The sequence below is a fragment of the Halichoerus grypus genome, chromosome 10, assembly GCF_964656455.1.
Source record: "Halichoerus grypus chromosome 10, mHalGry1.hap1.1, whole genome shotgun sequence".
Lineage (NCBI taxonomy): Eukaryota > Metazoa > Chordata > Mammalia > Carnivora > Phocidae > Halichoerus > Halichoerus grypus.
In genome coordinates, this window is record NC_135721.1 from 113,681,578 (window position 1) to 113,808,297 (window position 126,720).

Here is a 126,720-nt window from a genome sequence, read left to right on the forward strand (position 1 = left end):
AGGGTCTGTGTGGAGGAGGGGAACTCAGACGCATCCCTAGGACAACCCCCCCCCCCCCCCCCCCCCCCCCCCCCCGCCCAGTGCAGTCACCGTGGTTAGTAAGCTGACCCAGAATCTGGTGTCCCCAGTCAGGTACCTGTTCTCTATCCCCAGCGTCTCTTGAGCCCCGGCTCTTAGGTGGAGTTCTGCCCTTCCTCCGCCTGTCCTGCCTCTGCCCCGCGGGCCCCAGTGAGTGTCTGGGCCAAAATCAAGGTGTCGGCCAGGCCTGCACTCCCTCCAGGGGGCCCTGGGGGAGAGTGCGTTCCTGGCCTCTCCTAGCTCCTGGTGGCCACCAGCAAGCACTCCTTGACTTGAGGCCACATCACTCCCATCTCTGCTCTGTCTTCACATTGTCCTCTAATCTGTGTGAGAACTCTCCCTCTGCCTTCCTCTGACGGAGGATATATGTGAGTGCCTCTAGGGCCCACCCGGATAATCCAGGATAATCTTATCTCAAGATCCTTAACTCAGTCACATCTGTGAAGACAGGCTCCCCTTTCTTGTTTCCATGTAAAGTAACATTCACAAATGCCGGGGATTAGGGTGTGGGGGTCGCTTTTCAGCTACCACCGTAGGTAATCAACAGAAGGGAATTTCCGCTCATTCCTTCTGGAAATCATACTCTGGCCAGTGTGCAAGACTGAGAAGAATTCTGTATAGCTGGGGAGTGCCTTGGGCCCTGTCAGAATACCTACTATGCACAGGCACCACATATCACCTGGCTAGGGACCACATATTAATATTCCAGTTTGACAGAGGAGAAAACTGAGGCTGTGTGAGATAATAGAAAATGTATATTGATCTCTGCCCTTGGTTCCTGGTAGAGAGCTTCTCAGTCCCTTGTAATCTCTTCAGTGATAAGAGCACTAGGAGCATCTCTTGTTCTAATATTTATCTTTGACCCTGTCCCTGACACAGAGCACCTAAAACCCCTTGTAAATTCCTAAGTGATAAGAGCACTAAAGGCATCTTTTGTTCTAATGAGACGACTCTGGTGGGCTCCTGGATGGAGACTGGTCACCAGAAAGACTAAGCCATGAATAAAGCTTGGAATTTTCAGTGCCCTTCTCCCATCCTCCAGAGAGGGGGAGAGGGGCTGGAATGGAGCTCAAAATTGATGGTGCCTACGTGAGGAAGCCTCCATGAAATCCCAGTATTAGGGGGTTGGGGGACTTCGACATTGGTGAACACAACCATGTACCAGAGGGTGACATAACCCCAACTCCACAGGCACAGAAGCTCCTGTGCTCGGGACCCTCCCAGACCTCATCCTATGTATCTCGTCCTCTGGCTGTTCATCTGTATCCTTTAATAAACTGGTAAAGGTAAGTAAATGTTTCCTGACTTCTGTGAGCCATGCTACCAAATTAATTGAACCAGGGAGGGGGTAATGGGAACCTTCAATTTGTAGCCAAACCAGACGGAAGTTCTAAGGGCATCTGAAATGGGGAAGAGAAGTCTATGGGACTGAGCCCTTCACCTGTGGGATCTCCAAGTAGATAGTGTCAAAACTGAGTTAAATTGTAGGACACCCAGCTGGTATCATGGAGAATTGCTTGGAGTGGGGGAAAAAACCACACCTTTGGTGACCAGAAGTGCCGGAAGTGTTCTATGTATAAATAAAGGAGAAACACACAAGTGTGGAAAACTGGGTTTTTCCCCACTCGGGAGGAAAAGACCACGTTTTTCTATCCAGGACCAAAGAGCAATAGCCAAGGAAGCAAATGCAGGACAGTTGAGAGCAAATTAAAGGGGCGGTTCAAAGTTTGATTTTTGACAAACGTTTTTTGCGTTCCTTCCCAAGGACTGTCAGACTGGGGGAGCTACTCTGTGCACGGGCGCCACCTGGTGTCCACGCAGAGTAATTCCTCCGGAAGCGCCTGCTCTGGGTTGTAGGACGGGCTCCTTCACCATCTGCTTTCTTGTGCAACAGCTTACTGGGAGGGCCATAGAGGATGAGGCTTTCTGGTCCTCGAGCTCTGGGTTTGAATTTCAGCTCTGCCACTGACTGAGTGACCTAGGGCAAGTCACATTGCCTCTGATCCTTAACTCTGAAATGAAAATGACACCTCTCCGAGCTGTGGAGAGGGTCTTGAGAAAGTGCTTTGTAAACTGGGAATAATTGGAGGCAATGGAAAGAAGCATTATCTGCAGTCGAATAGGCCTGGATTCAGTTTTAAAAATATGAATTGTGCACTTGCTATACGCCAGGCAATATTCTGGATTTGGGAATGTAGCAATGAATCAACAGACAAAATGTATGTCTTAATGTACTTAACATTCTAGCATCCAGTTTCTGAGTCATTCATTCACCTACAAATATTTTTCTGATATTACTATGTGCCAGGCACTCTCCTAAGCAGTGGGCATAGAGGGAATCCAATATGGCTAAGAACAGGAAGCAAGGGGAATGGGGTTGAACAGGGACAGGACCAGATTTTATGGGGCCTGAAGCTTTTAAAATCTAGGGTATTCTTTTCTTAAAGAAACAGAATACAAGTCATTAATACAGAACTAGTTTAGAAAGGGAATTTTTAAAAGAATGACAGAAGAAATAACAAATTACGGTTTATAAAGCTGACAACCATCACAAACATCATACATTCTAGAGACATTGAATATTATTTTTAATAATCAGCTCCACGATATAGTTCTATAATAAATTTTCTCTACATTTTTTGCTGTGTATTCTTTGATTATCCAGTCATAAAACAATGATTTTTTTTGTCTTTCTATAAAGATAAGGAAGATAATTCAGTCTTTACAAGATTGATTAACATTTTTGTGGCTAGTTTAAACAATTTTCTTTAAGTTGTAAAGCTTAATGCCATGTAAAATTTTCAGAATATTGTCAAATTTGGGAAAACTTCTAAATTTCTTTTATGTATGAGCTGTGAGTCTTCTTATGTACAGTAGGGACTAATTAATGTTAAGTTGACAGCACCTTAACCAGTTGGTCAGAATCAACCCCCAAAAGATGAAATCTTTATCCGTGTCAGTATTTCATGTCAAATAAGGGAGAAATTTTAATCTTTTCCCAATGAATTTTCTAATTCACTCCTTTAAATTAACTAGACTATTAAACAATCCAAGTCTATTTATTACTTTGATTTGAAATGTACCTATTATTCTTAATAAATCACTGCTTTTGTTATGATCTGCAGGCCATTCTATCAGTAAGCACCAGACATTGCTAGGACAGAAATGCTAAGAAAGACATGACACGATACAATGAGGTCATGAAACACGCGACTTCCCAGACAGATGTACTAGCTGTTTGTAATCCTGCCAAGTGTTTGCCACATGGCCTATAAACCCAGGACTCCAATATTTCTAGTTTGTGCAAGTCCTATTAGAAAGGAAGAAAAAACATGCAGTGCATTTTTAATTGCATATGCTGCACTGCCCAGTATATTTCTGACGGGCAAGAACGTCTGCTTTAACTAGGCTTTGCTGAGAACCACATCCTCTGCTTATAGTTTAATATGTCTGATGATTGCAAGCATTGTTTGTAGCCTGGCTTCTGGCTCTGTATGTTTCAAATCTTATTTCCCACCCACTATGTACTTACTCTTGATGCTGGGCCCTAAATATGACGTATGGCTTTTGCACCTTCATGGCAAAGAGCAGGATGAGTCAGCAGTGGCCAGTGGGAATATTCCTGGGAGAATTCCCACACTCACATGGACAGCAGTGACGTTACTATAGAGGAAAACAACTGTGAACCATATAAATGGATCCCTCTTGCCTTAGTCTTTTGGGGCTGCTATAACAAACTACCACAGACTGGGTGGCTTAATCAACAAACATTTGTTTCTCACACTTCTAGAGGCTGGGAAGTCCAAGATTCAGGGGCTAACACATTCCACGTCTGGTGAGACCCTGCTTCCTGGTTCATAGACACCTCTTCTCGATGTGTCCCCACTTGGTGGAAGGGGCGAGGGAGCGCAGCAGGGTCTCTTTTATAAGGACACTAATCTCATTCATGAGGACTCCACCCTCATGGCCTAATCACCTCCCAAAGCCCCACCTCCTAATATCATCACATTGGGGGTTAAGATTTCAACATACGAATTTGGGGGGGACACAAACATTCAGTCCAAAACATCTCTGAACCAAAATTAGATGTACGCCTAACTCAACTCTGCCTTAGCTGTGTGAAAATTAATAACAGGGAACCTCACTAAAATGGAGTGGGGAGGTTTTGGCAGGAGCTCTCACACCCGACTATTCATAGTCAATTGCAGAGCCAGCAGGAAAAGCCAGACTTGACCTTTCATGAACTTGACCTGGACATGGATACTAATCTACTCTTCCAGCCCTAGGAAGAGATGTTTTTTTTCCCCTTATCTCCCCAGCAACAGCTCAGCCAATAAAAAGCCACCATACTTCAAACTCCCACTTTACTCCAATGGACTTTTAGTTCATAACAGCCTTCCCAACTTACCCCCTTTCTCCTTAAAAAAGCGTGCCCCTCACCTGTTCCCCAGCACGCCTACAGTTCTGCTGCAGCTTATTCATTCTGGATTGCAATTTTCTTTTATTCCCCAATAAACTCATCTTTGGCGGGTAAAATTACTGGCAGTTTTTATTTTTAAGGTTAACAGCTACATCCTTCAGGCACTCCACTGCCACCACCATACTGTGAAGGATAAGAAGCTGGAGTGGAAGGAGACATCAACCTTAAAAGGATTACAGTTAAATATCTTACTTGTGCAATGTTTACAAAAACATACACCCAGATGAACACATTGCTATGTTTCATCCAGGGCCTTGGGGGGACCCATGAAAGCACAAGGGCCATGAACCTGAAGATTCACTATTGTCACGATAAACCCACCCGCATGAAATGAAGTGAGAATAATAAGTAAGGGGGAGACTATGCAGGACCCTGCAGTTGTTAGGAGGGAGTTTGGATTTTATTCTAAGAGCAACAGGAAAACGTAAAGGCTTTAAGGGAGGAAGACAGGGTGTAATGTGATTTGATTTATATTTTTCAAAAACTGATCTGGCTTCGGTGTGGACAGTGGGCTTAAGGGAGGCAAGTGACATGAGGGACACTGCTGAGGAGGCTGGGGGGCCTTCTCCAGGAGGGAGGTGGCTTAGACTAGGGTGGGCTGGGGAGGTGGTGAGAAGTGGTAGTGTGAAGGTGAGTGGTGGGCTTGCTGATGGACTGACATTAAGCAGAGGTGAGGTGGGCATCAAGGCTGTCTCCCAGATATTCTCTTGAGTGGTTGCAGTGACACCACCCCGAGGTGGGAAAATGGGAGCTAGTCCTGAGTTTGAATCCTGTCTCTACTATTCCCAGCTCTGTGACCCATGACAGGTCACTTGTTCTCTTTGGGTCATCTTCTTATTGCAAAATGGGGAAAACTAACAACTACGTTGTGAGGTTGTCTAAAGAGAGAGTATTAAAAAGAAAACCACAGGCCCAAAATGATGTCACTTGGGCCGAGTCCCCAGATTGGGGCTTAATACATAAGCTAAGTGCAGTTTCAACCTCCCCCAGAAATGTAGTCTTAACTGGTCAGTCAGGAATTTTCTGATAGGCACCAATGAGTCAGCCACAGGGGCCCTCTCCATCCCCCGCAAAAGATGAGTTAATCTGCACAGTAAGACCCCTTGCTCTTGCCCCTAAGTGAAAGCAAGCTCGCCTGAAACAATCCTTTTCTTTTACTAACTCTCATGCCACACTGCTCTTCCATAAAAACCTACTTTGTACTTTTCCCTCTACTTCCTAGATGGGGTACTGCCTGATTCACGAATCGTTTAATAAAGACAATTAGATCTTTAAAATGTACCTGGTTGAATATGTGTTATTTAACATGAGTAAATGAGACAACCTATCAGGAGGAGCCTGGGACCTTATCAATAACCTACATATTGGATGTCATTGTTCTTCCAGGGTTTATTAGTAGTTACTATGAATCTCAAGGGGGGAAACCAGCCTTGGATCCTTATTCTGTGGAATGATTTTTCTTAGGTTCTAGCAATTGTCTTTGTCTATTGAAAGCTGTGATGTTCCCAGGCAGGAAAATAATTGCTGTTTCCAAAGGGTGGTTCAATGTGATTTTTTAAATAATGACAGTAATAATAGCTAATGTTTCTTGAGCATTTATTATTGCCAGGTTCTTTACATGCTTTGTCTCATTTCTCTCTTACAATACCTATGGCACAGGTACTTTTATTAGCATCATTTCCATTTCACAGATGAGAAAACCTGGGGTTCAAGTGATTAAATAATTTCTCCAGGGACCCCTTAGGTAGTTAGCGGAAGAGAGAATCGCAGGGGGGTCAGATTACCTTTCACAATTGTTCTGCAGGGCCCGGCCCCGCCCCTGTCATACTCTCTTTAGGCCTAGTGCCCCCCACCCCCGCACCACTCACTGCTTAAGTCCTTGGTTAGAACTCTGACAGCGCAAGCACCACACAGGAGACTGCAAGCCAGGACGCCCCGCCTCCGCCCTACTGCCCCGCCCCCCTCTGCCGCCCCGCCCATCGCCCCACCCCATCCCCAGTCAACTGCCCCGCCCCGTCCCTTGCAGCCCCGCCCATCGCTCCGCCGCTCACCCCTGACGCCTGGCAGCCCCGGGAGCGAGGCGCCTCTGACTCGACGCGTGGACCCCGGCGACCAGTCCTCCAGCCCCTGCTCCGGCACGCGTCTCCTCACACCCGGCGCCGAAAGTAGGGCGCAGCCTGAGGGGCTGGGCGGGACCCGGGGGCTGGTGGCGGGCTGAGAGATGGGGGCGGAGGCCACCCACATCCCCACACGCGCCCCGCCAGCTCCTCAGCGGCGCGAGCCCGGCGGACCGCGCCTGAGGGAGGAACGCAGCCTCCCTCAGCCCTCCGAGGCTGGAGGCGCGACCCGGCGCACTTTGCCCTCTGGGGAGGAACGGGCGCCTGCGGTCACGTCTCTGGCCTCAGTTTCCCTCTCTGAACAGGCGGCCTTGAAGTCTGAGGAGTAGTTTGTGGAGGAAGCCCCTGGCGTCCTTGCCCTTGCGTCCGCCGTCTTTCCCTCACAGCCGCGGACCCCCCCACCCCGCCTCCAGCGCCTGGTCCTTCCTCGCCCCTCACCCGGCTTCGCCCTCCTGAAGAAGCCCTCTGGCTCTCCCCACGCCCCTGCCCCGGAGCGGCCCGCCCGCTCGGCTGTGCGCCCCTCACTCCCCGCTGCCCGCGGCCGCCCTCCTCCTCCTCCTCCTCCCCCCTCCCCCAGCCCCCCCCACCCTTGCCCGGGGCCCTCTCCCAGCAGCGGCCCCTCCTTGGCTCCCGGTTCCCGATTCTCGTCAGCTCCGCTTTGCGCGAAGCCAGTCCAATCTAGAAGTACCCGGAGGGACTTGCGGGGCGGGAGGGCGCTTTGGAGGGGTGGGGGAGCGTGGAATATATGCTCGGGAAAATCAGTGTCTCAGGAAAATTAAATCAGAGTTGTTGTTTTTCCTTAAAATACATCAATAACCATATACCTGGGAGCAATTTTGTAAGATAAATTGCCATTTATTCCAAGATACCAAACACAAAACAGAAAAGAAGAAAGTGGAACCAGGGCAGGCACAGGCCATAAACATTAAAATCTCCTGCTCTCTTACTGGGGAATGTGGTTTGGTAGATTGCCTAAGTTTTAATTTGGGGCACAGTGATTTGATTTTGGGGGTGGAAATGGGTATTGATCAAAGTTCACCTAAATTTTGAATTCTGTGGCTGATTTTGTGTTCATTTTGGCTTTTCTCTTTTGATCAGAACTTTAAGTAGAAAAGAAGCAAAAAAGCTTTTATAGTGGCAGCTTAAAATATTACTTTGTGTGAGCAATAACTTGATTCTTCTCAAGAAGTCAAAGTATTATAATGTCCCTTTGCTTAAAGTGGAGCCTTATGCTAGTCTCAAGGATAGTACAATAAGGTAGAAATGTGCATAAATTGTTTTTGTTCTGAGTTAAGGTTTTCGTTCACCATTCTTGTTTGGAAACATTTAAATTTGATTCTTGTTTCCTTTTTTGCTTTGTGATTCTATTCCTGTAGTTTCTTGTTTTCTTCATTTTTCCACTTTATAATCCTTTGGAGTTGCATTATTTTAACTTCAAAGGCTAATACATTGTTGAATAAACCAGAGCATCTTGCAGAAAACCAAAGAAATTCAACACCTGGTTATAAGCCAATGATCCAACATTTCTCAAATTCCTAAGTTTTAGAAAAGAGGTGACATGTGTTCACTTTTCTTAGTTTTGTCCACCTTTTCCTGTTGTTTTTTTCCCTATTTCCATCTCCTATTTTTCCCAAGCTTTCCCCTCTTTTTATTTGACTATATTAATAAGAGAACTCAAATCCTTTGCAAGATAAAATAAGTAGAATGTAAGAAGCCATCAATGATCAGAATACATTTAAACCAGGTGTGGGTCACAATCTAACAGAGCTCTTGTTAGTTTATAATTTTGTATTTTAAATAACGGTTTCTTCTTTAAAGAAAATAATTTGAATAATGCCTTGAATTGGAAGATAATCTGAGTGTTATTTTATAGAACTAATAAAAAGTGTTTTTGCTATAAAATAGCACTGAGATGTTTTTGTAATCAAATTTTAAATATCTTTTAATGTTCCTTCTAGTTTGTTAAATACAGCTAAGGAATACAGACAACATGTTCTACACACATGTGCTTATGAGTAAGCGAGGGCCATTGGCCAAAATCTGGCTTGCAGCTCACTGGGAGAAGAAACTTACAAAGGCTCATGTATTTGAATGTAATCTAGAGATAACCATTGAAAAAATTCTTTCACCTAAGGTATGTTGTTGATTAAAATTATAGATTAAAATTATAAATAAATTAAATTAAATTAAAATTATAAAACTTCCAAGGAAGTTTTACTCCTGAAATGGTCTTCTCTCTTTTAATTCCTACAACATTTATTACCTGAGCTTAAACATATGTCAGTTTCTGTTGGTAATTACTATTTCATGTGTTTATCATGAACAGATTGGACCCTGAAAGAGAAAGGTCATGTTTTATATATGTTTTGTAATCCTTTCTTATTCCCTTAACAAAATACCATGTAAGTCATAGGAACCAAATAAGTACTTCTTAGAAAAATAGTGAGCGAATGAATATGGAGAGTAGAAAAAAAGGAGGATTGAGTATAAATCAAAATATATATGAAAATACTTCATAAAGTACTATGTTCATTATAAAACACTATAATAAGATATTAGAATTTGCATTAAAATATTATTTTTGTATATTTTTAGGTTAAGTATTTTTCTGCTTAAAAGAAGGATGAATGATAATTGAAAACCTTCTATGTGTCAGGCACTGGGCTAGGCTTAATCTTCACAACAACCCTATGAAATGGGTTTCTTTTAGCCTCAGTGAAGTGTGGTAGTTAAGAGCATTAACTTTTGGGTTAGTCGAATTTAAGTTTAATTCCTACTCCATTAATAGTTGTGTTACGTCGGGCATGCTACCTAACATTTCTGAGTCTCAGGGTTTGTTTTTTTTTTTCTGTAAAAAGAGGATGTTGTCAAAATTAAATAATAAATGAAGAGCTCTTAAGACAATGCCTGGCACAAAATAAGTGTATAATAAGTTATAGCCATTATTAATAAACTGAAGTTCAAGATGGTTGAATGACAGCCTCAGTAACTGAGCCAAGACTTGAACCTGAGTCTGCCTGACTGCAGAGTTTATATTCTTCTCATGAAACCGATAATAACATATTTCACTTAAATGGTACATGAGATTATCTTCATTGAATAAGTACAAAAGTTCATCATTTTACAAGATGAGGTAAAAGTTAAGTAATTTACTTTAAGTAAGAATAAGCAAAATGTTTGCTTTATAAAGAGAAATTCTATGATTTTATAATTTTCAAATAGGGTTTATGAGTCTAATTCTTAACATTCTAATACTTTAAAAATTATTGAAAGGTGAAAATTGCACTTCGAACTTCAGGACACCTTCTTTTGGGAGTTGTACGAATCTATAATAGGAAGGCAAAATATCTTTTGGCAGATTGCAGTGAAGCATTGCTTAAAATGAAGATGACATTTCGCCCAGGTATACTTGCAATGTTGATTTGTCTCACTTATCTTGGTCCCCTTTTGCATTTTTATTTGGGGTGGTCTCTTTTAATTGGTGGTGCTCTATAATTCCAGGGTGTATAGTGAATATAAACTTCCTTTTCACTGATTCTAAGTTTCCATGGTTAAGGACAAATTATATTCTTTCCCTTGCTCTTTTCCTGTGTTTGCAGGAAAAGGTTATACTTTCAAAAACTTGTAATGTTCCTGTATATTTACATAAAAAATATACATAAAGCTACCACACTTATGTAAGAAATTCTGGTATCAGTTTTAATGGATTGCTTAGCTTGCTGTATCTGTTTTTGCCTTTATGAGATGTGTTAGAAATAGTGTAATTGACAAAACCCAGATATCATAATTGTCATTGTTTTCAGAATTCTCAGGACTCTAAGCAGCATGCTATTATGAAATATTATAGAAAATCTCTAGGCATTCCAAAGTGCTAGAGGTTTACATGCGTCATAAATATAGCCTTTAAATTTAATTTAAAGACATTCATCATTTCTACCTTTTATTATGGTTATTTAGGTACAGACCTTGCCTCTCACACTAGTTTGCAAGCTCCTTGAAGGCAACATCTTTGTCATATTTATTTTCTGAATCTGTTATAGTACTTGTCTCAGTGCCTTGAACATACTATTCCCTCAATTAATATTGTTGAATTGAGGTTGACAGGGTTTTTTGTCTTTATTTAAAATAAAATATTTGTAGAATCTCTACATAAGTTTATACTCAATCAAATATGGTTAATTTGTTCATTATTTCATTTATATAATCCACAGATATTTATTGATCCCATATTTTGTGCCAAACACTGTTTTAGGCTCTGGGATACAAGGACAAACAAGGCAAATGAGGTCCCTTTCAGTTTGGTGAGGAAATCAGATAATGAAAAAGTTTTTTTAAATTATTACAATAATTATAGATTGCGATTGCACTATGCAGGAATATAAACAGAGTATTACAACAAAAAATAACAGAAAACTTCACTTGAGTTAGGCTGTGATTGGGAAAAGCCTTTCAGAGAGGATAGAATTTAAGGTCAAACTTGAAGAATGAGAAGTACCCAGCCATGTAAAAAATCCCTGAGGGAATAGCATTCGGGGCAGAGGGAACTGTGAGAGCAAAGGTCTGGAGGAACAAAAAGGCCAGTATGGTTGGAGTCTAGTGAATGAGGGAAAGATGATGCTGATAGGTTTGTAGGGCTGCAGAGGCCCTGATTAGAAATTTGGGTTTTATTTAAATGCACTGGGAAAGTCACTAAATCATTTTAAGCACAGGAGGGAGCTGATCTGGTTGCTTTTTAAATATTTTTAATATCACTCTGGCTGTTTGTTGAGAAGGGACTGAAGAAGGGCAGGAGTTGGGAGTTTCTTACTTATATAGCATTATTGCTCACTGAATGTGGTTTTTGATTCTTTTCAGGACTGGTTGACCTTCCAAAAGAGAATTTTGAAGCTGCTTACAGTGCTATCACATTGCCAGAAGAATTTCATGATTTTGACACCCAGAATGTGAAGTAAATTTTTTTATTTATTTTCCTTCAATTTGATTTTCTTGATATTTTGTTGTTTTCACCTTCGTATTTCATGAACACAAGTGGAATCTAGTTAACAACTAAAATACACATGCAGTTGACGAAGACTTGAATTCAGTGTGAAATTTTGAAATACACTGCCAAAAATGTATAATTTTATTTGCTGAATGTAGTTTGCAATATTGACAGTATGTTCATCCATTCATTCAGTAAATATTTAATGGGTGCCTTCCACATGCCAGGCACTGCTCTAAGCACTAAGGAGTTAGCAGTAAACAACAGCTCTTGTCTGCGTGAATCTTACATTTTAGACAAATAATAAACAAATAAATAAATATACAGTATGCCAGGAAATGATCAGCGGTATGAAAAGAAATAGAAAATAACGTAAATAAATGACAGGATGGTCAGGAAAGGCCTTTTTTTTTAAGGTCAGAACTGAAACCTGAAGGAGGTATAGAACCAAATCATTCAGTAATGTGGGGAAGAATGTTCCAGGTAGAGCAAGTGGGAAGGCCCTAAGGCAGAACATGTTGGACATTTTCAGGGGACAGCAGGGAGGCAAGTGAGATGGGGGAGTGCTATAAATGAGCATCTGAGTGGTAGGAGATGAGGTCAGAGAGGTAGCTGGGGGTGCAAATGATGTAGGGTGTTGTAGGCCACGTTAAGGACTTTTGTTTTACTCTGATAGGAAGCATAGGAGAGTGACTGGATCTGACTTGATGTCAACATGCTTCCTCAGGCTATCTACTATAAGGGGGAAAGGGTGGAAGCAGAGAGCCTATGAGAAGACTATTTCAGGACGCCTCGGTGGCTCAGTCGGTTAAGCGTCTGCCTTCGGCTCAGGTCATGATCTCAGGGTCCTGGGATCGAGTCCCGCGTCGGGCTCTCTGCTCAGCGGGGAGTCTGCTTCTCACTCTCCCTCTGTGTACTCTCTTTCTCTCAAATAAATAAATAAAATCTTTTAAAAAAAAAAAAAGATTATTTCAGTAAGAAGTCCAGATGACCCTCCCCACCCCAACACCTAGCCCAGGGCCCCTGCCCCCAGGGGCTGCAAGGGAAATTCCACCCTAACTCTTACCAGAAGCTGGGTAGATCCCAGCACTGAGAGGGTCTCCCCGCCCACACCGGGCCATATCCCCACCCCCCATTGATCTGAAAGTGAAGGCCCAGGGGACATGGGAGGAGGGTATTGGTGGTTGAAAAGAGTTAGTGCCTTGGGTGGGGGATGCCAGGACTCATGACTGAGATGGGCAGGAAGGGGACATGACAATCCTGCCCTGTCTGTGGGAGCCTGAGAGCCCAACTGGGGGCACGTGCCCTCCCCACAGATGTGGGGTCAGGATGCCTGGCCGCTGTGTCCTAGAAGGGACCCTCCTGTGGTCTTTGTCTTATTCTTCCTTAATAAACGGTACTATCCCCGCCAAAAAAAAAAAGGAAGTCCAAGGGAGAAATGACAGTGTCTGTGATCACTTCACTTCGCAGTCTTCATGTTATCAAGGTGGTAACACTCAAATTATTAATATATTTTGAAGACAGAGCCAACAGGATTTCCTGAAGAATTGGATATGGCTTTAAGGGAAAGAAAGATGACTATATGATTTGAGCATGAGAATGGAGTTAACCACCTAATGAGATGAGGATAACTAGGGAATGGCAGGTTTAAGAGGGGCAGGGTAAAGGCTAAATTAGGCTTTATAAATTTTACAAATTTTGAGATGATTGTTGTACATCCAAGGGGAGTAGGCAGGTAGTCGAATATCTTTGTCTGAAATTCAGGAAAGCGGTCTGGATTGGGATATATAAATTTGAAAGTTGTGAGTATATAGTTGGAACTTCACCCATGAGTCATAAGAGACCTCCAGGGAATGTGTGTTCAATTTTTTAAAAAGAGAGAGATCTGAGAACAGAGTGTTGGGTCATTCCTAGTAGCTAATAGTCTGATGAGGTAGAACTAATAAAGGAGATGGAAAAAGAGCAGCCAATGAGGTAGGAAAAAAATCAGGAGAAAGTAGGCCAAGAGAAGACTGTTCCATGAGGGAGTGAACATCTGTTTCAATGCGGTTGGTTAGGGTAAGTAAGATAATGACTGAGAATCGACCACTGGATTTGGCAACCTGGAGATCATTTGTATATATGCATGTACAATACACTAGTGTTTGTAAATAATACTATTGAGGAAATAAAAGTATTTTTATAATAAAACTTGTTTTTTGTTTTAGGGGTTTTGGGTTTTTTTTCAGTATACTGCAAAATCCTTGGGTTCTGTTCCCATGTTTTTCTCAATCTTCTGTTTCTCCATAGTGCTATTGACGTTTCAGAACACTTTACTCAGAACCAAAGCAGACCAGAGGAAATCACACTTAGAGAAGATTATGGTAATGATCTACTTTTCCAAGCTGGAAGCTTTGGTGAGAATATTTGAGAAATTAAAATTATAAGCTATAATCAATTGTACTTGCATTTTTGTACTGAAACAATGTCAATAGAAATAGCTATCTCTACGCCAGTAGAAATATCTTTAGAATGAATCTCTTGTTGTGTAAATGCAACTCTCAGTAAGTTTGCCCTTCGGTTTTTCTAAAGAGGTGTCAATGCCAAGACTCAGTCTTAGGCTATAAACTTCCCTTCTTAGTGTACAAGCATTTATTGAATACTTACTCTACATAGGTACTATCATAGGCATAGGCAGTACAAAGTTTGCAGAAGCATTTCCTGAAGGAGCTTCAGGCTGTGAGAGAGACATGAACATAAACATTTGCTGTGGTAACATATATATAAGGTTTTACATGTGTGCTACATAGAGTGTACCTTCAAAATATGATAATTCCTCCAGTATATGATGATATCAATTGTAAAAAAAAATAGATTTTAACATGGCTTGGGACTGAGGAGGAAATACCACATGCTAAGTACGTACTCATTGATTGTGAAACAGAAACTGTTGAGTGTATTTTAGAATTGAAGCCATATAGTATTTGTTCTTTTTATGGCATTTACCTCTGTCTTGTACCATGATACTATATACATCCTGTGTTGGTCTGAGAACTCCAAGATGATAAGATCTTGTGTCATATTCATCTTTGACTCTTATAGGTGGGAAGGTGAGGAGCAGAGGGGGAGGAAGGGGGAGGTGGAAAGAAACTCAAGCAGACTTTGCGCTCAACGTGGAGCCCCATGTGGGGCTTGATCCCACAACCCCGAGATCGTGACCAAAACCAAGAGTTGGATGCTTAACCGACTGAGCCACCCAGGTGCCCCACTAGGATCACTTTTATCCACACTTTCTGTAAGCTTCATACCAGTGCTGATTTACAACAACAACAAAAAATTGGAAATGCCTTTTAGGTCTTCTTTCTATTTCCCTAGCCACCTATATAGTTTACCAGTAGTGGGGTGCCTGCATGGCTCAGTTGATGAAGTGTCCGACTCTTGACCACAGCTCAGGTTGATCTCAGGGTCATGAGTTCAAGTCCCACATTGGGCTCCACGCTGGGCATGGAGTCTACTTAAAAAAAAAAGTGTGTGTGTGTGTATGTATATATGTATATATATGTGTGTGTGTGTGTGTGTATATATATATATATATATATATATATATATATATATAGTTCAAAGGTACTAAAGGCCTGGAGTACTAGAATACCCTCCTACACATTTCCCAGTCTCTTCCCACATTTTATATATCTCTGCAAGAACAATTGTCCTTAAATTCCATTTTTTTTTTTCATATCACGTTCCTCTACTTAAGTATTTTGGATTCCTATGACTTACTTTAGACACCCCTCCCTATCCTCAAGGCCCTATACCAGTTTATCATCTTCTTTGTTTTATCAACTTTGTTTTATTCTCACTACAGAGTTTTGCTCTAAATGTCTTACCAGCCAACCAATACAATTTAGCTGTTCTCAGTCTGTGTCTCCTACAATTCAAAAAAGGGGAGGAACATGTTCTTAGTATACCAACAGACCTGAGTTTGAATCAGCTTTCTCTATGGCCTTGCTGTGTGATATTGGGCAAATGACCTAGCTTCCCTGAGCCTTACTACCCTTTTTGTAAAATTGAGATACTACTAGCATCATCAGAGTGTTATTTCCCTTATTTCCCTTTCAGTCCTTTTCACCAATAAGTGATTTTTCTCTCCTTCAAAAACTAGCTCAAACATCATGTTTTCTGAGAAATGTTTAATATTTATACTATTCTGAACTACAATATAAGATTGAAAGCAATGATTATTTTTTAAATTTTTTTTTGAGTAATCTTGGTATCGTGATGGTAGTGCTCATAATACAATGTCTGCTCATAAATGTTATTATCTTATTGGCCAAGTCTGGTTTTTCTTTTGGGAGCTTTCAAGCTGCTTCTGGAAGATGTGAACATATTTTTGGTTTGGGGAGGGGGGTTTGGTTTGTTTGTTTGTTTTTAAGTCAGTCTTCTATTGAGCAAATCTTTAATCCAGTGCAATGAAGACTGCCTTTTTCAACTCTTCCTTTCTAGGAGATGTAGGCCTATAGAAGAATCTTAATATAAGTGATACTTCATTATTTTCTTTACTGACTAACACTAATTAACATGGGTTGTTAAAGAGAGGGAAGAGAAGACCAACCTCTGTCTGACCGCTGGTTTCAGACTCCTGGACCTAGAGACTGAAACCGAAGAAAGGCAAAGAATATACATGTGCTGATGGCCAATCTGGAAGCAAGTCAGTTTGAAGCAGGGCATTCATTTTATCTGCTGCTGTGGAGTCTTAGGAGTTTGCTCTCATAAGTTGCCATTTTGCAAAATATTTTACCAGTGAAATTCTAACAGATACTGTCCTGTCTCTGCTAGGTTCAGATCCTGGCTTTGTCATTTATTAGGGTATGCCTTTGTGCAAATTATAAAACCTTTCTATGGACATGTTTCCTTGTCTGTACAATAAGGATTATAATAGTATCTTCTGTTACATAGTATAATGCACATAATGAGTACTCGGTTAATGTTAGCCTCGGTTAATGTTAGCTGACCGGGTTTTGTCTTTTTGACTGCCGTATCTCCAACACCTAGCAGATTGCCTAATACCCAGTCATTCAATAAATGTTTATTGAATGAGTGTTATAAGCCCATTCTTTAATATTTTACCTACCTTTCCATTCCTAAGAAGACAGATATGCTTCTTATTTTCCAAACCTCCATTATGGATAAACAACACAAGCAATTGTACTTGAAATAACATGAAATAATGCTTATCAAGCAGGACATGACCTATCTAATGTAGAGAAATCATTCCACTGCCAATAATAATCCTCTGGGAAATTATTCAACTGAACTACAACTAAAAACGCTATCCTAATGTATTTTCCTATTGCTTTAGAAATCCAGTCTCCACTGATTAACTGAGTGACATTAGTTGAACAATTCAAATAAGTTTTTTAGCTCTCATTTTTCTTATCTGTAAAATGGGAGGGGCTACACAAAAAGATATCTGAATTTCCATCTAACCCTAAAACTCTATGTTTCTATGGCTAACTCAGTGATATATATTTATTTAGGGGAGGAACCAGAAATTCTCAGAAGACATAGCCTCTTTGATGACAACATATTGCTGAATTCCAGTGGTCCTTTAGTTGAACATAGTTCTGGAAGCCTTGCCGGAGAAAAATCTCTGTTCTATGACAGTGGAGATGGATTTGGAGATGAAGGGGGTGCAGGAGAGATGATTGGTATGCTGTCTGGTTATATGGAAGTTGGGTATTTCAATCATACTAGAATGTATTAATAGGTTTATTAGATCAAACTAAAATTTCAGGTATGCCCCTGTGTCATATAAATCAATATATTTTTTACACAAGTTTTCAAAATCTATTGTGTATTTAAACATTTAGGTTAGGTCTAAGTGAATAGCCATCTATTTAAACTTTTCATATAGGTTATAAAATACTACTTGTTTTTTTTTTACAAATTCCTAATTTTTAAAGGGGAAGGAGTGGAGTTAATATATTCCTCACAAAATATATTAGATCGTATATTAGAAAACATTGTTTTCCTTAATAGAAATTGTGAAACAGCTATTCTAAAGGATCTGTCCAACATTTTATAATTTTATATTTATATTATGATGTTATTATAAAATAATCATAGAAATAGGGTAGACAAAAACTAGGAAATCTAAATACACATTTTAAAGATATTGATGGCTAAGTAACAAATGTTTTTTTAATTCTCTAGTTTACTTTAAAAGGCTGGTTATGGCAAACTTTTTGAAATTTCAAAATTATGAAAAAACAGTGGTTCTACCTTAAATCTCTACCAAAGAATTTTGAAAGCTTTTACTTCTTGATTTGAAATCTAAACATGGCTGTGTAATAAGGTTACTGTCTTGGTATTAGTTTAGTACATATCTCTTGAAATTAAACATCTATTTAATAAAGGAAAGGAAATGATATATATAAATTTTTATATTATCCTGCTTGAAATATGATAGTCTATGTAACAAATCAAATCTACTTAAGTAGGGTTGTACTTTATAATCCTGTATACAATATTGTCAATAAATGTTTAGTGAACAAATGACAGAGTCAACTCTGTATGACAAAAGTATTTATTGTGTTTTTTAAGACAATCTACTGCAAGATGATCAAAATATCCTGTTAGAAGATGTGCATTTGAGCAGAGAAATTTCTCTGCCTCCTGAGCCTCCTGATACTGTAGTGGGTATGATGAAATTATCCTTTGTGTAGAAAGTGAACAGATACTAATATTCAAATTAAGCCTTGTAACTGCACAGTTTAGGTAGCAATATAGTATAGTGAATGATAGTAAAGAATGTTGTCCCTCAAACTCTCTTGAGTCTGACCCTAGACAATATGGAATAGGAAACTAGGCTCTGAGAAATGTACAACAATGTTATTTAACCAGGATTGGGTTTTTTTGGTATGAGAGCACGTTTAAACACTGCCAGAATACTATGCTTTTGAATCATTAAAATAATATGTGCTACATGTTCAAAACATCATTAATGTTTGTCATTAATATGGTTATTAATTATTAATATTGTTAATTATTAATATTAATACCATATTGGCATTAATATAATTGGACAATCTATATACAATTTGAGAAAAATCACAGATGTGGGGATATTTTCTACTTGAAATTCATGTGAAGGTACCTCAGATTATTTAAAGTCTTTCTGTCTGATTTTTCCTGAGAATTAAAACCATGAATAAACCCATTTTGATTCTTCACTCTTTTTGATGTTACATTTCCCTCCTAACACATAGTAGAAATTTAAAATGTAAAAAGAGAGGCGATATAAGTTTACTTATGGTTCTTTATGGGTCAACTAATAATTAAGTGATTTAACAGAATACAAGTTTTTTAGCAGACATATAATCAAATTTATGTCAGTCATTTATTGTGGTTGCTACCACTGTTTCTACTAAGTCTAACCTTAGATGTTACATGTGCAGAAGAAGGTGATGATACTTGACTCACCTAGACACTGGGCCCCAGACCATATAATCTCTGTGTCTCTTCAACTCCATTAAGTACATGATTCTAAAAATCAGATTTGGCTCCAGTTAGCAATATAAATCTTCAATTATCATTATCTTTTGCTTTCGTTCTCATATAAGCATCTAACTCATAACATAACCATTATTTTTTTAATAATTCCTTTTATGGTGATGTTATTAGTGGAACCAGATAAACCAGAGTATATATGTCTACCTGAAAATGGAAAAATGGATGAAACATTATCAAATGAAGAACAAGGATTTACCCTTGACCCAATTGATGCTGCAGGTCAGACTCATTCATGTTTTTGTTTTTATTTTTTATTTTAAAAATTTTTTTAAAGATTTATTTATTTGAGGGGGTGGGGCAAAGGGAGAGGGAGAGAGAGAATCCACAAGCAGACTCCCCACTGAGTGTGGAGCCTGATACAGGGCTCGATCTCACAATGCTGAGATCATGACCTGAGCCGAAATCAAGAGAGTTGGCTGCTTAATCGACTAAGCCACCCAGGACCCCCTTTGTTTTTATTTCTGATACACTACCTTATTTACTGTGAGATAATCTGTGAAATATTATTGGAGGTAGTCAACCCAGTAATAACATTTGCAATATGATAGGGAAAGAGTGTGGAGGAAATTTGAGGTGATCCTTTCATTATTGTCAGTCATGGTCAAGCCATATACCCAGTTTGGGAAACTGGAAAATCTAAAACTGAGTTCAATGCCAGTAGTTACAGAACCATTACTCTCTGTTGGGCTGAGAAATGAAGAAGACATAGTACCTGCTTTTAAGAGGCTTACAATCTGATTGGGAAGATAGATAAACATGCAAATGAATATAAAATAAGGCAGAATAAAAGGATCAGAAGAGAGGCCTATGCCCTCTAACATTTAACCTCATGCATATTTTTAGGAATAAAAGATAAATATGAATCTAATATATAACTTGACCTTGTAAGGACATCATAGTTTTAAGTGGTATAATTGATATGAATTTCAGTTATAAACTCAGGCATGCAAGGAATAAAGCACTCAAGTTTTTTTCTTTACTGTATGCAACTCTGAGCTTCTATCTCACTGGGTTGGCAAAAATTTCAATCTGTACAGTTCCCCTGTGTGCCCTAAGCCATGTAGTGTCAAAATTTGGGGGAGGGGTGTGGCAGGTAGAAAGGAAACTTAGGTCATCAGGCACAACAATTTGTGGTACCCACTGTCCCAGTCTATATAGCCTCTGGGGTCATCACACAGCAGCCCTTCTGGGATCTTGTCATATTCCCAGGATTTTACTAAGGCACATTAGCAGGCAGGTTACTTTTCCATCGGGCTCCATCTGATCTCAGATCTTCACCCATTCTGGGAAATCTAATCTTCCCTTTTTGCATCTTTACTAAGGAAAAGCGTAACTTCTGCTTTCTTTCTACCTGGTAAAATTATCTAAAGGAGTGAAATCCCATGGGCCTAGCTACCTACTTGGAATTTGTGTATGAATTTCAGTGGAGGACGGAAAAATACACTGGCCAAATACAAATTAATGTTTCAAAATATCCTATTACATGGATATTTTAGGGAATTTCAAAATTGAGCAACTTCCCTCGTTATATCCTCTGCTCCAAATTTCCTCAGTTGTCTTCCTGCTAGGTCAACAGAGTCCCTCCTAAGCACTTGGAAGGAACACTTTACAAAATGCATCAACTGTTGGCCACTCAGATACTTTAGCTGTGCAAAAACCTTGTGAAGCATAATTTTTCAGTAGAGAGAAAGGGATTTTCTTCCCATGGCAACTCTGTAGGTTACACTGTGGTAGATGTTTCTTAGATATGCAGTGCCTAGAATATCATTTTACAAAGCTGTACAACCAATCACATGTGTGCCTATTTCTTATATTTAGACATTGCTGAGAAGAGAAAAGGCAAAAAGAGGAAATTGCTCATAGATCCAATCAAGGAGATCAGTAGCAAAATTATGCATAAACAACTTACTTCCTTTACGGACACACTTACGGTTTTGGAACTTGCACCTCCTACCCAAAGATTGATGATGTGGAAGAAGAAGGGAGGAGTGGACACACTTCTGTCAACTGCTGCCCAGGATTTGACTCATGCTGAACTGAAAATGGTAATAGTTTTCATCTTTTTATGTAAGTGCAATGTTTGGTTATAAATAAATAAATGCATATTTACATTCATGTATACAACAGAATATAAACTTGTAAAAAATACCCCTTACTTTTGAATTAATTTGCTTGATGTGTGTGCATGAGTTATAGTTTTCATTTTTTAGCACATGTGGTTGTATTTTATTGAATTGTTTTGTACAAAAACAAGAAATAAAAATGTATGTTTTTACAGTTGTTTACAAAATGCTTTCTGTCCTCTGGCTTTAAACTTGGAAGAAAATTGGTACAGAAGGAATCAGTAAGGGAAGAAGTGGAAAGCAAAAACATAACAGGTGAGACATCCTAACTGTTGGTGTTGAAGGGAATGTTATAGAAACAAAAATGTCATTTTACATTTCAAATGAAAATGGGATCCAGTTCCATATTCCCATGTATAAATGCTATCTCTAGAAGAGTATTTCAACTTAAAAGAAATTGTTACATCAGCATTGCCTGCAGATTAATTTTTGTCCAACAAGCTACATTAAAAAGATGAGGTATATATACCATGTGGATTCTTCCTAATCTCACTCCTCCCTATCTCCCCCATCCCTACAGGCAGTACTCTAAACCTTCAACAGATAAAACTATTTTTGTCTAGGAGGGTAATGTTTCACTTTAAGACAGCTAACATGAAAAGTCACCTAGTGATAAGAATAGCATTTAAACCATACAATTAACCTGAGACATAGATACTTCCATCCACCTAGAGGATACATGGAGTATTAATAATTACTGATTATTATTGTGACTATTATAAAGGAATAATAAAACCAGCTTTGGTAGTAAATGAATCTCTGCTTCCTGATCACCTGTCCTGAAGGCATAAAATCTACTGAACCATACACCAAGATGGGCTTGAACTATCCATGTTGTCTTGTGAGTGCATGTGTTGGAGTGAGTGTGGAGGAGATAGTTGATGGAGGATGGGGAGTGGAGGTGGTAAGAAGCAGACAAGGGGAAAGAGAAGATAAATATACACGAGACTTGGGAAACTATAAGAAAGTTTGTACACACTTTGCTTAAATTCTTGGATTCCAAGTTTTCTGTCAGAAGCTCTCTTTTTTAACAACCATATTCCACTTTAAGTTTAAAAGATATTTTGGTGAAATCTTTACTTCCATAATAATTCAGAGACCTCCGTGATGGAAGAACTAAATTCCCAGCAAGACTTAAATCAATCCAAAACTTGGAAGAATGTGATCGATGGATCTAAGTATAGCTCTCATGAGGATATCAATAAAAATATTAATTCTGAGGTAAGTTAATCAAAGAAAATCATAAAAATACTATTTTTCTGACACAGAGTGAAGAAAACTTGAGACTCTGATATGTCTTCTTACATTTATAGTTTATATTTCATCTTACTCTGTTATTTGTTTAGTAAGTGGCAGTACTATGTAAAGCGTGATTTTCTGAAGCTTGGATAGTAAATTACAAGATAAGTAGTTTCATACTGTAACATTTTGCATGGTACATCAAATAGATGAGTGTACTTGAATCCAATTATATCCTGAGAATCCTACTGGGCCCCACATTCAATATCATGGAATTTTTTAGGACTCTAGACAGTGAACCTATGTTTTGTTTCTGATCATAAATTCACTCTTCTCACCTCTAAGACTATGTTTTAGACCTATAATTACCTTAACCTTGAATCCAAAAGACTGTCTAAAATCCATGACCAAACAAAATTTTTAAAAAGTTTTATTTGAAGATGTAATTTTTATTCAAAAAAACGTAGTTATTTAAAAGCATCATCGGAAACGATGTGCTTTAAAATATATTCCCCATTGTCACTTTAGTGGTTGTACAAATATAAATATTATAGCCAAACCAGATAAAAATAAACTAGTGCTTTTCTGGTTTGTTCCATCATCACTGTATTTTGATAACCACTCAGGGAATTCAAAGTCAATCCATATTGGAACTGAATGCCCTTGCAAGGAAAGACAATTTTATAATGCATTAAAACAGTGTATTTTACTAAATATTTAATAGTATACTAGATATTGAGATATTGGGTTGCCAGTAGTACTGTCTTCCTTATTTGGGCTCAGGCATTTCTTAGAGTGCACCTACTGAAAATTATGATCAGGCAAGTTTGTTTAGTTCATAATTTTTTAACATAGTAACAAAATAGATTTTCCCAAGTGCTTGAAGTATAGAGATTGATATAGGAGTTCTCTTGACCCTCTTAACTCCTTTACTCTATACTTATGCTTTAATTTTTAATTCCATTCTTATTCTGCTTCCAAAAATAGTGAACAGATGTGAAATATAATCAGGAATGGGAACACATCGACAGAACAGAAAAATAATTGATTCTGATTAATCATTTTCAAATTTTCATAAAACATTTTTTATGTAAAGTAACTGCAAAATTGAGAGTACCTAAAATGTAGAATATTCATAGAAATTAAGAGAGAAAAAAAATAAGTCTCCACAAACATGTAGATTAAAAAATAAAATGCAAATCCTTATATTCACTAAAAATTTTAAAAGCTGAAATGAAAAATCAAGTACCCTTTGTTGTAGGAGGCTCCTAACTTAAAGACTGGTTAAAGATGAAAAAGGGGCCGACTGTTTCTATAGCAATGAAAAAAGGAGATGATAAGGAATGGAGAATTTCTGGCTTTCTCTTGTTCCTTCTTCCTTTATGCCTTTGCTCCCCTTCCAGAGGACACAGTTTTTCTCCCCTTTTGCCAGTGACAGCTCCAGCAGTGGTGGCAAGAATCTTGCCATGGCCCAAGGTAGGGATATTAATATCCCTTCCCCCATTTTCAGCCCTCTGTTTATAGTTCTCCTTCCTCTGCCACCTGGTACTGGTGGTGTGAGGATAGAGGTAGGGGCTGGGGCTAGACAAAATGCTTCAAAGGAAAGTGGTCTTAGCCACACAGCTATGAAGGTGTTTGATATGAGGTCTGCAGTGGTGAAGGAGGTAGGAGTGGAAAGGATGGGCAGCAAAGAGGGCAGGGTTGTGCCGGTTCTTCATTTGTGGAGGCATATGGAAAACAGGGCAGCCTATCTAGGATATTTCAGAAATAATATTTTGTGAATGCAGGTAGTATTTTAAATTAGTTTTAGAAATGAGCATTCATTAACAAAATAAAATTGTTCCTGTGATTACTACTACTGTGATGACTTACCTATCTTTCCCTAATTTGCTTTAGCAGGATATTGTTGAAATGGTATCTTCAGCTACTGAGGGATCCTCTTTAATGAATGCCATCTTAGCACAAGAAATTGAGAATTGTACAGTGGAGTTGGTAAATATATGCATAGTCTTGAGAATGTTCCTAAAAACTTTGTCCCTGGGGCTCCTGGGTGGCTCAGTCAGTTAACCATGTGCCTTCGGCTAAGGTCATGATCCCAGGGTCCTGGATCGAGCCCTGCTTCTCCTTCTCCCTCTGCCTGCTGCTTCCCTTGCTTGTGCACTCTCTCTCTCTAATGAATAAATAAAATCTTCAAAAAAACAAAAACAAAAACAAAAAACTTTGTTCCTAAATAGTTACCACCTTATTTGCCTAAAAATTGGTTTTAGAGCTGTCATGTTACTGTCTAGAATTATTATTTAAATTAGTCCTCTCAACAAAGAGGTATGTCAGTAGTTTGATAAAACATACTCAGAATTGCTTTGACCTTTTTCCTTTCTTTAACTTATTTTGAAACTTCAAATAATTTGAAAGAAAATTGTGAGATTTTTATGTTATCAAAGGTAGTCATAGGTTAAAAATATTGAGAATCACTGTTTTAACTTACAACAGCTTTAAAGAAGCAGAGCTATAATAGAGGTACATCTTAGGGCATTTGAAATTTTACTTTATTTATAAATGGAAAACGAAAAAACAAGAAACAAGCATGGCATTTTTTTTTTTTTCCAAAACATTATATGGATCAAGGCCTATATCTGTCCAAGATTTCTAGAAATCAAAAAAAGAAAGTGGTCTGCTCAAAGGGACACAATTCAATAGCAAAGCCAGAAGTAATATCTGACTCACCTGGCTCCATAAGTATCATGTTCTTATTTCTCCAGTCTTTGTACCACAGTGCTGAAAGCATTTTTAAGATTGTAATGAATTTTAGCAAAAGTTTCTTATTGAATAATATCAAAATAGCTATTAGTGCCCGATGCTAGTTTGTTCTTAAATAAATTATCTTTATAATGAGTTCCAAGACTACTAGATTGCTTTTTCATATGTGGAAAACAGACTGAATTCTCTAGATAATCTAGGACAGGATAGATACCTGAACTTTTTACCTGAAACATCCAAACAGCTCGGCCAGAAGTGGGTTGATTCATTTTCACCTTTCTCTTTGCTTCTGTAGACACAGGTTATTTTCATACATGGTCAAGCAAACCACAACACAGCACAAGTTCAGCTGTTTTAATAATCCACTGGGCTTTCCACACAATGGATTCAGCGGTAAGGTGTCCAGATAGATCAAGTAGACAGGCTTCAGCAAAGCGCACAGACTATTTTTTCTGAGCATTTTCCTGGTTAGTTTAGTTGTGCAGTTATAGGTGAAGCTGCAGTCTCACGGATCTTTAACAAAGAGTTGGTCCACTGCTTTTTATATTTGAAAAACAGCATTTGTGTATTTAACTATATAATAAACACCAGTAATTGGGTGAACTCATTTATCCCAGGGCAGACCAGAAAGAAATAAAAGTAAATTGTACCTGGAGGGATTTGGAAAACTCTTCAGGATAAAGTGACCATATTTTCAGGTCATTCCCACTGGAATGTAAGAAAGGAAGCTATATAGGCAGGACCAGGAAGGCAGTATAACTGGTAGGAATGAGGACTCTGCAGTCCCCTTAGTTTCAAGTGATTCAAAATATCATCTAGAATATTCTGGAACTTTCTGAAATAATTTTGGAGTCTGTGAAATTGAAAACAGATAGGAAGTGTCTGGGCTCCAAAGGTACCCGTGAAGTGACGCTTGACAAACAGTGTACCTGTGGTAAGGATGATTGCTTGGTCAGAGCTAGCCTAGGAAAAATTACAAAGTAGGTCAGTTCTGTGCCACCTTCCTCCCCCCTACCCCCCATCCCCCGCACTTTGTAGACTTGCTCTTTTGTCAGATTCATCAGCACCTTTCCTATCCCCAGTTCTGTTCTTAGCTCATAAAGTGTTAGTTGATAAGAACTTAGAGTGAGTTCCTGTGAAGGGATTTCAACTTGACAATTGTTAAATATTGAGGTGTTTCTGAAGGTGGCTAAATTTTAAAGACTGAAAAGAATGAATCTATTCAGATAATATGACAGGAAGTGGGTTGATCTTTTTTGGGCAAGTTTCCCTTGAAATCAAAAAGGTTCTAATCCAATTGTACACAGATTGCTAAACATCACTTATTAATTAGACCATCTTTATCACCAGGTAAGTTCACATAAAGGCCTTTACAAGGCAGTTTTTCTATAGCTTTATGTTTATTCCTGTCAACTCAGTTCAAATTGACCAGAGCTGGGATAGTCCTAACCAAAAGTCACTGCTGATTTTACTTTTGAAAGTAAGGACATAATCCTCTTGGATGCATTACCAAAACAGACTGCAGAATCTCCTACTCCGGAGCCTCTCATTGCGTAGGTAGCATAGATATAATCCTGCAAAGATTGATATATATTTGTATGTTTCCTATTCTCTCTATCATCAGACTATAAACTCTATTTAGCAGGACCCAGTGTTATAGTTGGGTTTCTTGTAGCAGCTAACACTATGCTTGGCAAATAGTAAACATATGGTAAAATTTGTTTAAATGAAATATTTTATCCATCATTCAAACAGGAGTCATCAGGGAATGAACAAAATATTGAGACAGAGAGATGGAATCGAAGAATTCTTCAGATGTTAAATAGTTTGCGGGTAAGATGGTAGGGTTTGTCAATCCTATTTTTGTTTTTAAAAATAAAATGTTGATGTCAATCTTCCAGATATTAATAAAAATGAATTCGTCTTCATTATTTTTTTGTTGAGACCAAATTCCACTAGAATGAAATGATTTTGAGCAGTATACCCAGGGCTAACTGTGGGAGTTTGCTTTTGGTGCCTGCATATTCTAATCAACTTCTTACCTATACTCATGCTCCTAAGACATCTAGTGTATGTCCCATTCTTGTGTTTAGCAGGCTATCAACTAATTCTCTATATGAAACTAAGTTTATAACAGTTTAAAACAGATCATTTTAAAATTTAACTTATATTTGGGGGCACCTGGGTGGCTCAGTAAGTTAAGTATCTGACTCTTGATTTTGGCTCAGGTCATGATCTCAGGGTCATGAGATAGAGCCCCAAGTTGGGCTCTGTGCTGGGCATGGAGCCTGCTTGAAATTCTCTCTCTCCCTCTGCCCCTCCCACCTCCTTCCCTGCTCTCACTCTCTCTCTCAAAAAAAATTAACATATTTTAATCAAAATAATACATGTATATAATTTTTAAAGTTCAATAGTTCTTAACGACTGAGCCACCCAGGCGCCCCGAAAGTTCAATAGTTCTATGCTATAAGGCTAAGAAGGAAACAGAGAAGTTTTTTGTCCTACCTTCCTTATTTACTAAGTCCTGCTCACCAGAGGCAACTATATTAAGCTGTTTCATTTAGTATTTATATCTATATTTCTAATTACATATTCTTACTGTTCTTTCTTGATATTTCAGCTTTAAATTTTATCTGTTGACTTCTTTCAACGTAAAAGGAAAATTTAGCATAGTTATAGCTTTCTCACCGCAGTCTGTTTTTAGCACAGTATTCAGTGTTTACAGTGTTATAATTGTAATAGTTATGATGTAGATTTGATTTTGACAAAGAGCCAAAATATCAGTGGTTTAAAAAGATAAAGTATAATCTGGTATAGCCGCTATGCTCACAAAGTTGTCAGAGACCCAGGCTACCTTTATCTCATTTTCTTTATTCTCAGAATCAAAAATGGCTAAGTACCCACCATGTCTGCATTCTGTTCAGCAGCAAAACTTCCTTTAAGGGTACAACAAGAAATTGTGTGTATCACTTTTCACATTTCATTGCCCAGCACTTAGTCACCTTGCCACATGTATCTGGGAAATGTAGTCCTTATCTGGCAACCTTGGGCCCAGCTAATTATTCTATTGCTATGAAAGAAGACAAGAATGGATATTAAGAGACAATCAGCAGTCACTGCTACAAAGACTATGTAAAAATTAGTGTAGTTACATTTCTTTTCTTGTCAACTTTATATTGGGTTTTTTTGGAGTTAATCATTGCCTCATTTTTCCCATTTGCTTAGTGTCTATATACTCATCCTTAATTCTTTTCTCAAACTCTCTGACAATATAATGAAACCCCTTTTAATATGCTCAAATGTGTCAATTGATTCATCAGTTCCAGTATGTTTTCTTGCAGATATTCCTTCCTCTTGTTCTAATTGGACTAGCTGCTCTCTAGGTCTTTTCCCCAGTTTTTATCTTGGGACATTCCTTAATCATAATATGGGAATTCCTTTGTCTCTTTCCTATATTAGTTTCTTTATTTCTCAATGCTTTGATCTTCTTTACCTTGAATTTTTTGGTGGTTAACATCCTTTCATAATTTCCTGAGATAAAGAGTGCATAGGAGATAGACACCCTATGTACAAGTCTGAAAATTTATTTTTTTTACCTTTAACTTGATTTGGTGTCTCTAAATATAGTTTGAAAATAATATCTTTCAGATGTTGAAGACTTTGAACATATCTAGGCTTCTTGTGTTGTTACTGAGAAGTTAGATGCTGCTTGGTTGGCAATCCTTTGTAGGTGACCTTTATTTTCTCTCTGGAAATGTTTAGGTCTTTTCTTTACTCCTAGTGGTCTGAAATTTCATGATGATGTGTTTTGATATGGGTCTTTTTTCATTTATTGTGCTGAGCAGGTAATGGGTTCTTTATTCTGAAAGTTCATGTCCTTGAATTCTAGGAAATTTTATTGTATTTCTTAGATTTCCTTCGTGTTATTAATCTGTTCTATCTTTCTGGATTGCCTACAGGTTAGATGTTGGGTCCCCTGAGTTACACCTTTAATTTTTAAAAAATCTTTTATCCCTTATATTAATTCCCCTTGTCTTTTTATTTTTTTCTACCCTCTAGAAAATGTCTTCAACTTTATCTTCCAGTTTTTATTGAATTTTATTTCTACTTTCACCTTTTTTGTTTTCCAGGAGTTTTTTTCTTCGTTATTAATTGTTCTTTTGTTTTGTAGCATCCTAATCTTTTCATTTATTTATTTAGTTTTTTAACAGCTTTATTGAGGTATTATTAACATACAATAAACCTATTTAAAGTATACAGTAGATAAGTTTTGACATTATGTATATATCTGTGAAACCATCACCACAATCAAGATAGTGAACATATATATCTACAACCCCAAAAAGTTTCCTGTGCCTCTTGATAATCCTTTGTCCCATCTCTCCCACTGGTCCCCCTCCCCCCTCCTCAAGCAACCACTAATCTGCTTTCTTTCAGTAATCATCCTCATCATGTTTTATGGATACAGAGTCTTCTCTTTCGTAGGTTATGGTTTTCTTCTGGTCCCTACATTGTCTGTGTTTGCTTAGTGATTCTCTTGAATGTTAGTGATGCTCTTGAATGTTAGAAATTAAACTCAAATGTCTGGTAGATCTTTGGTTATCTGTTCTTATTTAAAAGTGAGACAGCAAAGGGGGGTGCCTCAGTGGCGAAGCTGGTTGAGCATCAGACTCTTGGTTTCGGCTCAGGTTGTAATCTCAGGGTTGTGAGATCAATCCCAACCTCAGCTTTGTGCTCAGCGAGAAATCGGCTTGAGATTCTCTCTCCCTCTCTCTCTGCCCTTCCCACTCATGCTCTCTCTCTTTCTGTCTCTAAAATAAATAAATCTTAAAAAAAAAAAAAAAAAAAAGAGTGAGCCAGCAAAAATCAGATTGGAAGTTATATAAGCAAGGGTGGGGCTTGTAGACTTATGGTCTTAATAGTGAGATCACTGGGCGGTGCCTCCCCCCCCACACACACACACACACTTGCACACACACAGGTGCCATTATCTGTAGTTCTCCTAACCCCCAGGCCCCCGTCAGTTTTCTGAGCTAAATCTTCAAATCTACTGCCCAGGAGATACAAGCATGATGCTGCTGGTTCAGGAACCAAGAGGGGGAAGGCAAGACCTTGACTGTCTCATTGTTTAGCTTGTAGAATTTCACTTAACCCCTAGCTTGTGGTATGACACTTCTCCACCATCCACAGTGCTTGGTATCCCAACTCTAGAGCCTCAGCGGTTGGAATCTCTAGAAAGGCAACTTCCTGCCTCCTGGCAGGGTATTGGAGTCATGGTCTCCTGGCTCAGTGAAGTGGTAGAGTGGACCTGAGGGTCTGACTACTCCCAAGTAGACTTCTGAGGAATTTTTATCTCCATCTTAGAACATACTGTTACCTGCAATTCCTGAGCTTTTCCAAAGTTCTATAGCTCACACTGGCTTGTTTTCTGCTGGCTTTCCTCCCTGCTGGCACTTAGGTTTTAACTTTCTCTACTCTGCTAAGTCAGTCAGTCTTTCACTTTGTCTTTATCTCCTTCCTTTGTCACCTTTTATTCTTTTACCTTCGTTTTAGAGAGGTTTCTAGAGGGAACAGAATAAATAAGCATGTGTGTTCAGCTTGCATATTGGGATATTTTTCAAAAGGATTATTGAAATTGAAAAGGGGGTCCCTCTTCTCTCCCAGGGGAAAAAGTCGGTCAATCCACATCTTGTCTCCTCAAGAGCGAATAAGCAAAGTTTTGGCATGCTGTCTCTGAAAGGCGGCTGATACCTGTCCACTCCTTTTGTTGAGATAAAGTATGATAAAGTATTTAATTTATTAGTTTGCTAAATGTTGTGGACTAGCAAAAAAAAAAAAAAAACTGTATATGGTATTTCTAAAAATACTTCACAGCTATCAAAGGAATTAGAAGCTCAAGGGATACTGACCAGTATTCATCACAGTATTTCTAACTAAAAAAACTATACTGTACTTCTATTCTAGAACTCTGATTCCAAGTACTAGCCTTCATAAAATGAGTTATCTTTATCCATAATTACTTTATTGTATCTCAGTTTTTTCTAGTAGGTTCATAGGCGCCCTATGGTGAATCCAACATCTTTTTAATCTGTGCCAAGAAACTGGGAGATGTTTATATAGTCATACTCCTCTGCCACTAAGATATAAATATAATTTTACATTTATAACTATAGTTGTTTATAGTCACCCCCACCTCCCAGTACCTTTAAGGAAAAGAAGCCTGATAAGGCCGATAATTTTCATTGTATTTGAAGCCTCCCAAAGTCCTGTGGATTGTTTTCTGCCTGTAAGTCTAAACTGACTTCACTTTCCACAAGAGCCCATTTATGTTAACATCAAATTTTTTTTTTTTAAGATTCTATTTATTTATTTGACAGAGAGACAGCGAGAGAGGGAACACAAGCAGGGGGAGTGGGAGAGGGAGAAGCAGGCTTCCCACTGAGCAGGGAGCCTGATGTGGGGCTCGATCCCAGGACCCTGGGATCATGACCTGAGCCAAAGGCAGACGCTTAACGACTGAGCCACCCAGGCGCCCCAACATCAAATTTTTAAAAGGCCTAACATTTGTATAACACATCAGAAATTTATATAACACTTTAAGAGTTCTTTTGAGTGCATTTTCTCAATGAACCAAGCTTATACTCAATGACCTATAATGTTTTTTAAGTTTATTAATGAGTCATTTGCATTTCTCCATTTTAGGATTTCACTCTCACTTACCAAAAATATCAATATTTTATTCATTATGCATCCACAGCCTGCTGTACTTTTAATGATGTTGTTTCTCTTTCCTTTCTTCTTTTCTAATTATTTTCCCAGGAATCCAACAAGATGGGAATGCAGTACTTTAGTCTGATGAAGCTCTGCAGAAATAGTGACCAAAAACAAGCTGCTGCCAAATTTTATAGCTTTCTTGTCCTAAAAAAACATCAGGCTATTGAGCTGAGCCAGAGTGCTCCCTATGCAGATATTATAGCTACAGTGGGACCAATGTTCCATAAAATGTGAAGGAAATCCAGAACATACAGATTTATGTAATCATTGGAATTTCTGTGTAGATTGTTCAATTTAATGCAGAAGCTGTCTGGAAGCAGCTAAAGGTCTGATCCATTTCATATATAGTCTGACTCCTATTTCCTCTTTGTAAATTCAGGAATAATCATAGCCAGAATTGGAAACCTATATGCTTACAGAAATACTTAATTGTAGCTAAATAATATTTTTAACTTAGCTAACTTGAATGTATAGTATTTACCATTTCCCTGACTTGAATGTTGCATTTAGAATACATTTTTAAAATACTATGTACCTTCAAGAAACATTTAAGGATATTTTTTAAAAGCCATTTTACATGGGATTATTTACTTAAATTTCATGGAGTAATTAATAATTAATACTTCCTTACTTCCCCACAGACAATAATTAATTTGATTCTAATGCAGATACTCCTTGATTTGACTTAACATTATGGTTTTTAATCTAATATCTTAATTTAAAGGTTCTAAAATACATCTTCGTTTTAAATTATCTGAGTGGCTTTTAGCCTATTTATAGGTCATTTAACATTTTTATTTATTATTTAATGATTATTATAACTACCATTCATATATCAACAAAACTAAATCTGCTTATGTTAAAAAATTAGCAGACACTTACTCAGCATGTTGTCTGCAGCTACAATTCAAGTAAAGGTCATTAAAATAAATGTTCTTTTACTTGGTGTTTACTGAGCATTTTTGACATTAAAACTATTGTTTTTCTTTTTTCTTAGTTGAAGTTTGAGTTAGGAAATTTTCATATAATGCTCTGTGAGCTCCATTGTATACTATAAAGTGAAGCCTATAGTAGTCTCTTCAATCCCCTTGGATCTGGAATTATGCTGGAAATGAAATTCTAAATGGCCTCTTTGAATGTATTAATTATATAAGATTGAAATGTCAAAATTGTCTTTTTAAAAATGTCTTTTATTTTTTGAAAGATACATGATTTAGAGTCCCCTAAAAAGTATTTTTTTTAAATTAACATACAGAAAAATTGACTTTTTCATTTTGGCACACAGTTCTGTGAATTTTCACACACATCTAGATTCCTTTGACCACCACTACATTCGGGATACCAACAGTAACGTCACCCAAAAAACTCCCCTGTGTTATCACTTTGTAATCACTCCCTTCCCCATCCTAACTCCTAGCAACCACTCTTTTACATGACTATAGTTTTGTTTTTTTAAGAATGTCATATACACGGAATCAAATAATATGGCTTCTTTCACTCAGTATGCCTTTGAGATTTGTCCAAGTGGTTGCACTTATCAGTGGTTTGATACTATTAATTGCTGAATAGTATTCTGTAGTCTGGATATACCACACTTTATCCATTTACCCCCTGGAGGACATTGAAGTTGTTTCCAGTTTTGGACAGTTATAAATGGGCTGCTGCATACACTCGTGTACAGCTTTTGTGTGAATAAAAGTTTATTTCTCTAGGGTAAATATCTAGGAGTGGGATTGCTGGTTCATATGGTAAGTGCATGTTTAACTTGATAAGAAATTATCAGGTCATTTCCCAGAGTGGATGTACCTTTTGCACTCACACTAGCAGTGTGAGAGTTACAACTGACCTTTTGTTACTTTTTATTTTGAGATAATTGTAGGACTCCATGCCATTGCAAAAAATAACACAGAAAGATCCTGTATACCCTTCACCCAGTTCCCCCGACGGTAACGTTTTGCATAATTACAGTACAATAGCACAGGAAATTGACATTGATACAGTCTATTCGTCTTATTTATATTTCACCAGTTCTGCATGCACTCATTTGTGGGTATTTAGTTCTATGCAATTTTATTACATATGTAGCTTCATGTGACCACCACCACAGTCAAGAAACAGAAGAGCTCCATCACAAGGATCACTTGTCATACCCTTTTGAATCCACAGCCACCTCCCTCTGTCCCCTCCTCCCTAGTTCCTGACAACCACTAATCTGTTCTCCATCTCTATAATTTTGTCATTCATGCAATTGACTTTTGTGGATGAATTTTCTATTCTATAGTGACCTTGCTAAACTTAAAAATTAGTTCCAGGAGTTTGTTTTTTTGTAGAGTCCTTGGGATTTTCTACATAGACAATCATGTTGTCTACAAGAAAGGACAGTTTCATTTCTTCCTTGTCAATCTGTTCCCAGTGTGAGAAGGAAAGCATTCACCTTCACCATTCTGTATGATATTAGCTGTAACTGGTTGGGGGGGGAGGAATAATTTTTGTCAGGTTGAGGATATTCCTTTTATTCTTAGTTTGCTGAGAGTTGGTTTTGTGTGTGTGTGTGAATGGATGAATTTTGTTAAACACTCTGAATTGATTGTTTCATGAGGTTTTTCTTTACCCTGTTAATATGGTGGATTTCACCAATTGATTTTTGAATTTTTTAAATCAGTTTTGCCTTTCCAGGATAAACTACTTGGCTATGATGCATTTCCAGGATAAACTCTACTTGATCTCCAGATTCAATTTGCTAATTTACTTTAACAGCTTTATTGAGACATAATTTACATACCATAGAATTCACCCCTTTTAAAGTGTTCACTTCATGTTTTTAGTATATTCACAGTGTTATGCAACTATTCCCATTATCTAATTTTAGAATATTTTCATCACTCAAAAAGAAACCCCATACTTATTACAGTCACTCCCCACTCCTTTTTCCCCACAGCTCCAGGCAACCACTAATGCACCTTTTGACTCTCATACAGTATATGTCTTGTGTCTGGCTTTTTTCACTTAGCATAACATTTTCAAGGTTTATCCACATTGTAGAATGTATCTGTACTTCATTCTGTTTAATGGCCAAATTAATATTCCATTATGTGGATATACATTTTGTTTATCCATTCATCAGTTGGTAGACATGTAATTGCTCCAACTTTTTGACTATTAGGAATAATGCTGCTGTAAACATTAGTATTTAAGTTTTTGTGTATGCATGTTTTCATCTTTCTTGGATATATACCTAGGAGTGGAATTGCTGGGTCATATGATAACTCCATGTTTAACTTTTTGAGGAACTGTCAAGCTGTCTTCCAAAGTAGCTGTGCCATTTTACATTTCTATCAGCAATGTATGAGAGTTCCAATTTCTTTTTTTTTTTTTAAGATTTTATTTATTTATTCGACAGATAGAGAGCACAAGTAGGCAGAGTGGCAGGCAGAGGGTGAGGGAGAAGCAGGCTCTCCGCTGAGCAGGGAGCCAGACATAGGGCTCAATTCCAGGACCCCAGGATCATGACCTGAGCCAAAGGCAGCCGCTTAACCAACTGAGCCACCCAGACACCCTGAGAGTTCCAATTTCTTTACATCTTCATCAGTGCTTGTTATTGTTCCTTTTTAAAATTATAGCTATCTTAGCGAATGTGAAATATCTCATAGTTTTGATTTGCATTTTCCTAATAACTAATGATGTTGAACATGTTTTCATATGGATTTGGTGTTTTGTTTTTGTTTAGGATTTTTGCATGTGTGTTCATGAGGGATATTAGTTCATGAGGGTATTTGTCTTTTCCTATATTATTTTCTTCTGGTTTTGGTATCAAGGTAATACTGGCTTCATAAAATAACTTGGAATGTGTTTCCTCCTTTTATTTTTCTGGAAGAGACTACGTAGAATTAGTGTTATTTCTTACTTAAATGTTTGGTAGAATTTACACATGAAATAATCTGGATCTGAGGATTTATATTTAGGAAGGTTTTAAACTATGAATTCCATTTTTAAAATAGTTGTAGGGCTATTCAGGTATCTTTTTCATTTTGAGTGACTTTTGGTAGTTTCCAGTTTTCGAGGAATTGTTCCATTTCATCTAAATTGATTATGTGTGTAGAGTCATTTGGAATATTCCCTTATTATCATTTTAAGGTCTGCAAGGTCAACAGTAATAACCCCTCTTTCATTCCAGATACTGTTAATCTGTGTCTTCTCTCTTTCTCTTTTCAGTCATACTAGAGATTTATTAATTTTATTGGTCTTTTCAAAGAACCAGCTTTTGGTTTCATGGATTTTCTCCTTTTTCTTTTTTCAATTTCATTAATTTTTGCTTTGATATTTATTATTTCTTTCCTTTGGCTTGCTTGGAGTTTATTTTGCTAAAATGGAAGTTTAATTGATTTGAGGCCTTCTTTTTTTTTTTTTTTTTTTTAAAGATTTTATTTATTTATTCGACAGAGAGAGAGAGAGAGCACAAGCAGGGGGAGAGGCAGAGGGAGAAGCAGACTCCCCATTGAGTAGGGAGCCCAATGTGGGTCTCGATCCCGGGACCCTGGGATCATGACCTGAGCTGAAGGCGGATGCTTATTTGCCACCCAGGTGCCCCAAAACCTTTCTTCTTTTCTAATTTAAACTCTTAATGTTATGTATTTCCCTTCAAGTACTGCTTTAGCTGCATTGCACAAATTTTGATATGTTGCATTTTCACTTTTGTTCCATTCAAAATATTTTCTAATTTCTTTTTTTTAAAGATTTTATTTATTTATTAGAGACAAAAAGAGCCTGAGTGGGGGGAGAGGCAGAGAGAGAGGGAGAAGCAGACTCCCCGCTGAACAGGGAGCCTGATGTGGGGCTTGATCCCAGGGCCCCAGGATCATGACCTGAGCCAAAGGCAGGTGCTTAACCAACTGAGCCAACCCAGGTACCCCTATTTTCTAATTTCTTTTGAGACTTCCTTTTTGACCTGTAGATTATTTAGAAGGGTATTATTTAATTTCCAAGGGAGGTTTTCCTGTTATCTTTCTGTAATTCATTTCTAGTCTAAATCATGATGATCAAGGAACATACTTTAAATGAGTTTGATTCTTTTAAATTTGTTAAGGTTTGTTTTATGACCCAGTATAGGGTTTGTCTTGGCGGATGTTCCATGGCTCTTGAAAAGCATATATTCTGCAGTTGTTAGGTGAAGTGTTCTATCAATGTCAGTTGGACCTAGTTGATTGACAAGTGCTCTTCACTTCTCCTTATCCTTACTTATTTTCTGTCTACTCATTCTACTGATTATTGAGAAAAAGAGTATTCATCTCTGCAGCTGTAATTGTGACTGTGTATTTCTCCTTTCAGTTCTGATGGCTTTTGCCTAATGTATATAGAAGCTCTTTTATTAGGTGCATACACATTTACAATTAAGTCTTCCTGGTAAGTGACCCTTTTATTTTTGTATAATGATTCTCTTTATCCCTGGTAATTTTCTTTGCTCTGAAGTCTACTTTTTCTCATCTTAAGCCATTCCAGCTTTCTCTTGATTTGTGATTGCATGGTATGTATTTTTCTATGTCTTACTTTTAAACTACCTATATCATTATATTTAAAGTGAGCTTTTTATAGACAACATCTGTTTAAGTCATTTTTTATCCATTCTGATTATATCTGTAATTGATGTATCTAAACCATTTATTTTTAATATAAATATTCATATGTTTGGACATCAATCTACCATTTTATTATTTGTTTACTATTTGTTCCCCCTATTTATTGTTTCTCTGTTCCCCCTTTCTTGCCTTATTTTGGAATATTTGAACATATTTTTAAAATTCCATTTTAATTTACCTGGTTTTTTTACTATATTTTTAAGGATCTCTAAGAATTACAGTATATATACTTAACTTTTCACACCCTACTTAGAATCAGTATTTTACCACTTAGAGTGTAGAAACCTTACATCATAGAAGTTTCCTTTACACTCCCTCCTTTATATTGTAATTGTCTTACCTACCTATATTGAAACACCATCAGACTGTGTTATGATTTCTGCTTTCAACTGTCAGACTTACTTCAAAGAATTCAAGAAGAGAAAAATAGTCTATTAAATTTACCCAGATATTTACCATTTTTATTGTCCTTTCCTTCCTTATATTCCACGTTTCCTTCTAATATTTCTCTTCTGTCTGAAGAATTTTCTTCAGCAGTTCCTTCAGAGCAGATCTGCTGACAATGAATTCTTTTAGTTTTCCTTTATCTGAGAATGTCTTCATATCACCTTTATTCCTGAAGTATAATTTTGCTGGATATGGAATCCTGGTTGACTGATCTTTTCTTTCAGCAATTTAAAAATTTTGTCCCATTTTTTCTTGCCATCTATGGTTTTGGTTGATAAATCCACAGTTATTCAAATCACTCTTCCTGTATAATTAATACATCATTTTTCTCTGATTACTTTCAAGATTTTTTTCCTTGTTTTCAGTAGTAACTGAAAATTATTTTTTTTCTATTATTATTATTCGGTTTCTCTCTTTGGGGTTCACCAGAAAGCTGGAGTGTGGAGATTTATTTACTCTTCTCTTTTGTTGGCTTCTTCCCACAATTGCACCTGCATCTGGAGCCAAATGATGGGAGGACAGAAGGAGACAAAAAACATCAGAGGCTCACCATCTCTCAGGACCACAGTTACTCTGATTGGAGAAGTCTCCTTCCTCAGAGTTTGAGGCATGTGGATCCCTGTTGTCCTAGCCACCACTGCAGGATTGCCTGGGGGCTGGGTCATGAGACAATGGAGAAAAGATTAAAAAAGAAAAATTATTTTCCCCCACTCACCCTGAACATAAGGGGCTCTCCTTTCCTGAACCACAGGTCAGAACTAGAGAGCTGCTTTGGGAGCTCTTTCTGTGTTGATTCCCCAATTCCAGGTTTGGGCTGCCTTGAGACTAGGCCAGGGGATACCAGAGGAAACCAAAATGGTAAATTTGCTAGTTCACTAGGCCAGAAAATTCTGGCCTTCTTCCCCAATTTGCCTGCTAGTATTTTCTCTTCATACTACTCATGTAGCTGCTACTTGTTCACAGGTTTTATTGCTGCATTCAGTGGGAGGAGTGTTTACCCAGAATTGGAACCAAAATTGCTTTTGAAACTAAACAAATTTAAGTATCTCCCAATTAGGGGCGCCTGGGTGGCTCAGTCGTTGAGCGTCTGCCTTCAGCTCGGGTCATGATCCCAGGGTCCTGGGATAGAGCCCCGCATCGGGCTCCCTGCTCGGCGGGAAGCCTGTTTCTTCCTCTCCCACTCCCCCGCTTGTGTTCCCTCTCTTGCTGTGTCTCTCTGTCAAAAAAAAAAAAAAAAAAAGTATCTCCCAATTAGTATAAAACAACTAATTTTTTAAAAGATTTTATTTATTGGGCGCCTGGGTGGCTCAGTTGTTAAGCGTCTGCCTTCAGCTCAGGTCATGATCCCAGGGTCCTGGGATCGAGTCCCACATCGGGCTCCCTGCTCGGTAGGAAGCCTGCTTCTCCCTCCCCCACTCCCCCTGCTTGTGTTCCCTCTCTCTCGCTGTGTCTCTCTCTGTCAAATAAATAAATAAAATATTTTTTTTTAAAAAAAGATTTTACTTATTTATTTGAGAGAGAGAGCTTGAGCACGCACGCACGAGTGGGGGGGAGGGACAGAAGGAGAAGCAGACTACCCGCAGGGGAGGGGGGGGCTCCATCCCGCGACCCTGAGATCATAAACTGAGCCAAAGGCAGCCACTTAACCAACTGAGCCACCCAGGTACCCCAAAACTACTAATTTCTTTAGAATAATTTGATTTATGCTTAAAATCCTCATTTGTTGTAATTTACATTATAACTAAATACTGGCTCTCTTCATCACATGCCTTATGATGCTGAGGAGAGAATTCTTTACTAGCTAACACCATCCCAGATGGAAGTAATGTGGGTGGAGGTGCTCTCTTGATTGAGGGAAGTTCCTTGTGAAGATTTCTGGGAAATGTAGTCTTCTAAGTACCAAGCAAAAAAAAAAAAAAACAACAAAAAAAAAAACCCATGGGGACAGACAAAATTTATTTTAATGAGGATCTTAGAAATTATCTCCTGATAGAACAAATTGTATGGCTTCCTTTGGTTTTGCTTCAAGTGCAAAGAAGTCACATAATTTAAGTGGGCTTTAGGGCAGATAGAACATATTATTGATTGACTTGCTAATACAGCATTAGTTTTGGGGGTTTTTTTTAGACAGCAGACCTTATTTCACATGGCTTTTTCAACAATTTCCTGTTCCTGCTACAATTGCCCTGCCATGTTTTTCCACAAAGCATAATTAATGATGGCCATCTGATAGGAAAATTCAATTTAATAGAATAGAAGGAAAAATATAACCAACACCAAAAAAATGTATAGGCATAAGTTTCAAAATTATAGGCATCATTACAGAGTGGTGGATTTATCACAAATTCCAGCCACAGAAAAAGACTTAACTTTGAAAAGTAACAGTAAATTTAAAGTAACTGTTTTTTCCCCCTGTACTTTGTAAGTACTATTTCTCACCAGGCCTGTACTGCAGAATCATGATATAAAGTGGGTAAAATCACTTTACAAATTCTCTCTCAGCTTTGGTGGAGGGTAGAGGGTACAAGTTCAGCCTTGCCAAGAGTAGACAAACTTGACGTGAGAGTCTTAGGAGACAAGGATGGCATCTGGCCTAGTGTTCATATGGAAGACTGGGCCTGGCACAATGTATGCTTGCTCTCTCATTCACTTAGTCAATATTTACTGAGCACCTGATAAGTGTCAGGCACTATTCTAGGCACTGGGAATATAGCAGGGGACAAGTTCCTTCCCTCAAAGAGTGTACATTCTAGTAGGGGTGACAATGACAGACAAATAGTATATATATACAACATGTCAGCTGGAAATACAGCAAAACTAGGGCAAAAGGAGTAGGGGAGGAGGAAATTACTATGTTATGTACGGTGGCCAAGGAAGGCCTCCCTGAGTCAGTGACATTTGAGCAGAGATCTGGAAAAGTAAGGGATGGTTTTGAGGCAAGGAATGACTGACCAGAGAGGCTGCTTCAGAAGAGCCCCTTCCTGCTGCACCCCACTTCTCACACATGGAGCAGATAAACAGGTCCAGAGAGGTAGTTAACTTTCTAAAGTTGCATGGCTAGAAGTGGAAGGGCTAGGCAGAGAAGCCACTTCTCTGGATTCTTTGGTCCCCTTATCTCCCCGGCATTAGCAGATCGAAGACAGAAGGAAAAGGTGTATAACGAACATTTAATTTAGGTTGTGATTATCTCTCCATGTTTTCAAAGATTCACCATCTTAATACTTCAAAGACAAACATTTTCGTTTTCAGATATTTAAGATTCTTGCCATCATTTTTCTTAGTAGTCCAAATGCTGTTCACATTAAATAAGTAACCCTGGTACTCAGAAATGAAAAGTGTTCCTCACGGAATTCAGATGACATTACTATTTAACATAAGCCGGCAGTGTGCCAGGAAGTGAGATTGGTATCGTCAACCCATGTTACAGATGAGAAAGCTGAGGCCCAGGGAGGTGAAGGGATTTGCCCGGGATCCCACAGCCTGTCAGTGGACAATGCACTTTCCTCCGTGCCTCACTGCCCAGCTCTAAGCACAGGGTGGCGTGTAGGTGCGAGAGGACCCCACCCCATGCGTGCTCGGCCCCGGCTCCCGCGTCCTCTGGAGCAAGATGCCAACTATCTCTTTAAGAAGGAAAGTGAAGACGGGCCGCTTACGCAGCTGCCAGCGAGCCGCCCACTGGCTGGTCCCTTCCATCCACCTCACCCTCCCCTACCCTCCCTCCCGGCAGCCCCAGCCCTGGCGAGCCGCCTCCAGCAGGGGCTCCGGAGAGCAGGTCGGCGGCCTGGGCAGGGCAGCCGAAGCCATGGAAGCCTCCGCAGGTGATGACAGGGACCCCGGGGACCTCCGGGCCCCCCGCCCAGCTGCGCCCACCGCAGCGGCGAGTGCCGCGTGCGGTTGGGGGGAGGGGAGGCGCGGGCCGCGCCGGGGAGCAGACGGGACTGAGCGCCCGGCAGGCAGCCTGCCCTCCGGGCTTTCTGGCTTCAGCGGCCCAGCTGTCAGCTGCGGGGGGCTCGGCTGCCCGGTGTCCCCGCCCGCGTTCACCCGCCCCTGTCTGTGTGTTTTCCCCCACCGCCGCAGGTTGCTGATCAGGGCCAGACAGCTGCAGCCGCGACTGCAGAGGCGCTGCGCCAAGCGGGGCCGGAACGGTGCGAGCCGGCGGGCTGCGGAGCGCCAGTGGACTCAGGTGAGGAGGCCGCGGCCGAGCCCGGAGGGGGCCCTGAGCTGCACCCGGCGGGCGGGCGGGCGGGGGCCGCTGGCGACCGCCCGCTGCGGTAGAATCCCTCAGAGGGCACCGGCCGAGGAGGAGTTAACTGTGACTCATTCTTACCCTCCCTTCATTCCCCCCCATCCCTCCCCCAAACCCTGAAAATCACTAATTACAGGATGCTGATTGCTGCAGGGAAGATGCCCAAGGTGGGCGATTAGGAGAGGTTTAGGGACCACCCCGTTCCTAAATGTCTTCCTCTTCAGGCATTTAGCAAATATTTAAGCCCCTTTCCTTTTTTGAGGAAGAGGAAGGGTACCTAGGGGTGGAAGAGGGGTGGAACCCCCCCCCAACCCAAGGTCAAGTGCCAATGACTGCTTCTTTACCACATTCTCTCCAGCGAAGCCTCAGGGCCCTGGAAAACATGCCCATGACCGCTACAGGGGGAGATCTGAGCCTCAGTCTCCCTGGAGCTCCCTCGGGATAGGATGGTTTCTCCCTCCGCTCCTCAGCAGAACACCTACTAGCCTGGGAAGCCCCATATTCCCTTCCTCAACCCTGCAGACTGAGGAGAGGCCTGGTCACACAGCTGCCTGTTTCCTCTGCCCTCTCTGCCCATCTGGAGGTGTGGGATGGGCTAGAGGAGCTTATCAGGAAAAGGTGATCTCTGCAAGCAGGGTGGTGTAGGGAAAGTGCCAGAGATTGGGCTTCGATTCCCTTAGCCTCCTAGTAGGCCACCAGTAGCCATCTTAAAATCCTTTAGGCGTGGGTGTCTGTCTGTTCATCTGTTAAATGCAGGAGTTGGATTCAATGGTCTGTATAGTTGTGATATGCCACTCAAGTAGCTCTTACATGTCAGGGGGGCCCCTCTAAAGCAACCCAGAATTTAAGCTTGGGTTTATGAAATAATTGGGGTTTCCTCAGTTGGTCTCTTTCAACTCTGGACTTCTCTAGTGAAACATGACCTTGTGAGCCTCATGGAACGGGAGGCATCAGACAGTCCTAGAGTGGGGTGACCTTCGTGGGGTTACTTTCCATCCCCAGGCTTCAATTTCCTCATCTGTAAATCTGGGAAGAGACAGGCATGCCTCAGAGGGTTGAGTGATGATTAAATGAGACATATAAGGAAGTACCTAAAACCGTGCCTGTGCCCGGCACATAGTAGGTGTTCAGGGTCGTAGGACTTGAGAGATAGACTGGGGGAAGAAAGGAGGGGTGGCTGCTTTTAGCCTCTTCTCCCCCTCCCCCACCCCACCGATCTCTTCCGCATCCCTGCGGATGGCGTCCCTGCCAGGGCATAATGAATGCTGGAGTGTGTTGGGCTGAGGGCCTAGGAAGCATCCAGGAGGTACAAACACTTCCACTGCAAGGACCGTGACATCATTCTAGCTAATGATGGACCCAAGGAGGTATATACAGTCCAGCACTGGGTTTGGAAAATCTTGGCATCCGAGGGCAAAGTCCCTAAGGGAAGAGAAGCATCAGAATCTTGTGTGCTGGCAGGGGTCGGGGCCAGGGCCTCCCGATCCCATATGGGGCCTGCTGTTCCTCCCTTGCCCTCCCTGCAGTCTCCCACTAGAATCTCCCTGAGACAGGCAGTCGAGTGTTTGGTGTCTGTATTTCCTATTCTTTATCTTCCCTCCTGCTGTCCTTTCAGCCTAGCACTCACCCTTTCTTGCTCCAATTTATTCCACAGATACACTCTGCCTCTTGACAGCATGATAGAGAAGGCTCCCCGTAGGCTGGGGCAGGGCATTTTGCTGCTGCATCATTTGGGCCAAATGAAGTTATGTCCCCACCTGCCCTAAATCCCCATTAGATTGTGAGCTCCTCCCAACAGAGGCCCCATCTTTTTCCTCTCTGTGTCTCCAACCTCTAGCCCATGGCTTGGCACAAAGTAGGTGCTCAGTAAGTGTTGAATAAGTTTGAGGAAGTTATGTCCCTAAGCCTACTAGGTTAGGGAGAAACGGCGGGAATGTGTTGACGGTTGTCAGAAAAGTGCTGCTAAGCACAGGGCACTGTGCAGGTTGCTGGTTGCCATTAATCACTATTACTAATAGTGTCATTAGTGCGAATGCCAGTAGCCAGCAGTTGGTTCACCTTCTCCTCGAGGCAGGCTGGAAGGGGCTCAGTGGGCCTGGCAGAGGGGTGATGTTGGCAAACAGATGGTGCTGCCTGGTTTAAGAGGAGCATGAAGGGAAGAGGGTTGGGAAGAACGGGATTCCAGCCCGTCAGTGTGCTTGGAGGTATGGGGGGTGGGGGGGCAGATGAGGAGAATCAAGTGGGCCAAAGTGGACACGCAGTAGAAAATCCAGAGACCCAGGCCCCAGGTCTCACTCCACCCCTGCCCCATTGTGTGACTTTGGGCCAATCAGGACCTCTGGTCCCCAGCTATCAGATGACAGGACTGGACTACTTGATCCCTAACGCTCCTTCTGGTTCTGACATTTTGTCATGTGCGTTTTGTTAAATGAAAATGGGACAAGTATTATTACTCTTAGTATCATCTGTGGAATACCAGGCTGTTACCTACCTCGGGTGATCCTCGTCACAAATTATATCTATTTGAAAGATGGGGAGCCCGAGGTTGAGAGAGATTGACTTGGCTGCCGTTGCACAACTAGGAAGGGCAGCATGTTACCTGACACCAGGTCTGTCTGACCCGGAAGAGCATGCTCTTCCAAAGGTTTCACTCCCTCACCCTGTACATACCTTGCTGTCATGGCTGGGAATTGTGTGTGCCCTTGCGCACCTGCCTCGGGGTTTGGAGAAGGGAAAGCAGTGAAGGGTTCGTGACCAGAGATCAGGTGCTTCCCCAAAGTGGTGACTGCAGGGGACTTGCTGGGTTGAAGAGCATGTACATCAGGGCTGGGAAGCCCTCCTGTCACCATGAGCCCTGCTTTGCTGATGGGTGGTGGGTGCCCTTTCACTGCTGGACCTGAACGACAGTCACGACAGACACACTGTTTAAGTGCTCCCTATGTGTTGTGCTCTGTTTTATTTATTCCTGAGACAATCCCGTTACGACTTTTACCCATTTCACAAAAGAGAAAGCCAGGACGGAGAGACATAGAGCCTTGCCCAGAGTTACACAGCGAATGTGTGGCTAGCTGAGAAGGTTTAGCTGGGGGCACACTGTACTGGGAGTCAACAGGGTTGCTTCTAGTCTGGGCCCTCGCATTAACTGAGTAATTTTGGGTAAGCCAGTCTCCCTCCGAAAGTTGGCGTTTCCATCCTGCAGATGGACTAGATGCATCTATTGGCTCTAAAAGACCTAACTGCCACCTTGTCCCAGAATGGGGAGGGTGGGGGGATTCCTTGTCTAGCTAAACGTTGATCAGCATTTGCTTATTACTTCTTAGCCAGGCCCTGGGCTAAGCGCATGGGATACAGGATAAAGTAAGAGGTGATCCCTAGTTTCAAGAAACTGATACTAAGCAGGAGACAAACATCTAAACATGTAGGTATGATAAACCATCTAGAGCTGTGATGCATACTGATAACGGTGTGTAATGGTGGGTCAGAGAGGGGAGATGATCTTTCCTACTCCGAGGGATCAGGAAGGCTCTAGAGAGATGATGCCATTGTCATGTCCTTATTCTCTGAATTGAGTTTATGAATCACCATCATCCTCATCATCCACCCAGCTTAGGACATTTCCAAACCATTCTAAAGATTTGTTGGCTTTTGACCCCAGCAACACAAAAAGTGGCCACAGAGTCTGAGGGACCATTCAAGCTCACTCTGGCACAGCTCTAGTGGAATAATCCATCTGTCCCAGGCGGACGAGAATCTTTCCGGTCTTTAGAGGCTTCTAGAGGCGAGACTCTGAAATTCCTCTTGGAAAGCCTGTCTAATGCTAGATAACTAAGCCAATAGGCTTGGGGAGTTCTTCATCTCTATTCTCAGCATGCCACCTGTCTGGAGCACCTGACACCTGGAGAGGTGAAGGCATTTACCCAAGATTACTCAGCAAGGCTGGGATCATAACTCTGGCCTAATTGGGATTGTATTCCTGAGCCATATGGGGTCTTTCTGCATCCAGGTCACCAGGGGCTGGAGGGCCATTTCTTCATTTGATGGGCAGCTCACGCTGAGTGAAGGCTTAATGCCGGTGATATGTAGCTTAGAGCAGAGAGCCCGTAGAGAAGAGGAGGCCTGTGTTCCCCAGGCTGCTGTGCCCCTCCTAATGGGCAGATAATTGATACAGCGTTAGTTACATGTTTAGCACTGTCCTCTGAATCAAGATGCTAAGCCAACCAGAAGGGAGTGTCTGGGGAGAAGCCTGGGGAAGTGGAAAGAGCCAGCACCAAGGCATCAGGAGACTCAGGTCCTCATCTCGGCTCTGCTCTGCCCTCAACTCCCTGGGTGGCCTGAGGCCAGGCCCTTGGCTTTTCCACACCTACAAACTGACAGGCAGAGGCAGGGGGTCTCTGAGGGCCCTTCAGGCGCTGACTGGCCAACTCTTTCTTCTGTTCTATAAGCTCTTCAGGGGGTGCAAGGGTGGGTAGGATACAGATAACTGTAACCCGAGGAGGAATGAGATAAATATAACAAGAAGCACGAGCAAATACTCTGCAGGCTTGCTGGAGGGAGGGGGCTTGGGGAACGCTCAGTTCAAAAGCCACCTCTTCAAAGGTATGATGAGGGGCAGGTAGAGGTGATTTAGGATTGGGTTGTTTTTGTTTTTGTTTTTGTTTTTTGAATCAGGAGAAATAACAAAAGCATGCTATCATTCTGGGACCGGAAGGCTATATAGCAGAACAGTGGTTCTCAGACTTAGATTTCAAAGATCAGTACATTTGGGAATCTGTCCTAGCTTTGCCAACTTTATATTTTGCCAGATGGACATTCAAATGACACTTAAACAGATTTCTGTTTACTACCACTGCCATACAGTGAGAGAAAGAGCATTTTAACACCTCTATCCCCAAAGCAAGAAGGCTATAAAATATCAGTTAAAAAAAAAAGTACTCCAAATTAAATGCATTTTGCCTTATTAAAAACTCTACTGTCCATGTTTTGCTCCGTTCGTCACAGACGTGTTCTTGTGTTTGGCTCTGGAGTCACGCTGCTCTGTTTCCTATTCTGTAAAATGGGGACATGAGGCTATCTACCTCCTATTGTCACTAGGAGGTCTAGATGCCAGAATAAAACATGGCAAGCAGGGGACCTCAAGCTCCGTTGTTGACAGAGGCAGAACAGGGATTAGGGATTAGAGCACACTGCAGAGTGGCTGCTTGCAAGAGGCAGCTGCTGGCCTGCCTCTCTCGCCAGGCCAGCGTGTGGGGCCAGTGTTTTGCAGATCTTCTGATTTATAAGACAGGACAGGGATGTTTGTGACATCTCTTGTTTCTAAAATGTGGCCAACTAGGCAACATTTTTAAGTGCGCCTATTAAAATGCGTCTGTGGCAGGCCGTCCGTCGGCGTCCTCCCGTGTAAAGTTCTAGATACCAGGCACCTGGGCTTCGTAGTTGCCGGGCTAGAGTGATGGCAGAGAAGGGCAACGAGGCCGGAACCGCAGGCCTGGGCCAGAGCGTCCGGCGTCCACGAGGCCGCATGACTTTGGCACTTTGTGATCTCCTGCTTCTGGGCCCATGGCTCCAAAGGCCCTCCCTGTGCCCTTTTCAGCAGCACTGTCGGGATCGGGTCTCCAGGGACTGAGGCCTCCAGACACCTCGCTGCCCCTCTTGAAGCTGGCGCTGGCCGGGCCTCCCTACCACAGGCGTTCTGGAAGCTGGGTCAGCAGCCTCTGAAGAGGGGACTTGGCTGGCAGCCTGGGAGGCCCGGCACAGAAGCCACCCTTGAGAGACAGGCGTGAGGAGAGGCTTCTGGCCGCTCCTCAGTGCGGGAGATGGGGGGCAGGTCCCATTCTTTGGAAGTCACGCTGGCCCTGCGGCCAAGGTCTGCCGCTGTCTGATCGGGTCGTGCTGAGGTCCGGCCGCGAGCGCACTCCCCACGGACAGCCCTGCCGCCTGGCCGGCACAGAGGAGAAGCTGGCCTCTGCTTGGGGAGGAAGCCTAGAACAGAGAAGGACCTCAGATGGGGTGTGAAGGGAACCTGGCTGGGGTGTCTGAGGCGTGCAGCTCAGTGTCAAGGCCAGATTCTGGGGTGGCCGCACTACGGCTGACAGAAGAAATTTCCCAGGGCTAGGCCTGCGCGGGCTTCATCTCCGGGGCCCAGCTTGAGCCATGCACACGGCGCGGGGGACTCTGGAAAAGTCATGAGCAAATGACAAGTGGCTTGGTGTCCCTTTTAGTTGGAATCCTGGATTGAGAGACTCTTAGAGGCCAAGTGGCAGTTTCATAGTCAGCGTCTGTGTGTCTGTTTGTGTCCGTGTGTGTGTGTGCCCAGTTTCCTGAGAACGACTCCTGCTTGCTGGGGTTGCTTCTCCTTCTCTTTCCCCCGCCCCTTCCCCTCTTTCTCCTTCTCCCAGTTTTATTGAAGTGTAGTCAACAGGCAACAAGCTGCACGCATTAAAATGTACGGTTTGGTAAGTTTTGACATGGTGTAAATCATCACCCCAGTTAAGATAACGAACAATCATCATCCCCAAAAGTTTCCTCTTGCCCCTTTGTAATTCCTCCCTCTCATACCTCCCCCATCCCCAGGCAGCCTCTGATGTGCTTTCTATCACTGTCCATGACTGTGCATTTTCTAGAATTTTATATAAATGGAATCGTACAGTGTGTGCTTTTTTTGTTGTTTTTTTGGGGGGGTTCTGGCTTCTTTCACTCAGCATAATTATTTTGGGATTCATGTTGTTTTGTATATCAATATATTCCTTTTTATTGCTGAGTAGTATTCCATTGTGTGGATAAAGAAAAAGCATGATTAGTTTATCGCTAATGGACAGCTGCTGATGGACAGTTGGGTTTTTTCCAGTTTTTTGCTATTACAAATAAAACTGCTGTGAGCGTGTGTGTAAGCCTTTGTATGGATAATACTTCCCTATTCTTTTGGGCAAATACCTAGGAGTGAAGTAGAAAGGCTGGATCATTTGGCAAATATATATTTAGCTTTTTAAGAAACCTCCCAAGGGTTTCCAGAGTGGCTGTACCATTCTACAATCCCATCTTCAGTGTCTGAAAGTTCCGGTTGCTCCACATCCTCACCAGCACTTGGTATGGTCAGTCTTTTCAATGTTACGTGTTCTAACAGGTGTGTAGTGGTATCTCTTTATGGCTTTAATTGGCATTTTCCTAATGATGATGTTGAACATCTCTTTCTGTGCTTATTTGCCATCCATATATCTTCTTCGAAATTTCTGTTTAAACATTTTGCCCACTTTTAATATTTAATCATTTGGTTGTTGGTCTTCTTATTGAGCCGTAAGCGTTCTTTATACATTCTGGATGCAAGTTCTTTGTCAAATATGTATTTTGCAAGTATTTTCTCCCAATGTGTGTCTTGCCCTGGAGGGCCCAGTGGGAGTTACAGACTCAATGTGGGCATGCACATGTGGGTGACAGAGAGAGAGAGAGGCTTAGAGGGAGACTGGCTTCCTGAGGGACTCCTGCTTCTGGATTTATGTCTTCTCTGCCACAGGTAGAAGACAGAAGGACAGCTCCTAGACGTTCTTTTTTTTTTTTTTTTAAAGATTTTATTTATTTATTTGACAGACAGAATAGCGAGAGCAGGAACACAAGCAGGGGGAGTGGGAGAGGGAGAAGCAGGCTTCCTGCCGAGCAGGGAGCCCGATGTGGGACTCAATCCCAGGACCCCGGGATCATGACCTGAGCCGAAGGCAGACGCTTAACGACTGAGCCACCCAGGCGCCCAGCTCCTAGACGTTCTTAAAGCTCACACATCTCAACAGCGTCTCGGTCCCTGAGATCCCATGGGGTGTGGCGTCAGAGCCCACACAGACCTCTGATCTCGAGAGGAAGAGGGCCCTGGTGGAGTCCTTGATGCCTTTTGTTCCTGACCCGAGGCGAGTTAGGTAACCTTTCTGAGCCGCCCTCACCGGGTCTGTAAGGGGGGCGCAGCTCATGAGTGAGAGGCCAGTGGAGCTCTTCGGCTGGCCGTCCAGCTCCAAGGACGTGGAGTATGTGTTGGGGCTATCTGTTGCCATCAGAAGGCCTTTGGGAGGCAGAGGAGGAGGAGGAGCTCTGTACTCGCTGAGGAAGGTTTGTTGGATTCCACCCGGGGCCAGGTGGGGCCGCTGTGCAGGCTGGCGCAGTGCTGGGTGACCTTTCCTGCTGTGCCCTGGACTGGGCGGTGCCTGCTTGAAGGCTCGTCGCCTCTTCTGCCAGAGCCCTCCGACCACTAGCCCGCAGCACGCATGCCGCTGACGCCAGATGCCTGGGGGGGGGGCTTAGAAACCCTCAAAAGCTGGGAGATTGTGGTCCACAGGTGAGCCTGTGTGCACACAACCTGTGTCCTGTTGGTGTAAGAAGTGCTCTGAAGGGAGCGTGTGCAAGGGGCCTCCCAGGAGGAAGTGTGAGCTCCATCGCCCGTGAAGCTACACACGGGCATCCGTGCTCGAATTGAGCTTGGAAGACGAGGAAGAGCAGAGCTTGGAAGACGAGGAAGAGCAGAGCTTGGAAGACGAGGAAGAGCAGAGCTTGGGAGGGCTTTCTGGGCAGAGGGCACTGCATTGGCAAAAGCATGAGTCCACAGGGTGAGCTCAGCGAGATGGCTGGGAAGCAGACGTGATGGGAAACAGGCTGACGAGGAAGGCAGACGCCGGCTTAGCACAACCACGCCATCAAGTAGGGGGTGTGATCTCCATTTTACAGATGGGGAGACTGAGGTACCAAGAGGTCAAGGGAGCTGTGCCCTGAGGCTCGTGAGTCAGTCTCTGGCAGAGCTGAGTGTCCTGGCTCCTGACGCCCTGCCAGGCTGTGTCCCAGGAGAGGTGGAGGGTGGAGCCCTCTCAGGGCCGCTTTCCCGGTACCTGGTTTGAGCTCGCGGGGTTCTCAGGAACTCCCGGATCATTCTGTTTGGCTGCTTGACTTCCGTCAGCAGGTGTCTGCTAGGCCTTGATTTGGAATCCACCATGTCCCCGGCCCCTGGGAGACCCGAGCCACCAGAGGCGTGATGCCCACTCCTCTGGGCCCTTGCAGGCTAAACGACACATGGCCCCATTCGCGGGCCCAGGCGGGGTACCGCTGCTCACAGCGCGAGGCCAGCACGGCCGAGGCTCTCTGCAGGCTTGTGTGGGTCAGGTCAGGTGTATCGATCACCACCCCTGACCCACACTAGGGTCCTGTGACTAAGGGGGAGAGTGAACACTGAGCAGGCAGTGAGTCATGTCCACCACCCCAAACCTACCCAGACACCTGGGCTCCACCACGTTTCTCCCCCTGCCCTCATTCCCCACCACCCCTCTCTTCTGGGCCCTTAGGAGCCTCCGTCCTCAGTTTCTCTGGAAGCCATCTTTGCTTCTCTCACTCCCTCTCCTCTGCTCCCCTCTAGGGTCTCCTGGTGCCCCTCCCCATCCCTCTCCAGCCCACCCCCAGCACAGCTGGGACAGCATCAGCTTCTATAAGACAAACCCAACCTTGTCATTCCTCTGCTCAGAACTTATAGGCTCCAAAGGCCCTCCCCCTGCGTCCAGCCTCCCTCTCCATTCCCCTGTGCCTTGAGCTACCCCTGGAGCTCTCCTCCTTCTTCGCCTCCTGCTGGCCCCCACCTCACCCTGCATCTGGAATGCTCCTCCCCGGGCAGCTCCGCACCCAACCTTCAGAGCCCCGCTCCCGCGTACCTCCTCCTGAGTTCTGTAGAGGGACTCTCTCCCTCCCATGCGCAGCCCCTCCCTGGCAAGAACTGTGAGTCCCGGGACCGTTAGGGAGGACTCAGCACACAGCAGAGGCTGGGTGAATTCGGACTGAAGCCACCTGCCACACGGGGAAGGAGTGCCATCATTAGGAGAGAGGAGAGACTCCGGGGACTTGCTTTCAGTCCTGCTTGGCGCTAGGCCGCTCTTGAGCTAGGTGTCTCCAGGAGTTTCCCTGCTTGCCCCATGCAGGTGAAGACACTTGTCCCAAAGCTGAAGAAACCCAGAAAGATCATCGCGGATAATTCTCTGTGTTTGAGCTTGAACTTCTTGCCTTTTAAGAGGCAGAGCTAAGTGCCAGTGGTTTCGTCCAATGGGAAACACAGCTGATGTGCATATGTTATGGGTGGGAGAATCTTCTGGTAACTCAACCCTTTAGGAAAGCAGTTTGGCAGCATATTCATTGACGCTATAAACCCACCCCTGGGGATCTATCCTGAGGCAGTAGTTCTAAATACAGGAAAACAATTATGCACAAAGGTCTTTATGGTAGCATTCTTTTTGATAGTGAGAAAGTCTAAATATTCAACAAGGGAGAAAGTTAACTTAACCATGATGGACCCATGAAATGGACAATTATGCAGCCCATAAAATACTTTTTATGGGGGCGCCCGGCTGGCTCAGTCGATGGAGCGTGCGACTCTTGATCTCAGGGTTGTAAGTTTGAGCCCCACGTTGAGTGTGCAGGTTACTTTAAAAAAATAGAATCTTTAGAAAACATATTTTTTATAAAGAATATGCCATGGCATAGGCAATTCTTAAACTATGTTAAATTTTTTAAGAGATATAAAGGTGCATATATACCATGGTTATAACTATGTAAAAGTAATTCCCCACCTCCCCTCAAAAACATTTTTTTCTGTGCTTAGAAAAAAACTAGAGGAAGCAGCAATGAATTTAATCAGTGGTTTATCTTTGAGTAGCAAAAGTGTAGGTTTTTTTTTTTAAGTGTGCTACTTTTATAACTATAATAAATACCTTCGCAATTCTAACTATATTTAACCTTTTAAAATTATCCAGTGGGAGCTAAGGGAGTCCCTTTCAATTCCTTAAACTTCTTGGAATGAATCATTCCCTTGTCTCCAGGCCCTTGCTTTATAAAATAAGGGAAAGAAACTAGCGTTCACTGGGGCGTGTGTGCCAGGCTCTTCACACGCATTATCTAATTCAGCCTTGCCAGCGGATACCCCATTTTGCAAATGAGGAAGCTAAAGCTCGCAGTGGATCCTCTGCTAAGAACTAGGTTTTGCCCCAGGACAAAGCCCCTGCTTGGCATGCCACCCCCCACCCCGGGGGCCCCTTATGATTATGAAGATCTTCACCTTGGGGGGGAGGCAGGGGAGGTGGGAGGGGGTGGGGGGGTGGGGCAGCACAGGTGAGAGGGACACCTGAGAGCACTGTGTCAACAGAGCCTGTGCAAGAGTTTATCTTACAGGGTGGGGAAGGTCAGCTCACCAGCAGGTGGGGAGAAGAGTTCTGCTGACTGCAAGCAGAGCAGGTGTGCTTTTTAGCTCTCCGTCCGGCCCCAGCAGCCTTCTGCTGAACAGGATCTCCCCCTCAGCCCACATCCCCATTCTGCAGGTTCCCAGCCTCCTGTGCCTCTCAGTGCCCAGGATGCAGAGCTGCAGGTCTAGGGTTCGAGTCCCGGCTCCACCACTGACTTACCTGGGGCCTCGGGCGAGCACCCCCCACCCCCCACTTACCTGTAAAGTGAGATTGGACGAGACCAGAGGTTCCAAACTCCAACACTAGGCAGCTAACAAGCAAAATAGCCGAGGTGTGAGAGCAAGAGGGCCGATAAGAACACTAGCAAAAAGGAGGCGCCTCCCAGCCTCGGTGGGTCAGTGCCATGCAGGAATGCAGACGCAGAGAGGCAAGATCTTTTGGGGTGTTTAAGACAAGCCAGAAATATGGATTTTTTAAAATACAAAATGTCTCAATTTATTAATGTCGACTCAGATGAAAATATGTACATATGCAGGCCGAGGGAAAGTGGTCTGCTGGCATGATGATATGGCCTGTGGGCCCCATCCGGGACCTCTGGAGTCACCTGTCTCTGGCACCTTCTGGCTTTGGCCGTCTGGTTCCTGGACTCCTAGTCTACAAATGGAGACGGTGCTAGGCAGAAGGAGGCCCAGGCCTGTCAGAGGAGGAAGGCCAGTCCGCTAAGGAGGAGGTGGCCCTAAGTGGCTCCCCTGGGCCCCCTTACACACCCTAGGCAAATGCGTGGGCTTTAAAAGGCTCTGCCCTGCTGCCTGCCAGAAACTCAATCCCAGCTGTGGCTTGTGTGCTGGGCACGGTGCTTGGCAGTTGTCCCGCACAGCCTCGCTTTATCATCGTGACCCTGATGAACCTCACACGCCCACAAGGAAGTTGGCCCTGAGTGTGACCCGCCTGAAGGCATACAACCCCAGCTGTGCTGGGAGTTGAATCCAGGAGTGTCTGCCTCGATCCCCTGAGCTCCTGCATGTGGTCGTTACACCCCTCGGAGGGGACCTGGCAGGTGCTGGTGCTAACGATGGTGTTTGGTACCTGGAACCGAGCACATGTGGAGTGGGAGTACGTCTGCACGCTGTGTGTGCAGATCTGTGTCCTGGAGAGCTGGACTTAGTATAGGCGATGCTTGTTCTTTGCACTGGTACGTTCTGCGAAGCGGCTGCGGACCTGGAATTAGTGACCACGGCTCCTGAGGGAGAACACGGGGCTGGGTTCCTGCGAGCCCCCGGTCACATCGTTCCCATCAACGGGCCAGTGCGTCACCTTGTTTTAGGGTGTTTCTGTCTAAAGACACCTTCTTTAATATAACTTGTTGATGTCATTCACATGGAACTCACATGGACAGCACTGTAATTCCTACTGCACAACGTCACCTGACACACGGATTTTCTCCGGAAGGCACATCACCACTTCTCGTGCATGGGAACACTAGCCTCCACACTACACTACAGGTCGTTTTACACGGCAAAATCACCAACAAGAAGGACAAAAATGTTTTTAAAAATGTGGCACTAAATAGGCTGCAGAAAGGACCTCTTAGCAGTATAAGAAGTGAAACGAGGTTGCCTTCCCCCCACAACTGGAAACGTGCACATCAGGAACTCCCATTCTTCACCCCACTGTGCGTGTCCGTGCAAGAACCACGGGTGTTGATTTGGGGGATACAGATCATTTTTAGTGAGTAGGTGAATTCGCAAATACAGAATCCGCAGATAGTGAGGCTCCATCCACTCTAATTGTGTCTCCTTCATCTTTCTCTGGGGGCTGCTACCAGGATTAGGAGTTGTCAGCACAACTACTTGGACTTTCTGGTGTGGAGATGTAATTTGGAGGGGCAGCTGCACCGGTCCTGGGGCCCCCCTAGTGCTGCCACCTCATACATACCAGTGGGTCCCCCGAGCCTGAGCTTCCTTGGTAGTAAAATGGAGAGGACACTCCCTAACCTGTGGGGGGACGTAAGTGTGAATTGAGAGCATAAATGTGGAGCCCCCAGGACTCCCGGGGGCCTGGTGAGGTGCTAAGTGACTGCTTTCATCCTTTTCCCTCAGGGGTGGTTATTAAGGGTTTTGTCCTCCAGTCCATGCTACATCCTGATGATTCAGATGACCTCTGGCTCATGGTCTAGCAGGAGAGACAAGCCCCCAGATAAGACACCATGTGTACAAAAGACTGTAATAATATTAACCAAGTGCCATAGAGGGTTTTTTTTTTTTTTGCCCCGTTTTGATTTGCTAAGAAGCCTGCACGTACATGGGTGGTGACATCAACCCAAGTGCATACACACCCACTTATTCAGCAAATATTTATTGAGGGCCTGTGATGTGCCAGGCACTGGTCTAGGTGCTGAGAATTATATAAAGAACAAAATGCACAGACATCCTTACCTTCCTGGAACTTATATCCTAGAAAGAAAGTAAACGCAGAAATATCTGTTGCTAAGGGCTGTGGAGAAAATGCATGAGCAGAAAGAAGGAGTGCTGGAGAGGGAGGGTTGTATTTTAAACAAAGTGGTTGAGGCAGGTTCGCGGAGAAGGTGGCCTTGGAGTAAAGACCTGCAGGGGGAGAGAGAATACACGGGGCAGAGATCAGGGAGAACATTCCAGGCAGAGGGAACAGCCTGTGCAAAGGCCCTGAGTGGGAGTGTGGCTGGAGCAGCGTGCATGAGGGGAGCAGGAGGTGAGGTCAGAGGGAGAAGGAGGGGGGACAGGATGCAGGGCTCAACATCAGCCAGAGTAAGGACTTTGGCATGCATTCCAACAAGGGACCATTGGGAAAGGTTTTGGGCAGAGGAGCGACATGACCAGATTCATACTCTAAAAGGATCCCTCTGGCTACTGTGCGGAGCTTGTAGGGCTGAGACTGATGCATCACCCGGATGGAGCTGGTGGCTTGGGCCAGAGACGGAGCGGGGAGACCTCACATCCAGAGCAGGACTTTGTATTTTGGACACGTTCATTTTTTTTTAATTTTATTTTATTATGTTATGTTAATCACCATACATCATTAGTTTTTGATGTAGTGTTCCATGATTCATTGTTTGCATATAACACCCAGTGCTCCATGCAGAACGTGCCCTCTTTAATACCCATCACCACTGTGAATTGTGGACACGTTCATTTTTAAGACCTTCTGTTAGATCGAAGTGGCAATGTCCTGAAATTCTGCCATTTGGTAGACAATGATTGGTTTGTGACTTTTTCTTTCTTTTTGCCCGTGGACCTAAGTGTATATAAATGATTCTGTAGTCAGGAGCCCCTGAGATACCAGCTATTATGATATTTCAGATTAGACGCTGGACTGGGGTAAAGATGTAATATATATGAATAACATTAAAAGAAGACTAGATTTAGGTTAATAAATAATTACTACTGTTTGTGGAATGCTCTCTATAAACTGGGCTCCTGCTAGGCATTTAGCGACCTTCTCGCTAACCATGACCGTGCTCATGCGCAACAACTGGAAGTAGCCCCACCTTACAGATAAAGAGACAAAGGCTCAGAGAAGTCAAGTCCTACTGTCATAGAGATAGTGGGTGGTGGAGTTTGGAATTCAAATCCAGCTATATTTGAGGCCAAAACCATGGTTCCTTTCTTTTAGATTATTAAGTCTCTTAACCTCATTCAGAGGACTTTCAAAATAGAACATAGATGTTTGCGGAATCTGCCTTTCAAAGCATTTTTAAATGCTCATTTTCGGTAAATGAAGGGGTGGGGCAGCCCCTCCAGAGAGGGAAGGCTTCTTGAGAGAAGGGTTTATATGATTCCCCACCCTCCTGTAGCAAGTGTGAGCCATACCGGGCCCCGCCAAAAGCCCCAGACCTTAGCGAAGGTGAAAGAATTGGACCTGACACGGGAAATGCCCGCTGGAAATCAGCCAGACAAGGATCAGCTGCTGAGGATGGCAGGGAAGCCAGCAGCTGGGAAGGAAAGGGGCCCTGGGAGGAGAGACGAAGCGTGCTGACAAGGGGGGGCGGGGGGCCATGGTTCCTGGGCTCAAACAGGAATGGTTGGGTGAGTGGGACTAGTATCCCCGCACACAGCCCCCAGGAGCTTCAAGGAGCTGGATGAGACTTGGCTCCCAGCAGGAGCGGCGTGCCCAGGATGGTTGGTGGGATGGGAATCAGTTGGCCCACCTTCGGTCTCATGTCCCCGTCCCGCAGCTCACACTGTGGCCTTTGGCAAGTCTGCGGTTTTCTGCTTAGGAAAGTGTGGCAGTTGGACTAGATTGTGGGGCAATGCTCAGAGAGAGGGAGGGAGGGAGGGAGAGCGAGCCAGAGGCAGCAGGAGGTGATGTGGGTCCCAGGAAGATGGAAGCCCTCTGATCTCAGATTGGGAGGGGGCTGTCTCCATGGAAAGGGGCTGTGGTCCCGGGCAGAGGGGATGACAGGCTCACATCCCTTCGGTCCTTGTGTCCCATGTGTTCATATGTCCTGCAGCTTCCCATAGGCGGAGCACAGCACACACAAGGTGCCCCGGGTAGGCTCTGGGGTCACCGTCTCCCTTTGAACTTGCAGGTTCCCGGGGGGCAGTCCTTCCCCACTGTAAATCCCATGCCAAAGTGTCTCTTGTAGCATTCACTTCAAGATCCTTATGTCTCCTGGAGAACTGGTCTGCTTCTTGCTCTCCCATAACCACGAGAACAAGAAGACTGGGCATAATTTCTTGTTTCGCATTGGTGGCCAGGAAGCTCAGAGCTGCATCTGAACCTCGTCCACAGTGCGTCATCATCACGCTGTGGCACCCCCTTCTGCCCTCCCGGTTTCGGTGTATGTTTTATCATGTGCCATCATGAGCTGCCCTAAAGTGGGTGGGATGTACACGGTCTTACCTCTAGGCCTCTCTTCCATGACTTTTTTACCCAAAAAGCTACCTTTTGTTCTTACTTTCTAGAACTTCTGCCTGGATTCAAATGAGGGCAAGGGGTGGGGGCTCGTCACTGGCGTCAGGAGTGGGGCTCCCAGCCTGGTGCTGGATACAAACCTCAGACAGATCTCAGGCTCCTCTCTGGGTTTTGTTTTCTCGCTGTACAATGATAGGTCGTGACAAAGTCTACCCAGGATCCCTTCCATTCTGGACTTCTGAGAGCGTGTTCGCCCTGTTGGTACTTGGGGGTAAATGTGGGAGTGGGGAAGGGGGCCAGGCGGAGACCTGGACCAATGGGAGAGTCCCTAGACGTGGAGGCCCCGCCATCTTCCCCTTCCTCTGATGCTTTAGAGCTGGAAGTTCGGGAGGAGGGGGTAGGGAGAGAAGCCAGGCTCAGGCTTGACAGCTCTATCAGCCAGGAAGCCCAGGAGAGCATATGCTGTGGCCAAGGTCGCTGAGGACCTCCATCTGCCAGAGTCACTTGCCAGGAAGCCACTGAGCTGGGGCCAGCACCAGAACCCCCCAGCTCCCCTACCTTCCCGTGGGTGTCTGTAGACAGGCAGCCCTGAAGCAGCTGGGGGGGGGTGGTGCGGGATGGAAGCCAGTGTTCCCTGCTGCCCCCTCCCCACATAGGAGGCCACCCCGGGGCAGCTGGCCTGGGAGAGAGTGCCAGGAATTTCAGAGTCACTCCTGGGCCTGCTCTGACAAGCCCGAGGTGGTGGTAGAGCAAAGACTCTCTCTGAAGAAGGGAAAAGAGAGATCCCCCTTCAGGAGGGAGGCCGTGACAGAAATAGCTGGAAACTCTCAGTCCTCCGATGGCCCAGGACTTCCCCAGCTGTCCATCAGTCCTCTCCCTTGCCTGGGTCCTGAAGAGATAGGTGGGGTCAGAAGGGTGACTCCCACCAAATGCACGGTGGCTGAGACTCAAGGTCACCGAGAGGAACCAGGCGAGGTGGCCGGGAGGAGCTGAGGGTCCCTCAGTGGAGGAGGGCTCACGGAGCACCCCCGGGCTAAGAGGCAGGATGCTGCTTCTGCTGAGGAGGTGAGAACGGTGGTCTTCATGGTGAGGGCTTCTCCTTTGCCCTCAGCCTGGGTTCCGGGGGGTGCAGGGAGAGACACTGGCTAGGGGAGAGGCACATGAGAAATTTCTTTTTTAACACTGGTCCTTGCTCTGCTTACCTCCTGTTTTGGTGGTGTCCTACTTTGTAGAAGCACCCTGTCACCCCCTCTCTTCCACCACACTCTTAGAGCCTTCTAGGAAAGCAGATTTCTCCTCTCTTGTGCAGCATAACGCTATGTATCCCAGTTCCATTGTATTATGAGACCTTCTGATGCAGTAGAAATGCGGGTGCCAACGGCCTGGAGGTCCAAGGTGTGACCTTGGGCAGTCTTGCCACCTCTGCAGCTTCAGGTTTCCCACGCGTCAGACGGAACAGCGTCCACCCGGCCTCCCTGCACGGGGGACAGGCGAGGATCAGATGGGCTGGTGGAGACACAAAACTTCAAAAGGGGCAGTCTCCATCTCCTGTCTCCTCCGGGCTGACCCAGAGTCAGGAGTGCCAGGAAAGCTCCCAGGGCCAGCTGCCTGAAGTCAGGCAGAGGGTTGGAGGGGCTGCTTCTAATTCTCACCCCGTGGCACCTGGCCAGGCCACCCTAGGCAATTCCCTTCCCCTTTTTGGACCAGGCCTGTCCTTTTACAACTGTTCATTTAAAATATATATATTATGTAGGTTTAAAAAATGTGTTTTTTATTATGATAAAAGTTCATACATCATAAAATCCACCCTTTTAAAATGTACAATTCAGACAATGGAATATTACTCAGCCATGAAAAAAATGAAATCTTGTCATTTGCAACGATGTGGATGGAACTAGAGGGTATTATGCTAATCGAAATAAGTAAATCAGAGAAAGACAATGAGCATATGATCTCACTCATATATGGAATTTAAGAAACAAAACAGGATCATAGGGGAAGAGAGGAAAAAATGAAACAAGAAGAAACCAGAGAGGGAGATAAACCATAACAGACTCTTAATCATAGGGAACAAACTGAGGGTTGCTGGAGGGGAGGTGCGTGGGGGGATGGGGTAACTGGGTGATGGGCATTAAGGAGGGCACGTGATGTAACGAGCACTGGGTGTTACATGCAACTGATGAATCACTAAATTCTACCTCTGAAACTAATACACTATATATTAATTCATTTAAATTAATTAAAAAAAGGAATACCTCCCCCCAAAAAATGTACAATTCAGGAGGGTTTAGTATATTCACAGAGTTGTGATCCATCACCGCTATCTAATTCCAGGACATTTTCCTCTTCCCCAAAAGAGATTCCCGCTAGCTGTCATGCCCTCTTCCTCCTTCTCCTAGCCTTTGGCAACCACTGATCCACTTTGGGTCTCCACCGATTTGCCTGTTAGGGACCTTTCATATAAATGGAATCAGACAATGTGTGGTCTTTTGTGTCTGGCTTCTTTCATTTGGCATATTTCAGTCATAAAAACACTCCTTCGGGTGTTTTTAGGACTGATACCCCATCCGCCATACGTACCACATTTGGTTCATCCATTCCCTAGACGCTGGCGGACTCGTGGGTTGGTTTTCTCCTTTCAGCTACCGTGAAGAGTGCTGCTATTCCTAAACAAGTTTTTGTGCGAGCTTCTGTTTTCTGTTCTTCGGGGTATCTACCTACCAAGGCAATTGCTAGGCCACGCGGTAACTCTATGGCTAACATTTTGGGGAACTGCCACTGTTTCTCTCTCGGCCGCCCCGCCTTCCCACCAGCAGGGCATGAGAGCTCCAGCTTCTCCCCTCCCACCCCCACGCTGGTTATTGTCCATCTCTTTGATAATAGCCATCCTTCTAGACGTGAAGTGGCTCACTGTGGAAAATACACAGTACGTAGATTTTAAGCTGCAAAACCTTTTTAGCTAGAGCAGCAATCTGACTGCAGATCTCGCCTGTGTGGAACGGATGTGGGAGGGGGTCCCTGCAGGCGAAGAGGGGAAGGAGCCCTGAGCCCACCCCCCCATCCCCCCCACAGCCCCAGAGGCAAATTCTCTGGATGGTTTGCAGCCCCCTGCGGGGCTTGGGGCCCCAAGGCTCGCCAAGGTCGGAATCCGAGTCTAATCTCTGAAGGCCGCCTGTGGAGTGGCCGTAGCAGCCCTCAGCCAGGTCCCCCTGGCCTCGGGCAGCCCCCCGGGGACTGTCTGTCCTGCTCCCAGCTCCGGATCCAGCGCCGAGGGCACCTTGTGCAGGGCACAGGCAGCGAGCTGGAGAAGTGCCACCGCCGCCCCCTTCCCAAGTTCAGGAAGAAAGGTCCTACGTTTCTCTGAGGGTGCGGCCAACCGCAGGGGGCCGGTGGAAGGTTTACTGAGCTCCTCAGCCGTGGAGAGCCCCCAGGGGCACTAATCCTCTGAGACGCAGAGCACGGCTCCTGGCACTGACCCAGGCGAGCCTTCCACCTCCTGCTTCTCCCGGCTTTGACATTCGAGGGGCACCGGGCGCGCTGCTGTTCTGCCTTCTCATGTTGCCTTGGCAGAGAGAGGACCACCCCCCCAAGTTCTGTTCTGTGGATCGCAAGGCTCTGCTTTCCACAGCTGTCAGAGGCTTGAGTCATGAGACACAGATTGTTCTGTTCCCTTGGATTTCAGGATAGCTTTCTTCTTTTACTGATGGCCGAGTCTTTGCAAAAAAAATCATTTCTAGTACATACGGGGACTTTCACTTAGCTAGAATATTAGATTAACGCAAGTGCCTGGTTTCTCCCCCATGACATGTTGATTGAGTAAAAGGCCACTGAGTCTTTGAAGAATGCAGCTTTCTCATGTTGCAGGGGGGAAGCTGAAACCCAGGAGCCCTAGGAACGGAAGAAGAGAGCATTCATTGGAAGTCCGTCATTTCATTAACAGCCCAGAATCAGAGAAGGTTGGATCCAGAAGTGTCCTAGAGACCATCTAATCCAACTCCTGGCCTCCCAGTCGTGCCTGCTTAGACCATTGTGTCACTAACAGTTGTGTGTTGATTGTGTTTATTTTTATGAACTCCCCCAGAGGGTGGTGTTCCCTGAGATTTGACCCAAGGCATGGTATGCTGAGTGGTCACGACTGTGAGTGATGGGAGAAGTCCAGGGGAGAAGACACACGGGGCAGAGCCTTGCAGAAGGCGCGTGACGTGTGCATGAGGACAGGGCAGGGAGCGGGCTGCAGGCTGGACCGACAGCCCGTGCGGAGCTGCGGGAGTGACTGACGGGGCCTTTCTGGGGGGCCGCTGAGAGCACGGGGGCAGGGGTATAGAGGAGCGGGCCTTGAATGCCAGAATCAAGCATTGTGCCCAATTTTTATGTAATCGGGGGCCCCTGTTGCATCTGGAGGTTTCATGGCTTCCTCTGCTTCTGCTGCCACCCTGACCCGGGCTCTTCTCGTGTCTCACCTGGGAGGTCTCCATAACCTACCTGGTCTCCCTGCCCGTATTCTGCCAGCCACACTCCACAAAGGCCCCCTGCCCAGGGGCTTTCTGAACTGCAAGTCTGATCATGTCCCTCCCCCTTCCAAGGCCCTTCCTGGCTTCCTGTTGCCCACAGGATAACAGGACCCTGCCTTAGGTGGCGCTATGTGGCCTGGCGCTACCTCGTCCTGCAGCCTCACCCCCACCCTGCCTCTGATCTCACCAGGCGCCCTGGTTCCCTCGGCTGTCATGCCATTGAACTACTCACTGCCTTTGCCCAGCCTTCTCCTTCTTTCCCACTTGCTTTCTCCGACTGACGAACTCCTATTCATCCTTCAAGACCCAGTGTAAATTTCTTTTTGGACACGCTTTCTCTGACCCCCAAGAGGTCATGTGTGATGCCTTGAATGTGTTTCTGTTTTAAAGCTCACGTCGTGTTACAATGATTTACTTCCAAGATACTGGCGATTCCCGCTTTTGAGTGCGTGTTTTGTTGTGTGCTGGGCTGAGCCCCAGGCACGCATTATCCTGCCACAGTAGCCCACGAGGTGCATCTGTCACAGATGAGGAAGCTGAGATGCAGAGAAGTGGTGTGACTTGCCCAAGGCATGCACCTGGAGGGCGACAGAGCTGGGGTTTGAGCCCAGATCTGTTTGACTCTATTTCTGCATCCTTCTGTCTCCTGTTCCCTGGATCCCGCTGTATCCCCCGGACCCCCACTCTAGGCCTTCAGGAACCTGCTGCGTGTGTGAGGCGCTGATCAAAGGGGGCGTGCAGCAGCGTTGTCATGGTGCAGGCAGGATGGGGAAGTGGAGGGAGGCTGGACGAAGGGGCTGGCTTTACTCTGGTGTTGAGGTGATAAGAGACTCTGAGCCCAGCTCCCCAAGGTACGCCTTCCCTTCCCTTCCAAGCAGCAGCCTCTGGCGGCCTGGGCACAGGGCTGCGGGATCCAGGGGAGCAGGCAGGCGGCCTGGCGACATATGCCATGGCAACCTGCCTCCTCTCTGGGGCCCGGAGCGGGAGGGAGGACTGGAGAGAGCACGCCCGGCCTTCTGAGTAGGATCCTGGAGAGGTGGCTCCCTTTGGGCCTGGGTGGCTTCTGCCCTCCCATGAGGGACCCCCACCTGCAAGGTCCCATCCCAGCAGGGGAAATGCCACTTCCACCTCTGTCCCGGAGGAATGGCCAGCTCTGGCCTCCCAGGAGACCATTGGGTCCATCCAGGTTCAAACGCTGTCCCCCGTCCCCCCACCCGCACCCCCTGGGCCAGGGAGGAAGGAAGAGGGAGCACAAGAGGAGAGAGGTATGGGGTCGTCAAGCGAGGTAGGAGCAGGGACAGCTGAGACAAAGCCCTCATTGTACTGAGGCCACACTCGGCTCCAAGGCAAACCGGGCATGTTGCCTGCCTCCCCGGACGGAGGCCTGGGACTCCACCTGGAGTTTCCGAGCTCCGTAGCAACCCCGGCTCAAGCTGCCTCGGAAGAGTGAGGCCAGTCCTCCGACCCGAGTCCTGCCTCTGCCAGGCTGTCCTCCCGCAGGCACCGCCCCCTCAGTGCATCCTCCCAAAAGCAAGAAGGGAAGGGGGGAGGCTGCCAGGGAAGCCAGGCTGCCTGGGACTAGAAGCCAGGGTCTGTCTGGCCCTGCAGCTCGGCCACCTCGGGCCCAAATGTGATAAATGTGATAACACATCGCCCCTCTGGGCCCCCCAAGCCATGCCAGGAGGCGCGGAGTCCTTGGTGGCCTTCCTGACAAGTGAGGGCAGCACTGTGGTCCCATGGTTCCTCCTCCAGGGGCTGGCCCAACCGTGCCTGCGTGACCGGGGACGATGGGTGGGACACGTCCCCGAGCTGGGGCGAGCAGCTCAGGTCACAGGCCTGGTGTCGGCAGCTCCTGGGCCCGGCACCCGACACCTCCGGGCAGACAATGCCGGCTCTGTCCGAGCCCTCCAGGGGCACAGGCTCCGCTCGGTGTCACAGCCGGGAAACAGGCCACCTGAGCGGTGCCTTTGTCCCCTCAGGAGGCAGCCCCGCCACTGGGCAGGATGAGCAGGCTCCCTGGAGGCCCTGACGTGGGAAGGGGTGGTGCCCGGCCAGGGGACTCCGGAGTTTGAGGCCCAGCCCCTGGGCATCTGGTGTTGGTCTGGTTCCCCTGTTGGCCCGGCCGCACGCTGGGGTTGTGACTGAGGCACGTGCCTCCCTCTCGGAGGCTCAGGTTCCTCATCTGTAGGGGGACTAATCACAGCACTTCCTCATAGGGTTTTTGGGAGGAGCCAATGGTGCACTGTACGTAATGTGCTTGGCCCAGGGTCTGTGCGCAGCGGGGCTCGGTGACCGCTTCTCTCCAGCATGCGGGAAGGTCGGGGCACGGTGTCCTTGGCCACGTCTCCAGTAACCCAGGCTTCTGTCCTTAGTCCCTGCTCTGAGCATGGAAGGAGGGAACAGGGGTCTCTGGGGCTGGCAGGACTCGTGGCTGCAAAGAGCCCAGGCCCCTCCGTCTCTGGGATGATGCCCAGGACAGGACTCCTTCCTACAACAGCCAACGCCCAGCCCAACAGGGGGCTTCTCCCCTCCTTAAACCCCTGTAGGGCTGCCCTTGGAGCCTAAGCCTCTACCCGCTTGTCAAGACTGCCAAGGATGGTCTCTACAGGCCTGGTCACTTCCTACTCCTTCCAGCCCACCAACCCCACCCCCCCAGAGGAGGGCTTCTGTACCCATTTGCCCCCTTCCTCGTCTGCTTTGAGCCTGCGCTCTGAGGTCCTGACGCGTGCCGAAGTCAGCATGCATGTTTGCATGGACGGGTGCAGGCATGCCTGAGTGCCGCATGCACGCGGGAGGGCCCGGCGCGTGTCCTGCATCGTGGGCAGATCCCGAGCATGCTCCCTGAGACGGGTGCGGCCTGTCTTGGAATGGCAGGGACGTAGTACCTTTTCACATTCGTTGTATCCATATGTCTTTCTACACATGTGCTGGTATGTTGGTCTGTCTTGTCTCCCCTGTAGACAGGAAGCCCCAAGCCACACGCCAACGGGCGCTCTGGGAAGGTGACGTCGAGACTAGCCCAGCCTAATTTGGGGATCCTGGTCCTGCTCCAGGAGTCCTCCAGCCTGCAGCCCCCACCGAGGAGGGAGGATTGTCCAGCGCAGGGTGGGGTCCGAGTCAGGGATCGGGGTGCCTGGCTTATAGCGTAGAGGACTTGGTGCTGCGCTGGGGGTCAGGAGGCCCTGCCCCGATGCCCGTGTGACCTTGGGCAAGGCCTTCGAGCTCTGTCTCCACGTTCAATCATCTGGAGAACCCGGGGTTGGATCTATGATTCCTGGCTGCCCCTGAAGCCCTGACCATCGAGATTTTAAGTCGGGGGCAGGAGTGCGCTAACTTCGTTGGTGGAGGCGGCTGTGGCTAGTGCCTGGCCTACCCGGCCCTCGCTCGGTCCTGGGGTGTCCTGCTGAAGGGTAAGAGGAGGAGCCATGCCAGGCAGCGGCCCTAACGAGAGGATGACATGGCCTGGTCCGGCCCTCCCCGCGGCACCCCCAACGCGCCCTCTCTCCTCAGCCCCGGGGACACCACCCATCCCGCCCTTCACCCGGACCCGCAGCCTCATGGCCATGTCCCTGCCGGGCAGTAGACGGGCCTCTGCTGGATCCCGCAGGTGAGTGTCCCCTTGGCTTTGGAGGGTGGGAGGAGGGAGGGTCTCTGCCCCACCCCCCACTGCCACCAACTTACAGTGTATCCTTGAGCAACTCATTTCCCCAGTTTTCCCAGCTTTAGAATGGGCTTGCTATCACTCACCTCCTCCAGGAACTACTGAAAGGCTCAAGGGACACAGTGGATATAAAGTTCTCCGAAGCAGTAAACCACTGGACCCAAACCAACCTCAGTATTGCTATTGAGCTTCACAGTGACCAGGGGGGACTCGTGCCATCCTCCACTCTGGCTCACTTGGCCCCCACTTTGACCTGTGCGTGCCCCTCCTCTTGTCCCTACCTCTGCCTGCCCCCTCTCCCCCACCTCCATCAGCCCCTGCAGGGCCCTCCTCGGGGCTCGGGGGACCCTGGAAGTGGAGGACCCCTGGCGAGGGCAGATGGGACCCCACCCTTGGCCCCGCCCAGCCTCCATTCCTGTCCTGGGGAGCCAGGAGGACCAGCCTGCTCCTGGTTTTCCATCTTGATTTGCGCTGTCTGTTCTGTCACCCCTGTCTGTGCGTCCCCCTCTCCCCTCTGCTTCTCTTCCCGGCCCGTGACCCCGCAGTGGGGGCCCTTGGGGCCGCAGCGGCCTGGCGGTGTTCGCCCAGTGTCCGCAGCTGCCTGCCAGCCCGAACGAGCACCTGCCTCTTCTTCCTGCCTCCAGGCGCACCTCTCCCCCCGTGAGCGTGCGGGACGCCTACGGCACCTCCTCTCTCAGCAGCAGCAGCAACTCGGGCTCCTGCAAGGGCAGTGACAGCAGCCCCACGCCCAGGTAACCCCTCCCCGTGCCCGGCTGGTGATGCACCTGCACCCCGCGCCCCGGCTGCGCGGGTGGGGACCAGCCGACTCTGGCTGTGCGACCTCCAGCAGCTCATTCCCCCAGAGCCTCAGCTCCTGCCCGAGAGAGGGAAAGGTGACGCCCGGCTGCACACTTTGGGACTCCCTGTCCCAAAGACAGGGGCTTACATGAGTCGGGGGTGATGCTTTCAGAACCGGGGCCCAGCGGCAGGCAGCTCCGTCCCGTCTTCCTGCTCTACCGTCCTTGGGGTACGGCTTTTGCCCTCGCCCTTACCAGAGGCTCCTACACCTCCAGGCATCAGGTCAGCCTCGGGGCCAGGAAGGAAGAAGGTAGAAGGGCCACCCCCCCCCCGCCCCCAACAAGAAGCTCATGTTTTCTGAGAAGGGACACTTCCCCAGGAATTCCGTCTACGCCTTGCCGGCTGGCACTGAGACATAGGATTGGGTGACAGCTGCTGGCCAGGTGGTGCGGGGAGCGCCAGCATTGTCCCCAGTACCCTGCCACCATGCACAGAATTGGGATTCTCTTGGGGGGAAAGGCAAGAATGGAGAGCGGCAGGCCACTCGGGCGTCTGCCGTCCTGCTCTCCTCGGGGGGTCCACCTGCGCCGTGGCAGAGGTGCGGCAGGTTTGGGAGGCAGAGTGTGTTACAATGTGGCACATGCTATGTTGGGAATGGAACCGGAAGAGCAGGCTGGGGAGGCAGGTGAAGGGAAGCTGAGCGCTCCATCCTGATGCCCCAGAGGAGCCCGGAGCTCGGGGAGCATGGGCTGGGCATTCATTCTTCCAGTCCCTGAGTCTTTCCCTTATCCATCAAGTGGGGCTAACATCCCGCAGGCTTCAGTGAGTTGATGTCTGCAGGTGGCCCGAACTGGTAGCTGCCATCATGAGGACTTGGGTCCCACATGAGCGTCCCAGGCCACCAAGGCTGGCTTGCGGCTCCCGCGGCCAGAGCACCTCGTGGGAAGGCTGGTCTTGTCCTTCCAGTGGAGAGGGTGTCGTTGGTGTGAAGTGATGTTCAGATCACGCAGAGGGAGCCGTTCTCAGAGTTTTCCACCTCAACACACATGATGGGTGACCCACACACGCAGGACCCACGCCCCAGCCTCCTGGCCGGGACCCCACCCCGAGTGCAGGGGGCATGAGCGGGATGATGTGCTCACATTTTGCAAAGTATACGATTGGCAACTTGAACACTTTCTCATTAGTAGCAGATTTTTGCAGCGCACGTCATAACTGCAGCGCAAGGGACTGTCCCAGCCCTGAGGTTGAGCACTGCCCCCGTGGGAGGGTCTTCTTGCCCATGTGGATGGTGGCCGTTATGGGCGAGCAGCGGGGCCTCGGCTGTGGCCTCAGTGCAAACAGGTGTTCCAAGGCGGGAACAGCGGAGACCCACGGATTATAGTATATTCTTCTTCTCAGTTATTTATATATTTTTTCCGCAAAGATAGAGCTAGTGACTAAAAATGTATGAGTGTGAAATGTCATATTAGAAAAAAACCACTCATGAAAGCAAATGGGAAGAGTGAGAACAGCGTCTTCTCTGACTCTCCACTGTACTAGTTTAACTGGTTTGCCCGGGGCCCGGGGAGGAGCCCCTTCTCACTCACCGCAGCTCCGCACCCCTCTAGCACGAGTCCTGGCACGGCGGCCCACAGACGGGGCGTCCCCAGCTCCCACCCGCTGCCCCAACCCTCTGCCCCTTGTCACGCAGAAAACAGACCGGCGTGTGATAGGCCTTGAGTTAAACCTAGGGACCACGGGGTGAGTCAGTAGAAGAGAACCCGCCCCTTTCTCTCCACCTCTAGCCCCACGCTCTCTGCAGCGGCTGACGGTTTACGAAAACTTTTCCCTCCGTAAACATGAGGCAGCTCCCGCGGAACCTTTCAAACTGCCTCCACGGCGGCTGCTTCGGCAAACCCGGCCTGTCTTCAGACCTGTGGGTGTCCTCGCTCCTCCCTAAGCCCCGGGGGTCCGCGTGCCCTGAAGGGGCAGCGTTGGGTGGCCACAGGGCCTCTGGCGGGCTGGGTGAGAGCCCGCCCGACTGTTCGGCCGAGCCCCGGGCAGGCGTCCTGGCACACCGTAGCGTGCTGGAACCGGGTGCTGTCCTTCTGGGGGCGAGGCCGGCCCTCCCCCCTCCTCCACTGGGCCGGGGTTCCTCCACCGTGCAGTGCTGAGACCAGGGTGTGCTCGCCACACACACACGCGCGCACACGCACACACACGTACGCACACGCACTCACACGCACACACGTACGCGCACGCGTCTGTGCCCCCCCAGGCTGGGCAGCAGGTGGAGCTGGCTTGCTGCCACCTGAGGGCACAGCTGTGGACGAGGGGATGCCCAGAGCCGGTGGGTGTTCACACTTGTGTGTGTGTGTGCCCTCGAGCACGCGTGTGTGCGGGGGAGGGTGGAAAGCGCCTGCATTTGTGTGAACCCGTGTGTGGGCTGCTGTGCTGGTCCTTGTGAGTGTCCCTGAGGGTGGCCGCAGGGCGGTGGGGAGGCACGGGCACGCGCGTGTACACACGGAGGTGGGCGTGCAGGCACACGTGGACCAGGCGTGTGCGTGGCCGGGCGAGCGCGCGTGTACGTGAGGACGGCGAGGAGGGCACCAGAGTGCGTGTGCAGACAGCGGAGGCTGCACGCGCGTCTGCACTCCCGGTCCCCCCCAGGGTCCGGCAGGCCAGGCCGTAAGGGCTCTCAGCTCTGGGGGTGCGTCCTCCTGCACAGGGCTGGGTCCTTACCCCCCCGCCGCAGGCCCTGGGAGAATTACACAGGGAAGGCACACCCCCCCCCAGCCTCTGGCCCCCACCTCGTTCTCTGGGTTCGGAGACCGGACACCGGAGTTCTGGGATCCCCCCCGGGACTGAGATGGCAGCATCAGTGGGACGCCCCGCATGGTGCCAGGCCGTGCGCTTGCTCTGTCATGCGTCCCCACCCATAACTAGGGGAGCCCCGGGCTCCCCACTGTGGCCTTCACTCAGAAGAGCTTTGATAAATCCTGCCTTCCAGAAGGCCCGGGTGCTCTCAGGCCCACACGGGCCGCTGCGGAGGCCTAGCCCGGAGCCATCTGGTGGCCGTGGGAGCAGGACGCTGAGGGACGTCTTCCCCGCTGACGCGTGTCCCTTGCAGGCGCTCCATGAAGTACACACTGTGCAGCGATAACCATGGCGTCAAGCCCCCCACCCCGGAGCAGTACCTGACCCCCCTGCAGCAGAAGGAGGTGTGCATCCGGCACCTGAAGGCCCGGCTGAAGGACACGCAGGACCGGCTGCAGGACCGGTGAGCTGCCGGCCAGGGGACACGCTGCCCTCTCCACACTCAGAGGCCCCAGGGCCCCGGGGCACTTTTGGGAGGAAGGAGTGGCTGAGGGCTTCCCAGCACCCAGCCTGCCCTTTCCCTTCCGGCAAAGGCCCGTAGGACCCCCTTTCTAGAGCCCCCAGCCATCCCCCTCTCCCGGCCGGCCCGCTGGTCCTCCCCACACCCATGGCGGTGCTCTCTCAGTTTGAGCCTGGCGGCCCCTTTGGGCCACTTCTTGTCCCCTGGCTCCTTTCCAGCTGGAGAGCAGGAGCCCAGGGCATTCTTCTTGGCTTACCTTCCCTGCGGGGGGAGAAACAACCCCCCGGCCCCTTTGCTTCCACCCAGGGAGTCACCAGGGGGCTCTTGGCCCACGGGTTCAGGCCCCAGAGGCCTTTCTGCTCATGTACTTACAGACGATGGGACATCATGAGAAACCTTTCTCGAGCTCCTACTCAGCCCAGGGGTCCCCCGGGAGCCCCCGCGATCCCCTCTGAGCTCACTCTCTGGACCTGAGGGCCAATCCTGACCCTCTCGGCTGCTACCTTTCTGGGCCACCGGCTTCATCTTTATGACCGCAGCTTCAGTGCTGCCCCCGACTCTTCGCCATCTCCTCTGGACGGTGTCCGAACAGGCAGCCGACTCTGAGTTGCCCTGGGCACTGGGGGCCAGGGCAGGCCGACACGATCATGGCTTCTTTCCTCTTTGCTCTTTTTGTAAAACTATGCAGCGTGATGCACACGTCACTCACACCCCGTACAGTTCCCCTCTCTCAAGTGTACCACTCAGCGATGTTTCGTATCGGTACCAAATCATGCAACCCTCTGGGACCGGTATCCGGTCCCAGAACATTCTCATCACCCCAGAAAGGAAGGCCATTCCCGGTAGTAGTCATGGCCCAGGCCCCTGGTAACCACTCGTCTTTCTGTCTTTATGGATTCATCTGTTCTGGACACCGCATATAAACGGAAGCATGTAATATGCATGAGCGCAGCTTCCATGGCCAGAGCTTTGCCAAGCAGCCGATGCGGTTTGGCTCTGCTGTGGTTCTGAACTACGGGAAGTTACAGGTGGCATTCTGTGGCCTCCTTCTCTGTTGAGTTGGCATTTCTATTTTTATTTCCCGTCATCTTCTAGGTGATGCCCTGGGTCTGCCTGGGCCCTTGCACTCACGGGCTCAGGAAGCAGACAGCCCGTCTCCCGGCTTCCCTTCTGGGGCTGGCCCAGCGGCTCGGGCAGACCATCTGCCCTGCGTGGTTTGGGCACGCTGCCCTGGCGTGGACGCGCCCCACCTTAAATCCCCGGCCGCTCTCTGCCTGCTAGTCCTGCAGGGACCCGTGGCAGCTCCTTGCCGCACGCGCTCCACGTGTTCACTTTGATACCCGTCTCCTGCGGTAACTTACCTTCTCCATAAAGAAGCTTCTACACCCTGTGCTTTTGTTTGCTGTGTCCCCACTTCCTGAGATGGCCTTGCCCCCATCCTGCTCCCTGGGCAAACTCATCCTTCAAGGCTCAGTTCAACTGTAATGTCCTAGACAGGGTGGGGAAGCCAGAGCTCCCTGGCCTGGGGTCCCCCCGGCTCCAAGGAGAGAGGGGCAGGGCCCAGCCCCACGGAGCATGCCCAATCCCTTCCTCCAAGCAGCTTCTCCCTCCCGGCACTCGGCGTCAGTGTGGCAGGTTTCCCTAGAATGAACCCCAGTAAGGGCCCCCGTGCCCAGTGGTCCATCTGTCATGGCCACTCTGAGCGGCTCTGGTTCCCCACTGCCATCACGGGGCTGTGTCCTGGTAGGCGGGCCAGTCCGCCTCTTCCCAGGTAATGCCATTGCTGACCTGCCGGCCACCGCAGCCCCTCAGCCGGACCCCTCGACTTTCCGCAGAGCACACTTCCTGGCCTCATTTCCTGAACTGACCCTCCCATCTGACTCCGCAGAGCGCACGGTGCTTGATTGGGGATGGTCCCTCTGCTGGGCTTCTCACCCTCAGAGTGACAGTCAGCCCTGCGTGCATTGCGTTTCCGTGAATGTGGGGCACGTGGGCCGCATGGCTGGGGGGGGTGCCGGGGTGGGTGTGCCCCCCCCCCCCCCGCAAGACCTGCTGGCTCAGGAGTGGCTTTCCTTCACCCTCACGGCCTTCACCACATCCTGCCCCGTCTCACGCTGCCTTTTCCGCCAGACTTGATAGGATGTTCTTCTAACTCGCCTCCCTCCGCTGCACCCCGGATTCGTCTGTGACTCGGGGTGCCTGTGTCTGCTTTGCCTGGCGCTGGCCTCTTCTCTCGGAAATGGCCTGTGCCTTCTTGTCCATCTTTTGGGCCCATCCCCTTCACAGTAGATACAAAGCAGAGATGACCAGTGTGGATAAAAGAGAGCCACCTGTGGTCACCGTTTTCCTCTGTCGCACCCACCACGTTTCATCCCCCGCACTGAGGGGAGACATGAGGCCGGCAGCCCCCCCCACATGGTGGCAGTAAGTTCCACAGCAAAGCAGAGCAGCCCACTGCCTCTCCCCCGGGGGCTCCGGCGGGGGACCCCCGAGGACAGTCTGCACCACCGGCTTTCGTAGGGGCAGAGATTTTACGTTTAGTTCTTATTGTCTTTAGGTTAAGATTTTAAAATAGATGTGTTTGGTTTTTATAGCAGTAGGCATTTATTTATACACTGAGCGTCTTTCTTGTCTAATGTCTCCTGTAGGTAATGGATTTAAGTGGGGACGGTCATCTGCATTTCGGCCTCCAGGGCTGAGGATGCAGAGGGGCCTAGACATTTCTTCTCCCCCTACCCTGACCCCGGGGGATGGGGGGAGGAGGCCCCTTGGCCACCCCCTCACCCCCTCTGGAGTGAGAAGGAGGCACTGAGTCAGGGCTTTTGTGTCTGGCTCTGGGCCGGGAGGCACACAGGCCCTCTGTCCTGGGTGACAGCCCTTCCCTGCTTGTCCTTGGTGGTGGTGACAGGCCGGGCAGCGAGCATGTGTGTCTCCTCTGCTCCCAGGGACACCGAGATCGATGACCTGAAGACGCAGCTGTCGCGCATGCAGGAGGACTGGATCGAAGAGGAGTGCCACCGCGTGGAGGCCCAGCTGGCCCTGAAGGAGGCTCGCAAGGAGATCAAGCAGCTCAAGCAGGTCATCGACACAGTCAAGAACAACCTGATTGATAAGGACAAGGGGCTGCAGAAGTACTTCGTGGACATCAACATCCAGAACAAGAAGCTGGAGACGCTGCTACACAGCATGGAAGTGGCCCAGAACGGCACGGCCAAGGAGGACGGTGCCGGGGAGTCGGCCGGCGGGTCCCCTGCCCGCTCCCTCACCCGCAGCTCCACCTACACCAAGCTGAGTGACCCCGCCGTCTGCGGCGACCGCCCCCCCAGCGACCACCCCGGGGCCTCTGCCGAGGACGGGGCTGACAGTGGCTTCGCGGGGCTGACTGAGGACACGCTGAGCCGGACGGACGCGCTGGAGGCCAGCAGCCTGCTGTCGTCGGGGGTGGACTGCGGCCCCGAGGAGGGCTCGCTGCACAGCAGCTTCGGCCTGGGCCCCCGCTTCCCCGCCAGCAACACCTACGAGAAGCTGCTGTGCGGCCTGGAGGCCGGGGTGCAGGCCAGCTGCATGCAGGAGCGCGCCATCCAGACGGACTTCGCACAGTACCAGCCGGACCTGGACGCCATCCTGGAGAAAGTGACCCAGGCCCAGGTGTGCGGGGCAGTCCCTGAATTGGGGGTCGGGGGCCCAGAGCTGGAGCCCCAGCCCCTGGGGCCCAAAGACCCCAACTCCGCCGTGGTGGTGACGGTGGGTGACGAGCTGGAGGCCCCGGAGCCCATCACCCGAGGGCCGAGCGCGCACCGGCCGGGTGCCAACCCCAGCCCCGGCCCGTCGGTGAGCGTGGCGTGCCCGGTGGAAGAGGAGGAGGCAGCGGCCGCCGAGAAGGAGCCCAAGAGCTACTGGAGCCGCCACTACATCGTGGATCTGCTGGCCGTGGTGGTGCCGGCCGTGCCCACGGTGGCCTGGCTCTGCCGCTCGCAGCGGCGCCAGGGCCAGCCGGTTTACAACATCAGCTCGCTGCTGCGGGGCTGCTGCACTGTGGCCCTGCACTCCATCCGCAGGGTCAGCTGCCGCTCGCTGAGCCCGCACGGCCCGGGCGCCGCGGCCCGCAGCTCCCAGCTGTGAGCGCCGCCTGACCACGGATGGTAGGGGTGCCGCGCTGCCTCCCGCTCGTGCCCCGGGGGCCTCATCTTACTTCAGTTTGGGGTTTGGGAGTGGCTTTTTCGGGACTTGAACAGTGTCGGGGGGCTGGGAGTCGGGGTTGGGGGAAGGCACCCTCAAACTGTGACAGAGGACAAGGGAAGAGAGACCAAAGGCAGGGAGGCACGCCGAAGGGACGCACTGCAGAGAGGGGAGGTGGGGAGGTCCCCCCACCCGGCCCTGTCCACCTGGACCTCCGCACGGGGCCGCCCGCCCACCCCCTCCTCCCTCCCCGAAGTCTCCGGTGTGTCGATGTGGGGAGGCGGGGCCTGAGGTGCCCACGGGAGCCCCCCGGCCCCACCCCCGTGTCCCGATCCGGCCCGCCCACGCCTCTCCAGCCGCCCCCTGCCCTCAGTCCAGCCTTCTGGGCCAGTATTAGCTCCTCGCCCAGAGCACAGGCCACCGGCGCAGGACTCGGAGCGGGGTCTGCAACCCCCGGGGCTCCGGCTGCAGTTCCAGCGTCTTCCGGCTGCTCCCCGCTCTGGGATTCGGAAGCCTCGTCGGGCCATAGGCACGGGCCGGAGGAAAGACGGGGCGATGTTGGGCACGAGGCGGCAGAGCGCAGCGTGGCTCTTGTGTCTGTTCGTCCTGGACCTTCCCCAGGCTCCGCTTCCCTGTCGGCGCGTCTGGCTGTGTCAGATCGTTTTCCCGCGAGAGCTGAGCCGGACAGGCTGGTGCTGGGGCTGGAGCGTCTGAGGGCCCCAGAGGAGGAGGCAGGGGGCTGGCAGCCCAGGGGGCCTCCTCCAGCCCTTCTGAGACAAGGTCCTGCAGTCCGGGAGGCGGGGCTGGACTCGGCAATCCTCAGCTGCTTTGAGAATCAGACGACTGCCCCTGGAGCTCACCCCAAGTTTCTCTGGGGGGCCTCGGGCCCAACTTCTGCTTTGCACTATGTTCACTTTGGGGCTTGGCTCTCATGCACCCGAGCATCTCCACTGAGGGGCTGCTTGCGTTCTAGGGGGAGGGCTCCTAGACTTAGACCTGCCTGCCTCTGGAGGGACTCCCAGCAGGACGGATGGCACGATGGGATGCTCAAGCCATGATGTTCGTCCCGGCCAAAGCAGGGTGCCCCGGGTTGTCTCTCAGGCGGGGACGGGGCAGGGCAGGTGGGAGCCCTGCGGCCTCCCTGCTCACAGCCTGAGGCCAGGTGGCCTGGGAGCTTCACTGTCCCCCCTCCTTCTCTGGGACCCCATGTGGTCCCCCAGCAAAGCTGCTGACCTTTTACCACCACTATTATTTGACAAAGTAAACGCACTCCTTCTCCCTTGTGGGGCTTACACCCATCTGGTGGCCCCTCCCACTCTTCAGAGGTTAGGCCCCACATCTGGGGTGGGTTGGTGGGACCCCGTGTCTCACTCATCCCTCTGGCCCCAGGGCCATTCTGGTTCTCTGCCCAGGTTGCTCGCCCACCCCCGCTGCTCCGACAGCCGCTGCCTGACTTAGGGGGCCCGCCTTTCCTCTCTGCGCCCTCCACTCAAGGGGGGGGCACCTGCATGCACTGGGAGTGGGCAGCCAGCTCAGCCATGGGGGCGACAGCCCCCTCTGCCACACGCTTTGTGCGTCCAAGGCTCCCCCCACCGGTTGGGGCCTCAGACAGACCAGCCATCCTTAGTGGAGCTCCCCCACCCCAGCCGAACCAGACCCGAACTCCTGGGGCCTGGCTGGGGCTGCCCCACAGACGCTGGGGTCGTGACACGGGGGGGCAGTGGACAAACCCAGCCGGGCCTGGCCGTGGACCCAGCCTCCTGTGCCGTGTACTCGCGAAGCTGCCTAGTGTCTCCTTAGAAGTAGCCCAAGCTTTGCCGAGAAAATAAATGTATGACTCCATTTGACAACATGAAATCCATGTATTTTTCACACTGGAATTCAGTCGAGCCGCGCAGCCCCTCTGCTCCTGTCTGTCCTGCTATCTGTGGCCTTCCTGTCGTGTCTTGTGTTTCGGTGGACGTGGTCGGCGCCGCAGCCGCTCCGTCCCGCCGGAGGACGCCCCGCTGAAGGGCCGCGCCTGAGGTGAGCGGGGCCGCCGCTCTGGGTTGCGGGGCCCTCGCCCACAGCGTCGAGGGTCTTCTCTCTTGGAGCCTTCAACGGGCTTGTCCTCCTCGGGTCAGCGGAGGCGGTGGCTCTGCGCCAGGTCCCGGGACGGACCCTGCGAGCACGCGGGCCGGCGGCCCGGGCCCTCGTGCGCACGCGCGCGCATGCTCAGTAGCCGCATCTCTGCAAGGGGGGCAGCGCTGCGCGCGCAGCTCCAAGCACCCAGGCACGGCGCCCTGCTGGCTCCCGGCCCTGGCGCCGCGGGCCACGGAGTGTGGGGCAGGAGGGCAAGGCCAGGGCCGGGGGGCCGCCCGCGCAGTGCTCCTCCTCCAAAGCTCCCCCTTTACTTTCTTGCTTAATACCTCCTCCTGCTGGGCCATGGCCTTGCCCTCCTGCCCTCGGCTCCTGGCGCAGAAATCCTCGGGGGGCCTCCCCTGCCCCCCGGCCTCCGGCTGGCGCTGATTCGATCCTAAAGGACATTTCCCCAGGAACCACCTACTGAACCGCTGGTCCCTTGGAGCCCAGCGGCCAGAAGTGGCTTCTGCTTAGTTGGAGGGCCTGGATCTGGGCCTCTCTGCTGCTCCTGCTCCGGGCTCAGGCAGGAATCAGAGCCGGGGCTGCGACTCTGCACCGAGAGCTGGCCTCCAGCGGAGTTTAATCCGAGCATCTCCCAAGGGGATAACTTAGCTTTTCACTGAACAGCCTTCCCAGGCATCCCTAGCACCAGGGTGTCAGACAGCGCTTGGGGAGGGGCAGGCATCCACAAAGTTCTGGGACAAGGGTCTACCGAGGGCCTGAGCCCAGGGAACTCAGGACCTCCTTCTCTGACCTAGGGGGCCAGTACCAAGAAGTCACAGCATACTCTCCCATTGGGCCATCCCCTCGACGGAGAATTCAGGGGATAAGGGAAGATGGAAGGTGGGGAGGGTCTTCATTTTGTCTCCTTTGTCCTGTTCAGACAGAGTTGTACCCACAGCAGACAACTCTGAATTAAAGCATGAGAACACAGCAAGACCCTGGGCCTGTTTTCTTTATATTGTGTTTCCTCTCCACCCCGAGGAGCGAGGCAGGGGGCTCAAACCATCCCTGCCAAGCTGGGAGGCACAGTGAACACACAGGGAAGGGCTGAGGGGAAAGAGATCCTTTCTGAGGTTGCGGGAACCAGAGAGCCGCATGCTGGCTCAGCGCTGCCATGCGCCTGTCCCAGCAGCTGAGAGTCACCCCCCTCCTGGGTCACACAAAGGATCTAGGATCTAGAAGATCCCCACTGCGGGTTAGCCCTGCTGGGGCCTGTAAGCGCACCTCATCCCCTCCGGCACCCCTGACGTGGACCCCCTATCTGCTCTGCAGATGCAGAAGCAGGTTAAGCAGGGGTGCTCCAAAGCCAGTGTCCCTCCTCCAGAGTCCCTCACGGCTCCCCCTCTCCAGTCCCTGCGCCTCCAGTCACCCCTGCAGGCAGCACGTGATGGTGGCCGAGCCAAATCTCTGCTCTCAGAGACCATGTGTCTTAGAAGAAAACCAGGCCTGGCATGTCATGGGACCAAGGTTTCTGGAATTTTCAATTACTTTTGAAGAAGGGCTTGTATTTAAAAGCAAATCTTTATTCAAAAGAAGTGAAGGTTGTAACTACGTACAGTTTGTGACACAGCAAGCAAGGGGAAAAGAAAAAATTCTCACAAAGAACGAGGTCGTGTTCTCTTAAAACGTCAAACTGTTTTTCTGGTAGAGGCAGCAAAAGTCTTGCAAGGGACCCAGCTGCAACTTTAAGAAGTGTTTGGCCGGCTTGCCTACGTGAGCCGCATTTCAACCCATTTCAACCGCACAGAGAGTCACCGCCTGTGGGCCCCAGCGCAGCTCCGAGGCTCCGAGTCTGAGGCTCCGAGGAGGTCTGCGTGCGCCCCCTCAGGACAGCCCCGCCCCAGGCAGCCGGCCTCCCCCCACACCTGTCCTCGGACGACTCTGCCCTTTCCTGCAGGACGGTGGGAGGGTGAGCCGGCTGAACGGCCCTCCTCTGGCTTCAGACATCTGGGATCGAGTGGTCCATGGCGTGGTGGAGCAGGGTCGGGGACAACCTAGATACAGCAACAAGGACAGTCGCCAAAACTGGCAGCAGGTTCTCCTCCCCACTAGCCGGCAAATCCCCAGGGGGCCTTCATTTCCACTTCTAAGGCTTTCAGGGCTCCCACTGGGAGCCACCAGCCACCTGCCCCTGGGAAGGGAGGGCAGGGGAGGGAGGAGGCTGGTGTGGTGGGAGGCGGGGAGGTGAGGGAGAAGGCAGGAGGGGGGCAGCCTTACTTTTTGACCATGTGCTCGTAGATCACGGTGGGGATGACCGTCAAGGTGACAACGTTCCTGGCCATGGCCAGAATCTCTGTGACTTCTTTGTCCTGGAGAGGAGGTGAGTGAGCGGTCACCCTGGGGCCAGGGGCGACTCCGAGGCACCTCTGCAGGGGGGGGGCAGTCAGCACGGCCCCCCGCTAGAGGACCCTGCTGCCATCAGGTGGGGGTCTCGGGCAGAAACCCTGGAGCAGCCTTGCTTGAGCAAGAGCATAAGTCCCCTGACCTGAGGATCTCTGCAGGAAAAGCGGGCACGCCCCTCCCTGCCCTCCCCCTGAAGGCCTGTCTGTGGGAGTCAGTCACCCTCAGGCTCTGGCCCCAAAGCACAGGGAAAATTACCATGCAGTGGGGGCCATCAGGTGCAGCCACCCACCCACTGGGCTCCTGTTGGCCGCCAGCCCAGCAGAGCCCTCATGGGCCCTCTTCGTCTTACACCTTGCTGCCCAGTAAAGAGAGGAAGGTCTGCAGACGCCATTCAGACCAGGGGGAGAACAAGAAAGGACAAGGCTTTACGCAAACTGGGCCAAATAGACCAAACTCGGAGGCATGGCCACACAAGAGCTTCCGGCCCTTACTCAGAGACTAGGGACTGTCCACATATACCTAACCTGCTTATGCACTCGGTTGTTGCGGGACAAGCGGCAAAGACAAGCTAGATGGGCCTAGTGACAGCCACAGGGTGGAAATGGATCCGCTTTCAGGAGACAACCCATCTCACAAAGCACAGCTATGTGGGGCCATTCAGGAAAGGGAGAGCCCCTGTCCTCAGAGGCTCGAAGCACCACGGTTTGCCAGGATAACGGACAAGTTCATCACGATGCCCTGAGCCTTCGGGGAGGAAGAGAGACTCTGCAGCACATTGTAGCACGACTGCTCTCTGGAAGAGTTAAGATCAAAGAACTGGAATGCTTTGAAAGGAGTGGATTTGCTAGATCCAGAGAGAGACAGCGACTCAGAATCCGTACTGGCGGAGTCAACTGTTTAGGGATAAAGGGCTCCCTTTGGATGGTCATGCCTGAGCCCTGGGTGGGGGGAGAAATGCAGGGGTAGGGATCTTAGACACCCGCCAGGAAGAACTTCCTGATCACAATGCTCATGAGCCCCCAGAGCAAGCCTCCAACGAAGGTGGGGAGACTGCTGAGCACGGGCAGCAGCTATGGGGCAGGAATGGCTTGGTGATGGCCCTCAATAGGGGTGGAGAAGTGGCTTCGAAGCCTGTGCCGGCAGCGGAACGAGATGCCACTGCCCAGGCTGTGTCGGTCAGGGGAGCCCTGCTCTCGGTCCTGGCGGCAGCGAGTCAGGCTCAAACCACTTTCACCTGTTCAGGGACCAAAAGCCACATGACTCATCATCCCTGGTCCCTGAAGGCGCCCACCCCTCGGTCAGGGTCCACTAGACCCTGGACCCCTTGTTCTTTCTTGCTTTAAAAAATAAAACTCGGGCGCCTGGGTGGCTCAGTTCGTTAAGCGACTGCCTTTGGCTCAGGTCATGATCCTGGAGTCCCGGGATCGAGTCCCACATCGGGCTCCCTGCTCAGCAGGGAGTCTGCTTCTCCCTCTGACCCTCCCCCCTCTCATGCTCTCTGTCTCTATCTCATTCTCTCTCTCAAATAAATAAATAAAATCTTTAAAAAAATAAAAAATAAATAAATAAATAAAAAATAAATAAAACTCACCCCACACACACACCCTCAAAAGATGAACAGAGGTCAGAAGTATGTTTCTGAGCAGCAATGTTCTCAAATATTCCACTACGGACTGTGAGCCCGCATGCAGACAGAAGCGCCGCGCGGAGGAAGGAGGCGTCCACACAGTCAGCTGCCCCTCCCCCGGCACCCTGTCCTGCCGCCTGCCCTCACCCCCTCCTCGCCTCTCATCTGGCCTCCACGCGTTGGTGACAGTAGCTCATATTTACTGAGCACTTACCACGGGCCTGGCACTGTGCTCAGAGCTCTACCTACCTCATCTCAGTGAGCCCCCACAGCAACTGGAGGATGAGGGACCTGAGGCTCGGATGGGGACAGCAGCTGGCCTGCAGACATGAACCTTCCGTCCACCCAGCAAGCTCTCAGCCACTGCAGCCCCCGGGCCAGGGCACAGCCGCTGGCCTACCTTCAGCCCGATGACGTTCTGCCCGTTCACCTCGCACATGGTGTGGTTGGTGAGGAGCCCGTTGCGGGCCGCAGAACTCCCTTTGACCACAGAGATGACCTTCCCCTTCTTGATGACAAAGCCGATGTGGCCCATGCTGTCCTTGTGCATGGTGATGGTCCGCTGGAAGGGCCTGGCGGAGAGAGACAGTGAGCTGGGCCTGGGACGTGGCTGGGGCCAGACAGGGAGGCTCTGGGGGCCCGGCTACCCACCTGTCCCGAGCGACCATGACAATCTTCTCGGCCGATGCCCTCTTCAGCACCCGGTGGGCTCTGTCCGTGCTCCACCCGGCACAGTCACGCCCGTCAATCTGCAGGATCTGATCCCCAAAGCGCAGCCCCACGAGAGACGCAGGGCTGTTGGCCTTCACCAGCTGCACGAAGAGCCCCTGGAGGAGGACCCACCATCAGCTCCGCAGCCCACTCTGAGCCCAGGTCCCTCCTGTGGCTGTGCTCCTGATCATCTAGGAGCTACAGCTCTGTGTGGGCAGGACAGCGGTTACCCCATTTCCCTGGGGAGGAAACACTCCAGGCCACATAGCCAGGGAGCAGCTGAGTCAGGCTTTCAACCCTGGCTGGAGGCTGCACCCCCAGCCCCCAGACTGCCTGGCTTCTTACAATGGCATTGGCGCCCCTGGCTTCCACTGTCTACAGACAGCTGCCTGGAAGCCAGATCCCTCTGATGGAGGGCAGGGGGGAAGGGAGGCTCTGAGTAGTTGGAGCCCAGGAAGGGTAGGTGGATGGTCCCTATTGCTGGAACCCAGCACCAGCCCTGAGGCCCTGGGGGAGGGAGATTGAGAGGAAGAGCCTGGGCTTGAGATTGGGTAGGCCTTGGCTCACCTGCCTGCTCTGCACCTTCCTTACTGTGGACAGGGCCCGCACTGCCCCCTCCCAGGCTGGTGGGAGATGTGTGTGGGAAATGCCCCCTACTCTCCTGCCCAGCCCCCAGCCCTACCTGGTCAATGGCCTTTAGCCGCAGCCCAGTCTTGCCATGCTCATCCTTGCACAGGTGGATCTCACGCACCCCGGGCTTGATCTCCGCACGCCGTGTGCCAAGGCTGCTCCCAGACAGTGGTGCCACCAGCTGGCCCAGCGAGGAGCCAGAGCCCACCGTCTGCATACAGACACCAGGGTGGGGTCAGCTGGCCCCTGGGGCCTCGTAAGGATGAGGAAAGAAGGATGCAGTGGTCCCTGGGCCCTATCCCATCTGCAGACCATACTCTTCTCTGCAGGGGCTGCTAGGGGACATGGCTCCATGAAGCCACTGGGGGGCATCAAAGTCTACGTCTCTGAAAAACAGCTAGGAATACGAGGAGAGACAAGAGAGTATGGGTATACAGAAAAGGGACCCTCATTTTGCAAGGCACGTTGGTATCAGGAGAAGACCCCTTTGAAATCCAACTAAAAAATAAAATTTTGCAGCAAATAGGGAGCAATTGGGGGGAAAAGGACTTGATTTGATTTTTGTCTTGAAAAGAATGTAAGCAAAAAGTATAAAAATGAATGCTTTCCCCCTAAAGCCCAGAACAAGTTAGGATGTCACTCTCACCACTACTATTAAATATGGTACTGGAATAACTAGCCAGAGCAATAAGGCAAGAAAAGAAAATAAAAGGCATACAGATTGGAAAAGAAATATTTGCTGATGATATGATGATCTACTAGGAAATTCCCAGGAATCTACCAATAAACTCCTAAAACTAATAAGTGAGTTCAGCAAAGTCACAGGATACAAGATCAACACACAAAAATCAACTGTACTTTTTATACACGAACAGCATGCACATGGAAACTGAAATTAAAAGTACACTACCAACTATAATCACTCAAAAATAAGAAATAGGAGTAGAGCTAACAAAACATATGTAGGAATTATACACTGAAAACAAAAACAAAAAATGACTGATAAAAAGATATCAAAGGAGATCTAAATAAATGGAAAGGGGGGCGCCTGGGTGGCTCAGTCGTTAAGCGTCTGCCTTTGGCTCAGGTCGTGATCCCAGGGTCCTGGGATCGAGCCCCGCATCGGGCTCCCTTCTCGGCAGGAAGCCTGCTTCTCCCTCTCCCCCTGCTTGTGTTCCCTCTCTTGCTGTGTCTCTCTCTCTGTCAAATAAATAAATAAAATCTTTTTTTAAAAAAAATAGAAAGGTATTTTCTATTCATGGATTAGAAGAACATAGTAAAGCTGTCAATTGTCCCCAAATTGATATAAAGATTTAATGCAATTTCTATCAAAATCTTTACAAGATGTTTTGTAGATATAGGCAAGGTTAATCTAAACTCTATATGAAAAGACAAAGGAAGTAGAATAGCTAAACCTATTTTGACAAAAAGAATAAAGCAGGAAGAATCACTCCACCAAATGTCAAGACTTATTATTTAGCTACAGTTTGGTAACAGTGGAGAGACAGACACATGGATCAATGAAATAGGACAAAGACTTGAAAAATAGCCTCACACAAGTAGGGCCAACTGCTTTTTAACAGAGGTGCCAGAGCAGTTCGATGGGCAAGAAATAGTCTTTTCAACAAAGGGGATAGGAGCAGTTAGTTGAACATCCATAGACAAAAATATGAACCTTGACCTAAGCTTCATACCTTATACAAAAATTAACTCAAATTTCATCATAAATTTAAATGTAAAACATGGGGCGCCTGGGTGGCTCAGTCAGTTAAGCATCTGACTCTTGGTTTCGGCTCGTGTCATGATCTTAGGGTCCTGGGATCAAGCCCCACAATGGGCTCTGTGCTCACGGCTGGAAATTATCTCCCTCTCCCTAGGCTCCTCCGCCTGCCTGCTCGCGCGCACACTCTCTCTCTCTCTCTCTCAAATAAATAAATAAATACAATCTTTTTTAAAAATGTAAAACATAGGTTTTAGATAAAAATAAGGGAGAAAATCTTCAGGATTTCAGGCTTGGTGTAAATGTCTTCAGACAGGCCAGCAAAGCCTGATTCACAAAAAAAAAAAAAAAAGAAAAAAGAAAAAGAAAAAAGATCCACAAATTGGAACCTCATCAAAATTAAAAACTTTTGCTCTGCCAGAGATCCTTTTAATAAGTTGAAAAAAGAAGCTACACTTGGGAGAAAATTTTTACAAAGACCTGACAAAGGACTCTAGAATAAAGAACTCTCAAAACTTGACTTAAAAAAAACAAACTATCCATTGAGAAAATGAACAAAACATATGAAGAGCATTTTACTGAAAAGAATTTACAGCTGGTAAATAGCACATGACAAGACGCTGAACATCACTAGCCAGTGGGGAAATGCAAACTGAGACCGTGAAGAGACATCATTACACACTTATCATGACAGCTAACATTAGTGAGAAGCTGGCGAGGATGGGAAGAAACTGGAGCAGCACGTTTTGCCGGCAGGAAAATAAAATGGTAGAGCCACTCTTAAAATAGTTTGGCAGTATCTTTTAAAAATTTAAACATGCATTTATCATACAACCTAGCAACTGCACTCCTGGACATTTATCCCAGAGAAATGAAAACTTATGTCCGTACAAAAAACTGTACACAAATATCCATAATAACTTAGTTTGTAATAGCCCCAAACTGGAAACAACGAAAACGACCCTCAGTGGGTTGAACAAATCTCGGTACATCCATACCATGGAATACCACACAACAGGATGAACTTGGGGAGGGGGTGGGAGGTGGGGGTCACGGGATGGGGATTAAGCATACACTTGTTGCGATGAGCCCCAGGTGATGTATAGAATTGCCGAATCACTATATTGTACTGAACTGATATAACACTGTAGGTTAACTATAGTGGAATTAAAATAAAATGAAATAAAAACAAACAAATAAATAAATAAAATGGGACGAGCTATTAATAGAGTGAACAACCTAGAAAAATTTCAAGGGCATTACACTGAGTTGAAAAAGCCAATCTGAAAACACTATATGATTCCACATAGATAACATTCTGAAACAAAATTATCGAGGCAGAAAACAGACTAGTGGAGGCCAGGGGGTTCGGGAAGGTCAGGGGGAGAGGGTGGGCATGATCGCGAAGGGCCAGCCTGAGGGAGACCTCTGTGGTGACGAACTCATCTGTGCCTTGGTTACACTGGTACCTACGTGGGTCCATCTATACAGGTGACAAAGTGACACAGAACTACAGACACTCACTGGACCAAGGCAAAATGCTTGCTTTCCTTACCCTACAGTTATGCAGCCCCCCCCACAGAACCACTGGGAAAACTGGGTGGAGGGTACAAACTTCTGCACCCTTCTCTGTACTATCTTTGGGACCTCCCAGCAATCTATGATCATTTAAAAATAAAAAGCTAAACATAAATTTTTTTAATTATAAAAATGAATTCATCTGTCATATTTTTATCAATGTTAAGGTGAAATGCACTCATGTCCTCACTATTGGAACAAAGAGGAATTCAGTCAAGGGCTTACAAGTGAGGTACACACCACATGACTTCCTTGGCTTCTTGTTTGTATTTCACAGCATGACTATGGGGGGGGGGGGCAATGTGGAGCAGCACCCCAGAGCCCCAGGCGTCCCCATCCTGGTCAACTTTCTCCTGTGAGACCCTCATTTGCCAGTAGCTAAGGCAGTTCTCATCCTCACCCCCCTCACTTCATAAGACCCCGCAGCCTCAGCAAGACCTGCAGCTGGGCCCTGCCACCAATTTTCACCCATGTGGGGACAGGATTGCAGACAAGCCCACTGACCAATGGCCCACGGGGATGCTGGAGCCCACTGGCAGGGGGTTTGAGTGGGGACTGGTCTCTAAATGAACATATTTTGAGGACGGAACATTTCTGTGTCATGATTTCCCCTGCTCCCCAAAACCATGGAAAACAGGAATCAAGCAAGCATTGCCGCTTCATCTGGGGACCAGAGCTGGGTGATAAGCTGCTCCGCGTCTCGGCTCTGCCATCCATGCAAAGCTCTCAAGGCACAGGCAGCTCCTTCATTAGAAGCCTCCAGGCTCAAGATGTCCATCGACAGATGAATGGATAAAGAAGATGTGGTATATATATATATATATATATATATATATATATATATACACACACACACACACACACACATATATACACACAATGGAATATTATGCAGCCATCAAAAGGAATGAGATCTTGCCATTTGCAATGATGTGGATGGAACTGGAGGGTATTATGCTGAGCAAAATAAGTCAATCAGACCTCACTGATATGAGGAATTCCTAATCTCAGGAAACAAACTGAAGGTTGCTGGAGTGGTGGGGGGTGGGAGGGATGGGGTGGCTGGGTGATAGACATTGGGGAGGGTGTGTGCTATGGTAAGCGCTGTGAATTGTGCAAGACTGTTGAATCACAGACCTGTACCTCTGAAACAAATAATACATTATATGTTAAAAAAAAAAAAAAAGAAGAAGAAGATAGGAGGAGGGGAAGAATGAAGGGGGGGAAACCGGATGGGGAGACGAACCATGAGAGACTATGGACTCTGAGAAACAAACTGAGGGTTCTAGAGGGGAGGGGGGTGGGGGGATGGGTTAGCCTGGTGATGGGTATTAAGGAGGGCACGTAGTGCATGGAGCAATACGCAAACAATGAATCATGGAACACTACATCAAAAACTAATGATGTAATGTATGGTGATTAACATAACATAATAAAAAAATAAAATAAAATAAAATAGTCAAAAAAAAAGAAGCCTCCAGGCTCAGGCTGGGTTTAATGCCCTCCCTTCTCATCCAGCAGCCTGAAGCCAGAGGTCAAAGGTCAGGCAATGGTCCTCCAGTGTCCAAGTCTGCAGGAAACCCCACAGCACTTTTAACAATGGCTCAGAATGAAAAGTGCCATGAAGAAACAGAGCCCAGGCATGCCGGGGAAGAGGAGATTCCAGTCTGCTCGAATGGCAAGACCAAGAGGGAGGGAGAGTTGGCACTTTCTGTGCCCACAGTAGGCAAGAGACAAATACCTACACTAGCACCTTCTGGAATCTGAAGCAGGTTCTGCTGGACTTCTTGGCTGGAGAGGGAAAGACCCATATAATTTTCCAATTCTGCCAGGCTTGGGTACAAAACTGACGGGAAGGGAACGGAAGGAAGAGGAAAGGTGTTACTCAGGGGCGTGAACTTGGCCACACCTGCCTGGCTCCCGTGGCCACTCATCTGTATTAAGAAACAGGGCCTGGGGATGTTGTTTATCCCCGAGAATGCACGGGAACACTCGCTGGTGATGTGGGTTCTCTCCTCAGAAGGGCTGAGGGGCAGGGGTCTCCCCAGGAGCGGCCTGGGACACAGGGGCTGCGGGAGGCAGGCATCTGACCCCAGGGCAGCTCCCAGGAAACTGCAGGGAAGGAGGGAAGAGTGAGCCTGAGGTCAATTTAGCTGCCACAGGACCTGAATCAAGACTGCCACCAACAACTCAAGGGGCCACCACAAACATCTTGGACTCCTCACTCAGCCACAGAAGGGAGCCCCAAATCAGGGGAGTTAATGCTCTCACTAAGCCACAGTTTCCTCGGGGTCCCCGTCAAAGGGTTCTGGTGGGGATAAAATGTTCAGGAAGCCCACAGCACAGGGGCAGGCAAGAGGCTGTGCTGGAAGTGGCCACAAGAGGTCACTGTCAGTCAGGAGCACCCCACCCTGTCGACTGGCTCACTCACCTGAAGACTGGGAGACTGGCAGGGCAGGCATTCTGGGTGCAGCTCTGGCCTGGGCCTGGGAGAGGTGAGGAGCACTGGTCAGCTGTGGCCAGGACCCCCAGAACCCTTGGAGCCTGGGGCTCCCTGGGGATCAGGGCATTAGTTATGCTGGCGGGCCTAAGGTGGGGTATCCATGAACCTTGGAGGTGTGTAAAGGTGGCCTCTGCACACGTCCGTGTTTCTGGGGAAGGTTCTCCCCGTAGCCTGCAACCCACCAAACGTCATGACCCGCTTACTACCTGAGGCAGCCAGAACATTGAGGCCCACCTCCCAATGAAATTCTCAGTCAAGAAGTCCCAAATTCTCAAAACCCACCGGAACCACAGATGAATGGAAGGAAAAAGGGGCGTCTGGGGATGAGCAGGCCAAAGGCCATGCCCATGGGGTTTACTCTGGAAGCCTGTCTACAGTGGAGGCTACCTGAACTGGGATAGAGGAAGTGCTAGGACGCACAAGGAGGCCTGTCTGCTGTTTGGGCTTTTCCATTCCTGCTGTAACTCCACTGCCTTAACCTCTGGACACCTGTCCACTAGCAGGTCCTGCAGTGGTGACCTGCATGCCCAGGGACCCACCACCCAGCACCTTCCAAGACAAGCCTCCCTACTTACCCTGGGGCAATCACAAAGGCCCCTCGAGGTGGCCTAGGCTAACACATGCCTAGTGGCTTACCTGAATGGCTTGGTCCAACTTCAGGTCCTCCAGAGATGGGTACAGGGTGGACATGGCTGCTCCTTGGAACACCCTACAGGCACAGAGGGTGAGAAGGGGTGAGGGGTGAGAGGAAGCATGGATGTCTACCTCCCGTTCATGTGTGCCACTCAGGACTCTCAGGATGAGAAAGAAATCAGGAAGGTATCATCCCCATTTTGGAGATGGGGGAGTGGAGTTTGAACCCAAGTCTGTTTTATTCCCAAGCCCATGATCTCCACCCTTGCAAAATTCTACCCCATCTGTTCAACTGACTCTGGGCTTTAGACCCCAGACCCCAGGGACCACCCAGGACATGCTGGCCAGGAAGAGCAGGACTAGGGATCAAGTCCTTCCCTGCCATGTTTCAAAGGTCAGACAGACTTATAAGGTCTGGTCACTCAAGACCCAAACTCAATCCAGCAGGTTCATAGTGAGTACCTGCTGCATACCTGGCCTTTGTTAGGGGTGCATACAGCATCATCCCCCAACTACACAGAATTCGGTCCAGTGTTAAGTAGGTGGGGTCTTAATTACAACAGAAAGGCAGCAGGGCATTTAGAATCTCTCCCCTACCCCTCACACCCCTGTTCACCTCTGCGTATTTGAGCTCCTACTGTATACCACCCATTTCCAGCCTTGATCTTAGCCTAGGCTTCCACTCTTCTCCTTGTAAAGTTCTGATCTTATTAAATGCAGTGTCTTAGGTTTTGCATTTAGGCCACTAGTTTGAATGTATGAAGTACTCTGCAAGGTCAAATTAAACCTTGTTTGCATCTGGCCTGTGAGCCACCAGTTCCAATCTCTGGAGGAATCAGAAGTCTGTGTGGGCCACTTTAGGGAATGTGGGCTAGATACTGAGAGCAGTGGGGAGCCACCAGGGGGCTCTAAGCAGGGGTAAGACATCCCAGGCTCAGGCAGAAGGGCCTACTGCCTGCCATCTGGAGAACAAAAGAGGAGGCAAGAACCATTGGAGGATTTTGTGGCGATGGAGGAGATGATGGCGATCTGCCACAGCATGGGGGTTACGGGTGGGATGTGAGAGAGAAGGGATTTGATGGCAAGTTAGAAGGAATGGTGTGTATGGGGGGGGGGGTGAAGGCAGCAGGTGCAGAGGAAGGAGAAGGAGCAATGATGGATGAAGATGACCTTGGCACCTGTGGGTCACTCAGGGGAGATGCCCAGAGGATCTGGACCTGGGCAGGGCTGGAGTCCCATCACCCCTGGCGCAGCCCATTCAGTTCCCTGTGACCACTCCAGACACCCCTTTATTGTGTACACCTGCTCTGATAGCCTCCCACCTTCCTAGGAAGGAAACAAGGACCAGAGGTCCCAAATGTATTTCATTCACCTCTCAGTCTTGTTTCTCATTTTTTCAAATTTGAATTAGTGTCAACATTTTAAAGTCTGGGAATAAAAAAATTCTTCTCTTCTAATTTTTATTTTAAAAAGTCAAAATATTTGGCAATGCAAGAGCAGGAGTCATGCACAGCGACACCCAGTCCAGGCTGAGCTGCAGCCAGCCTCTTAGATGAAGCCGCCTGTGCTTTCTTGGTTCCCAAAGTACCCGGCCAGCAATTTACATCCCCTGCTTGGCCCTGGAGGCAGGCAGCTCCAGATCCTTGCCCTAGTCTGGTCTTTGCGGCAGGAATGATCATCTCAAGAGGACAGAGATTGTCCCATGGGGGAGAGGAAGACTGGCTCTGACCTCCTGTAGACCATATGGGGGAATAAACCCCTTTGCCTGTGGCCTCCCTCACTGTGCACACACTCTGGGAGATTTTTCTCTTGGGACAGTCCTCAGCAGGTACCATTCGCCAAGAGCAAGCCCTGTTACCAGGATCACGCATGAAGAGCTTATGTGAAAACGAGAGGCCACCCCTGCCCTGCTTTTTCTACCACTGAAGCAGCACAGCAGTTGTATTTTTAGTGGCTGCCCTCTGGGAGAGCAGAACCAGAAATCCACTTCCTAGAAATCACTCACAGGCCAGGACCACACACTTCCTCTGTATCTGGGACCTTCACCACCTCCACCTTCGGTGAGTCCCAACTCAGTTTCGGGCTCTGGGCAGAATGAGGAAGCAGGTATTCCCCTGCCTTTTAACAGTTACGATCTAGTGGGGAATGGCTCCCAGCCAGCAAATAGGCTGTGCCTCATTCAATCACCTGTCTAACCACTCATAGCATTTGAGTATCTACTGTGCACCAGGGACCCTGGACCTATTTTAGTCATCCTGGGCCATCTGCTTGGCACACCACCCTTCCCTGCGTGGTGCTCTTTGGAAGGTTTAGCTCAAAAGCTATTTCTTGGGTTGCCTTTTTCAGGCCGTAGGACCCCCTGCTAGTTGGTTGGGTCTTCTTATGTTCCTAACCCTGACTTGTGCTCTCTACTGTCAAGCTATTTACCATATTATATGATTGACATCTGGGTATTTTCTCATACTGGACCCCACCTCACAAGGGCAGGCAGGGGCTGTGTCCCGTTGACCACACACTACACCTCCCCACCACAACAACGGCAAACATGCACAGTGGCAAAAATTGTTATTTGAATAAAACAGTAGTTTTCCAAGAACAGACTGGAAATTTCTGCGGGCATTTTTGGGTGTCACAAGACTGAGGGGACATTACTAACATTTAGGAAGCAGGAAACAGAGACCTGTACTTCTTGGAACACGCAGAACGTTCATCACAACAAACTGTCCTCCCAAAACTTCACGTGGGCATAAAGCCTGCTTGTAACCTGTTTCATATACAAATACAGTACTTCCTGGTTTTAATATGCAATATGTTATCCAAACATGCATATACCAGGTTAATCAAGGGAGGTTATACTTTGTTTTGTTCACCATTTTGGAAAATCAGTATCAATCCTTCTCACCACAGGTGAGTCACCAGAACACGCCCATCTGTGCCTGCACCGTGGCTGTCGTACTAATTCCACACCTGTACACAAATACTTAGCCTTTGATTCGAGACGTCAAATACAAACTGTGGCAAAATTCAGTTGAATACCGTCTTCTCTTAAATCCAAACTTACTCAGTTTGAGTTAGGTACAAACACGATCTGGGTGTAATCCTGTTTCAGCTTTTGCAAAGTGAAGGGCATATTCTTCTACTATAAATTACTTTCATTGCCCGCGTTCCGCCTGTATAATAACGACAGGGCATCATGCTGGTTCACCACCCGGAACCACCGTTCGCGACGAACCCGCCTCCTCCCACAGCCTCAGTTTTCTCGCTTTGCGCAACCAGGCAGAAAGTCCACAAATGCGGGGGCCGGGGAAAGCCCCACGGGCCGTAGAGCCTGTTCTTCACCCCCAGGACTCAGTTTCCCTTTCTGTCGCACCGCTCAAAAATCGCCAACCACTCCCACTCCGACACACCCTTCGCTCGGAACCCTGCCGGAAGTGACGTCTCCCGGTTGCTCTGGGCTACAGCACCTGCGCAGAGTCCCCTCCAGGCCGCTAGGGCGCGCTGCGGCGTCTAAAACGCATGCGTCCCACCCACCCAGGCCTGCGCGCTGCTACGGATGGCTCCCAGGTTGCCGCGCGGCAGCAGGGTGAAACATGGCGGCCTCCTCGTCGGGCGGGTTGGTAGCAGGCTGGATTGCTAGTTTCTCCGGGTGCCCATGGCTGGCGCCGCCACCCACAAAAAGAAGTCAGGTAAAGCAGCAGAGTAAGGGATGGGGAGGCTCGATCGGGCCCCTTGTCCCCTCTTTACTGGACTGGAGGCCGCGCGGAACAAATCGAGCTTTAAAGGGGCGAGTATCCCCCCACGCCCCTGACCCTACAGGACCATTTACGGCTTCCAGAGGAGGGAGGGTGCGGGTGATCCGCTCCCTGCGGCCTGATAAGATTCTGTTTCTAAGGCAGCTGTGGGAGGGGAGGAGGGTATAGACACGCCTGCGCTCCCCGCTGCCTGTTGCTGGAATAGAAGCCCCCTCGCCCGGTAAGGCTTCCGAAGCGCTTTCAGTTCCTACCCATTGTGACATCACTGACCCTCCCACTAGGTTTTTGTTTTTGTTTTTTTTTTGCCTGGCCCCGACTTCTGACTAGGTGCTTAGCTGCAAGTGCCCCGCCCCCACTCTACGCAGATTCACTCTGGGATCCCACCCGAGAGTAGCTTGAGTGATTGAGCCCCGCTACCCAGAGTAGGGGTTTTGTGCCTGGCCAGGCAGATCACTTCCCAAAGCAGAATTGGACCCACTGCTCCTTATGAGGGATTCAGGCAGTTTGGCTTACGGAGTGCAGGACAAAAGGCTACGGCGACCAGGAAAGCCTTCTGTAAGAAGGAAGGAAGGAAGAGAGTGGGTGTGGAATGTGCTACTATAGGGAGGCCCAGACCCAAGAGTCCAGCTGCCTTCCAGATCTTTACTACCTCCCGGGTTATTCAAACTGAACTCCTTTTTTCCTAGCATTGCTGTCCCTCTACAGCTGCCCTACCAAGTCCACCCCCTGGTCTGAGCCAGAAATCTGGGAGTTAACCTCAGCTCCTGCTCTTGAAGCCCTACCCAGCTCTTGCCCTCAGGATAAATCTCTAAACTTGAGCTTGGCATTCAGCTCTCCATGACCTGACTCCTGGCACCATCTGCCGTCACAGCTTCTCACTTTTCCACACTCACCCTACATGTCATTCATTCCAGACTGCCTGCTCACACTAGAACTCACACTCCTAGTTCATGCCTCCTTCAGGTGCCTGTCCCTCTGTCTTGAATGACATTCACGCCTTCTCCCTCCCCCTCGTTCATCTGGTGAACTCCTGTTCCCCCAATTCTTAGCTTTCCCCCAAATCCCCACACCCACACACACTCACAGAATTAGGCAGACCTCCCTTCTCTAGACCCCAGAACCTCATATTCACCTATTCATCCTTCATTCCGCTAATGTTTATTACGCACTTCTTGTGAGGAAGGTCTTCTGCATTCCCTAGGATTGAATTTCCTCTGTGTTTTTATTTGCCTGTTTCCCTCCCCGGTGCTGAGCCCAGTGTCTGGCACAGGGCAGGAATCCAGTTACTCTTAAAGGAATGGGAAAGCAAGACACAGAGGGAAGAGAAAGCCCCCAAAAAGTCCTTTGAAGAGAAACTCTGGGCCTAGAAAGGGAGAAAAAAACCACTGCCCTAATGTGGTAGATTAAAAGGCTGCTTCCTACAATCTGACAATGAAACAGTTCCCACAGCGCAGTGCTGGCTTCCTGCAATTAATTGGCTCCTGTGAAAGGAAAATAACCCATCTCTCTCAAAGGAATTTTCCTTTCCCCTGCACTTTACAGAATTTCCATCTCTGAACCTCTGTATTTTTTTATAAAAGCAGTAACACCACCCACAGCAATCCAGCAGTCAGGTCCTTGGAGATCAGCAGGGCTGAAAGGGGTCATCAGCTCCCATCTTTGGGTTTTGGAATGAGAACACGCCTTTGGAACACCTTGTTCCAAAGAGCTGAAACTATGGGACTCCTACTTGTTCCTGTGGACAACTCATCCATCCTTCAGAAGACAGTGTGTGCGGGAGGGAAACGTGGGTTAGAGTGTCAGAGGAATAGCTCCTTGAAGGCCAGATTAGCCCAGGGATGTGATGTGGTGAGTTAGAAAGGAAGAGGCTGTTGCTAGGCCACCAGCATATACCCCCTTCTCTTCAAGGCTTTACTGCCTGCTGGAGAAAAGCTGTGAACTTCTTTGGGGAATGCAGATGCTCCCGAATGCCGGCCCCTGAGAGGCAAAGCAGGAACAAGACGTGGTAGGCAGGCAGGACTGGGTTCAGACTGCTGCCTCTAATTTGTGAGAGCAAGCATGGACAAGTCCCTTTTGAGTGTCATCTCTTCCTTTGTGATATGGATAACAGTACTTGCATCACAGAGTTATCATGAAGATTTAAAGATCCTTAAAAAGAAGATATGTATGGAGCTCACTTAGCACAGTACCTAGCACTTAAAGGGCATGCAGTCATCGTTAGCTGTTCATTCAGGACATTTACTGAGCGCCTAAGCCCCTGTGCTGTTCTAGGTACTGAGGCAGTGAGCAAGAGGAAAGTCTGTCCTTGAGGGTGTCTTTCTAGCTGGTTAGAGAAGTGTGTTTGCTGTGTTAGGTGATGGGAAGTCATCGGGAGAAAGATAAAGCAGGATGGAGGGTAGAGTGTCAAGAGGTCCAGAAGGGCCTCACTGCGGGTCAGGAGTGACGAGTGGCTTGTGTAAAAGCCTAAAGGGGTAGGGAAGAGCACATGAGGGCATGGCCACCGCGGCGGCCCTGAGGTGGGGGTGCCTCTTGTTTAGAGACCATCTGGCCGATGAGACTGGAGTCTTGTTCAGAGGGGGAGCAGTGGTGAGGAGGTGGAGGAGGATGTGAGCGGGCCAGGTCCCCAGGGGTCCATGGCCAGCATTTGGCATTTACTCTGCCGAGATGGGAGCCACTGGAGAACATTGAGCAGCAGAGTGACATGGTCCAACTTACATTTTAACAGCCCCTCTTTGGCTAACATTGGGAGAACAGACCAGAGGGTCAAGGGTGGACACAGGGAGCCCCAGGGAGCAGTGATGGTGATGGTAGTGTGAGAATTGCTACTAGTTTGGAAATCGAAAATGTAAAACAGAGAAAAACTCTTTAAAAACAAAAACAATTGTTTTCGTTAGTTCGGGCCACCCTACGTAAGTAGCCAGTGCAGCGTCCTCCCCCGCAGAGCAGCCTCGCCTGAAGCTCCATTTTCTGCGGTGTGCAGGGCACAGACTGTCCCCCTTGGTTCCATTAGCTCAGTCAGTGCTCCCAGCTGTGTGGGGATGTTTCCAGTGTCCACACGAGGAAACCGGTTCTGAGAGAGGTCAAGTTGCCGGCCGCGTTCCCCGGCAGATTTTTCCTCGCCTACTTAGGGTAGTGGGTGGAAACCGCTGCAGGCAGAGACGTAACAGAAACTGAGGCGTATACTCTCCGTTCCCTGTGGAAATCCACTCTGCTTGGCCTTCCAAAGGTCCCCTTCAAGGAGCAGGGTGTGGGCCGCATCTCCTGAGCGCTGCCACAGGAGGTTACAAGGAGCCTGCGGCCCCTATGACGTCTGGATAAAGATCCCTCAGCCCTCAAACCTGACCCAGGGCAGGGGTCAGAGGAGACCCCCGTTCACACTATGCCCCCAGAGGGAGGCACCTTGAAAGAAAACTGCCTGGGAGGCCCCAGAAGGGTCAGGACTGGCCAGACGGCAAAAGACCAAGCCTCACTAACCTCATTCTGGGTAATATGGGCCCCGGCTCTTACCTGCCGGCCAGGTGCTGCCGAGCGTCCTCTGCCAGTCACCGCCAAGAGAGTCTGGAAGCAGGTGGCCCTTGTCCCAGCCAGGTTCCTGCTCTGGGAAGGGTGGTGCCTGCTCCCCTGTCAGCTGACTCACCCGGATGGACCTAGGTAAATGCCCTGTGAGTGTATAAACAAAGCAAGTCACCGGGCCCAGAGGAGGGCTTGGGCCTTAGTCAAGATGTGGAGGTGGGGTTAGGGGCTCGCAGCCGCTGGTGAGAGGGGTAGGAACCAAGATTTCTTGACTTGAGGATTTAGATTGGACATCCAGTCCTGCTGAACATGAGGACAGTTTGAGGGGCATCCAGGGCCTTAAAAAATGGCCATAACTGGGGCACCTGGGTGGCTCAGTCGGTTAAGCGTCTGCCTTCGGCTCAGGTCATGGTCCCAGGGTCCTGGGATCGAGCCCCGCATCGGGCTCCCTGCTCGGCGGGAAGCCTGCTTCTCCCTCTCCCGCTCCCCCTGCTTGTGTTCCCTCTCTCGCTGTCAAATAAATAAATAAAATCTTAAAAAAAAAATGGCTATAACTTGTGACCTAGCATTTCCCTTCTAGTAATTTACTATGGTAAACAAGTAGACATTGAAGTCCCAGAGCCCATAATAGGGAAATCTAGAAATCCCCAGTGCCCATCTCTGGGGTCTGGCTAAACAAATCCGTATTTGTGGAAGATCACAAAGCTATTAATGTCATTTAAGGAAAAATCACGAGGAAAGCTTCCCGAGATGTTGGCAAGATACTGAAAAATCAGGGCACCTGGGTGGCTCAGTCGTTAAGCGTCTGCCTTCAGCTCAGGTCATGATCCCAGGGTCCTGGGATCGAGCCCCGCATCGGGCTCCCTGCTCGGCGGGAAGCCTGCTTCTCCCTCTCCCACTCCCCCTGCTTGTGTTCCCTCTCTTGTGCTGTCTCTCTCTGTCAAATAAAGAAATAAAACCTTAAAAAAAAGATTGAGAAATCAATATTGTGATTCTGATCTTCTGTTTGGCTTTCATTTTTTGGAAAGTGGATATGTGTTGCAAACAGTCTGAGAGGACATCTACTAAAGCGCTGGAAGTCTGGGGTCGCCTGGGTGGCTCTGTCAGCTAAGTGTCCGACTTGATTTCGGCTCAGGTCATCTCAGGGTCATGAGATCGAGCCCCACGTTGGGCTCCGCACTGAGCATGGAACCTCAAGATTCTCTCTCCCTCTGCCCCTCCCCCCCTCAAAAAAATAAATAAAATGCCGAAAGTCTGGATGTGTGTTCCAAGGTGGTGGGGGTTGGGTTGGGTTGGGTTTGAAGTTAGTTTTTGCTTTGAGTACTTACAATTGTTCTAAGGGGGAGCAAATTAAGTTTGTTTTAGAAAGGAGTTTAGATTGGTTGTCTCCAGGAAGAGGAATGAGGGGCTGTGTTCTGGGCCGGGAGGGGATTTGGTTATAGTACGGTTTTTGGTACCTCTTAAATTTTGAACGTATTACCTCTCCCCCAAAATAATCAAATAAAAGTAAACAGAAAAGGTGGGGGGGATTTCGTTTAGGTCCCGGTGGGTTTGGTTGGGCAGAGGTGCCTGTCACACTTGGTGCCTGAGGCGGGACTGGGGAGCTGTGTGCCGGGCAGTCCCGTGAGGAGTGACGCAGGACACCCACCCAGGGCGGGGTGAGTATCGGGACTGCTCACCGGCCGGGCAGGTCCCTGTCACAGTCCCCGTGACGAGCCCGGGTGGAGCTGCACCAGCCTTGGGCATCCCGTCCTGACTGCAGCCCCACGGAGGAGACACCACCGGCCTCCCCAGGAGTCCTACCCAGGAAACCTCAGGGACAACAGCAAGGAAGGCAGTGGCCACCAGTTGTGCTTTAAAGGCCTCATCTCAGTGGTCCATATCCTCCCTGCTAAGCGCTCAAGTCACAGCTGGAAAGCGGCTCCAAGGTCCTGAGACAAACGCCACCGGAAGCTGAGGTATAGATAACACCCGAGGGCTGAGCCGTATGGGCCCGAAGCAGGAGGTCAGCCATGGGTGACGGACCCATCTTCGGCCAGGTCTTCAAGGCCAAAGAAAAGTAGAAAATAGTGATGCTAATGGAACCATGTGACCCGCCCCCCCCCCCACACACACAGTCACACACACCTCAGTTCACTTGGTCTGAAAGGGCCTTTGAGAGGAGGTAGAGGAGGAAACAGGCTCAGGAGGGTAAGGGACTTGCCTGTGGTCACACGGCATGTCAGCACAGAGCTGGGGCTCAAAGTCCGGGCCCCGAACCCCCATCTACATGCAGGGGCTTCCTTCCATTCCGTGGTGTTCCAGCACCTCCCCTCTCTCAGTTTCCCCCCGCATCCCGGCCACCCAGGAGGATCTTCGTGGGCATGCCCCTGCTCACAGTCCTCAGTGGCTCCCTACGGAAGGCTCACGACTAAGCTCCCAGGCCCAATAAGGGGCCACCCCCATTACTGCCTTCTCAGGCAGAGTCTCTATACCCACCTCACACCCACATCACCCTTCCGTCCCCGTGCCTGCCTGCTACTTCTGGAATGCCTCCCTTGCCCCTGCCAGACCCCTGAGCTCGTCTTCCAGGAAGGCCCCTTGGTCATCCCCATCCGTCTGGCTTCCCCCGCCTCTCACTTCCGGATCGGACTGTCCTGTGCAGGTCAGGCTGCTGGTTACACCTGCAGCTCCGAGAGGACAAGGCCTAGTTTTTAGATCAACAGCAGCTGTTTTCAAAATAAAAATTGGAGCTTGAGCTCGGACCAGGTTATATTCTGCTGCGTTCCACATTCGTATGAACAATCTTCAGAAGTCTAAGACACAGGTGTCCACCAGGCAGTGCACACTCAGAAACTCTCTAGGAGCGCCCCGGTGGCCCTGAGTAGTCCCACTACCACGCTTCCTGGTGAGCCCACAGATGGCTCAGGATACTCTCACAATAATGTCGCCGACAGCTACCACCACCTGGATTTGGCCCGTGGGGGGACACCTCTGTGCCATCTGGAATGGACACTCCCTGAGGGCAGGGGCTCGGCTGCAGGGTCTTTGTCCCTAGGGCCTAGCACCGTGTCTGGCCCACAGTAGGACGTCGTGCTTGCTGAATGAATGGATGCCCCTCCTAGTAAAGTGGGTCATTTACAAACATAGTGGGCTCAGTCTTATTTAAAAGATGGGCTGCTCGGGGCCCCTGGGTGGCTCAGTCGGTTAGGAGTCTGCTTTCGGCTCAGGTCATGATCCCAGGGTCCTGGGATCAGGCCCCGCATCGGGAAGCCTGCTTCTCCCTCTCCCACTCCCCCTGCTTGTGTGCGCTCTCTGTCAAATAAATAAAATCTTTTTAAAAAAATAAAAGATGGGCTGCTCCGGGGCATCGGATCCGAGGCCCAGGTCGGTGACGTAGCACGAGTTGTACACCTCTCTGAGCTTCCATTTCCCCACCCACAGATGGGAGTCGTGGTACCCGCTTTGCAGGCTCGTCCTGAGGGTAAGATGAAGGAAGCATGGACAGAGCCTAGGACACAGCTCACACGCAGCAAATGCCAGTTTCTGACTTCTCATGGGGTCAGTCTGGCTGCAAGTTACAGAAACACAAGTCATCTGGTTCAAGCGAAAACACAAGCACTCTTTCTGGAAATAGGGGGGAATGGTTGCCAGGCGGAGAGAAGCACCAGCTGTGTGCGCGTACTCGGCGTGGACCCCAGGGGTGCGGTGCAAGCCAGGTGAGGTGGCCACGGCTGCACCCCTACCACTCACTGTATGAGGACCGCTGGGCTGTTCGCCGAGCTCCCTCTGCATGTTGGGCGCAGGGCATAACCCGATCTCACATTCTTCCCAGCGGGCCCCAGGTTTGGAGAGCGAAGCACCTTGCCCAAGGCCACACAGCCTGAGTGATAAGGCCAGGCCTCGGCCGTGAACTGAACAAAGCTGCCTGGGCTCAGAGTCATTGCCATCCCCGAGCAGCTGAGTCAGAGATCTTCCAGGTAGTAGCCAGTGGCCCTAGTGAGTCAGAGATCTGGGGGGCTGACGTCCCACACTCCTCACACTCCCCACTTAGTCCCACCCAACACTTCAGCCCCATTCCTGGGAGCTCGGCACCTGCCTGAGGCCCCAGCCTCTAACTCCCTCCCAATACCCCATGGTGATGTCTTGAAGGGGCACAGCTTTTCGTATGGGCTGTGGAATCCCAGCCTGCCTGCCCTCAAATCCCTACTCGGGCTGTGTGGCCTAGTGCAAGTGACTTTACCTCTCTGGGCTTCAGTTTCCCACCTGAGAGCTGGGAGAATAATTTCACTTTGTATTTATTAGCACAGACAAAAGTACTTGCATAATGCCTGGCTCATGGGAAGTGCTAACTAGATTTGGACTTACCATATCCACGTTACTGGATTATTGCCTTATCCAAGTGAGAAAAAAACGTATCCATTACTGTTGTAAATGTGGTCAAAGATCAAACATACAGAAATTAGCTGCATCCTTTCTGGAACATAAATCCAGGTTGGACTGTCCCCGACATGGTTACTGTAGAAGCTTCTAGCGAGGGTGAAGCTAATGTTGGGGACCCCACACCCCACTACTGTGTCGACCCAGCCATCTGGGCCCTCACCACCTCCATTGTGCTCCCCATTGGATCCTATATTTTTCCAGGAGCGGTGGTCCCAGCCGTCGGCAGCACAGACCTCTAGTGGGCATGCGTGTTAAAAATACAGATCAGAGGGGCACCTGGCTGGCTCAGTCAGAGGGGGCAACTCTTAATCTTGGCGTCGTGAGTTTGAGCCCCACGTTGGGTATAAAGATTACTTTAAAAAATAAAATATTGGGGCACCTGGGTGGCTCAGTTGTTAAGTGTCTGCCTTCAGCTCAGGTCATGGTCCCAGAGTCCTGGGATCAAGCCCTGCATCGGGCTCCCTGCTCCGTAGGAAGCCTGCTTCTCCCTCTCCCACTCCCCCTACTTGTGTTCCCTCTCTCGCTGTGTCTCTGTCAAATAAATAAATAAAATCTTAAAAAAATAAAATATTAAAAAAATACAGATCGCAGGGACCCCTCAGCCTTGGTACATCCAACTTTAGGAGAGGGGCCCGGGGATCTGCATTTGATGTACGTCTCAGGCTATTCTGACATAAACTACATGAGCATTACTGCTTTGTTCCTTCTTCCTGACCCAGTTTCTTCTCAATCCAACGCCAACAATGTGCTGGGTATGGGGCACACAGCATGGGGCTTCCCATCCCTGATCTCCTTGAAACCCCAAAACATATCAAAAACCAACTGCTGGAGTGTTGTAATAGAAAAGGAAACTGAGGCCCAGAGGTATGCTGTGGGCCCACGGTCACACATGCGCTAAGTCATAGGACAGGGATTTGAACCAGAACTGCTTGCTTTCCCCTTGCAAATGTGTACTCTCGTAAATGTACCACCCTGCGTCTGGGCCTGGGTCTAATTTTGTAATTTCCTGGCAAAAGCTGGTCACTCAAGCCCAGCTTCTTGGCCAAGGGCACAGAAAAAGCAACTAAACACACAAGCAACTTGGGGTAGGGGAAGGTCAGTGGTTCAGAGAACAGCCTGAAAGGGAGGGTCTGCATTTGGGCCTGGGGAGGGGAGTCAGCTGGGGTTTGTGGTTGCAGTCAACAGAAACTGACTGTGGGTTACGCAAGCAGGAAAGGAACTTACTGAACACCCCTGGGGAGCCGATGGGTTCTACGAGTCAGAGAACCCAGCTGGGAGTTCTCCTGGCTTCAGCCCCTGCATGGGACACTGACATGGCAACCTGTCCGGCTGACACCCAGACTTGGTCAGTCCCTGCAGACCTCTGTCCCTGATGACTCCCAAAACTGGAGGTAGGCACCACCAGAATGGGGCTGGGTGCCCCCTCCTCCTTGGGTCATGGATGCCTTCAAAGGTCTGTGCACGGGGCTGTGACTGGGAGAGCCTCACTGCAAAGCATGCTGGTACATTGGGGCTCCTCTATTGGAAGCATCCCATTAGGTGGGGGTGTTCACCTGATATGGGAAAGGGGTTTGAACACTGGGCAGCCAATGAAAATGGCAGAGGCCCACGCAGATCAGGGGCAGGGAAGACCCAGGGGTTCTTGAGCACTCATCATTAAGTGGTTCACATCCTTCAGCTTCAATCCCTAGCTACAGTTTACAAATGAAAAAGCTCAGGCTCATCTGAGTGGGGGGCTGCACCATTGAGCCCAAGTCCATCAGACACGTGAGCCAGGCCTCCTGATTGCCAGGACCTATGTCATTGCTTTGTGCTTCCGGTGACTGAGACGAGCCCACAAAGCCAGACTGCAAGCTTGCCTGTCCCCTGCCTCCTGCAGGCCTCCTCACTCAGAGGAGGATAAGCCCTCGGCACCCTGAGAGGGGAGTAGGGCCGGTGTTATTGCCCCATTTTATAGATGGGAAACCTGAGTGTGGTTGGGGTGCCTGTCTGGCTCACAGTGCAGTCAGGCGTCTCTCCCCACTGGGCTTCTCTCACTCTCTGCCCCACATTCTGGCCGCCCTTTCAAAGGCTGAATGGAAAGCCAGGTGGGAAAACCCCTCCCTCTGATTACATTTGCCTGGCAGAGAGGTAGCCCCGGGGAAGGCTGTAGGGTGGGGGTACGTGGGTTCCATGGGACTGGGGCAGAATGAAGGTGAAGAAAGCCCTAGAATGTATGTTCAGAGCCCTGCTTCCCCACGTGTCTAGTTGCTCTCCTTTGTGGCTGGAGAAAATGTCTAGTCCCCTCAACCTACCCAGAGACACCCACTTTCAGGGTCCCTGCGACTTAGCTGATACTGCAGGGCTTCTCTGGCCGGGCACAAAACCACATGAGACCCATGGCACATCCTCGTGGAGAGTCCATTTATTATAGGATACTTTATGAGGCATCCATTATATGCGACATCTTCCCACTGCTCAGAGTTTTCACACTCACTGTGTACTCCCTACACCACCCAAGATGGCTGTGGGCCCTGCAGATATGACAGCTACCGTCCAGACAGCAGGAAGGAGGGAGCAGAACACACACCATATCTCCAGCTGAGTCAGCCTCCTACAGGAAGCCCACCTACTTAGTCAGGTGGCAAAGATTTAATTGCATAGCCACACAGCTGCGTGGGGATCTGGGAAATGCAGTCTGTTGGCTGGGCTGCCAGGTAATATTGGGGTTCTGTTATGAAGGAACCAGGGGAATGTAGATATTGGGTGGGCAACAAGCAGTCTCAGCCGCTCAGGTCAAATGTGCTAAGATCCCACAAAGGGCCAACCCAGCGTCGCCCAGGGCCCTGCTGGTCCCGAGGCACCACAGACTGTTGGTTTGGGCATTTGGTATTCTAGATCCAGGACCCGTGAGCCCTGGATCCTCTATCAGGCCCGTGAGCCCCAGGAAGCAATATTCCTCTCCTTAATCAACCCAGGGCCAGTTATCAGGCAACTAGAGACCACCCGTAGAGCCCAGAACCCACTGAAATCATTCAAACTAGCCCATCCCAAACTGCCCACCTTACCCTGTCCTGCCTTTCCCATGGAAACCCCAATAAAGGCCATGGCCCAAGCACCCCCCCATCTTCTGCCTCCCAACTACCCCAGTGTTTTTCCATGAGGAAAGGGTCTCTAGGACCCTTGAGTATAAGAAACTCCCCTCTGGGCACCTGGCCGGCTCAGTCAGTAGACCATGCGACTCTTGATCTCGGGGTGGTGACTTCAAGGCCCACCCTGGGTGTAGAGATGACTTAAACCAACGCTCCCCTGCGGCAGCCCCAGACTGACCATCTCATGAAAGAACACGAAACAGGTCTTCAGAGACAGATGTCCTGCACACCGTCGCTCACCTCCAGCCCGGTTTTGCTTTCTGGAGGTGTGTGCTAGTCAAAGGGCGGCTGGGTCACGCTACAGTAACAAACGACTCCCAATCCTGGTGGCTCCTGACACGAAGTCATTTCTCAGGCAAGTGGCCCGTCCCTACAGGGCTGGAAGGCTCTCCACCCTTTCTCCCTCCAGGGCCCAGGGCCATGGAGCGGTGCCACCTCACGGCGGAAGGAGAGGGTCTCCACCTGGTAATAGTGCTCCCACCTGAGGTGACAGATATCACTTCGCACACTTCCTTGGCCACGGCTGGTCACATGACCCCGCCCAATCTCAAAGGGACAGAGAAGTGTCATCCTGCCACATGCCTGGAGGGCAGAGTGTGGGACTCTAAGAATAGGGCTAGGTTTTGTAAGCCCCAATTCCTTTCCACTCCTTAAATCTTGAGTAAACTCCCTCTGTTGACAGGAGGCTCACTCCTGCACCAGGGGCACTCAAAGCCAACCTACGGCTGCAAAGGTCTCTCTTTCCCAGGATGGAGGTGGAGAGAACCCGTATCAAAAGCGGGTCCTGGTCCTGCCCAGTGCGGAGGGACAATGCTGAGGCTGAATTCCTCCTTGGAAGACTCAAGTAACCAGCCCAGGTGGCATACTTCCCTTCGGAGCAGAGAAATGGGGCAGAGGGTGGCAGAAAGACAAGAAAGAAGCCTCCCGAGACCAAGCGTTATCTGCTGAATCTACGCGGGGGTAACAGTTTTGCAGATAAGATAAACTGAGCCCAGGGGATCACACACCTTCCATGGTACCCCAGCCAGCCAGCCAGGGGGCAGCCAGAGCAAGGGGCCGCACCTGCCTTCCCCGCCACTGGAGGAGGGAGGCTGGGGGTTCAGAGGAGGAAGGCCTTGCTCAAGGTCACACAGCAGTTCAGCAGCAGAGCCGGGATGCAAGGACTCTAGATCCTGGCTCTGGCGGCTGCCAGCCTGGGAAAGCTGCCCAGCCCTTTCACCCACTTTTTGCCTTGTGCTGGGGAAACGTTGCGCGGGGTAGCGGAGGCAGCATGATCTGAGAAATCCAACCAGGCCCAGACACCAGGGGATGCATGGGTCCCCCGTGGGCCCCCGGCGGCGAGCAGCATTCTGAAAGCCCACCCGAGCAAGACAGGACCTGAGGACAGACGGGCTCAAGGTGGGGAGCTCGGCCTGGTGCGCGCGTGATCTCACTTAACCCTTACGCGGCCCTAGGGGGTGGGCTTCTCCGCTGGCTTCCGTGTGGCCAGAGAGGACACTGGGCCGAGTAGGACTGAGGTCCCAGGACTCGCAGTCCAGTGCTCACGTCCCCGGGCGGGCCCTCGCGGCGGGAGGGGCGTGGCGGGGCGCCCAGAACGGTGGGGGAGGGCGCCCGCGGCCCGGATGCCCTCCCCGCCTGGGCCGGAGCTGCCCCGGCGGATTCCCAGGCGGGCCAGAGCAGGAAGGCGCAACAATGGGCAGCCGGCAGCCGCGGGGAGCCCGGTTCCGGAGGCAGGGTGCGGCCCGCCCCGCCGCCAGCACTGTGCGAACGAGGCCCCTGCGCCGGGGACCGAGATTAACGGCGGCCACCGTTGGGGCCCTGTCTGCCGGGACCTGCGTCACCGCCTTCCGTGGCTTATCTCCTGGGATCCTCACCTCACCCTATTATTTAGCCCTATTTTACAGATGAAGCAATGGAGGCACAGAGCTTAAGTAAAATGCCCAAGGTAAGGAAGGAGTGAAAGCGAGAGTTGATCCTAGGCGATCTGGCTCCAGATCCTGAGCTCTTAACCACCATTGTTACACACACACACACACACATATACACACACACTCACACTGTATATACTTTATTATATTTTTTTCCTTTTCACTTATATCATTGACAGCTTTCCATGTCATAAATACAGCCCACGGTTATCCCCGTGTAAAGTCCTGCCATGCTGGGAAGATCGTGTCCGTGCGCCCCGCCCCACCCCATCTTCCCCACCAGCTCAGGGGCCTACATTTCGACCCCTGGAGCCCGGTCTTTGAGTTAAGTAGGCTTCCTCTAATTTAAATTGATGATGACAATGGGGTGGACCGATGGGTGCTTAAACCCCTCCTAATCTCGATCAGAGGCCCTTCTCCCAGCCAAATCGCACCCTCTAGATAAAATGTGCTTGTGCACACTGAGCATAAAGACAGGCCCCCTCCTGCATCCAATCAGATTGCAGCACCCAAGCCCCTCCCACAGAGAAGTTTGCAGACAGCCTGGCTGATAGGTTCAGGCTCCACAGGTCTCCTGCTTTGAACACAAGGATGTGGAGACACTGCACGTTTCTTAGAATCGGATCCAGTGAAGATTTGGAGCCCAGGGCCACGGAAAAACCGGACAGGCCCAGCCTGGCTGGAGGGTGGTGGCTCTGGAATCTCCAGAAAGAATGGGGCAGCTGGAGCTGGTAGAGGGCCCAACCTGGGGCTGCGCTTACTGCATTTTATGTAAGATCAAGGCCTTAGATGGCTGCCATCCACGACTGGGAATGCCTGTGGGAATCTAGGGCACTTCTCACCCGTCTCCCTTCCCTCTGAGGCAGATGGGGAGACCCCAGTGCAGTGGGGACCAGAGAGCAGGTGTCGGGAGACTTGTCAAAGACACTCCACCAAGGCTGCTGGGAGAAAGTCCCAGGAGAAGTGGAGGGGCTTCTCATTCAAGAGTAATGAAGCAGCTGGAGGCCCCCTTCCAGAGCCCACTTTGGCCCTCACAGGCCAGTTGGGAGCACTGGATGGAGAACCAAGGTACAAGAGATTCGTGTTCTGGTTTCATTCCCACCTATAGGTTGAACCAGTCATTCCCCCTCCCTGGGCCTCTAGCTTCCCATTCCTGCCACACCAGGGACCTCCAAGGACTCTTCTCGCTCTGACAGGTGGTGCTTTTTCTTTCTGGGATCCCCTGACCTGTCAGGTGGATGATCAGGTTCACCTCTCTGAACCTTCCAATCACCAGCAATTACAGTCTTCCAAGTACGGCTGCTACTTGGGGGTCACCCAGCATCCACTTCCCCTTAGTTTCCTTGGGGGGAAGCCTCCCTCCTCCACCTCAGCCAGGTGCAGTGAGTGGAACTGACTCCATCCTTGACTCCATGGGGAGGAAGGTGACCAGACAGGGAAATGCCTGCATTCCATTCCCTGAGCTGTCCAGGGTAGTCATGTGACCCAATTCCAGTCCACAGCAGTCAGGTTCAGGATCTGTCTCAAATGCTGAGAAATCTGGAAGCATAAAACCTGGGAGGGTTGGCGGCTGGACTTGGCTGGCAGCCATCCTGCCTCCGTTGGGAATGGAGCTGTGACAGAGAAGGCAGAGCTTGGGGGCGGAGAGATCCGGCTGCTGATGTAGCTCAATCCCTCCAGTCCAGCTGTGCCTGAAGCCAACCGCCCTCGGCTTTTCAGGTCCAGGAGCCAATACACACCTTTGTCACTTACAGCCTGTTTGAAGTGGGTTTTCTGTTGCTTACAACCGGAAGAATAGTGACTGTTTTGCTGGATTTACTTGATTCTACGACACCATCAATAGTAAGATAATTTTTTAAAGGAAAATATTATATCCAGTTGAAGAACAGCTTTTTTTATATATAAAATTGTCTCCTTTGGGGATTTGATCAAAGTTCTTCACATTCAGAGTCTAAACTTTCTTTGGATGAATTTGGCAATTTGTACTTCTAATTGCATTGCCTGGCTGGCGATGGCCTTCTGTACACTTAGCCTTATGTTTCCATGTGGCGTCATTTTAGAAGTCTTTCTAAGTGATAATTAGGGATCCGGTCTGGTAAAATTCCATCAGGCTCGACTGCAGCCACCTGAGAAACCGGATAGCAGACAGTGAGGACACCGAATCACCCTCTGCCCGCTGACTGGCATGTTTCTTGGACATCAATTGTGGGGCACATCCTCATTCCAGAAACGTTAAGATGCCCACGTGGGGCCAGTGTGTCAGAACTAGATCGGGAGGAGTTACCATTTCCTGCGGGACCGGCACCAAGCTAAGCAGAACAGTTAGGACCTCGGGCAAGTAACATCAGCACTCTGTTTCTGTGTTGCCCCGTCTGCAAACGAAAAGAATAGCTTCACGGAGGTGTTGGGAAGCTTTAATGAACAAGTCAGTATAATACTCTTAGGACAGCGTTGGCATATAAGGATAGCCCAATACATATCAGTTATTGCTGTTTTAATTCTCACAACTACCCTTGGAGGTCAATAGGATGATCCTACTTTGTGGTTTAGGACCCTGAGATCAGAGACAAGAAGGGACTTGTCCCAGGTCACTCGTTGGGGAAGGAGATGGTGGATCTGAGACTCAAAGCCAGGCCTGTCCAGTACCCAGGCCTATGTTCTTAACCATCATGCCACATGGACCTCCAAGGGTGTAGCTGGGCTGGGCCAGGGGCCCTTGGGGTCCAGTTCTTAGACATGGAGCAGAGAAAAGTCAGACTCATTCACCAGCCAAGCTCATTGCCCAGACCGCTGTCTTCGTCCCGATATGTGGAACCCTGGGCCTTTGAAAATTCCAGAGAGAGGGGCACCTGGGTAGCTCAGTCGGTTAAGCATCTGCCTTCAGCTCAGGTCATGATCTCAGGGTCCTGGGATCGAGCCCCGCATCAGGCTCTCTGTCAGCGGGGAGTCTGCTTCTCCCTCTCACTCTCCCTCTGTGCTCTCTTGCTCTCTCAAATAAATAAATAAAATCTTAAAAAAAAAGAAAGAAAGAAAGAAAGAAAGAAAACTCTAGAGAGAGAAAACACCATGGCCTTAGCAGAGATGGGACTTGTCCAAGGCCATACAGCCAGGGAGTGACAGAGCTCAGGCTGGAAACTCGCCATTCCCTGACGCCTCACATATCCTCCTGCTTCACTGCCCTCCCCTGTGTGCATCTTTCCCCAGCACCCCCTCCTCCGAGAAGCTCTCCCTGACCGCCACGGCCCACGCCCCCATGCCTTGCTCCTTGCAGGGTCCCAATATTCACTGGCATTTCAAACATGCACTTTGCAGTCAGGCCGACCTTGAATCCTCCTTCTGCCACTTATTAACTGTGTAAGCCTGGGTTCATTTTCCCCGTCGCTGAGCCTTGGTGTCCTCACCTGTAAAATGGGCTACAAAAGCCCATCTCCTGGGGTCAACATCAAGTTTCGGGGGAGATCAGGGCTGAGCACAACCTGGTACAGAGCTGCACCCAGCAGCTATTCCCTCCCTCCCCTCCCTAAGCAGCATAACTACTAACATGAATAATCCAAAATAAAATGAATAATAAGGATAAGGGGCAGAAAAGAAAAGCAGATAGTGAAAGTTTTTTTATTGAACTACACACACATATATAATCGTGGCAGTGAAAACTAACAAACTAATACAAAATTATACTTTTGTAAATAGGAAAAGGAAACAGTAATGAATTAATACTTTTAAGTCACATTATTATTATCATTATCATTATTATTATTATTATTATAAAAAGGAAAAAGAGCACATTAAGAAACACTTGCAGAAGAGCGCACCCAGGATGTTGAGAGTGTGTGATGCACACAAGCCGGCGTGAGGCTCCTCGAGCCCAGCTTCTGGCTCTCGGCGGGGGGGGGGGGGGGGGGGGGGTCACCCAGCTGGAGCTGCTTGTCCCGCACCTGCTGTTAAATGCAGGGGTATGGGGAGCACCGGATGGAGCACCAGTGGCCGAGGTTGAGTTTAACCCTTCCAAACGGTTACCAAATTTGTAGTAGTTGAGTCTGGGTGTGTTCGGAGCCAAGCGTACAATGAAGTTTTCTGGACTAACTTCCACGTTGAACCCAGTGTTTATCATAGTTAATGTTGTCTTACAACGTGCTAATCTCATATGAAGCCTAACAGTAACCGCAGTGATTGTTTAGAACGTGGACTGCTGAAAGATTTTGACTGGGAGGAGTAATTTCATTGCCAGCTTCGGTGAGAACTGCCAGTGCAGAGTGATAATAAAAAGCAGACCGACTTTTAGAGGTTTCATTATTGCTTTTAAACTCCGTGCAGACGCCACCGCCCTCATTGCTTGCACGGGGCAGACCTCCCTCTGCTCCGCCCTCAGTCCTCCACTGTGCTCATCTCATGGTGTCGTTTCCATGATCATAACATGATTTAACCACTGGGCATCCCCACGAAGGGGTGAAGGAGGGAGGGAGGGAGGCAGCCCAGAACAGGGAGCCATGGCTTCTGAGTCCTGGGTCTAACTCCGTTATAACATGCTGTGTGTCTTAGGGAAGTCACCCCCTCTCTGGGCTTCAGATGGGATGGGGCATCTTTCCCCAGCTTCCCTCAGCCCGGACGATGGAGATGTCAGCCGCAGGGACAGAAGCATGCGACAAAAGCATGCCTAGCTCTAACCCTGGGCACCTCTTTGGGAGTCAAACCGAAGCTAGTGCTGGGCCAGGCCCACCTCCTGCCCCAGCTGCCTGGCTGTCCTTAGGCCGTGACGGCTCCGTAGCGGCCTCTCAGCTCCAGGGCTCTGCCCACCCCCAGCTCCCGGTAACCTCTGTCATTGGAGGTGCCTTGTGGTTGCCCCCGTGGCCACCCTGTTTCCAGCCTGTAAGAAAGGCCTTCCTAGTGTTCAGTTGTTGCAGAGGCCCCTCCGCCCCAGGCTGGGGCCCCAGGCGACATCTCTCAATCCTGTCACTCAGCCGTCTCCTTTCCGGCGGGCTGCGCTACAAGAGCTTGGTTGGAAAGCAGCCTCATTCCCTACCTGGAACCTCTGCTCCCTTCCCACTTTAAATCTGACGCCTCCCTGACCTGCTGCGGGGCCGTGGGGACACTAGACTGCCTGGAAGAGAATAGTCAAACGTACACCCCCCATGTCACATCGAGTTAGCCAGGGGTAGATCTCATGGGAGCAAGGTGGCCACAGGGCAAGAGCAGACGTGGCAGGTGGTGGCCCAGCTTCTCCGTGTCCTTCAGCTTCTCTGTGGGACCTCACAGTCATTGCTACTTTCTCTGAGGAGGTAGCTCCTTCCAGGGCAGAGAAAGAGGCTGAGTTCTTGCTATGCCATCGAGTGTTTTATACTTGGGTTTCATCATAGTCCAGGAGAGCATCCGTAACAATGTAGGCAGGTCCTCAAAAAGAATGTTTACCAAGGTTGAATGGCCTGGTTGCTGAGGCTTCAGTACCTCCATTTCCAGCCCTCCGGTGACCTACATAACTGCCCCCCCAAGCTCACTGGCATTGAGGGGTCTTCCACGTCTTTTTGTGGCTTGATATCTCATTTCTTTTCATGGCTGAATAATACTGCATTGTCTGGATATAGCGATGTTTGTGTACCCACTCACCGATTGAAGAACATTTTGGTTGTTTCCAGGTTTTAGAGATTATGAATAAGGCTCGTATAAAGATTCACATGTTTTTCATGTAGATGTAACTTTTCTTTTTGTAAGATTTTATTTATTATTTGAGAGAGAGAGCGCGCGCACTCGCGCGGAGGGAGGGGCAGAGGGAGAGGGAGACAGGGAATCCTGAGCAGACTCCGTAGGGAGCACAGGGCCTGACACGGGGCTCGATCTCACGATCCTGAGATCATGACCTGAGCCAAAATCAAAAGTTGGATACTTAACCCCCTCCCCGAGCCACCCAGGTGCCCCTAAATGTAACTTTTCAATGCAATTGGGTACATAGGAGCACAATTGCTGGATTGCATGGTAAGAATGTTTACTTTTGTAAAAACTACCAAATTGTCTTCCCAGGTGGCTGTACTATTTCACATTCTCATCAGCAATGAATGAGAATTTCTGTTGCTTTTTATCCTTGCCACTGTTTGGTATTATCAGTTTTGTGGATATTAGCCATTCGGAAAGGTATGAAATGATACCATATTTTAATTTGCCATCCCCTAATGACATATGATGTTGAGCATCTTTGATATGCTTATTTGCAACCTGTATATTTTCTTTGGTGAGGTGTCCAGATCTTTTGCCCACTTTTGAATTAGGTTGTTTTTTTTCTTATTGTTGATTTCTAAATACTCTTTGTATATTTGGGGATACCAGTCCTTTATCAGATATGTTTTGCAAATATCCTCAGTCTGGAGAAGTGGCTTATCCTTTCAATCTAATATTTTTTCACAAAGCTGAAGTTTTTACTTTTAATAAAGTCCAATGGAATCATTTTTTTCTTCTATGGATTGTGCTCTTAGTATCAAATTAAAAAATTCATTGCCAAACCCAAGGTCACTCAGATTTGCTCTTATGTTAGCTTCTACAAGTTTTATAGTTTTACGTTTTACATTTATTTATTTTTTTTTAATTTTATTTTTTTAAAGATTTTATTTATTTATTTGACAGAGAGAGAGATAGCGAGAGCAGGAATGCAAGCAGGGGGAGTGGGAGAGGGAGAAGCAGGCTTCCCGCCGAGCAGGGAGCCCGATATGGGACTCGATCCCAGGACCCTGGGATCATGACCTGAGCCGAAGGCAGACGCTTAACGACTGAGCCACCCAGGCGCCCTGTTTATTTATTTATTTTTAAAGATTTTATTTATTTATTTCACAGAGAGAGAGAGAGACAGTGAGAGAGGGAACACAAGCAGAGGGAGTGGGACAGGGAGAAGCAGGCTTCCCGCAGAGCAGGGAGCCCGATGTGGGGCTCGATCCCAGGACCTGGGATCATGACCTGAGGCGAAGGCAGACGCTTAACGACTGAGCCACCCAGGCGCCCCTATGTTTTACATTTAAATCTAAGATTCATTTTGAGTTTACTTTTGTAACAAGTATAAGGGCTGAATCTAGCTGCACTGTTTTATAAATGGATGCCCAATTGTTCTAGCACCGTTTGTTGAAAAGATTATCCTTTCTCTGTTGAATTGTCTTTGCTCTTTTGTCAAAGATCAGTTGACTACATTTGTGTGGGTCTATTTCTGGGCTCTTTATTCTGTTCCACTGATCAACCTGTGTATTCTTTCACCAATGCCACACTGTCTTGAATACTGTAGATCTATAGTAAGTCTTAAAGTCAGGTAGTGTGAATCTTCTGACTTCATTCTTCTTCAGCATTGTGTTGGCCATTCTGGGCCTTTTGCCTTTTCATTTATAAAGTCAATTTGTTAATATTAAAAAAAACTTGCTGGGTTTTGATTGGGAATATGTTGAATTTATAGTGGAATTCGGGAGAATTGATATCTTAAAAATATTTAGTCTTCTTATCCACGCACATGAACTCTCTCTCCATTTATTTATATCTGCTTTGATTCTTTTCATTGGAGTTTTATAATTTTCTTCATATAAAGCCTATACCTATTTTGTGGGACTTAGGCCTCCATATTTCGTTATTTTTGCTTCTAATGTAAATGGTATTGTGTTTCCAACTATTCATTGCTGGCAATGGAAAGCAATTGATTTTTACATACTAACTTTATATCCTGTGACCTTCCTATAATCACTTACTAGTTCCCAGAGTTTTTTTGGTCAAGTCTTTGGGATTTTATACATAGACAGTCATGTCCTCTACGCAAAGACAGCTTTATTTATCCCCACCCCAACATGTATATCTTTCCTTTTCTTATCGCATTAGCTAGGACTTCCAGTCCAATGTTGAATAGGAGCGGTGAGAAGGGGTACCTTCGCATGTCCCTAATTTAAGGGGGAAAGTACCCAGTGTCTCTCCATTGAGTATGATGCTAACCATAGGATTATGGTAAACACCCTTTATCAGTAAGTTTGAGAATGTTCCTATTATTCCTAAGTTGTTGAGAATTTTTATCGTGAATGAGTGTTGGATTTTGTCAAATGCTTTTTCTGCATCTACTGATATGATCATGATTTTTCTCCTTCAGCCTGTTAATATGATGGATTACATTAACTGGTTTTTGAATGTTGAATCAGATTTCCATACCTAGAAGAAGTCTTATTTGGTCATGTGTATAAGTCTTTTTATACATTGTTGGATTTGATTTTCTAATATTTTTTGAGTATTTTTGCATCTACGTTCATGAAAGATATTGGTCTGTAATATTCCTTTCTTACAAATGTCTTAATCTGGTTTTTCTCTATTTCTTTAATAAATATAGGCCTATTCAAATTACCTATTTCTCCTTTTGTGAGTTTTGGTTGTTTGTGTCTTTCAAGGAATTGGCCCACTTCATCTAAGTTAACAAATTTATGGGCATAAAGCTGTTCATAATATTCCTTTGTTATCCTTTCAATGACCCCTCCTCCATGTACAATATTTGTAATTTGTGTTTCTTTTTTTTCTTGGTTAGCTTGGGAGGCTTATGAATTTTAATGATTGTTTCCCCCAAAGAACAAGTTTTGGTTTTGTGGATCTCTATTGATCTCCTGTTTTCAAATTCATTGATTTCTGATTTAATTTTTTATTTCTTCTTTTCTTCTGCTTATATTGCTCTTCTGTCTCTATTTTATTTTTTATTTAAATTCAAGTTAGTTAACATATAGTGTTGTATTGGTTTCCAGAGTAGAATTTAGTGATTCATCACTTATATATAATACCCAGTGTTCATCACAAGTGCCCTTCTTAATGCCCATCCCCCCATTTAGCCCATCCCCCGCCCACCTCCCCTCCAGCAACCCTCAGTTTGTTCTCTATAGTTAAGAGTCTCTTATTGTTTGCCTCCCATTCTGTTTTTATCCTATTTTATTTTATCTTCCATTCCCCTATGTTCATCCATTTTGTTTCTTAAACTCCACGTATGAGTAAAATCATATTTGTCTTTCTCTGACTTATTCTTATTTTTGCTTAGCATAATATCCTCTAGTTCCATCCATGCTGCTGCAAATGGCAAGATTTTATTCTTTTTGATCGCCGAGTAATAGTCTATTGTATATGTATATACCACATCTTCTTTAGCCATCCATCAGTTGATGGACACCTCTAGTTTCTTAAGGTGGAAACTTAGATTATTGCTTTCAGACCTTCTTTTCTGATATATATATATATATGATATATACATTTTAATATGTTGTATTTCATATTCATTTAACTCAAAATATTTGTAAATTTCTTGAGACTTCTTTTTTGATCCATGCATTATTTAAAAGTATGTTGCTTAATCTCCAAATATGTTGAGATTTTCCAGCTATCTTTCTGTTACTGATTTCCACTGTGGTCTAAGAACAAACCTTGTTTGATTTCCATTCTTTCAGATTTGTTCAGGTGTGTTTTATGGCCCAGAATGTGGTCTGTTTTGATGAATGCTCCACATGAGCTTTCTAAGAATGTCGATTCTGCTGCTGTCAAGTATTCCATAAATGTCCATTAGATCTAATTGATCTTTGGTGCTATTCAGTTCAGCTCTATCCTTACTGATTTTCTGCCTGCTGGATCTGTGAATCACTGATTGAGAGGTGTTGGTAATAGTGAATTCATCTATTTCTCCTTGCAGTTCTAGCAGTCTTTGCCTTGCATATTTTGTCACTCTGCTGTTAAGCACCTACAAATTAAGGATTTTCATTTTCATCCTTTATTATTATGTAATGCCCCTCTTAACCCCTGATAATTTTCCTTGCTCTGAAATCTGCTTTGTCTGAAATCAATGGAGCTACTCCAGCTTTACTTTGATTATCAATGGTATATCCTTCTCCAGCCCTTCACTTCGTATCTATCTGTGTCTTTATAGTTAAAGTGGGCTTCTTGTAGACAATATGTCATTAAGTCTTGTTTTCATCCACTGTGACAAGGGATTTCAATTGATCCTTTAATTGGTGTATTTAGACCATTCACATTTCAAGTAATTATTGAGGGGCACCGGGGTGGCTCAGTAAGCTCCTGCCTTCGGCTCAGGTCATGATCCTGGGCTCCCGGCTCAGTGGGAAGCCTGCTTCTCCCTCTCCCACTCCCCCTGCTTGTGTTCCCTCTCTCGCTGTGGCTCTCTCTGTCAAATAAATAAATAAAATCTTTAAAAAAAAGTAATTATTGATATAATTGGATTCATTTAATTTCTATGTCTGTAACTGTTTTGTATTCATTCCACTTTTTCTTTGTTCTTTGATTTTTTTAAAACTTCCCCTCTGACAAGTTTTCATTTTATATGTTTCCATTTTCTCTCCTTTTAGCATATCAATCACTTCTTTAAAAAAATTGTTAGTGGTTTCCCTAAAGTGTGCAATGTATGCTTACAACTAATCTAAGTCCACTTTTTAAAAATTGACGTATAATTGACATATTAGTTTCAGGTATGTAACATAATGATTTGATTATCTGCATGTAAGCACACTTCAGATAACACCATACCACTTCCTGCCGAGTGCAGGTGTCTTGTAACAGAGTAGCCCCAATCCCTCCCTCCCATCCCTTATAACATTGCTGCCACTTCCTTCACTTACCCATATGCTATAATCACCCAGTTTGTTGTTGTTATCATTACTTTGACCTAAGAGTTATCTATAGGGTTAGGTAGGTGTACAAACAACAAAGTTTTTTTTGTTTTTTTGTTTTTTAAATTAGGCTCCATGCCCAACATGGGGCTTAAACTCAGGACCCTGAGATCAAGAGTCACATGCTCTATTGACTGAGCCAGCCAGGCACCCCCAAACAACAAAGATTTTATTTTACCTTCATTTATATAAATCTGAGTTTTCAACCTATTATCATTTTACTTCTCTGTGAAGAACTTCTTTTAATATTTCTTGCAAAGCAGGTCTACTGGCCACAAATTCCTTCAGTTTTTGTTTGTCTAAGACTATTTCTCCTACACTTTTGAGTGATAATTTTGCTGGATACAGAATTCTAGGCTGGTGTTTTTCTTTCAACACTTTAAATATTTCACTCCACTCTCTTCTTGCTTGCATGGTTTCTAATGAGAAGTCTCATGTAATTCTCATCCTTGTTCCTCAATAGGTAAGGTGCGTTTTGTTCCCTTTTGGCTTCTTTCAAGATTTTCTCTTTGTCTTTGTTTTCCTGCAATTTGACTTTTCTTTCTTTTTTTTTTTAAGTTTATTTACTTTATTTAGTAATCTCTACACCCAACATGGAGCTTCAACTCACGTCCCTGAGATCAAGAGTTGCATGCTCTTCTGACTGAGCCAGCCAGGCATCCCTATTTTCCTGTAAATTTGAATATGATATGCTTAGGTGTAGATTTTTGGTATTTGCTCTGCTTGGTATTTTCTGAGCTTCCTGAATTTGTGGTCTGGTGTCTATCATTAATTTTGGAAAATTGCCGTTACCATTACTTCTGCTTTCTCTTTCTTCTCCTTCTAGTTTTCCTGTCTTGTGTACGTTACACTTTTTTTTTAATATATATTATTTTTAAAAGATTTTATTTATCTATTTGAGAGAAAGAGAGCACAAGCAGGGAGAGCTCTCTGGCTTCTCTGGCTTTTTAAGCCCAGGGAGAGTAGCCCACATGGACGTAAGGGTCTCATTCCAGAATTCCAGGAGTTAGCAATGGCCTTCTGGTTTTGGGGTATGGTCTGCCCAAGAGCTACCCAGTCAATGGCTTTTATGTCTTTTGCCAAATTTGGGAAGCTTTCAGCTATTATTTAAGTATATTTTCTGCACTGCACTCCTTCTCTTCTTCTTGTGGGATTCCAGTGACATACATCTATTTTGGTATTTTCCCATAGACCCCTGAAGTTCTGTTCATTTTGTTCATTTGTTGTTTCTTTGTTCAAGTTGTAGAATTTTTAGTGGTTTATCTTCAAGGTCACTGCTTTTCCTCTGTCATCTCTGATGGGCCACAGTACCCACCCAGTAAGTTTGTCGTTACTGTATTTTTCAGGTTTACAATTTCCATCTGGTTTTTCTTTATATCCTCTTTTTCTTTGCTGAAATTATCTATTTTTCTGTTTCAGGACTATTCATGGTTGCTCGCTGAAGCTTTTCTTTTTCTTCCTTTCTTTCTTCTTCTTTTTTGGGGATAGCTACTTTAAAATCCTTTTCAGATAATCCCAACATCTGTGCCATCTTGATGTTAGCATCAGTTTTTTGGGGGGAGGGTTGATTTTTTTTCAATTAAGGTAAGCTCTATGCCCAATGTGAGGCTCGAATTCATGGCCCTGAGATCAAGTGTCACTCACTGTACTGACTGAGCCAGCCAGGCACCAGATGTTAGCCATCTGTTGATTGCCCTTTCTCATTCCAGTTCAGCCTTCTTCTGGCTTTTGGTATGACACATAATTATTTGATTTTATCCTGGACTTTTTGGGTATTATATTAAGAGTCACTGGTTCCTTTTTAAAACTATATTAGTATGTATTCAACTTGTTCTAGTTCAGAATGAACATCATGGCTCACTTTTGTGGTCTGTGAGCTTGAATGTCAGTTTAGTTTTAAATCAGTACTATTTTGGTCTGTCCTGCTGTGTGCTACCCAGAAGCCAGTCTGAAACAGTACAGCATTCCACTTCATAGTTCTGTTCTCAAAGCTTTTACTATGGTAATTCTGGTGGGTTTCACACATAGGTCACTTGTGGGTGGGTGTGACCTGGACTTCATACACAAATTGGAGCAATCTCTTTTTGCAGCTCTCTCTTCTCTGTAATCCTCCCCACGCACTCCAGCTGCCTCTTTGTTACCTTTGCTTAGTGCAGTGCAAGGGTAGCCACAGGCTTCCGCCTTGCTGTCACACACTCCATGAGGATGGGAGAGGGATTCTCGCTGATCACATCTGTGCAGAGTGGGGCTGACTGACAGAGCTCCACATCACAGTCATCACTGGTAAGGAGAGAGATGACTACCTAGATGGTAGTGCATAGCAGGGATGGTGGACAGGCTCCACACCACCTAGCAGGGATGGTGGACTGGCTCCACACCACAGTCTCCCCAAAGCCTGCTGGAGAGGGACGGCTGTGGCTTATTTCATGGTGTTTGCCCGGAGAAGAGCAACCATTGTCAAAAGGTCTATCTTTCATTGCTGTCCCTCCCTGCCCTCTGACCCCAGAAGGTGGGCTTTCATTGGGACTTTGTGCTTTGGGGATGGTTTTGGGTTTGGCCTTCTCTGGTGCCCAGGCTGGGATCTAGTAAGCAGTAAAGCCTGTGAGGACTCCCAGCTATATCATCCCTTGAGAACCAAGTGATCTAGCCAGTTCACCTTTTTTCCACCATCAGAGGAGTCTGGCTGTTGCTTCATATATTTTTGTCAAGTTTTTGGTTGTAGTAAGTGGAAGGAATAGGGTGGGATCCACTTACTCATCTTGTCTGGAAATGGAAGCCCCATGTATTTTTTTAAAGTCAGCTTTTTGAGGTAGAATTTACATGCAATAAAACATATCCATTTAAAGTGTACATTTCCATGAGTTTCAACAAAGGTATATACCCATGTAACCATAGTCAAAATATAGAACATTCCCATCTCCCCAGAAGGTTCCCTTGTGCCCCTTCCCAAGCAATTCCCCCCACCATCCCAGGCCTCAGACAAGCACTGATCTATGTCACTATGTATTAGACTTGTCTTTTCTATAGAGTTTCAGATAAAATCACACAGAATGTATTTTTTTAAAAAAGATTTTATTTGTTTGAGAGAGAAAGACAGAGGTAGCAAGAGAGGGAACACAAGCAGAGAGAGTGGGAAAGGGAGAAGCAGGCTTCCCACGGAGCAGGGAGCCCGACGCAGGGCTCGATCCCAGGACCCTGGGATCATGACCTGAGATGAAGGCAGACGCTTAACGACTGAGCCACCCAGGCACCCCAGAACGTTTGTTTGTTTGTTTGTTTTAAATAAAATTCTGCCTTCTTTTGTTGAGTGTACCTGTGAGATTCATCTGTATCACCAGGTGTATCAGCAGTTCATTCCTTTTCATCACTAAGTAGGATTCCATTATATTTTTGTGTATGCTTTTGTTTGGATTGTCACCATCCTCTGCTCTTACCTGGCAAATCCCAAGAGCGAACGGACCACAGTAGCTCCTGCCACTACCACTGCTGTGCTTTTGCTCTCAGAGCTCCTCCTCTTTGATCCAAGGGAGGAAAAGCTTGATGCATCACTTAGTACTTACTTCAAGGCATGGGTAGGATACAGTTTCAGAATAAAAAGATGGTGTCTTCTGGATTTACCTGCATTGATCTGCTCTGTCATATACTTACTAATCCCATGTTCAGACCAAAGTATATGACAACAGTCATTCTCTTGGCAGGGAGTTTTAGGGGCTTGTAACTTTGGTCTTATATTGCTGTGCCCCTTGAATTGGTAATAGGGGTGTGGACATGCTTTTCATTTTATGCAAACATAACTATCAGATCGCAGTGTAGCATAACTAACACCATCCCTCCATGTTGAATTCCTGGTGGCTTGTGATGAATTGGGTACCTCACCAAACACTCTTATCCACATCCTCAGGTTCTCTGTTTTCTGTCCAACCCATGCACTCATATCCCCAGTGGAAGAAATTTGGTACTCTAGGCAGCTGATTCACTTTGTGATGGCAAGTGACACACTAGCTAAGGGGTGACCTGAACTTGTAGATTCTCTCCTGGCTAGTTACATTTACAAAGTGGATACATGATTTCTCTGACTGCTGCCTTCACAAAATTCTGCATTCATACTCACAAATAAGGTGCCAAGTGGTTTTTATACAGAAAAACAAAGCCAGTTTTGTTTTCTACCAGTGCAAGTTTGGATATATTCTTTTAAAAAAGATGACTGTATATTTCCCATTTAGCAAAGTCTTAAGGTAAATAGATGGTTGCCAGGTTTCTAGTTATATTGGTTTTTGTACTATCTGTTCAGACACAAGCTCCTTTTAAAATGTGCCTAGTCAGAATTTCTTCATATACTGCAACCAAAACAACATATTGCAACAGATGGAATACAGAAGTAGTTGTGAGAATTCAGCTGTCTTCTATTAAGCCAGGCATTAAAATGTTTTGCAAAAAACGTAAAATAATGACACTCTTTTCTTTTTTATTTTTTTAAAGAGTGGCGAGAGAGAGAGCATCAGGGGAGGGACAGAGGGAGAGAGAGAATCTTAAGTAGGCTCCATGCTCAGCGCTGAGCCCAATACAGGGCTCCATCTCATGACCCTGAGATCATGACCTGAGCCGAAATCAAGAGTCGGACACTTAACTGACTGAGCCACCCAGGCACCCTAATGCTACTCTTTTAATATGTTTTGTGAGAAAATATATTTGTGGAAAATTTAGCTATCAAAAAAATAATACAAGAAAAACTTTCAGACTAAAGAACACATTTCCCGATTAAAGTGACCTTCTAAATGCCCAGTATAGTAAATGCAAAACTGGAGGAGATGAAGAAAAGAAAAAAAAGAAGACCCACACAAGGCCATATTATGAAATTTCATCATACCATAGATAAGCAGAGGATCCTGGAAGATTTCAGAGGAATAAAAGCAATCACATATAAAGAAACAAATCAAAATGGCATCACCCACCTCAACAACACCAAAAAACTAGAAGACAGTGCAGCAATGCCTTCATTCTTAGTGAAAATAATTAGCAATCTACAATAATATTCTCAACTAAACTATCACTCAATTGTGAGGGTAGAAGAAAGACATTTTTGGATATCACGTGGTAGAGTATTATAGTAATGGTCCCCAGTGAATCACAACTCCCTTTTACCATACCCCTTTGGGATGTGACTTCGCCGTTCCTCCCAGTGAGAGGAGTTTATTTCTTCATCCCCTTGAGTCTGGGCTGACTGAGTGACTTGTTTTAACCAACAGAACATGGCAGAAGTGATACTGTGTGAGTTCCACAGCCAAGGCTTTAAAGAAGCCTTGAATTATCTCCTCTCATCTTCTGGATCAGAGCCCACTGTGGAACTGACACCAAGTTGTGAAGGTGGGGCACATCCACTGGAGAATGAGGCCACATGAGAAGATAGCTAAAGGTGAGGCATCAAGACAGAGCAATCTAATGTGAAATTCTTAGAGCAGCTTAATGGTGTCTCCTATTAGATTGTCATTTTCTTTAGAATTGTTTCTATATTATTTATTTTATGTATTTATTTTGTATTTTTATTGTAATTGTTTATATATTATATATTTAGGGTATGAGATTTTAAAATTTTGCAAATATTTTCTCTTCATTATGGCTTATCTTTTGGTTATGCTGTCTTTCCGCATACAGTTTTGTTTTTTTATGGTCACATCTATTAATCATTTCTTTTGTCTTTATGTCTTTGAGGTTTTTTTTTTTTTTTAACTTTATTTGACAGAAAGAGAGCACAAGTAGGGGGAGCAGCAGGTAGAGGGAGAGGGAGAAGCAGGCTCTCTGCAGAGCAGGGAGCCCGATGAGGGGCTTGATCCCAGGACCCTGAGATCATGACCTGAGCCAAAGGCAGATGCTTAACCGACTGAGCCACCCAGGTGCCCCATCTTTGAGATTTTTAAAAAAGATTTATTTATTTGACAGGGATGGGGTGGGGAGAGGCAGAGGGAGAGGGAGAGAATCCTCACGCAGACTCCCCGCTGAGCGTGGAGCCTGATACAGGACTCGATCCCCGGACCCCGAGACCATACCTAAGCTGAAATCAAGAGTCTGCCGCTTAATGTACAGAGCCACACAGGTGCCCCCTTCTTTTCTTTTCTTTCTTTTTAAGATTTATTTAGTTTAGAGAGACAGAGAGTAAGAGAGAGTGGGAGGAGGGGCAGAGGGAGAAACTCTTTGAGCAGACTCCCCACTGAGCACAGAGCCTGACACAGGGTTTGATCCCCACAACCCATGAGACCATGACCTAAGCCAAAACTAAGAGTCAGATGCTTAACCAACTGAGCCACCCAGGCACCCCTTTATTTTGTTTCTTAATCCTCACCACCACCACCAAACCGGTATAAGCAATTGGTGCAAAATGATGGTCACTGTCAAAGAGAGAACTAAGAGTTTCAGATAGTTGTTTCTAAGGAGTGGTCTGGAGTTAAGAGAGCCAGGCAAGGAGCTGCCGCTTTTCTACTGACTTTTCCCTCACAGTCCAGGCTAAAAGTTACATTGATAAAGTGTACCCTGAATCTACTTACTATCCTCACTTCTTCTATCAGTCTGGTCAAGGCCTCTATCATCTCTGGCCTAAATGACCCCAACAGCTGGCTCACTGGTGTCCTGCTTCCACCCTTGCCCCCATTTCAGTTATCCATTGCTAGGAAATAAACCACCTAAAGACCAATTTATTAAATCTCATAATTCTTTGGTTTTCCTGAGCTGAGGGAGGTCGTTCCTCTATTCATGTGATGTTGCTGGGGCTGTGGGCATTTGTGGGCAGAATGTCCAAGTGGCTCACTCATCTTTGCTGGGTCCTCAGCTGGGACTCTGGGCTGTGGGTTTCAATTCTCTTCCATGTGGCCTCTCTGTGTAGCTTGGACCCAAGAGCTAGTGTTCCAAGAGGCAGGGAATTCTCTTAAGGCCTGAGCTTGGAAGTCCCAGAACATTCCTTCTACCGTCTTCTACAGGTCAAAGCAGCCACAAGGCCAGTCCAGACTCAAGGGGAGTGGAGGAATCACTGAGGGCCATCTTTGGAGACTAACTACCATGATCCCCTTCAGTCTATTTTCCACTTTCTGGAGACATCTTTTTTTTTTTCTTTTTTAAAGATTTATTTGAGAGAGGGAGAATGAGAGACAGTGCACGTGTGCGTGTGAAAGGGGAGGGACAGAGAGAGAGAATCTCAAGCAGACTCCTCTCAGAGCATGGAGCCCGACACAGGGCTTGATCCCATGACCCATGAGATCAGGACCTGAGCCAAAACCAAGAGTCAGAAACCCAACCAACTGAGCCATCCAGGAGCCCCTCCAGAGACATCTTTTAAAAACAAACAGACATCACTCTCTGCTGAAATCCACCAATGATATCATCATGCTCACGGTTACCTGGCTCCTGCCCAATCCTGTCCTTCATACTTCTACTCTCCCCATATTGGTCCTTACCGTCTTCCCAGTACCCCTAACTCACCACCCTGAACCTTTGTACTTGCTGTTCCATCAACCTGGAACAGTTTTCCCCCAAGCCGCACTTGGCTACTTCACTTCATACTTTGGATACCTGACATTATTTATTTATTCACACTTTGGGTCTCCACCAGAATTTAAGGTCCTTGCCGGTAGTGCCTTTCTTGGTCCTCTCCTGTTATTTGCTCCTGACACCTAGAAAAGCATTAATCACGGGGCTGGCATACCATAAATATACGCTGTGGTTAACTGAATTTATTTCCCTACATCTTGGGCATGTACTGCCTTCAGAAATGTACGCATTAATTTTAAAATAGGCGAACTACAGCAGTAATTAGCACACGGATCCAATCGCGTGCCCGTGCTACACACCCACTGGCAAATATTTCTACCTTCCTAACAAAGCTGACAGCTGCTTTCCTGGGTGCCTTGCGGGAGAGCTGCCGCAGCAAGCCCAGCCTCTGAGGGGTCGGTCTTCAATCTGCCCCGTGCACGCACGGGACTCAGGGAACTCAGAGGAACTCATCAGGCCACACTCGGGCAGAAGCCAGGGGAGCGCTGCCCTCGGCATTTTCATTTTAATCCATTTTGGTGTCAGCTGTCCCTCATTAACTCACTGAATTTAATGAGAGGGTTGAATGCGAACCCCCAAACTATGGTATCTAGGAGACCACTGCAGTCCAACACTGTCAATCAAAGTGAACCCACATACATCCAGGAAGCTGGCTCGCGTTAAGGGCAGTATGCTTACAGGCACGCATCCCACGGGTCAAAGAGAAATCTAGGTCCAAAACAATATTAACAAAGCTTGTTTATTCATAAACTTGCAGCAAGAGAACCCTTCTGCCCCCACCCTTGTTTCCGCAGGGGTTCAAAGGTGTCAGGGAGTATATTTCATCGAGTCAAAAGGAAATGCTGTTTCAGCGAAAACCATTCTACAAGGGTAGGATCAGTGGTGTGAGGGAGACTCACGGGTCTTCCAATACATTTGGCGATCCTTGGTTAGCTGCGAGGGGACAAGTGAGCAGTTTGGGGACATTTCAAAAGAGGAAAGGGTGGAGAGTTTTCTGTGGCCAGCCATTTCCGGGAGCAAGCGGGGGTCGACAGAATGCTTACTTGTAGTCAAACTGTCATCACGGTTATTGGGGGTGGGGGGGTGGCTGCTTTCCTGCAGGAAGTTTCTCATATGATCATTCAATTAAAATAATTATAGGGCGCCTGGGTGGCTCAGTTGGTTAAGCGACTGCCTTCGGCTCAGGTCATGATCCTGGAGTCCCAGGATCGAGTCCCGCATCGGACTCCCTGCTCGGCAGGGAGTCTGCTTCTCCCTCTGACCCTCACCCCTCTCATGCTGTCTCTCTCATTCTCTCTCTCAAATAAATAAATAAAATCTTTAAAAAAAAATAAAATAATTATAATTTTAGAGTTGAATTTTGACCCACCACCCATGGTCCCCACCCCGAGTCCATTCAATGAATGGAAAACCTCAGAAACAGGGTAATTCAGTGTTTGAGCCTTAGTTAGCAATGGTCAGAAGCAGAAGTTTTCCTGAATCCTAGGACTGTGAATATAACCACCATGCTTCTCAAAAACAAAACAAGAAGGAAAACAATGAAAATACAGTCAGTAGAAATATAAACCAGTTCTAGGCGCACCCAAGGATACCCCTGCTTCTTTAACAGACCCCTGACCCTGTCTGTTATGGGGCTCGGGGCTCTGGGCTTCAGAGGAGCCTAAGCCCCTCCCCAGTACTGGGAAGAGAGTCCTCAACTGGTCTAGCCTCCACAGATTTCATTCTCGCTAATGAACATAAGGGAAAAGTGGGTGGGTGGGTGGGGGAAGGGAGGGCATCTGGAAAAGAAAGTTTGAGGGTTTTTTTTTAAGAGCCCATAGAAGTGGTATTTTCTGCAGTGGGACATGGAGGGGGTTTGTTTTCCGTGTGTGGGGGAAAAAGGTTCATACAACTTGGCAATGTAAATTGAAAGTCAAAATCTCAAAGTCAAAATCTCAAAGTCTACAATCCCCCCTCTAGTATGTTTTCCTACAGAATCAAGGTATCTAGGAAAGAAAAAAATTAACACATGCAAAGACGTATTGGCTTTTTGTTCTAATAAAAGCAAAGAATTGGAAATCCCCAACAACAGGGCATCAGGAAACACTGTGAAAGCCTTTGAAACAGGTCCCCCCGACCTGTTTTATCTAGCCCACAGACTCTTTAAGCTACTTTATAATGATGTAGATTGAAGGAAACAGATCATGCAGGTGATTCTTGTCCATACATAGGCAAACCGCACCATGTAAAGTCCTAAGTGTAACTGATTATTACTCTGTAGATATTGGCCAATTCTGCCAGTTGTGTATCCTACTAAGCAAATTTTTCAGCATTCCTACTGGGCTAATTATATTATTATGTTTTCTCTGGATTCTCCTTTGAACCAATTAAAACATCTTACTTGTTCTCTCATTAATGAACAAGTTAAATAAAATCTTTAACATGTTCATTTTGTATTTGAGTCATGATTTTACTTTTTAAAAACAAAAATTATCCTTTAGCAAGGTGGTTAATTTAGTACATTCATTTGATCTTACTTACAGCCCTCTTCAAAATAGTTATAAAGAACATGTAACAGGGAGCCTGGGTGACGCAGTTGGTTAAGCGTTGGATTCTTCATTTGGGCTCAGGTTGTGATCTCAGGGTTGTGGGATCAAGCCCCGCGTCAAGCCCCGCGCTCAGTGTGGAATCTGCTAGAGATTCTCTCTCCCTCTCCCGCTTGTGCTCTCTCTAGAATAAATAAATAAATCTTAAGACAAACAAACAAAAAACTGTTACACGTTGAAACTAAGAGAGGAGCACCTGGCTGGCTCAGTAGGTACAGCACGCAACTCTTGATCTCACGGTTGTGAGTTAGAGCCCCGTGATGGATGTAAAGATTAACTAAAAACCTTTTTTAAGATTTTATTTATTTGAGTGACACAGAGAGAGCATGAGCGAGCGGGGGGAGGGGCAGGAGGAGAGGGAG

General features: G+C 47.7%; 3 protein-coding genes across 16 annotated transcripts; 2 read left to right on the top strand and 1 right to left on the bottom strand.

The window, feature by feature from the left end:
- Nucleotides 1-6,627: 6,627 nt before the first annotated feature.
- RAD21L1 (RAD21 cohesin complex component like 1) lies at nt 6,628-33,102 on the top strand. Of its 4 annotated transcripts, none has more exons than XM_036121760.2 (14): nt 6,628-6,723; nt 8,634-8,809; nt 9,949-10,078; nt 11,530-11,623; nt 13,946-14,052; nt 17,173-17,343; nt 18,239-18,334; nt 19,319-19,426; nt 21,026-21,252; nt 21,486-21,585; nt 22,427-22,551; nt 24,466-24,561; nt 27,082-27,159; nt 32,146-33,102. In XM_036121760.2, the coding sequence occupies exons 2-14, from the start codon at nt 8,666-8,668 to the stop codon at nt 32,332-32,334; spliced, it is 1,665 nt and encodes a 554-aa protein (XP_035977653.2). In that variant the 5' UTR covers nt 6,628-6,723; nt 8,634-8,665; the 3' UTR covers nt 32,335-33,102. The 4 variants fall into 4 exon arrangements, with proteins under 4 accessions (XP_035977653.2, XP_035977654.2, XP_035977655.2 ...); XM_036121761.2 differs by having other exon boundaries at nt 24,469-24,561; XM_036121762.2 differs by lacking the exon at nt 27,082-27,159.
- An 8,746-nt stretch (nt 33,103-41,848) lies between these two features.
- SNPH (syntaphilin) lies at nt 41,849-76,827 on the top strand. 7 transcript variants are annotated; one of them, XM_078057076.1, is made up of 7 exons: nt 41,849-41,998; nt 42,258-42,363; nt 62,584-62,639; nt 65,974-66,620; nt 67,220-67,426; nt 70,585-70,734; nt 73,737-76,827. In XM_078057076.1, exons 4-7 carry the CDS (start codon nt 66,439-66,441, stop codon nt 74,911-74,913), a joined length of 1,716 nt encoding a protein of 571 aa, XP_077913202.1. In that variant the 5' UTR covers nt 41,849-41,998; nt 42,258-42,363; nt 62,584-62,639; nt 65,974-66,438; the 3' UTR covers nt 74,914-76,827. The 7 variants fall into 7 exon arrangements, with proteins under 7 accessions (XP_077913202.1, XP_035977647.1, XP_035977649.1 ...); XM_036121754.2 differs by lacking the exon at nt 62,584-62,639 and having other exon boundaries at nt 65,974-66,423; nt 66,524-66,620; XM_036121756.2 differs by lacking the exon at nt 62,584-62,639 and having other exon boundaries at nt 65,974-66,423; nt 66,524-66,620; nt 67,319-67,426.
- Nucleotides 76,828-78,596: 1,769 nt separating this feature from the next.
- SDCBP2 (syndecan binding protein 2) lies at nt 78,597-96,224 on the bottom strand. Of its 5 annotated transcripts, none has more exons than XM_078057079.1 (9): nt 96,099-96,224; nt 88,843-88,915; nt 88,135-88,189; nt 87,449-87,549; nt 82,458-82,616; nt 81,716-81,891; nt 81,495-81,636; nt 79,312-79,403; nt 78,597-79,088 (listed from the first exon to the last, which is right to left on the bottom strand). In XM_078057079.1, the coding sequence occupies exons 2-9, from the start codon at nt 88,894-88,896 to the stop codon at nt 79,034-79,036; spliced, it is 834 nt and encodes a 277-aa protein (XP_077913205.1). In that variant the 5' UTR covers nt 88,897-88,915; nt 96,099-96,224; the 3' UTR covers nt 78,597-79,033. The 5 variants fall into 5 exon arrangements, with proteins under 5 accessions (XP_077913205.1, XP_077913204.1, XP_035977650.2 ...); XM_078057078.1 differs by having other exon boundaries at nt 81,465-81,636; XM_036121757.2 differs by having other exon boundaries at nt 79,312-79,460; nt 81,465-81,636.
- Nucleotides 96,225-126,720: the final 30,496 nt, after the last annotated feature.

Excerpts from the sequence above, each read along its gene's own strand:
- RAD21L1 (XM_036121760.2), top strand. The coding sequence starts at position 8,666 with ATGTTCTACACACATGTGCTTATGAGTAAGCGAGGGCCATTGGCCAAA. Across the intron at positions 14,053-17,172 it reads TTTCCAAGCTGGAAGCTTTG|GGGAGGAACCAGAAATTCTC; the intron begins GTGAGAATATTT and ends ATATTTATTTAG. Across the intron at positions 18,335-19,318 it reads GCCTCCTGATACTGTAGTGG|TGGAACCAGATAAACCAGAG; the intron begins GTATGATGAAAT and ends TGATGTTATTAG.
- SNPH (XM_078057076.1), top strand. The coding sequence starts at position 66,439 with ATGCCAGGCAGCGGCCCTAACGAGAGGATGACATGGCCTGGTCCGGCC. Across the intron at positions 66,621-67,219 it reads GCCTCTGCTGGATCCCGCAG|TGGGGGCCCTTGGGGCCGCA; the intron begins GTGAGTGTCCCC and ends GTGACCCCGCAG. Across the intron at positions 70,735-73,736 it reads CAGGACCGGCTGCAGGACCG|GGACACCGAGATCGATGACC; the intron begins GTGAGCTGCCGG and ends CTCTGCTCCCAG.
- SDCBP2 (XM_036121757.2), bottom strand. The coding sequence starts at position 88,896 with ATGTCCACCCTGTACCCATCTCTGGAGGACCTGAAGTTGGACCAAGCC. Across the intron at positions 88,190-88,842 it reads AGTTGGACCAAGCCATTCAG|GCCCAGGCCAGAGCTGCACC; the intron begins GTAAGCCACTAG and ends CACCTCTCCCAG. Across the intron at positions 81,892-82,457 it reads GGCTAAAGGCCATTGACCAG|GGGCTCTTCGTGCAGCTGGT; the intron begins GTAGGGCTGGGG and ends GTCCTCCTCCAG.